Source organism: Oncorhynchus nerka, linkage group LG23 (genome assembly GCF_034236695.1).
Source record: "Oncorhynchus nerka isolate Pitt River linkage group LG23, Oner_Uvic_2.0, whole genome shotgun sequence".
In the NCBI taxonomy this organism is placed as follows: domain Eukaryota; kingdom Metazoa; phylum Chordata; class Actinopteri; order Salmoniformes; family Salmonidae; genus Oncorhynchus; species Oncorhynchus nerka.
The window spans coordinates 28,895,506-29,039,684 of NC_088418.1; the positions used below are offsets into that span (position 1 = coordinate 28,895,506).

The following is a 144,179-nucleotide window of genomic DNA, read 5'->3' on the forward strand; positions in this document are numbered from 1 at the left end:
TGAATGGAATTCTACATTATTACAATTAAAGATGTACTATGCAGTTATCGCTCCGCCATTTTCTGGTTGCTAAATTTCTAATTGTTCGCCTAATTTCAGTTGTGACAAAACAATCAAGTATGGTGTAGAGAATTGCTGTGAAATATATTTTCCATCACCAAAAATATTGTATTTTCAACTGTTTGAAGTTGGTGTACAAAACCGAAAGGTACAAGAACTAAACTTAAAAATGGGAAGCATAGAAATAGCTCACATAGAACAGATCTACTTTGATTTTCTTTCGATGTGAATTACAGATATATGACACACATTTCTATGTGAATTTGGTCGGGTCGCCCAAAAGGTTACATATTGCATCTTTTATTTATTTTATTTTATTTATTTAACCTTTATTTAACCAGGAAGTGCTCATTGAGATTAAAATCTATTTTTCAAGAGCGCCCTGGCCAAGATAGGCAACAAAGCTGCACCTAGTGCTTCAGCGTACACACACACACACAAAATCAAATCAAATCAAATGTATTTATATAGCCCTTCGTACATCAGCTGATATCTCAAAGTGCTGTACAGAAACCTAGCCTAAAACCCCAAACAGCAAGCAATGCAGGTGTAGAAGCACGGTGGCTAGGAAAAACTCCCTAGAAAGGCCAAAACCTAGGAAGAAACCTAGAGAGGAACCAGGCTATGTGGGGTGGCCAGTCCTCTTCTGGCTGTGCCGGGTGGAGATTATAACAGAACATGGCCAAGATGTTCAAATGTTCATAAATGACCAGCATGGTCGAATAATAATAAGGCAGAACAGTTGAAACTGGAGCAGCAGCACAGTCAGGTGGACTGGGGACAGCAAGGAGTCATCATGTCAAGTAGTCCTGGGGCACGGTCCTAGGGCTCAGGTCCTCCGAGAGAGAGAAAGAAAGAGAGAATTAGAGAGAGCATATGTGGGGTGGCCAGTCCTCTTCTGGCTGTGCCGGGTGGAGATTATAACAGAACATGGCCAAGATGTTCAAATTTTCATAAATGACCAGCATGGTTGAATAATAGTAAGGCAGAACAGTTGAAACTGGAGCAGCAGCATGGCCAGGTGGACTGGCGACAGCAAGGAGTCATCATGTCAGGTAGTCCTGGGGCATGGTGCTAGGGCTCAGGTCAGTTGAAACTGGAACAGCAGCATGGCCAGGTGGACTGGGGACAGCAAGGAGTCATCATGTCAGGTAGTCCTGGGGCATGGTCCTAGGGCTCAGGTCCTCCGAGAGAGAGAAAGAAAGAGAGAAGGAGAGAATTAGAGAACGCACACTTAGATTCACACAGGACACCGAATAGGACAGGAGAAGTACTCCAGATATAACAAACTGACCCCAGCCCCCCGACACATAAACTACTGCAGCATAAATACTGGAGGCTGAGACAGGAGGGGTCAGGAGACACTGTGGCCCCATCCGAGGACACCCCCGGACAGGGCCAAACAGGAAGGATAACACACACACACACACACACACACGGTTCAGTTACATTTATTCCATTCCAGCAATTACAATGAGCCCGTCGTCCTATAGCTCATCCCACCAGCCTCATGTGATATACATTTATTTTTATTTTTCAGCTTTTGTCAAACATATCATGTCAGGTGATCAGCAAGGTAAGTTGAACAAGGACCATTGTCATTTAATTCTATTAAATAAACAAAATATACATTTTTTTATTCGGGTTGTAAGAGATATCTACTGTGGATCACCACACAAACAGGAGGTCTACCAGAAGAACAGCCATGAGGGGAACATGTCTATCCTGACCATTCCCTCTCATTCTATGTCATGTCAAAGACACTATTCCCTCAAAAGTGTTTTAAATATCAATGTAAGCATTTACTGTAAACGTTCCTTTACAGTGTCATTACACGTTTCAAATCTTACTCTCAACTCAGTGCTACTGCTGTTCATCACTTCAAATTATGAAAATATCCATCATCAGAGAAAATGTGATCTACTGAAAGTGTTCCCTTAAGCCGCGGAACAGTAAAAGTATTATTTTCTCAAGGGGAATGCCAAGACAGCTGCTGAAGGAGAGCTCCAAGCACTGATTCTGCATCCACTGGGAATGTGAAGAACTCTCACAGGACATCCATGCTGAATCCCTTTCCACTGCTTTTATGCTGGAATGCGTTGCAAAGTACTACAACAGAGAAAGTGTATAGTCAATCTACTTTACACTATAGCTTCATATATATTTTTTGTTAATTTCTATGTTTTTGGTGAAAAGGCCTAATATAACTGAATATGTCAGTAACAATTTTCGGTCTACGTATAACCCTTTAGTTTGTTAACCATTGGTTACATCATCATACAGTTTGTGTTGAACAATAACAAAGCGGCCACCGCGCTCCACTGTTTTCGAGGGACGGGGTTGAAGAAATGTAACTACTGGGTCGTTCCATTTGAATTCGATCTCATTTTAGAATGCAACACTTTTGATTTGAACACAACATTCCATACATGTTTGCACATGGTAGAAATGATCAGAAAGTGACTTTTTGGATCTGAATGCCAGAACATTCAGGAGAGAGGTCCTCAAAGTTGACCCATTTTGCATACCTCACCCTACCACGAGACATCCATGTCTTCACCACTGAAAAAGTTAAACGGTTGAGTTTGACATCGGTTGAAAGCTTACAAACAGGTATGTCAAACTATTTTATAACTTCTTGGAAAATAAAAATTCAGTAAAAATGATGTCATTTTCTTCCCTTTAATGTCAATGATCTAAAAACGCATAAAGAGATATATATATATATATTTAAATATTCACATACAGTATGTTGTAGCTTAAATCCTGATTTACATCATCGGTGGTGTTTGTGTTGTGCCCGAGACACATCTTACTCTTGAGCTTAAGCGTTTTTTAGATAATTGACATCAAATATTTAAAAATGGCCATTTTTATTTAAAAAGGTATATATATATATATATATATATTGCAGACATTATACAACTGCATGAAAATCTTGTTTGTAAAGCATTCAAATATATCCAAATCAACCTTTTATCTTAATGGATGACCAAGATATGGATGTTTCCTGGTTGCGTAAGGGGGTTAAAAAAAGGCTAAATGGGCCAACTTTGAGGACCTTATATCTCCTGAATGGATGGTCATTCAGGTCCAATGTGCACATTTCTACCATGGGCAAACATGCTTCAACCAGAGCTAGTTTTCCATATGTACACACTGTATTTATGATCGGTCCACTCAGTTATAGAATTATCATAGCTTCATGCATAGGCTGTTCAACATAAATTTGAGGTATGTGAAACAGACTGTAAAGCATGAATGCCATGCCACCTATTGGTAAACTACAATGTGTGAATCTGGATATTCTCCAAGACATGGACAATTAATTAAGTACACACACATAAACCACTTTATCACCAAACTTGTTGTGATGGTGTCTATAAACAAACACGGTTTAGTCTGAAATAAGGCAAAGGGTGTGAAAAATATTTTGGGGGGTACAAAAATAAGCTAAAGATTGAAAAGTAATCGGCATTAGTAAAACAATCTTTTGGTGAAAATAAGATTGACGAAACAACTTATTAACTAATAATGAATTGTCTATAAACTACCAAAATATATATATATAAAATCAAACACCTTCCAAGTACCCTATTGTGAAGTGTTAACAAGAATGGGCAATTGCAGGAAGATATAGTCTGTATTACAGCCATATATTGTTGTCATGTGTGTAGTTCCTTTGGATGTCTTATTGCAAGGGCCCACTCCACTGTTGTCATGACAGTGTTTCCTGGAGGCAGAGTGCTAGAGTGCTGACCCAGGATTTTTTTCTTTTCTTTTTTATCTTTATTTAACTAGGCAAGTCAGTTAAGAACAAATTCTTATTTTCAATGATGGTCTAGGAACAGTGGCATAATGACAGATTTGTACCTTGTCAGCTCGGGGATATGAACTTGCAACCTTTCGGGTTACTAGTCCAACGCTAGGCTACCCTGCCACCCCGATTAAGAGAATGGTCTGAGGTTCTTAGGGTTAGTCTGATGAGGACTTACAGAAGCACCTTGGCTGAGACAGTGAAGTCCCACCCAGGACAAATCCAAATCATCTTAAGCTAGAAAACTAGTGGCAGATGTTGTTCTGGGCAGAATTTCAGAGAGAGATAGAAGAGAGCGGTAGGGAGAGAGGGGAAGGGGTTGGGAGATAGGGGAATAGGAGGGGAGAGACAGAGAGAGTGTGAGAGGGGTTTGGGCAGAGGAAGAAAGGGAGAGCTGAGAAGGAGAAAAGAGGGAGGGGTGAAAGGGGGAGAGAGAGGCAGAGAGAGAGAAAGAAAGAGAGCGAGGCAGAGACAGAGAGAGGGAAAAAGGTTTGGCACATCTCCAGAGAGAGGAGAAAGGATAAGGAGAGCGGGAAAGTGGGAGGAGAGAGAGAAGGAAAGATGGGTGTGGGGAGAGGGAGAGGGGGACATTTTTTGTTGGCAAGCCAAGATATAGTTGGTTCAAGATTTATATAGAGTTTCTGACTGTCTGTGAATAAATCCCTGCTACTTTTTTAAAGTGCTGACTGGTTTGTCAAGTCAGTGTAAAAGTTGGCACTGGGTGTGTGGCAATAAATGCCACAGGGAGGGCAGAGAGGGCGATAGAACAGTACCACAAGTGTCTGAGTCCCACTACGTTTTTTTGTAAAGAGTCCCCTATTATGTACTTTCAGTAAATTGCCTGTCAAATCATTCAATGCCAAGTGTAATTGGGGTTATTGTATGATTGATAAATATGATTTTATGGTACGGAGTAATTTGGCTGGTATGCATACGACTGTTACTTCAATGATCTGACAAAGACAGAGCCAGGCAGACAGACACTTCGAGACACCATCACAAATCTGCTGCTCTCTGGCGACTGCCTCCCGTTATGGCATCTTGGTTAACTGCGTCTGACGACTGTGCGCTCTGTGAACAACTGTGCAGCTGTAGAAACAACCACACTGTCTGCACACAGGTAAGGAAACCTAGATAATTATATGATTTACTTGACCCAAATCCACTGTAATTACACCGTGTTTTTTCTTATTGCAATGCGGACTCGATTGCAATGCGTGTCAAATGAAACGTCAAATGAAGCGTCGTAATTCTCAATCGGAATTGGTCTTGTCATTTATATTTTTCCATGAGGTGGGAGAGGTTGGGCAGAGTAGCACAAATACAAATTGTGTTCATATTAAAATGTAATATTGTAACAGTGTGGCCTAATATTGTGCCAAAAATCCAGTTTGCATAGACTTGTAGCCTATGCAAATGTATTGAATACATATGCGCATTATTGTTATTGGTTTTAGAGTGTTCATCATGCAACAATACACAAACATGTTTTTTTTGTATCTGCCATAATTTATCGTTACACGCAATGTAAAACATGTCCTCGCGATAGGCTATTCTTAAATCACAATTTCTCAGTGTCATCGGTTGCACGGAAGAACAAGAATGTTTTGTCGCCATAAGATTAAAAAAAAACATTTTAACAAGGATAATCCATCAAATATTTACAATGTCATTATTATGAAGATAAAAGTGATTCGACATCATTTGATGCCATTTACACTCTTCAGGACAGCAAATGATTCCTGTCATTTTTCTGGTCTGCAATTTGTAGTGACTATGTCTATAACACGGAACAGTCGGCTACCTATTTGTAGGTAAACAGTGCGTTTTTTTCTGAATGTTTTGCATGTTCCTTACATCCTAGGCCCTACCAAAACATGGCATCGTTGTGAGTCAACAACGACAAGCTTTCCCGGTTATTGTGCCTCAAATATCATTTTTTCTTTTCATCATTAGATATTTGCATAATTAGGGTTTATCAAATTGTAAAAAAAAAAAATCATGAGCGACTGAACAAAAGTGGTGCGAATTTTCCCTAGCCTGCACTCAACAGAAAAGCCATACCCATTTCTAGTTGATTCATATTGTACCAATGGTATGCAATTCCGCCCTTTCCTCCGTGTGCAGAGCAGTCAAACCTTGAAGACATGCAGCCATTGCAGCAGTGTGGCTGGTCATCTGATTGTACACATGGGTGATGGGTTTGTTTAGCGCAATAATCCGCTTGTGTTGGTCGAGGGGTCTAATCTATTGAAATGGGGCGTGCACAAAATCCATGAGCGCATTATATTCGCCTTGAGTAGAATCTAGACAATGACAAGCCTATTGTATGCCAGCCTCCCTCTTGGAAGGAAAATACTTGAGGCAATCGATGACACGTGTCATCAATTGCTGTGGGTTTAATCAGTGGCTTGGTATGAAATGGTTAGAATGGATGTCAGTAGTAGCCAAGTCTCCATTTCATTCCACGGACACGCCTTTCCTCTCTTCTCCTGTCTCGAGGAGCGGCGGCGATGCAATGATGGAACAATCTGATCGGGCAAAACCAACCGTTTGCACCGGTGCACATTGCCTATATGCAATATAACAATGAGAATGTCAATTTATAAAATCGAAAAGCATTAGGAAGACTTTTATCAAATGGATTGCATTCTGTAAAATGGATTGCATGGTCTGTAAATTGAATGAAAGCCATTGCAACATCGACATGTAAACTCATAGGCTACAGTAGCCTATAGGCACTCTTGCAAAAATATGGAAAATAGTGGACGAATTTACATGTTTTTGGTCATGTGTGGAGGTGTTGATACACCCAGCTGCAAGTTTCTACAGCAGTATTGATGCACTGGCACTAATGGAATGTAGCCTACTGGTAGTTCTGGTATTTGCGTTTATATTTGCAGTGGAACCTGTGTTCCAATACTCCACAAAGCTGACAGACAAATCCTTGATAAATGTAATTGATTTGAACTTGAATGCTTTAAGTTAATTACAGCAACCAATTAGAATGATTTATCAAAACAACTCTCACACCCAAATTGGGAGAGAGGGCAACCCAACAAATTCCTTCCTGTTGAAGCAACCATCCAAAAGTTCTCCAAAGGTTTATAGGCTAAAGCAGAAAATCAGCTAATTCAGGATATGAATTCAAATTCAATTCATGAATAAAATCAATTGTCACAGTTTCCGCCAGTCACCTTATGAATTTGAAATAAAACAATTTTCAGTATGGATTTCTTTCCAGCTTTGAATTCAAATGGAATTGACTTGGTCTCAGAGCATTTCGTATTATTCTGGACATAAACCAAGACACTCCATTTAGTACGATATGTTACGTTTTGTATTGTATGTATTCATTAGTGGATGTCCATCACCCATTTTGTATGATATGTTATGAATTACAATTCGTATTATATGTTAAGAATTAGCAAAAAAAAGGTAAGTAGTTTAACATTAGCTAATTAGATAAAATCCTAAAGTTGTCCGTGATGCGATTCAAACACGCAACCTTTGGGTATCTAGACGTTTGCGTTATATGTCAACCCATCCACCCCGACCAACCACCCTACTTTCCTTGTAGCCTTGTGTGCCATCTGTCTTATGTAACCATACCAAATGTAACATAGCATACACATTTTATCATCAAGGATTTACATATATTATGTTACGTCTATTCTATGAGACCAGGTTGGAACCCAAATGTTGTAGGGGTGATCAGGATCAATTCAAGAGTTTCAGGTGGCGACAGACTGTCTAGAATAGCCTTTAGTAGGCCTACTAATTAATAATATTCCTTTCAACTCAGAGAGCATGGGCTCCTGAGTTCTGCAAAAATATAGAATTAGTTGGATAAATGTAGAAAAGACGGACAGAGACTTGCTAGCTACGTTAGCTAGCTAGCAGGGATTCTCTACAAGGAATCTGCCTCCCGAAAAAAGCTTCTCCCAAGTGGGTGTGACACCTTCTCCCGTTGCCTGCTGCACTGCTGCTTGGATTCCACCTGGCGATCTGTTCACTGTCTGCCCTGGCCTGTCTTTCCCTGTCTGGTATAGGTACCCCCACTACACTCCTCCCTCTCTCCCCAGCTTTCGCTCGTCCCTAAGCACACATGCACTGTTTAGGCAAGTGACTCTGAACTTGAATGGCTAGCCCCAAGTTGTTATGTTTTTCGCTTGTGCTTTATGCTATTTGCCTCATAACTCCTGCATGCTTTTTTGACTATGAACTTGCTTGTTGACCCAACAGTGGAACAATCTATGTTTGTTCCCATACTCTGGACTCTGACTCTCTATTGGTTACACAGACTCTTGGTCTCCTGTCCTATTCAAACCCCTTCTCGCCAGTTTTGTATTCATGCTACCTGATGAAATTGCTGTACAATATGATCTTGTTGCCAAATGTTATAAGTCAACACTGCAGAGCTCTCCCTGTCCTCTGCCGTGCCCTGATTGTATTACTGTTGATGATATCTGGAAATGTGCATGTACACCCTGGCCCATCTACTGTTGCTAGCCCCAATTCTGATTTGTGCTCTGATATCTGCTTCACTGATTTGTGCTCTCGTAAAAACCTAGTTTTTCTGCACATTAACACTAGAAGCTTATTACCTAAAATGATAAATTGAAAGTGTGGATTCACAGCCCCAATCCAGATGTGTTGGTTGTTACTGAGACATGGTTATGAAAGAGTGTTTTGAACACTGATGTTGACCTTTCTGGTTATAACCTTTTTCGGCAAGACAGATCTTCCAAAGGTGGTGGAGTGGCAATCTTTACCAAGGAACACCTTCAGTGCTCAGTTGTCTCCACCAAGTCTGTCCCCAAACAATTTGATTAGCTGGTTTTACACATTAAACTTTCAAATAACTGTTGACTGTTGCTGGGTGTTTCGGCCATCATCAGCACCGGCCTGTACCCTAAATGCCCTACACTATCTCATGGCCTCTTACACTAAGTCTGAATTTGTCCTCCTAGGTGACCTAAACTGGGACATGCTTAAACCACCTGACCAAGTCCTAAAGCAATGGGACTCCCTAAATCTTTGTCAGATTATTCCCAATCCCACAAGGACTCCAAACAGAAAAGGCTACTCTCCTTGATGTTATCCTCACAAATAATCCTGATAGCTATCAGTCTGGTGTTTTCTGTAATGACCTTAGTGATCACTGTTTCACAGCCTGTGTTCGTAATGGCTGCTAGCGACTTGAACATGCTGCAAAAAACACTCAAACTGGACCGTTTTATCTCCATCTCTTGGAGATAAAACTCAATCGTGGACACTCTTACTGTTTTGTTTTGCGTGATGTATTGTTGTCTCTATCTCTTGCCCTTTGTGCTGTTGTTGGTGCCCAATAATGTTTGTACCATTTTTTTTGTGCTGCTACCATGTTGTGCTGCAAACATGTTGTTGTCATGTTGTGTTGCTACCATGCTGTGTTTTCATGTGTTGCTGCCATGCTATGTTGTTGTCTTTAGGTCTTTCTTTATGTAGTGTTGTGGTGTCTCTCTTGTCGTGATGTGTGTTTTGTCCTTTAATTTTAAATCCCAGCCCCCCCGTCCCCGCAGGTCACCTTATGCCTTCTAGTAGGCAGTCATTGTAAGAATTTGTTCTTAACTGACTTGCCCAGTTAAATAAAGGTTCAATAAATTAAAAAAGCAATCAATGAAGCAGTTTGTTCCTCATCAAATGGATTTATTTCAGCAGATATTCCTGTTGAGGCACTATCTGACATTTGGGGGCGGCACTATTTAAAAGGCACTATTAAAAATGACTTTGTCCTAGACTACTATGTCCCTCAGACAATTATAGAATCTAGCATAAGAAGTCCAAATGAGGTCTTTCTTGAAAAGGATTGTATTGTATTGTTAAAAGGGAGGAGAAAAGTCATACTGGGCTTTTAACTGCATTCCTATACATGGTTAATTGGCACCATGCTGATGGAAGACGTTGGCTCATTGCACCACGAGTCTTCATTAAAGTGTCAGAAAGGGGTGTGTGTGGCAGATCGTACTGTAGCTACGGTGTACATATTGTAACTTGCAGCAGCTGCAGCGTCTGAGGCCATCACAGTTCATGTTCTATCAAGACAGTATCAGAATTCCAGATATCCTGAATTCAAGTGACGAAGGAAAATGGTAAGCTTCAATCAAATTCCAGACACTCCCTACAATTGAATACTAATTATTAGCATCTCTGCTCTGCATTTTAGGAATGCCTTATGCATTGTTCATAAGACCTTATATATGTGCTTATAATGTAATGTGTTTATAGGAAGCGTTAACAAATTGTTGGTAAAAAAAAAAGAAGACATTTACCAATCCTAAATTAAACGCACAGGGATCTTAGCCTTGAGTCATGAAGCCAAAGATATTTAAAAAATATCCCACCACTGTGAAAATAATGCAGTTTCTAAGCCAACGTGTGTTTGCGGACGATGACGTGCTGCCATCCCATGCTGAGTGAGCCATACTCATTACGCAGGCTGTGCCGCAAGCTGTTTCACTAGCTTCCAGCAGTATGATGTGAAAAATGAGGCTCACTTTAATGGTAATCCTTGGCCATTTGGTAGGCGTAGGCCTGTTTTAAAGGTAGAGTTCAGCGTTGTTTCTATGGTACTACTTCCTGCCTGAGGATGGAGACTAGGAGTATACAGAGGGAGTCATGGTGAAAGTAGGTCAGAGATACATAAGCAGTCAAGCGTGAGGGCAGCTAGCTAAACTCACGCAGCAATAGTGAGCATGCCATCAGATACACTCACTGCGTCGGCAAACCTTTTGTTTTTTTATTGCAATCCGTTGAATTGGCTATTGAATCTATTTCCCGTTTGTATTACAGACTGTATGTGGTTTAATTGTTTTTACAGTTTTATTATTGCTTCTCTGTCATCTTTGATGTTGAAGGAAACCTTTTTTCATAATGTTACTGAGTCACTAAAACTGCTGCTTTGATGAACCGAGTCATTTTGCTTGGCATAAACCCTTTAGGGGTTTTAATACAGATTTGTATATTTTCTTTGTAATAAATCCTTAGTTTGACAAATACTCCCATTTAATTTAATCTCAACCTTGGCCTTGGCATTTAGGGTCTTCCTCAGAAAATAAGTGGTTCTATAGGTCAAGAAGAGCTCTCTGTTGGTTCACAGTAATAATGTCAGTCATTTCTTTGGGTACGTCTTGGTTCTCCCAGAGCTATGTCAATATCTTTGTTGATCATGCTCTTTCTGTTGCCGTCTATGCTGAGTTTGCTTTAGAACCAGGGCCTATTTGCCAAGATCCCATTTTCACACGCTCCACGTGGGATCGGTTGCAAGTCACTGCCAACCTTTCTGTGCCTTCATGAAATTCCAACATGCAATAAAGTCCTCTTTTTATTTAGCAGTTGAAATTGAAGCCAGCGAAGATTGAATTCTGTTGCAATAGACTGGTCCTAAATAACATTTATTTTAGTGCCAACAGCAATTCGTTAGAACTCACTGGGCACACACTGGTTGAATCAACATTGTTTCCACGTCATTTCAATGAAATTACGTTGAACCAACGTGGAATAGACCTTGAATTGACGTCTGTGCCCAGTGGGAATGTCTCTGTTGAATTCAGCTCCTTCTACCGCAAAAGACGACCTGGTGAAGTGTCTTTGTTTGTTGTTTCTCAAAAAAAAAATGTTTTTTTTGAGAGGGGTGGATTCTCAAAGCAGGATAAGATTAAAAGTACACTGTGTTTTCTACATAGGCACTATCCCTGACAAAATAATAACATGGGGAAAATGAGCTGTTGCCAACCTGGTGACTGAAGTATAGAAACATAGCATAAAATAGATAAGCTGGTTATCAGATAAGGGATCTAGTTCTTTTCGACCTTGGGTTTGCCTCTGTTAGTTGTCTTAATCCTCAAAGCTCCCGGACATGGAGCGTCAACTTTCTCTGAGCAATTGTTTTCTTTGGCATGGACGCAGCAGCTCGCTTGTTGTTTGACTTCTGTTTTGTGGAAATCCACAATGGGAGTGTTGTGAAGGAGTTGTGTCAAATATTGAGAGTAACTGCATAAGTGAATGTTTATGCACTCGTGGTAGAATACACAGGTAACTGCCAAAATAATGGAAACAATTGAGTAAATGAGGGATACAAAGTATATTGAAAGCAGGTGCTTCCACACAAGTATGGTTCCTGAGTTAAATATGCCGGGATGCTAATTACTTCATTAAGGTCATGTATAAAAATGCTGGGCAGGCCATTATTTTGGCAACCACAGGGCACGAATGGTCACTGAATGGTTTAATGAGCATGAAAATGATGTAATCCACATGCAATGTCCATCTCAGTCACCAGATGTCAACCCAATTGAACACGTATGGTAGATTCTGGAGCGACGCCTGAGACAGCAACGGTGTTAGAATACTCATACTAACCTCACTAACCATACTAATTGTGACATATTTTGAGTATGTTGTATGCTTATTGGTCATAGTGTGGATATAGTTAGTATGCCAAAAGTTCCCGGATGTCGTAATAAATTCGCCAAAATACGAACTATACAAAAGCAGTGGACACTATTTCTGTGATTGTAGGGCCCATAATGCAATTCTTCTGAAAATGGGCTTCACCACATTTTCAGATTTGAAGAGGTACGACGAGAGCGAATACAAATTCATTGCTTTAGCTAATTATGACATATGTTAAGAACATATTTAGCAATGTAATAAGGTAATGACTTTTCAAATAAGTTACGTTACATGTTATGTGGGCTGACAATTTGTTAGCTACGCTAGTGTAACAGTATAACTTTAGGCGTGAACCACGAAGCATCTTTACCCATCGCTCCACAAAAGCCACGGCCCTTGCAGAGCAAGGGGAACTACTACTTCAAGGTCTCAGAGCAAGTGACGTCACCGATTGAAACATTATTTAGCGTGCACCACCGCTAACTAGCTAGCCGTTTCACATCCGTTACACACACCCCCCTTTTGACCTCCTCCTTTTCCGCAGCAACCAGTGATCCGGGTCAACAGCATCAATGTAACAGTATAACTTTAAACCAAACTACTACATCAAGGTCTCAGAGCAAGTGACGTCACCGATTGAAACACTATTTAGCGCGCACCACCGCTACCTAGCTAGCCGTTTCACATCCGTTACACTAACCTTACAAACCACATAGCATATCATTACAGCAGTTACTTGTATTGACCGTTTAGTTAGCTAGCTATCTAACGTTAGTTGGCTACTAATACATGGAACTTGCCAGTATATTAACTATATGCTATCTAAATAACTACATTTATTGACTTGATTATTCACGTCATTCTTAGCTTAGCTAAGTGGTATAGTCATTGTGCGTTGTCAATGGACATTGTTAATGAAGTCATAAGATGTCTACCTAGTAATTTGTTATGCTAACACGCTTGCAACAGCATCAACTTTTGGGAGACAGTCGAAACGCTAGTACACTCACCTGAAAGGATACTGTTCGATTACAGTATACTAAAAACTAATACTGAACTAATATTATATCGTGTGTAGTATATACTCATTTAGTATGCAGTATACAGTATGTTATGGGTATTAGAACATAGCTAGCATTTTCCACCACCATCAACAAAACTCCAAATGATGGAATTTCTTGTGGAAGATTGGTGTCGGATTCCTCCATTAGAGTTCCAGACACTTGTAGAATCGATGCCAATGTGCACTGAAGCTGTTCTGTCTTGTGGTGGTCCAACGCCCTATTAAGACATTCTATTTATTACTTTTAGTTATACTTTTTATTGCCTCACACCCATTACTTTACTTATACATGTACATATTTCAATACATATTTCATTTATAATTCAATTGTACATTGCCACACATACTAACGAGATCACTGTCCATCCAGCATGGACATTTGCACCCCAGTTAAGGGTTCCTAATCTAGGGTGCTCTGAGGGCTTGATTCCCTGGTCTGGTGGGTACTATGGCCTACTATGGTACAACTTCTCAATTGTGCTATATATGAGGACCAGGATTGTGTTTGTTTAAACAGTCAAGGACAGAAGATATGCTGGTGCACCCAGTGAAGGTCAGGTGTTCAGGCCAATCAGCCCACACCAACCCAGTATCACATATTATTGTGAAATAGACACAAATTGCTTATTGGAAATGAGTGACAGGCACACTAAAAAATATATTTTTTTAGTGTGCAGTATAGGATTTTTTAGACAGTGCATTTCAATCACAGATAAAGACAGTAGGTTACTTAAGACAGAAACAATAGGAGGGAGGTTGGGCAGGGGGAATGGGTTGGCGTTGTAACACGAATAACGCAAATGTCTAGCAACCCAAAGGTTGTGTGTTCGAATCTCATCACGGACAACTTTAAAATGTTTGCTAGTTAGCTACATTGCAACTACTTAGCATGTTAGCTAACCCTTTCCCTAACCTGAATCCTTTAACCTAACACCCAAACTTAACCCTTTATCTACTTAGGTAGCATTTTAGCTAACTATAACCCCTAACCTTAACCCCCAACCCTAACCTTAACCCGTAGCCTAGCTAACGTGAGCCATCGAGCTAGCCTAGCTAACATTAGACACAACAAATTGGAATTTGTGTAATGTACACAAATGCGTTATGATGAAAGACGTGATGATAAAAACCATCTAATACACATCACGAATTTCGAAGAAGTAATTTGTGTCTATTTCACAATAGGCTGCGATAGTGTGTTGGCCCACACACAGAAGGTTATATTGGGAAGAAGGGTAGTCCATCTAGGCCTGATAATGCCTGAGTGTAACGATTCTCCTCTTCGTCTGAGGAAGAGTATTCAAGATCGGACCAAAATGCAGCGTGGTACGTGTCCATGTTAAATGTATTACAACTGAACACTGAATACAAAATAACAAACGTGAAACAACGAAAATCGAAACAGTCCTGCAAGGTGACACAACACAAAACAGGAAATAACTACCCACAAACACAGGTGGGAACAGGCTACTGTTCAGAACAGGCTACGATTGACAGCTGCCTCTGATTGGGAACCATACCAGGCCAACACATAGAAGTACAAAACCTAGAACAAAACAGAATGCCCACCCCAACTCACGCCCTGACCAAACAAAATAGAGACATAAAAAAGGAACTTAGGTCAGGACGTGACACCGAGAAGCCGGTGTTTGGAGGATATATTGGCACGGTTTGCCGGCCCGAGACAACACCCATTCAATATATCCTCCAAACACCGGCTTCTCGGTGTCACGTCCTGACCTAAGTTCCTTTTTATGTCTGTTTGGTCAGGATATATTGGTTCTAATATGTGTTGGCCTGGTATGGTTCCCAATCAGAACCGTGCCAAAGCCGGTGTTTGGAGGATATATTGGCACGGTTTGCCGGCCCGAGACAACACCCATTCCAATATATCCTTCAAACACCGGCTTCGAGGACATTATCACTTTTATACAGTGGGTTACCAAAATATTCAAATAATGATGAAAATAGTTTCATTAAAACATTTATTTAGATGAATTTATTCATACTGTTTCATCCTTCCACGAGATAGTCCTGACACAAATCTAGGGTTGCTACCCAAGCCGGCTGGCCACAGACGCAACCCAGTCGTTAAGTATTTTTTGTTCTGTATGGATGCGACCCAATTGTTCTGGCTGGTAATGTTCTTATCTCTTGCTTGCTAGATAGCCAACTACAGCTAACTTACAGTCAGGTCAAACAGTGCAGCCAGAATAACAGCAATGTAGCTGCATTTGCATTAGTTTATTAAGCTGTTTCCTAGTAAAATGTATTTGGATACATTCATAAGAATGAGCTACTGATGCGCGATTTCACCTGGCATAGAAAATGTGCGCTCTTGTCAGGACACTGTTGTTCAGAGGAGCTAGCCAACAACACAGCTAACACAATCACTTCAAACTTTCACACCTGCACCCACTCCCCCTCTCTCGGCGCCAGGATGCCCATCATTACACACACCTGTCACCATCATTACGCACATCAGCCCTCAATGGACTTACCTGAATTCCCTCACGTTTTGATTGCCTTCCCTATATCTGTCTGTTCCTCTGTTTCATCCCCGTGTCAGCATTATTGTCATTTTGTTTTCCCTGTCCAGACGCTGTCTGTGTTCTGTTTCATGTCCGTTGTTCCATTAAATGTTCACTCCCTGTACTTGCTTCTCGTCTCCCAGAGTCGGTCCTTACACAAACTGAAGCTGTAAAGACTGCATACTAGCTGCATTTTATTTGTCATTTTGCCTGTTTTTTATTTCTTTGTATATGTCCATAGAAATGATGCTGATTCATGATTTTGAACTGTCTGAGAAGAGCTGCCTGCCTGTGTGTGTCGTCCCGACTCCCGAAACCTACACGTTCATTACAATAGGACCGCTGGGGATCGAATTTCAATATTGAAACAATGTTGCAAATGAGAGAGAGACCACAAGTTTTATTCAAATCTCCGCTATTGAATACCAATTCCTAGTATAAAATAAATGGGAGATAATGTCTAGATGCTTTTTACAGTGGAGATCCAGTTTATATATTGTCTGACTGGGCTGATGTGACAACCAGTGGATTGCGCAGTGAGACGGAACAGAGTAAATAGGCATTTCAAGTCATAGCTTTAGCCGGTGGTAAATTGTGGAATAGACACCAGCTGGAATGCGGTTTTAACCAATCAGTGTCCAGGATTAGACCCACCCGTTGTATAATTATCAATGATCCTCGTAATTTTACTCCCAGCTATTTTGTTTTCACATTCGCAATCGTGTTTAGTAATGACTTGATGCCGGAATTCAGACAATAAATACCCTTTTTATCATCACTTACGTTTTATATTTTGTGGTTCTTATGTGTGTGTGCGCACGTGCATGTGAGCTAGTGTGTGTGTTTGTGGTCAGGGTATCAAAAGGCAATGTGCGTGGTGTGTGAGAGAGAGAGAGAGGGAAAGATGAAAAAGCCGATAGAAATAGAAAAAACGCTGACGTAACCATAGGCTTTGATTTAATCTTGATACAGTATGTAATCCTCATTTTATGAGGTTTGAAGCCGTGGAGAGAGCATGTCCTCACACACTGGTCTCCAAGTCCTTGATAGTTGATACACATCTTAATTACATATTTCTAAAGATGTTACTGGAAAACAGTAATAAAGCAATAAATTGGCTAAAACCTCAAGATTGACAGTTGATTGGCTTTTCACTTCTGTTAGGTCACAAGTATAAGCGCAGTGTCCGTCTGATTGAGGTTGAGTGAATCTTAAGGAGGAAAACACAGAGGTAGTCTCTGGTTGTTTATGGAAGTGCGAGTTATCACAGTTAGGACACAACGCACATGGGCACAGGGGACTATTTTCGTCTCGTAACTCTACACCAGGTACCCATGTTAAGAATATAAATAGCCTGATTTTCTTAGGCGCAGTGTCTGTTTACGTTGAGCCGCTGCTGGCTGACTGGCTTATGTCAGGCGGAAGAGACTCTTCAACTTTCAAAGGTTGTTCATTGAATTACTTGGCAAATTCTCAGGACCAGGTACTGGCAAGTTCCTTTGCATCCTTGATTATCTCTATTGGATTCCGATAGTCACCTGTATCTCTCAGAAGAATAGGCTCTCCAATGCAACACAATTTGACTTGATCCACCTTGAGTGAAATTGACATTCTCTGGTGAGCTCAATAGTGGAGGTTCGTAAAAGTGGATAGCGCTAAAACGATGACTTCATTATCTGAATTCCGATATTTTTATGTGCCTTTGCCACTGGCGCGTTTACATTTTTTGGGTAACATATATTTGGCACTTTCTTCTGCTCTTTTGTATAGCCTGAACCTGACTTGCTATGGATCAACACCAGGACTATATGAACAACGCCCCTAACACCTACAGCTACAACTCCGGGGACACCATGAGCGCTTCCTTAGCTGGCATGACCATCAACGACCTGCATCACCAGGAGAACGGGGTCCAGCTGGGGCACAGGAGCCCAGGGGAAGGCCCCATGAAAGGTCAGCTATTATATCTATCTATCAGCCTGTAAAATAGGCTGCTAAACTAGCACAGACCGTCAAAGCACACGCTTGCTCAATTAACCTCCAGATAGAAACAGAGGGATGTTTTATTGAGGGTATAGCTACTGCGGGGCCCAAAATAGCTTTAGAGGATGGGTGTGTAAAGGAGCTTGAAGGGTAAAAGAATGTCTTCATTAAAACTGCACGAGCCAGAAAAGTGTGATCAGGGGTTACTTATTGTAGTCAGGAAGAACACAACAAATGACTTAATTTACACAGCTTATTTTTATAGCTTTATATAAGTAAATGGATTGGATCTGTGTGGGCGTAGTGGGCAGAGGGTAGCTTTGTAGTCAACAAGCATTATGCTAGCCACAAAAACGTGTCCAAGACTGCCAAATCTAGATGAATGTCTTGAATGATGGCCTTTTTTTCTTCTCTAAAGTCACATGCCATTTCTTAGTCAAAATTCTCTGCAATGAACGGGCCAAGAGGCTGAGGCTTTCTGATTGTTCTATTTTTTAAATCCCTTTACATAAAGCAAACAAGGCATGCTTGACTGGGCCTTCAGTCCTCAGATTGCAGCTGCACTCTCCCGCTCTCCTACTCTGCAATACAGGGATCTGGGTCAGGGACCTCAGAATGCTCCCTGCGCCTCCATCCACCACCACTGTTACCAATTCATCCCCGTAAACAATCAAGCTTTCAGGACAGTACATAGATCCTTAACCTTTTTTGTAAAGGCACATTATTAATCAAATGGGTAGTCAATGGAAGGCTAAGACTAGGAAAGGAATGAGGAGATACAGTACAGTAGGGAAAGCCTTGGCAACAGAGAGGTTTGCCCCATGGCGTTGATGGCATATTGCAGTGCCTTCAGAAAGTAATCTTACAAAGTGGGATTAATATGGATTTAATTGTAAAAAAAAATGTCAACGATTTACACAAAATACTCTACTGTCAAAGTCGAAGACAAATTGTAATATTGGTAAAAAAAAAGAAAAGAAAAACACTAATATACTGTACCTTGATTAGATACGTATTCAACCCCCTGAGTCAATACATGTTAGAATCACTTTTGGCGATTACAGCTCTGAGTCTTTCTGGGTAAGTCTCTAAGAGCTTTGCACACCAGTATAGTACAATATTTGCACATTATTCTTTTAAGAATTCTTCAAGCTCTGTTAGTTGTTGATCACTTGTAAGACAGCCATTTTCTAGTTTTGTTATAGCTTTTCAAGCCAATTTAAGTCAAAACTGCAACTAGGCTACTCAGGAACATTCAATGTTGTCTTGGTAAGCAACTCCAGGGTATATTTGGCCTTGAGTTTAGGTTAATGCCCTGCTTTTAAACCCATCTACCAATAGGTGTCCTTCTTTGTGAGGCATTGGAAAACCTACATGATCTTTGTGGTTGAATCTGTTTGAAATTCACTGCTCGACTGAGGGACCTTCCAGATAATTGTATGTGTGGGGTACAGAGAGTCCATCAAAAACCATGTTAAACACTATTATCGCACACAGAGGGAGTCCATGCAATTTATTATGTGACTTGTTAAGCTCATTTTGACTCCTACATTTATTTAGGCATGCCATAACAAAGGGGTTGAATACTTATTGACTCAAAACATTTCAGCTTTTCATTTTTATTTAATTTATAAAAATGTTGAAAAACATAATTCTACTTTGACATCATGGGGTAATTGTGTTTAGGCCAGTGACAAAAAAATCTAACACAACAAAATGTGGAAAAGGATCATTAGTGTGAATACTTTCTGAAGGCACTTTATCTAGAAAGGAGAGAAGAGCACAGTAGCTGTACTAGCAGACTACAGGCGGGGTCACCAACCTCTCACAATGGGGGTTGGCTGTTGTGTTGCAACGAGCGCAACAACAATGATGATAACCTTCTCTTTTTTATTCCTGCTGTGCCCCCCAAAATGGCTGCTCTGCCCAAGTAGTACGTAGTCTAGCTTTCCCCAGTTTACAGCCCTCACTAGTGCACTCGTTCTCCCCCTTCGTCCTTCCCCTAGCCACTCGGACGAGCAGGAAGCTACACCGCTCTGAGTCAGGTTCCTACACAGGGCTTAACAGTATTTGCACCGACTGTACGGCACATAGTGAGTACACTCTACTAACTAGTAGTTACGGGAGACCACTGTGATTTGTTCGTAGTCATCTAGCGTAGATACTAAATATTGACTTCCCAACAGAGTCAAGCGTGTTTTGTGTAGTTTAGTGGTAGATGAGACCATGTCATTGGCAATTAGTGATAATTCTTACTGGTTAAAGAGATGGTTTTCACACTTTCAGCAATTTCCATTTCATTGCCAGACTGACTACTGCTAACTTAAATAATTGTCACTTATTTTTTATGCTGAAATATGTTGGCAATTGATTGTTTGATGATGTAACAAGCTAAAGGAACAGGCGCCATTCTCTGAAAGGGGAATTAAAGAGCTGGTCAACGGGTGCAACATTAAGCCTGGATTTAGGGACTAAACATTACAATAATACCCAATGGCTGGGTTTAAATGTTGAAATAAAGGTATTTTGGATTTAATTTCACAGCGTTTGTTGACATTCACTACTTCCATAACCAGTGTTTGATGTGCGGAAAATGTGGATGAGGTTTTTCAGTACTACACACCATATGCACTTGGGGCCAGGGCCATAGATAGATGACTGCTTGGCTTGGGGCCATCTACTAATGACGTGTCTATGCAGTTGTGTTCATTAGGCACCAAACAGACTGAAACAGCACAGGCTACATGCACATGTCAAATATGAAACAGTCATTTAACATTTTCCCTTTCATAACCTTTTCCTACGGTGTGTCCTTCTGAACACGGCCCAGGTTTCTAACCTAAAGCTTGCCTTTCTCTCCCAGTGGAGCCCGAGGAAGCCACACTAGAGGACAGAGCGGCTGAACCACAGTCTGAGCTCTCTGAACTGGAGAGCAACACCTGTGATGAGGAGGTGCAACTTAGCGCCTCTGGTGAGGAGGAGGTGCAACCTGGTATGCACCCGCCACCACCACTGCACCTTGCATTCAGCTTTAATACCGATGTTCCTTCTAACCGTTTAAAAAAGAAATAATCCTTCACTATGTGCAGTACGTGTTTCTATGCAGGATACCATTTTAATATTGCTAAACTATTCATTTGTATCATTTTAATATTACTAAACTATTAATTTGTTTCAGAGCCATAACCCCCCCAAAAAAGCTTTTTCTTGGTTTGCAGACTTTATTTTCCTTTACAAATGTCGGACAAACTATATGACTAACCGTTGCTTTCTTCTCAGTTTGATTGATTGTGTCTGGCTCTTGTGTTTTAGATGTTCGCTTCTGATCAACTGTCATAATAAAGCAGAATGTTATTTATTAATAATCCATGACATGACCAACCAGGTCTTCTGACCTAAAGTGTGCATTTCTCTCCCAGTGGAGCCTGAGGAAGCCAGACCAAAGCACAGGTTGACTGAACCACAGTCTGAGATTTCTGAACTGGAGAGCATCTGTGACGAGGAGGTGCACCTTTGCACCTCTGGGGAGGAGGTGCAACTTGGTATGCACCCACCACCAGAACCACCACGGTCTTTTGCATTAAACTTTTCTAACGTTGTTATTTTATATTAATCGCTGGTTCTGCCCCTCTTTTGTACGTAACATGATTATGTTATGTACTGTATCAGCTTAATATTGTTTGAACTATTTGTTGGTTTCAGAGCCACAACCTGAAGAGAGTTTGTGTTTTGGTCGGCTTTTGTTAATGCTTACTCTAATGTCATTTCTGGGTTAACCTTTTTTTTCCCTTTTATGAATCACTCTTAATTATCTTAATACTTGCTTCTCTCGTTAATTTCCCCCAGTGCATTTGGTTTTGTGTGTGTGGTCAAGTTTGCAGCAGACAAATCACAAAGCATAACTTTTTCCCTGGTCCATATACAATACCATAGCAACAGTATCTCAACTAGAATTACTGTCAGCAGTGGGATCAAAAGACATTTCTGAAACCAGATAGAAACCGGATATGTTACACATAGCATTATGGGTATATTGTAGTACACTGCACACCATGTTACATGTTACATAGCCCAAGAGAAAAGGGAAACAGCAGGTTGAAAGGACCCTGTGATATTTTAGAACAGATCAGGAGCCTTCAGATATGGAGGATGCCACACTAATGGAGAACACAGTTGCTGTGCTGCCAGAAGGAAAACCAGGCTAGGTGTCATGTTGGACCATGATTTTTCAATGAAAACAGTGTGTCAGGCTCAGCATCTCCCAACGTCTAGCAATACCAATAACCACCCACACACACAGCTGGATTTAGATATGGATTGTTTAATCAAATGACTTTGTTTTGATGTATGTGAAAAAGGCAGAGGGAAAGATGAGTTGCTGTGGCTTTTGTGCATTAACCAAAAATGGTATGCATGGTTTCAAGTATTCTAGGCTGCTCTGCTTTCTTTGCAGTTGCGTGGTTCTTTTGGATGTTATGCACTGTAGCATGTAATGTGTTTGACAAGACCTAATAGTTGGATCCTCTTTTTGTTTCTCTGCACTGCCTCACCGTGTTTGAACAGCAACTGGAGGAACAGCCTCAACAGGTATTTTAGTCGATCACACTGTGGACAATGTTTGCTAACACTTTGGGTATATCTTAGATAAAGTCCAGATCACTATTTTATGATATTAGCCATAGCTGCTACAATACTATTGGTGCCATACTACTAAATATAATACGGTAATATAAACGGCTGTGATACATGTTTAAAAGAATATGATGGTTGTTTAAAAGTTCTCAGCATAATTAGACGTATTTTTTTAAAGGCATATTTTGGAATGAAATATGCACCATTCAGTGTGTATCACAGCATATCATCCCAGCACATCTCACAGTTATGTTTACATTGGTCTCATAGTCATCTGTTGTCAATCTTTTCCATTGATCCAGTTGTGAAGCATTTTGTCCATCTTTACGTCATGAATGTTAATGTAAGTTGTTATGTGCATTCTATAAAGCCATTCTATCCATTCCGCACTTTTCATAGCCGCTGGACAGACGCAGAGAGCGTCCTGTGACTTCTTTCACGACACCATTATAAACACAAAAACATTTATTTTTTGGTACTTTTCTGTGGTGTTCTCCAAATCATGACTATGTAGTTCACTGTCAAATTAATTTCTCTTTTCTTCTCAAATACAATTTTAACGGGGAGACGGAAACGAGTGGAGTAAATTCACAATTAAATCTGCCTTTCAAAAAAACTAGAGGAACCTGGTGTGGGAATCCTCAGTGGATTTGTGTTGGCGCCGCCTAATGGATCGGAAGCTGCTGAAGACACAGAAATTGGGGCAGGACATGGCTTCAAGACCTTGGGAGCTTTCTGTTCTCTGGACTCTGAAGCTGCAGACTCAGAGGGGGCACAGGGGGGAGGGGACTTTGGGAAGAAGTTGAGTAACTCTTTATGGACCCCTGGAGACCATACCCAGGGGTCAGAGGGGAGAGGGGACCTCCCGTCCGCCAGGGGGGTCAGTCCAGATTCTCAGAGAGCGGTCAGTCTTGATGCACCTGAGTGCTCCTCTGGGCAGAGCGATCCGCTGGGCACCTCTTTAGTCCGCAGCACAGCCTTTGAGGACCTCACCTCTGTTGAAGAGAATAGATTGTGGGTAGATGAAGACCAGGGTCTAAGGATTTCAAAAGAAGCCAAAAAACAAGGACTGGCTTTCGATTATACCGAGTCTCTCCAACAGGCTGCTGCTGCTTCTAATACTGGATCTAAGGAGTTTGTTCCAGGAAGCCCTGATTCCTTTCCGGTTCACAGTCTATCCTCTTCCCACTTTTTTCTGGAAAACTCTGTACCAGTGGACAGAAGCCCCAGACATTATTCAGAACATCTCCAGGAGGTACATGACGCTGTCTCATCAGCTTTAAAGGACACTACCCAGTTTGATGTGGACAACCGGCTGGAGCGACAAATAGAGCCACGGGTCAATGGAAACACTGTGTCTTCTGATAGTGACAAACATTTGACAACAGTACTATTAGACATAGGTGTAATTAACCCTGTTTTAGAATTAGAAGGAGCAAGTTATATGTCCATACCTGATTTCGTCGAGGATCCCAAGACGAGAGATGTTGTACAGTCCACCAAGACCACAAGCGAACTCCAGAAAACTCCCCAAAGTTCTCCCGCAAGAAAGTCATTGGTCCCGGTTGCTATATACAAAGGTCTGTTTGCAGTTCTATTCACCAAATCCCAAACTAAATCTTCTTCAGTTAATTTCATCCTCTTTATTTGACCAAACAGCTACCGTATGCTATGCAGCATTCGCTCCCCTGAAAATGCGCTATGGAACTTCACGTTTGGCTGAGGATAAGCTTGTCGTCCTCCCTTCCCTTTGTTTTTGTTTCCTCCTGTCTGTCTTGTTCTTTCTGCTGGCCTTGCAGACCCCAAAAATCCACTACGGGTTACAGATCTCACAAATGCTTTGAGTGTTTCCAGTCAACAAGTCCTGTGTGTTACAGTCACTATGCATGTTTTTGAGAGTTCCACATCTTTGTGATTGTCTTTCATTTGGTCTCCACTTCCCTATGCACACATACATACAAAGAAACATGTCAATGGCCTCTCGAAGTTTGTTCACTCGGTGAGCTAAAAAAAAAGGGCAATGGATATTTTTGTCCGAAGGGTCCAATATGCTAAATGTCCGTTTCCCCTTTTTCTTCCACAGCTCAAGCAAAGATTGAAAACGACAATGCTGATAAGAAGGTAGGCAACGTATCCCATAGCAGTACACGTGGACAATGCTACAAATTTCTTCTTAATTTGTCATTGAAAACATATTTGAAATCATATTTCCTTATCAGTATGAATCTTTAACTCATGTGAATCCATGCCTGTTTCATGACATTTCTTCATTTACTTTCAAGGTATTCAAACAATTTTTTTACACTCATTGCTTCCAATCATACAAAGACAACCAAAACTGCCACCAAAGCTAGACCCACATCTGGCCTTAAAAGACCCTCCCCAGTCAACAGAACCAGAAATGGGCCCACCTCATTACCCACTAGAGCCAGCAGTGTAGGGGCCAGGCAGTCCCGTGTAAGTATGGCACAAGCCTGCACACGGCTGAGAGTGGTACAACCCATGCACCCCTGCATACGGCTGATAGTGGTGCAGGCCAGACCTTACCGCCGCCTAACAAACAGCATTTTTTTCCCTGTTCATTAACTGATGCCAACACTCACTAACTCCCAGTCTTGCCTTTTTTCGATTGTAACCCCTTATGATTGTAAGGGTGTGTTTGAAGGTTTTCAAAATATACATTAGATTAAATGGGGCCCACACTCTGGATTGCTCAATTCTTAATAGGTGCAATTGTATTGGTATTTGCTAAACATAAATACATCATTCATAGTTAAAGGTCGAAGAAAAAACATGTTTTTCCATGATATCATTGATAGTACAGTTGAAGTCGGATGTTTACATACACCTTAGCCAAATACATTTAAACTCAGTTTTTCACAATTCCTGACATTTAATCCAAGTAAAAATTCCTTGTCTTAGGTCAGTTAGGATCATCACTTTATTTTAAGAATGTGAATTGTCAGAATAATAGTACAGATAATGATTTATTTCAGCTTTTAATTATTTCATCACATTCCCAGTGGGATAGCATCGCCTTTAAATTGTTTAACTTGGGTCAAACGTTTCGGGTAGCCTTCCGCAAGTTTCCCACAACAAGTTGGGTGAATTTTGGCCCATTCCTCCTGACAGAGCTGATGAAACTGAGTCAGGTGTGTAAGGCCTCCTTGCTTGTACACGCTTTTTCAGTTCTGCCCACAAATGTTCTATTGGATTGAGGTCAGGGCTTTGTGATGGCCACTCCAATACCTTGACTTTGTTGTCCTTAAGCCATTTTACCACAACTTTGGAAGTATGCTTGGAGTCATTGTCTATTTGGAAGACCCATTTGCGACCAAGCTTTAACTTCCTGACTGATGTCTTGAGATGCTGCTTCCATATATCCACATAATTTTCCTTTCCTCATGATGCCATCTATTTTGTGAAATGCACCAGTCCCTCCTGCAGCCACCCCCGGGATTCACGGTTGGGACGGTGTTCTTCGGCTTGCAAGTCTTCCCCTTTTTCCACCAAACATAACAATGGTCATTATGGACAAACAAGTTCTATTTTTGTTTAATCAAACCAGAGGACATTTCTTCAAAAAGTACGATCTTTGTCCCCATTTGCAGTTGCAAACTGTAGTCTGGCTTTTTTATGGCAGTTTGGGAGCAGTGGCTTCTTCCTTGCTGAGCGGCCTTTCAGGTTATGTCGATATAAGACTTGTTTTACTATGGATATAGATACTTTTGTACCTGTTTCCTCCAGCATCTTCCCAAGGTCCCTTGATGTTGTTCTGGGATTGATTTGCACTTTTTGCACCAAAGTACGTTCATCTCTAGGAGACAGAATGCGTCTCCTTCCTGAGCGGTATGACAGCTGCGTGGTCCCATGGTGTTTATACTTGCGTACTATTGTTTGTACAGATGAACGTGGTACCTTCAGGCGTTTGGAAATTGCTCCCAAGGATGAACCAGACTTGTGAAGGTCTACAATTGTTTTTCTGAGGTGTTGGCTGATTGTCAAGCAAAGAGGCACTGAGTATTAAGAGTATTAAGGTAGGCCTTGAAATACATCCTCCAATTGACTCAAATTATGTCAATTAGCCTATCAGAGGCTTCTAAAGCCATTACATCATTTTCCAAGCTGTTTAAATGCTCAGTTAACCTAGTGTATGTAAACTTCCGACTTCAACTGTACGTGTGTGTGTGTGTGTGTGGTGCATATGTGTTTGTCCATGTGTGTGCGTGCCTGTGTCAATGTGTCCACTTCCTGTCCTTGGTCTCAACCTGTCTCTCAGTGACCTGCAGCTCTCACTGTAGAGTAGATTGGAGAGGGAGGTTACTCCTTTTTATTTTTTAATATATTTTTTTACAATAGTTCAATCTGATGTATAGACAGGGGTGAAAGTAGATTAGTATTTTACATTTCTTTCATGTAATTTCTTACCGGTACAGGACACCCAAGTGCGCTCATGCCTTTTTTTTTCAATACTACAAAAATTACAGGGGAGCTTACTCTGCTGACACTGTCACGGATTCCCCCAGTACCGTTACTCATTCCGTGCACCAGTTCCAGTGCACCAGTTCCAGAGGTCTACTTTGCCGGCTGAACTGTCTCATTACGCACACCTGATTCCTATCCCCCTGATTAGTATGTGTATATATGTGCCCTCTGTTCACCATTGTCTTGTTGGTTATTGTTCCCATGTCCGTCGATCTGTGAGTACCTATGCTTTGTTATTTTGGTTTTCATGCTGCGTGTATTGTGCGCTTGTTATCACGGCTCTCACCCCATGTATTGTTGTGCATTTGTTATTACTGGTCTCGCCCCGTGTAGTGGATTGCGTGTCTCGTTCTGTGTAGTGGATTGCGGGTCTCGTTCCGTGTATTTATTCAAGGTTTTACTTCGCTCTTTTGTTTGGGTTACATCCCTGTGTTTTTGTATACGTGTTTGTTTTGGGCTTCGTACCCGTGCCTTTTCATGGCATGTTGTATATTTTGGGTGGAGTATTAAACCCCCCCCCCCTATTACAAATTCCTGCGCCTGTCTCCAATCATTTATACAACATGACAGAATAACCAACCCTAAATGGAGACAGTGGGAATGGCCCGTCTGACCACGCTGCAACTAGCCCGTCCCATGCGCCTGTCTCCAATCATTTATACAACATGACAGAATAACCAACCCTAAATGGAGACGGTGGGAATGGCCCGTCTGACCACGCTGCAACTAGCCCGTCCCATGCGCCTGTCTCCAATCATTTATACAACATGACAGAATAACCAACCCTAAATGGAGACGGTGGGAATGGCCCGTCTGACCCCGCTGCAACTAGCCCGTCCCATGCGCCTGTCTCCAATCATTTATACAACATGACAGAATAACCAACCCTAAATGGAGACGGTGGGAATGGCCCGTCTGACCACGCTGCAACTAGCCCGTCCCATGCGCCTGTCTCCAATCATTTATACAACATGACAGAATAACCAACCCTAAATGGAGACGGTGGGAATGGCCCGTCTGACCACGCTGCAACTAGCCCGTCCCATGCGCCTGTCTCCAATCATTTATACAATGTGACAGACTGACAAACAGATCAATAAAAATGATGTCTGATCCATATAATCGGCCTACGAGAAGGGGGAGACATAAATACAATATGAAGTCCATCTAACCTGGAGGAGGAAATTATTGTTCAAAAACAAACAAGTGGCACTGACCCAATGATAAACAGTGAATATGCATACTCACTGCTGTTCTCCTCTGGTGCAAATAGGCTACTGTTCGCTCAATTAAGTAAAGAATTTTAATTTTGAACTAAAAAACAGATTGAGTCATTTTCATTGTCATCCCTTTACAGCAATATACTTTTTACAGCAATAGACATCTGTTACAGAACACCTACGTGTAATGAAATTCTGGCATTGTCATTAGGCCTACACTTGTAGCCTGAATTGATGCATCCACAGTTGTCCACGTGCGCCTCGATCTCTGCCATTCATCTCCGCCTTGTCTGCATGCTAGTCTCGGCCACTCATCTCTGCCTTGACAAAATGTAAGTGTTCTCAAACCACAATGCAATTTGGAGAGTATACCACCCGGTTTCCAGTCAATTCGCTCATTTGTCATGTGGCTGACCTGCTGTAATGGTGTAATAGCCATGAGTTTTTTTTGGGCCACGTTGTATTAATTGTGGTAGGCTCACGTTTTACCACCGTATCCCCCGCTATTTATTTTACCGGGTCTCTGTACCAGACCCTGCTGCCTTACTTCCATGTTCAATCTCAATGTCCATCACGTTATTGGAGCTACTAGCCACAGCATCGTCAGACTGCATCGGGATGGGTGTATATGAAGGATCAGAACCCTGAATGGACCTTTGGTCCTGGTTAAAGTTCTGACTAGTGATCCGGTCCTGGTTGGATCCACGGACAAACATCCTTCAGTTTGAAGCCGTACAGAAGGACCAGTAGAATGAGGAGAATGATGATGACAACTCAGTCCGAACATCTCTTATGCACTCTGGACATACTTTAGTAGTACCAATTTGCTAACGGCCATCAGGTCCTAATGGCCTGGTACTCAGGGCTCTATTGTCCCTCTAACCATTTTGACAATGGAATGATGACAATGATCAATGGAAATGCTATCGAAAATAACATCAAACACATCATCAAAACATCATGCATTTAAAACTCACCTCAATGTGATAATCATTTTGAAGAAAGAAGTTCAACAGCAGGTTGATGCTGAGTAAAACGTGGTCGTTCTGGATGTTGTTTCAAAGCCTAATACCCTGACTACACCGCTCGCGTCACGTGCGTGAACGTTGCAAAATACATTTAGGAATCTGTTATTCAATTATTGCACCCAAACTGCTCGTGTCAACGAGTGTCTGCGTTGCCAAGGGCTAAAATAGAAGTCATTCCTATTTCTGACGCAGATCGCGCTGCAAGTCCTGCCTCTCCCATCTCCTCATTGGTTTATAGAAGCAGGTACCCACGTGCCATCTCCTCATTGGTTATACCCACATCAATGATTGAAAGATGAACTCTTGTGGTAATATTATGAAAGTTTAGATGCCAATCACCATATAAGTTCAATAATGAAAAAGCCTGGAAGGAGGAGAGATGACTAGAAACGATTCGGTTGACCGTTTTTATGTGTGGATTTATTGTCGGAGTAGAGGACCTTGTGCATTTCAGGTAAAATAACAACCTAATGTTTAGATCCTAGGACAAATTAGCTAGCAACAGCAAGCTAGCTAAATAGGACAAATTAGCTAGCAAGTGCAAGCTAACTAGCTAAATTGCCATAAATGTTTAATGCTTTTCGACCTGTCCCCAAATTAATGTAATTGGTTCAGAGTTTGTTTTGCTATTTTAACCTGCGTGTCGTGATCGCGTTTGGTGTAGGGGGACAAAATAAATGTATGCACGATGGCGCATGCCCGCAGCCGGTTTGGGTTCCGTGTAGTAACACAATGGACAGTGCTTTCTAAGGTGATGATTAATTCAAAACACTCATACGCATGTCAGAGCTTATGCATAGGGTTATGAGCCCAAGCCCGAACTACCCATGGCAGAGCATAAAACAAATCTGCTTTAAGATGTCTTTGGTACATAATTAGTCTCGCCCATACACCAAAATGAAACAAATTTGAGTAATTGACTTGGAGTGTGGACTGTATTATTATGCATACTGGATGGACTGGTTACCTTATACTACGCTCCAAAATGTCTATCCACTAGTCTCTGAGAAAGTATAGCCCTAGGTGATTCTGTTGGTTAATTGATTGTGCAGAGCGGCTATCAGTTAGCCTACGATTTTAGTGCATTTTTATTTGATTTTGAATAGCCTAGTATATTTTATATTTTCATAATTAATTGGTTACACATTACCTTCACCTATACAGAATATCTCACCACCATGTTTCCATCTCCTTTCTCCTTTATTCCTTTCTCGAGCACACAGAGGGTCTGTCAACAGTTTAGTGAAATATGTTTCATTGCGAAAACAGATTTCACTTGGTTTCCCAAATGAAGCACTGGGAAGCTGCAGGAACAGGCTTGGAGAGCCCATTGCCTGAAGTGAAATAAATGTTCTTATGTGTATATTTCTCAGCTGCTCATATTAAGCACAGCTCCCCTATAAAACTGAAGTAGCTTACCCCGCATCATTAAAAAACATGTTTTCATTTCTAAGACATTGTAAGGTTTGTATCATTCACAACTGAATATTCAATTGATTTATTATACTTTTTTAAATGAAGATGTTGCAATGGTGCATCAGCGGCTTGTGTGGAGGCCTGGTGATGCTAAATATGTTTATGTTAATTAACTGTCATTTACCATGAGACCGGCAGTCTTTTGCATGACAATAACCAGCTGAAAAATTGTTGAGACAGTTGTTGGTTACCTAGCTAGCTAATTTTAGCCATATTAGCGTTGCTATGAAATCCGTGAAAACACAAAACAAGACATGTTATCCAAGAACAAGATGAAACTGGCTGAAACTAGTCGCATACGATTCCCCACATTGCAGTTTCTTGCCATTGTTGGTAGCCATCTGGCCATCCAGAATCACAACAACTCACAGACTTTTGCCCTGTTGAAGTGTGCGCATAGATTTCGTGACGTTGTCAGCTAACCCACCTATACCTTTTACACTTCCAGTATGAGTCTCCTCCTCCCTGTATGTCACATTTTAGAGGGACAGTCTGTTGAATATCTGTAGCCAGTTATGATGCAGGGTGAGAACAGCCTTGAGTGTGTCCAGAGTAGAAGTGTATGCTCACTAAGAGTAGCAGAGTGAAGTGTGTTCCATCTTGCCATGCCAGTGAGTAACTCGTTAGCCCACGTTAACGACTTCCTGTATACTGAAACTCTGATCCGTGCCTCAATCGATCACAACACGGCCATTTCCGAGAAACAAGCCCTTGCACAGTTTCACTGTCACACCTTCAGTACTATGAATTATGTATACAAGGCTGCAGTGATGGTGTATAACCAACTCCTATGGGGGTTGTCATCTGTTACAGATACTGTACATTGTGGGTGGTAGTTAGCTGAAGCAAGCTTAGTGTCGCGCTATGAATGTCTGAGGCCGATGCTCTTTGTCCGTATTGAAAGCCACTTGAATGATACTGCACTTAATGCATTGAGGCTATATAATCTTGGCATGCATTTTTCCATGTTTAAAGGACTGCAATTGACCCCTAAAATAAAGCTTGTTTTATGGCTCTGAATGCACGTTCAGCATGCAGGGTAGGCAGTCATTGTAAATAAGAATTTGTTTTTAACTGATTTGCCTAGTTAAATAAAGGTGAAATAAAAAATAGCTACATTTTCAATAGGCAATGCAATCTAGGTCACTAGCGAGAAACAAAAGTATAATTTCATATTCGAAAAATACAATATCAAGAGTGCTGATGGATCAACCAGTCAATCAAGAGCATGTTGGTTGATAATTTGTCACTAATGTCCTTTTCAACCCTTTGTTTCTTTTTCTGGGGATGTAAAGACTTTGGGTGGTGCCAGGCCTCAGGCCCCCGGAACCAAGATTCCCGCCAAAACCCCAGCTCCAGGTATGTAGCTAGCTAGCCTGCAATGTGCAGCACAAAAATCATTATTGACAAACCTCTGATTATGCCTAATGTATGCTGTTTATTTTTGTGATACAGCAATCGGCAAGAACAAAGGTAAATCGAAAAATGTATTAATTTTATTGAACCCATTAGTTCAATCAGGACTAGCCTTCAGTTGTTTCTTTGTACAATCTTTCACTGGCCTTGCAATAACTGTACATTTACGGTCTTCAAAAAGGCTCACTGTACCCTTTCAATACTCTCTAAAGACAACACCAGTGGACAGAGCAGCCCTGGTACTCCCAAGTCCCCCTCCAGCAAGACTCTTCCCGGAAAGCCATTGGCTGTGGCCACAAACCAGGTGAAAAAGGTTGCGGTGGTGCGCACCCCACCCAAGTCTCCTGGCTCTCTCAAGAGCCGCGCCCCTGCACCCCTCACCGCAGCGGCCCCCTTGCCGGACCTGAAGAACGTCAGGTCCAAGATCGGCTCCACAGACAACATCAAGCACCAGCCTGGAGGAGGAAGGGTATGTTCGGGCTCTATTTGGTGTTACTACATGGCAATGTGCCTCACACAACCTTGATATTCCATTCCTCTCATCCACTGTCTCTTCATCTGCTTTAGTGTTTTACACAGGGATGGAAGCTCTCACTCCGATGATGAACTGTTGCGTGGCTAGTCGTTGTTGTTTTGAGAGATTTTTTTATCCGTCTCAGACAGCTCACTTGAATTAGTGTAGAGTCCTCTGCTTTGAATCGCTTGAAGGATAACAGTCTCTTCCCCTACCTCTGCACTTTTCCAGGTACAAATAATTGAAAAGAAGATCGACTTAAGCAATGTGCAGTCTAAGTGTGGCTCCAAAGACAATATCAAACATACACCCGGAGGTGGCAATGTGAGTAACTAAGGGATGAACTCAACACCTGAGTCTTGAGTCTCTCTACAGTTATGATCATCGAAGCAACCTTTTTAAAAATTGGAAATGTCCTACCCCATCTTTGCTGGCTCTCATGTCATTCCTCATCACAAGCTTAATTATCATAGGTGCACAAACTCTACAATGTACTCCTTTAAAGGATTAAGTGAGTCAAAATGTCTGCCCTATGCTTTCATCCCTACAAGCGGTCAGATTCTCCCTTTCTTTTGGTATGGTCCTCATCTGCAGCCTCGCTGCATTCGACTACTCAAGGCTAATACTCCTTTTCCTTTACTTCTACTTTCAGGTCCAAATCCTCGAGAAGAAGTTGGACGTAAGCAATGTCCAGGCTCGTTGTGGATCCAAAGCCAACCTGAATCACACTCCTGGAGGAGGCAGGGTGAGTAACGAAACCTTATTCACAAACCTGATCGTTTCTGTTCCATCACTGCCCCGTCTTTTTGACCCTGTGGGAATCGTGATAAAAGAGAGGAGAATAGTGCAACAATCAAATAAGCGAACATCTCCCAATAACAAGCAATACCCTGTAGTATCATTAGCAGGCAGCAGCTACTTAGGGGTCGATAAATATTTTATCGTCATGAAAGCTTCTGTGGATACTTTATATTGACTATTAAAAGTGTTAATGAAGGACAACATTTTTTAACAATTTTATTTGTTGACAGGTACCATTATCTAGCGTGCACACTTTTGCACATAATGTTTTGATTTAATTTTCTGGTTGAAAAGACATTATAATAACCAGATTGCATCCAACTGGTTTCTGTTATAACCAGGTACAGTAAAGGTGTCTTTTTCATGAGATCAATACCTCATGGAAAATACATCTTGTTTGGTTGTTATCTGGTCAGATTACAATCAGAAAAATACATATTTTTCTGGTTGCCGAACATTTGTTAAAACGTCCTTATACAACAAGTATACAAATTAAAGACATAATAAAATGTAAAATCAACCAGTTGTGCCCACTGGGTAGGTCATTCATGAGAACAGATTTCACTACCTCAGTCTTCCACTCCTGCAGCCTTGCTGCATTGGATTACTCCAACATAATGGTCTCTTTCCTATCCCTCTATACCTTTATCTTTCAATGCAAGCCTACTAGAAAGTGTGTGCCCCCCGAGCGTAGAGGGAAGCAAAAGTAATTCCGCTACCTAAGAATAGTAAAGCCCCCTTTACTGGCTCAAATAGCCGACCAACCAACCCTTAGTAAATTTTTGGGGAAAATTGTCTGGCCAGATACAATGCTATTTTACAGTAAACAAATTGACAACAAATGTTCAGCATGCTTATAGTGAAGGACATTCAACACACACAGCACTTTCACAAAACGTATGTGTTATGGCTTTTCACCGCCTGCTATATTGTGGATAAAGAGTTACCTGTCTAACAGAACAGTTCTTTTAAAGGAAGCCTCTCATAATCCAGGTAGAATCAGGAATTACCCAGGGCAACTGTCTAGGCCCATTACTTTTTAAAATCTTTACTAATGACATGCCACTGGCTTTGAGTAAGTGTCACTAGTGCCACTGGTGTCTATGTATGCAGATGACACAACACTACATGTCAGCTACTACAGCGACTGAATTGACTGCAACACTTAACAAAGAGTTGCAGTTAGTCCTCAATTTTTCTCAAACTAAAAGCATTGTTTTTGAGACAAATCATTCCCTAAACCTCAACTAAATTTTGTAATAAATGTGGAAATTGAGCAAGTTGAGGTGACTAAACTGCTTGGAGTAACCCTGGATTGTAAACTTTTATGGTCAAAACATATTGTTACAACAGTTGCTAAGATGGGGAGAAGTATGTCAATAATAAAGCACTCCTCTACCTTAACAGCCCTATCACCAAGGCAGGTCCTGCAGGCCCTAGTTTTGTCGCACCTGGACTACTGTTCAGTCGTGTGGTCAGGTGCCACAAGAAGGGACTTAAGAAAATTGCAATTAGTTCTGAACAGGGTAGCACGGCTGGCCCTTGGATGTACACAGAGAGCTAATATTAATGATATATTTTTTAACTAGGCAAGTCAGTTAAGAACAAATTCTTATTTTCAATGACTGCCTAGGAACAGTGGGTCAACTGCCTTGTTCAGGGGCAGAACGACAGATTTTTACCTTGGGGATTCGATCTTGAAACCTTTCGGTTACTAGTTCAACACTCTAACCACTCGGCTACCTGCTGCCCAATATGCATGTCAATCTCTCCTGGCTCAAAGTGGAGGAGAGATTGACTTCATCACTACTTGTATTTATGAGAGGTATTGACATGTTGAACTAATGGTGCACAGCTCGGACACCCATGCATACCCCATAAGACATGCCACAAGAGGTCTCTTCACAGTCCCCAAGTCCAGAACAGACTATGGGAGGCACACATTACTACATAGAGCCATGATTACATGGAACTCTATTCCACATCAGGTAACTGATGCAAGCAGTAAAATTAGATTTTTAAAAAACAGATACAAATACACCTTATGGAACAGTGGGGACTGTGAAGCAACACAAACATAGACACATGCATACACATACACACTATACACGTACAGATGGATTTTGTACTGTAGATATGTGGAAGTGGTGGAGTAGGGGCCTGAGGGCACACAGTGTGTTGACATCTGTGAATGTATTATAATGTTTTTAAAATTGTATAAACTGCCTTCATTTTGCTGGACCTCTCGAAGTGTAGCTGCTGCCTTTGACATAATAAATACAAATAAAAATACCTTTGTACTTTTCCAGGTAGAAATAATTGATCAGAAGATCGACTTTAGTAATGTCCAGTCTAAGTGCTGCTCCAAAGACAATATCAAACATATACCTGGAGGTGGCAATGTGAGTAACTAAGGGATAAACTCAACACCTCCTGCATCTTGAGTCACTCTAGAGTTATGATCATCGATGCAAACGTTGTTAAAAAAAAGTTCCTGAAAAGTTCCTTTCCTTCTCTACTGGTCCCTTGTCATTACCTACAACCAGTCTAATGTATTTTTTTTATACAGAGTTCTGGTTTCGCCTCCTTTACCATGGTCCTCATACGCAGCCGTGCTGCTTTCTGATTGCTCAAGGATAACAGTCTCTTCCTACATCTGCATTTTTCCAGGTACAAATACTAGAAAAGAAGGTGGACGTAAGCAATGTCCAGTCTCGCTGTGGCTCCAAAGATAATATCAAACATACACCCGGAGGAGGCAATGTGAGTAGGCCTTACTAAAGGGTCGAACCCACGGCTCCCTGCAGAAACCGCTTTTGCCAAAGCCCTTCCCTTTTCCAGTGGGATAATTTGCATCTGCACTAAGGAACTAGTCGAACACCTTTGCACGGAAATCCCTGCCTCGATTGTGTTAATCTGTCCCAATCTGTGTGACTACAACTCTCCCACTACTACAACTGTGAGATATTAATATGTTGCGTTAACAAGTGGTCATAAAGCCTCTATCAACTGTCATGAGCGTGTCATATGCTGTACATAATTATAACAATAGATGTTGGTGAAATGGTCCAACACTTTTATGTTGCATGCAGTGGTACGCAACAGGGTTAGGTGTCTATTCCATTTCAATTCAGCCAATTCTGGAGGCAAACGCAAATGTCAATATTCATCATAAAAATTTGAATTTCAATTCACTCCCTGAATGTACCCCAACCCTAGCTAGCTGACCTAAATTGCTGTTTGTGTCAGGACCCTGTTATATCATATGGCATCAGCTGCAACTACCAAGGAAATCTTATGCAATGCTCATGACAACCTAAAGTAGGCTTAATGATGTTTCTCCCCACCCCCCTCTAGAGAATATGTGTACCTGTGTTTTTCTGTGGTTGCCGATTTTAAATCATGTCTAAACTTTACCTTTAAACAAAATGCATGGAGTACCTGGACAGGTACTTAATAAGTGGGACCGAACTGATCAGCTGAGTGTTGTAGTATACTTTTTTCCTAAAATGTAAAATACTTGCAAATGTCAAGCACACAAGCATCAAATGGGACAGAAGCCACCCTTAATGCCCATTAACAAAAGTGTGTCTGTCCTATGCTTCTGCTTGGAGTTGCCAGCCTATTGTAGTGAACAGCAAATAAGTGACCTCATTCAAGCGAGACAAAGAGCTTTGTGTCGAGAGACACCAGCCGGGCCCTTCACTCCGGGAGCCTGGCTGCATGTGATGAGGTCATCAGATCCAGAGCTTGGATTGTGAAACTTGGCTTTTGAATCTAAAAGCAACTTTAACCCTTTTGGATATAAACTTGACCAAGTCAAATGGCAATGTACTGTATAATATATACATGTATGTAGCAATTCGAAATAACAGCAATGTCTAAATTTGAGATATCGCTACAAAGTTTGCATTCTAAATGAATGCCGGCATAGAATGTGAGAATACTTAATGAACTGAAAACACTATTTAAAGTATTCATTGAGTTTCAAATGATACAGTTAAATCAGCACGGGGATCTTGACTTTGAGTCAATCGGTATTGTCCAGTAATAGTGTGTATCTTGTTAACAGTGTTTTACTCTCCCCAACGACCATCTGACTTACACTAACAGGCCAATGCAGAGGGCAAGGTCCTATGTGGTTGCATGCATCACATGATCAACATCACCAATACACATTTCTCCTTCACTTGGAGGAAACATTTCATGAAATGATATGTATCGATTTTTTTCTGTTTTTTTTGTTTTCTATCCCTGCACAGGTTCAAATAGTCCACAAAAAGATTGACCTGAGCAATGTTAAATCAAAATGTGGTTCTACAGCCAACATCCACCACAAGCCAGGTAGGTCTTAAACGTAAAGGGACATTACACTACAAAATGAAAGTTTGCCATTTTTTTTCAAAACTTCAAAAGTAGTCTTTCCCTCCCCAGTGACGTGTCCAGAACATTTAGAATGGGATGGCCAAGGTGGGGGACAGACCCAGTTTAGGGGGTCCATAAAATGTTAAACCTTAATTGATGCAAGGTGGATTTTTTTCACACCCCAATACAGTGATGGTGGTTCAACACGTTAACGCTTAGGTTTGGTGTCTTCAACTTCCATTGGTAGTTTTAGTTAAACGTTTTGCTTGTTCAATGAAAAATCTCTTTTTGAACATCTCTTTTTTTTTATCCTGAAAGGTGAGTCATTTTAAAGCGGCGCTTGATTTCTGATTTCCCCAAGTGCAACGCTTTGGGATGGACACCCAATAAAAGAAGACAAAAGATCATCTAAGATGGCGGTATATACAGTACCAGTCAAAAGTTTGGATACACGTTCAAGAGATTCTTTATTTGGACTATTTTCCACATTGTATAATAATAGTGAAGGCATCAACACTATGAAATAGCACTTATGGAATCATGTAGTAACCAAAAAAAGTGTTAAACAAATACAATATATTTTAGATTCTTAAAAGTAGCCACCCTTTGCCTTAATGACAGCTTTGCACACTCTTGGCATTCTCTCATCCAGCTTCACCTGGAATGCTTTTCCAACAGTCTTGAAGGAGTTCCCACAAATGCTGAGCACTCGTTGGCTGCTTTTCCTTCACTCTGCGGTCCAACTCATCCCAAACCATCTCAATTGGGTTGAGTTCAGATGATTGGGGAGGCCAAGTCATCTGATGCAGCACTCCATCACTCTCCTTCTTGGTCAAATAGCCCTTACACAGCCTGGAGGTGTCTGGGGTCATTGTCCTGTTGAAAACAAATGATAGTCCCACTAAGCGCAAATGACATGGGATGTCGTATCGCTGCAGAATGCTGTGGTAGACCTGCTGGTTAAGTGTGCCTTGAAATTCTAAATAAATCACAGTGTCACCAGCAAAGCACCATCACACCTCCTCCTCCATGCTTCACGGTGGGAACCACACATGCAGAGATTATCCGTTCACCTACTGTTTCACAAAGACAGAGCTTAGAACCAAAAAATCTAAACTTTGGACTCAGACCAAAGGACAGATTTCCACAGGTCTAATGTCCATTGCTTGTGTTTCTTGGCCCAAGCAAGTCTTTCTTCTTATTGGTGTCCTTTAGTAGTGGTTTCTTTGCAGCAATTCGACCATGAAGGCCTGATTCACGCAGTCTCCGTTGAACAGTTGATGCTGAGATGTGTCTATTACTTGAACTCTGTGAAGCATTTATTTGGGCTGCAATCTGAGGTGCAGTTAACTTTAACTTATCCTCTGCAGCAGAGCTAACTCTGGGTCTTTCTTTCCGTGGCAGTCCTCATGAGACAGTTTCATCATAGCATTGTAGTTTTGCGACTACACTTGAAGAAACTTCCAAAGTTCTTGAAGTTCCAGATTGACTGGCCTTCATGTCTTAAAGTAATGATGGACTGTCGTTTCTCTTTGCTTATTTGAGCTGTTCTTGCCATAATATGGACTTGGTATTTTACCAAATATCTTCTGTATACCACCCCTACCTTGTCACAACACAACTGATGGGCTCAAACGCATTAAGAAGGACATTCCACAAATTAACGTTCAACAAGGCACATCTGTTAATTGAAATGCATTCCAGGTGACTACCTCATGAAGCTGGTTGAGAGAATGCCAAGAGTGTGCAAACTGTCATCAAGGCAAAGGGTGGCTCCTTTGAACAATCTCAAATATAAAAATATTTTAATTTGTTTAACAAATTTGTTTTTTGGTTACTACATGACTCCACGTGATTTCATTGTTTTGATGTCTTCATCATTATACAATGTAGAAAATAGTACAAATAAAGTAAAACCCTGGAATGGTGTGTGGTGTGTCAACTTTTGACTGGTACTGTACATTGTTGGATTACTTCATTGAGTAAAAATGTATTTAATAACGGAGCATTTTCTAAAATCCAAAGTTCCATATGCAACTACCAATGGGAGTTGAAAGTTGAAAGTTCTGGAAGTACCGCCATACAAAGGGTCGCTGAAAAGTTTCTGAGGGTGCTTTTCATATTGCATATTACGTTACAATTCTGTAGCTCTAGCTAGCTCACATTCAGTGGGCTGGGCACCGGCGAGCTGACTGGAGGACGCAGGAACAACAATTGGTTTACAGATAGGTCAATCATGGTAGCTGTAAATGTCTTTTTTTTTAAACAATTGTATAATTTTGTCATTTCTGTAATAAGGTGGTGGGAATGTTGAGATCAAATCTGAGAAATTGGATTTCAAGGTCCAATCAAAGATCGGCTCCATGGACAACATTGGGCACGTGGCCGGAGGTGGACAGAGGAGGGTAAGATGACAAAAACCATCATTCTGGAACATCCTTATACACTGGCCCTTAGGGGAAAAGCAGCTATGTCCCTGGATTACACATCTAATATCAGTGATATGTTCATCTTTTCCCTCTGTCCTGAAGAACTTCTCTACTGCTTGCTCTGAGCTGTTTTATGGCATAGCCCCCGATTTGGAATACCTTGCTTGGCAAATGATCTGTGAAAATCAATATTGATCAAGGCAACCGTAACATGGGCAAGGAATGGAAATGCATCCTTGTTACAAAGTACCGATGCAAAATATTTTCTTTATGAATCACGCATACTAACATAGCGCTGTGGGGTCCCATGGCTGAACTGACAGAGATTGCTGCTCCAGACATAGACCAACAGAGTTGTTGTTAGCTTGTTCTTGCACTAGGCTAAATACATGCGCAGTAGGTACTTTTAATACTTCAAAGTACCAATGATTGTATGTTGTTTGCCTGTCCGTGTTTGACCTTTAAGAGCATTAGGAATAGTGAGTGGTCTCATTGAAAATAGGCTACGGCTGCATTGGACCCCTGGGTGACTGTGGCTGCCTAACCGCCTGCTCTCCTTCTCTCATCCGCTCTCCTCCCATGAGTACTTCATCGCACCGCTACGTGTTAACACCCACAATCTTTAATCCTGGCTTCCTGGGCCCAATCCCAAATCCCTAGACCCAACACCCTATGCACTTCTGTAAATCTCAGAGGGTTTAATTGGTACAAGTAATATGGTGGCCTATTAGAGGGCAAGATGCAGCTATGACTATATTAGTTGCACCTGTCAAATCCTTTCAGATCTCCACTAGGGTGCAGGAGTCCATTTGGGATTGAGTGCTGCTTTTCTTGTCTAAGATAACTAGGTTCCCCCCTCTGCCACATTAGTAACATCACAGCTATAGAAAGCATCTTGCCCTGTTCCCATTCCATGATTTATTTTCATCCAACTATATATTTTGTCACTTACATCACCTGGCACTTGGTTTGTTTGTGAGCATTATTATAATTGATATTTTTTTCCCCCATCACATGTTTTTGTTGCTTTTTTTTGTCATCTCCCCCCCCCCCCCCCCCCCATTGCTGGGTGTCCTCTGTAGAAAGAGAAGGGGAAGGAAGCTGGAGACAGCCATAAAGACAGCCCATCAAACAAGGGCACATACGGCCCTTCCCCTGCTGTCACCCCCCCACAGTCACCCCAGCCCCTCCCCTCAGCACCCATCACACCCATCCTGATGAACCCGCTCATAAAGATTGAGGACTCCAGTAAGTACACCACATCCACCGGTGCCAAGCAGGGAGAGTGCGTGGAATGTTGTGTGTACACTGCAGTATATCTTAGATATTGAACATTTATAACGCATCCCTGTCAGGGTAAATGGACACCATTTTCAAAATGTAGACACCAAATTTCAGAAGCAGGCAGCTCACATCTAATGCTTCAATTAACCTATTTACCAGCATACGGTGACGTAATATTATCAGAATATGTCACGAAACCCCCGGTACTGATGCTCATTCTGTTCACCAGTTCCGGAGGTCAAAGTCACCGGCTTTCTAGGCTTCACCGAACGGGATTCATTATCAACCCCGGACTGTCTTGTTTGATTACACACACCTGGTTCCCATTTCCCCTGATTAGTATGTTATATATGTGCCCTGATATATATACAGTATTGTGTATTACGGGTATCGTCCCGTGTCGGTCAACAAGGTTTACCCTCCCTCTTTTGTTTGGGTACAGCCCAGTGTTTTTGTATATGTGTTTGTTTTGGGTGTATTAAAAAACCCTTTGTATTCCTGCGCCTGTCTCCAAAATCCTTTATACCAGCGTGACAGAATAGTCTGAAACATACATTTATTACATGCATATTTAGTGCAATAAAGGGCAATTTGGCCAGAAAATACATTATTTTGCCCTTGAAAGTTACAGTACGTGGATGAGATCAGCATCATCAAATAAAGGAGTCCAGATGTCCACCCAGAATGCATAGCGTTTCCACTGGTATTTACCTAGTATTAATAGGAAACTTTGTCGTAACAATGTGTAAGTTCTGTTACTTCAAAGATTTTAACGCAATTGGTAATTTATTAGAATACATACCTAATATTTTATCTACCATAAAGTGCAACCAATACCTCAGTGTGTAGAGTTATGTCGATTGCGGCTGGCGTCCAGTAAGGCAGTCACATTGTTTTTGTCGCTGCTCGTGTTTACTGTTTGTTGACTTGTGATCTGCAACAAAATACAGCAACTGTACATTTGCTAATACTGTCCTATCATTCTGTTTATTGTATTTATATTGTATATAGTACATGAAGATTATGTGTAAAGTCCTTTTTCTATATTCTGCCTGTTTTGTCTATTACTAGCAGTACCACTTCAGTAAGTCAAATTCCGGGTGTGTGAAAATGTACTTGTAAAAGTGATTCTGATACCTTATGATGTACCCTCTCTTCGATCGGCAGATTGAGAGCCACAAGCTGACGTTCCGTGAGACGGCCAAGGCACGCACTGACCACGGGGCCGAGATTATCTCCCTGGAAGACGACCCCCTGTCCCACCAGCTCAGTACCTTGTCCTCCTCTGGCTCCATCAACATGGCCGACTCACCGCAGCTCTCCACACTCGCCGACCAGGTATCTGCCTCTCTGGCCAGCCAAGGCTTGTGATTGGCTTGGTGGCACACGATGGCCGACCGGAAGTCTCCTGACCGACCACACTACTTTGACCGCCCACGTCAGAGGAGTCATGACGCCTGTCGCCTTCCTCCTCCTTTTCACGGGACTTTTTTAGCTATACCCATCACTGTTTCTCTTCCATCACCGACTGTTCTTCTTCATGATGCATTTATTGTTAGAAAAGAGGTCTTATAAAAAAAAAAAAAGAGAGATTCAAGTCGGTCAAGTTAGATGATTTAATTTCTATCTTGATCTATTTTTGTTGTCATTATTTGTACCGGTTGTATAAATGGCCCTTTTTAAGAGTTTAAAGAGAACAAACATCCAAACCAACCCAAAAATCCTACAAGTGTTTCTGGACATTTTATTTGAACTTTCACCCATATTTAATTCACTTTAACTCGATAAATAATTTTACTGTCACAATGACTGCGATTCGAAGCCCTTATTTTACAAATGTCCATTTTTGATGTGCAAATGCTCTGTGATGGCCGTCTCCTGAATGGCTTTTTGATACATGGAAAACAAGAGGTTTGAGAGAAGTGGGCCCCCTTTTACAATGTAGTGAACATAAGAAAACACATCATCCATTTACAGGGTAGTATGAGGCAAGGAAGTGAGGAAAGGTGGGCTCATGTAGCAAAAGCTCTCATTCAGACAGTAAAATGCTTTTAAACCTCCCCAACTTGCTGTCTGCTTTGGGTGCCTCTATACACTGCATACCAAGGTAGTATAGTTCAGAGGTAAACATTTTCCTTCATGGACAAAGGGATACAGAATGTTTAGCGTAGAAACCTTGGTTTGTGTTGGACACACACTTTTCTATTTGTATTCTGTGGATATGACATGTATTTGATATGGAAACATTTGTATCGGGCCTGCTACTGTCAGTGTTAATTTATTTTCAATATTATTCTGTTATGGCTCTATTGTAAATGCGCTTCAGCTTTTGTCTTATGCGGTGTGGCAGTTTACATTTAACATGTGTAGGCTACTAGTGACAACATATTTGTTCATGTTTAAAGATGACATGAATTAGAGGGGAATACTGAATTACTAAATTAACAGGCTTAGCGATGCCAGGCAAATTGTCTAACCAATTATGGGTTGTGTCGTTTAATGTAAGACACGTAATTTCAGTCAGGGACTGAACTTTTCACTAATTTGGCTTCAGATCACAGTAATGCAGAAGTTGGTAAACTCACCCATTTTTTAACATTTTTATGACCGACACTTTCTGAACTTTTAATTTCATGGACATGGCTTTGTAAAAATGTATAAGATAACTGCCTCATCAGTTGAGCAGCTAAGTACTAGAACCAAAAGTCAATGCAAAATACTGAAAAAACAGGCAGTCAAAGGAAAGTCAAAACACAGAGAAATTGCTGAAGTGACATGAAGAAATCGGTTACATTTATCATAATAAACTCTGCAACACATGTAGTCAAATTAACATAAAAACAAGCAGAAAAACATAGCTTGTCCCAAGATATTAAAGGTAGACTCAGCAATATGACATCATTCACAGTGGGGCAACTTCCTGCTTACACACAATTCTGCCCGACTACATTGCAGACGCCTGCCAAATCTCACAATGCTTGGATTGGTGTTAACTATCAGCTAAACACATCATATGATTTAGCAATCTGGTACCCGACTGCACAGTTGATGATGTGGCACGCAAACATTGGTTGATGCAATCCAACGCCTGAGCAGGCGAGCACAACCAATATAGTGCGTTCAAGAAAATCAGAAAAGAACAGACTGGGAAGAATCTTGACGTCAGTGATCTTCAGGTCAGACAAGTCGGAGCTCTAGGATGATGCCCGAGATTCTGAATTGTAATTCCGAGTTGGATGACCGTCCGTTCAAAGCAATTTTTCCCAGTGAGAGCTGTTTTTCCCCCCAGAGTTCTCAGTTGTCTTGAGTGCACTAAAGTCGGAGATTTCCTTGTTCAGAGTTGGCTGGAACGCACCAAAAGCAACAACTCCAGTCGCCAAGACTGCCCCTATTGGTTCTTTCAGGTTTGCACCCTCCCTTGAGGTATGTCCATATTGGGAGGAGACAATTTGCTGTTTTGGCAGATTAGAATTATGTTAATTGATTTTTGCCCCGCTGTATGTGATGATGCCATGTTGCTCACTCTACCTTTTTAAGTAAAAAAATGTACCCTAAAATGTTTAACCATCTGTCACATGGAGAAACGTACCTTTCGGATATATTTAGATTTAGGCCTACTAATTGCCTGCGCACGAGCATGCTCGTCACACTTTCCTCAATTTGTCTCACGGGTTATAAAGCTATGGTCCTTTCCCTGGAATGTATACGACGGAAATTTACGAAACTCTCTCACATGCTCAAATGGATAAGTGTTTTATCCTCATGTAAACCCACCGTGGTTCACCAATCACCACTATATTATTCTCGTCATTGATTGCCTTCATAACTCCGAGCCAACATACCATCTTAAAAGTCCTTGCATGCATTTCATGTAAGAGTAAGCGGTCTGCCTCTCCTTTTACACTGTGCTTTCATTGTACATCCTGGTATATCTGCTTTGTCTATATAAGGATACATGTAGGTATTAGTGCGAGGGAATAGAACCCAAAAGGCAACCCTTTCCTTTATGTGGAGATTAAGGCGCATTGATAACATTATACGATTTCCCAGTGTGTGTGTTTGACTTGTATTGCCAATATATATTTCATTGAGGACTCGGGAACTGGCCAGGGCATTTGAGAAAAGGTGTGCTTGCAACACTACAATCTGCATGCTAAACTGTTGGTTACTTTTCATCATAATGGACAACATTTGTTTGAATGTGTTAAATGGGTATGTGCACTGTGTTCTGTGTGGATTACGGAGACTAGTATGTTGGAGGGCAGGTGCTGATAAATTCCAGTACTAACATTATCAGTACTCAAGGGGAAAAGTTGGGGAAAGGTTATTTTTTTTTTTTGGTGGTCCTCTCCGCTGGCCTCTGTTCTGAGGTCAATGGAAAGAGTTTGCAGTAACACATTTCATCGTCATCCTTTTGTTATTTTTGCCGCTGTACAGTTGTGTGGAAAATGTGATTGTTGATATTGTTATTGTGCATTTTATCAATAACTGGTGTATGATGATTCTTGTCGCTGTGAATTTAAAAATAAACTGTTAAACCATGTTTTGTCCTTCGCTCTGAAATCTCCGGTTCACATTATTGACAGTGAAAACATGACACACGTTTGTGGTCAACTATCCCTTTAAATTCGCACGGTTGCTTCCAATACTGACGCATCAGTCAAACTTCCATTTTGTGGTTAAGTAGCCCTAAACCCTCTGCAGTCTAAACCCTGTCTAAGCTAACCTATGGAATTGTTTTATGAAGGTAATACCAAGGATATTTGAGCTGTTTGATTTTGAATGAAGTACCAAACTGTTCGGACGTGACAGCCGATTTAGGCTCATGGTCTGACAAGCACTTCTCTAGCTCTGCAACCTTTCACCACAGATGCAGAATTACGACATCGGCGGATGCGGTGGATTGAGACGCATCTAATGCAAAAATACATACCTCTAGTTTAAATTGACTGATTTTTGATCAGGATTTTTTTTTAACGCTAATTAGATTTCCGCAGGGCCGTGGAAATCAACTCTAGGTTAAGTCTCAATATGTTCTCCAATACTGAAACGTCAGTCAAACTGACACGACTGCCAGGCAACCCGTTGTGTAGGACACACTTGAAGGGTTTACTATTGATTGGTGTATACGAGGAAGTGTTCTAAAATAGGTATGTTAAGGAAATATTGCATGTGTACTGAGTCCTAAATTAGGCATTGCAGTCTGGGTGCTGCATGGGGACATGCTTCAGTAAACTCAGATATCGTGCATGGACAGATGTGTCATTAAAATGTAAGAAATCTTATAGGAATAAGAATTCTTACATTTTTTTCCTGTGAGATGGAAGGTGTTTTATTATGGAAAATGATGCATTTTGTCCACTATCAAAGTCTCAGGACAGTCAGGTTCAGATATGGTGGAATCCCTCCAAGTGGAAGGCAGACTAGAGGAAACGTTTGGCGCAGGCAAAGGGAAAACTGTTCTTGCATGGGAGATTGTTCCACCTACCCGCTTTGGTACCGGCACATCCACCCCCAGTTTGTGACAAGTGTTCCATTCCTCTCTCATTATTAGGCTTTTTTCGGATTAGAGTTGACCAAGTCCACCTTGGACCTGTCCGATCAAATCCATGTACCTTCCTTGTGGAGGCCGCTCAGCCCATTTCAGTCGGTCCTTTTTGCAGAGTTGCTGATGAACTCGTACTCTTCGGAACTGTGCACTGAGGCCAGGTTCGTTCCGTTTTTTCAGGTATTGCAACTCTGCGTCTGCCCAGGTCAATTGTGTGGAGAAGGGCTTAAAGTAGCGTCTGTTGAATAATTCCCAATCACTTTGGCAGGGGTTCTGGGGTTAATATGCATCCTGGTCAGGTAAGGGTAAATAAAGGTGAAATAATAAATGGCATCTAGTCAGGCTAAGGGTACAGACTAAATGAATAAGCATTGACATGATGTTTCTCTCTGTCACAAGGTTGGTAAGAGGAGGAAGTATGGTCTTTAGGGTCTGCACTGCAGCTCTGGGTCTGTGAGAAGAGCTGGGAGGCAGGTAGTAGGTCCTACCCTTTTATCACCCTTAATGAGGGTGGCGGTGGTAGGCATGACATCATTGGCAGATGGTTTGTGGACGTGGCACATTCACTAAGCTAAGACAAATTCTGCATCAGTCTTCTTCCCAGGTACATGGTGTACAAAGAAAGTCCAATTGAGTTTTACAAAGACACATCTGCCTCCTTTATTGCCACAAATCATGTTCAGAAAATCTTAATGACTACAATACTGAACAGCGGAGTTTGAAGCACAGCAGAAATTGCTTTATTATATCTGCTCAGAAAACCTTTTTTTTCATCTTCCAAAGAAAAGCATTTCTCATTTAAGGTCAACGTGCATTCATGAGCGTTAATGGCTATGGTACTTTAGAGGCAAATCCCTTGCAGCTTCTCGATCAGGGATGTACAGTTGAAGTCAGAAGTTTACATACACCATAGCCAAATACATGTAAACTCAGTTTTTCACAATTCCTGACATTTAATCCTAGTAAAAATTCCCTGTTTAGGTCAGTTAAGATCACCACTTTATTTTAAGAATGTGAAATGTCAGAATAATTGTAGAGAGAATTATATATTTCAGCTTTTATTTATTTCATCACATTCACAGCGGGTCAGAAGTTTACATACGGTCAACCGTTTTGCGTAGCCTTCCACAAGCTTCCCAAAATCATTGGGGTGAATTTTGGCCCATTCCTCCTGACAGAGCTGGTGTAACTGAGTCAGGTTTGTAGGCCTCCTTGCTCGCACAAGCTTTTTCAGTTCTGCACACAAATTTTCTATAGGATGGAGGTCAGGGCTTTGCGATGGCCACTCCAATACCTTGACTTTGTTGTCCTTAAGCCATTTTTCCACATTTTGGAAGTATGCTTAGGGTCATTGTCCATTTGGAAGATCCATTTTTGACCAAGCTTTAACTTCCTGATATCCACATAATTTTCCTTCCTCATGACGCCATCTATTTTGTGAAATGCACTAGTCCTTCTTGCAGCAAAGCACCCCCACAACATGATGCTGTCACCCCTGTCCTTCACGGTTGGGATGGTGTTCTTCGGCTTGCAAGCCTCCCCATTATCCCTCCAAACATAACGATGGTCATTATGGCCAAACAATTCTATTTTTGTTTCATCAGACCAGAGGACATTTCTCCAAAAAGTACAATCTTTGTCCCCGTGTGCAGTTGCAAACCATAGCCTAGATTTTTTAAATGGTGGTTTTGGAGCAATGCTTCTTCCTTACTGAGCGGCCTTTGAGGTTATGTCGATGTAGGATTCGTTTTTACTGTGGATATAGATTATTTTGTGCCTTTTTCCTCCAGCATCTTCACAAGGTCCTTTGCTGCTGTTCTGGGATAGAAATACACTTTTCGCACCAAAGCATGTTCATCTCTAGGAGACAGAACACGTCTCCTGAGCGGTATGACAGATGCGTAGTCCCATGGTGTTGATACTTGCATGCAATATTTTTTCTGATGTCTTGGGAAAATCTAAAGAAATTAGCCATGCCAAGCAAAGAGGCACTGAGTTTCAAGGTAGGCTTTGAAATACATCCACAAATAGACCTCCAATTGACTCAAATGATGTCAATTAGTCTATTAGAAACTTCTAAAACCATGACATAATTTTCTGTAATTTTCCAAGCTGTTTAAAGGCACAGTCAACTTAGTGTATATAAACTTCTGACCCACTGGAATTGTGATATAGTGAATTATAAGTGAAATAATCTGTCTAAACAATTGTTGGAAAATTACTTGTGTCATGCACAAAGTAATGTCCTAACCGACTTGCCAAAACTATAGTTTAACAAGAAATTTGTGGAGTGGTTGAAAAACGAGTTTTAATGACTAACCTAAGTGTATGTAAACTTCCGACTTCAACTGTACGTCATCATTTGATCAGAGTTGACGTCAAGTATTACACACAGTTGTAGTAAACCCGTGCAATGTTTTCCTATGTGTGAGAAAGTGAAAGAACACTTGACAATTATCCCAAGTTAAACAAATGTTTTAATGGTACTATTTACAAAAACAATTCTGCTTTTGATTAGGTTAACTGCTGCAACAATTGGACCAGTACATTTACATCTTGCTTAAACTACAAAATAAAGTACAGGGATTGAAGGACTGTGGCGTAAAAACAGGTGTAAAATTATACAACCATAGATTTTGCATAGCAATTAGTTACGAGGGGAAATGGTGGTGTGGTTATGACATTGTGGGGTGGCAACACAAAAAAAGCATTCTGCAACAGAGTAGTCTCTTTAGATCGGATCGATGGAAGGGGGGGACAAATATTTTCTCAGCATTAGAAATATTCCCTTAACTGTAAAACCTGAGGTCTGGGTTGCTTCTAGCAAAGAGCTGCTACATATGAAACTAGAGAACACACTTTTTCTTGTCAAGTTGAACCAGAAACAACTTAATTATCAACATTAACAAACATTGTCCAATAATTCACCAGCATGTAGCCTAATACCAATGTCCGGAAAACAAAATGAAAAAGCTATTAGCTGTGTGATTTTACCATTTGAAATACATTTTACTATGTTGACATAATACTACACCAATGATAATTTGAGAAAAGGGGAAAGTAAACTAAATCGATATTAGGGTCATCCCTGATCATCATCCACTTCCTTTCCCTGGGTGGCAAGTTCCTGTTCAATTATGTGCTCTGGTGATTTGATTAGCATTAGCATGGTTTAGCATGCAGTAGTGCTCCCTGTAGGTTGGACAAGTGCTTAGGATACCCAGGTTCCTCTCTACCGCAGTCACTCCCGCAAACAAGACAGCGAGAGCTCAGTGGGATCAGAGGCGCCGGGTGCTCTGCAAAGAGATTTTCTAAAGGAATGAGTACTGTCCAAAACACAAAAAGAAATAGACTTAATTGAACAGACGATACAAAAAAAGACAAAAAAAGTGTCAGGAAAGGAATGACAAACAAAAAAAGACATGCAACCCAACAAAACTACTTGGCAATGAAAGAAGATGTGCTCCACAATTTCTAATACCCCCCCACCCCTAGAGGGAAAAAAAGGACACAAAACATCCCAAATGTACCTGTTAATTTGGGAGTATGAGGATTTTTTTTCTTGTTTTGTTATTTGTCACACCACTAGAAAATGTACATGGGAAATACAAGCAAACTAATCAATAGAAAAACACCCTTTGGCCATACTTTGAGGAGTCAGCTACATAGTGCGCTACAAGTGTACACGCCACATATGGAACACCACTAAGCCCCATGTACATCGTTTTAGCCTACAACAGAAATAATTTTTGTAACATCAAGAGTGTAGGGAAAGGCTTCCATCTTCCGTATAATATTCACTAAAAACTGTGAAATAGTATTAGACTGGTGTTTGAATATCAAACAGGAACCCTTTTAAATAGCCTTTTTTCTCAGTTTGAGGTTCTGCTTGTTAATGCCAGAGAGGGGTAGGGGTTGAGGAAGACCTCGGCCTGTCAGTCATTCATTGGTGGGCATGGCCCTTCTGTTTGGGGGCGTCGTCATCACAAGGCAAGGGGCTGTCTGTGTCATAGCCTGTCGACGGGCAACACGAGACGCTGCGCATTCGCGACCGCCTCATCTCATCCTCCCCCTCTACCTCGGGTTCCGGAGCGGGGTCCTCCGGCAGGGGGAAGTTTCGATGCTCCCACGGGGCCACCGTCTGTCCGGGGAAATCATTGGGTTAATTTAAGTACAACTGAATACCATCAAATCAACAATTTGTTAATCAAGTTAAACTAATGATGCAAATTGACAAAGAAATGGTTACTTCTCATTCTTCATGTTCCAACATTTACCAAATGAGAGCTCAGAATGTACAGAAACGTCCTATTCTTCTAGGGACAATATAACCGCTATAACTTTGTGACTGCTTTCCCATGTCCGAATATGTAATCATCACAAACTACTGGGCACAGCGACTCGAAGACCAGTCGCTGTTATTCTTCATGTGTGCATGTGTCTGTTACATTCATCCTCACCCTCTCCTCGAAGGTGAAGTCAGGTGTGGAGCAGCGCGTGTCCTCACTGGACAGCAGGCGGTGGGAGTCGCGTGAGCACGGCGTGTAGGGGTTGGAGGTGGCGTCTGGACTTATGGGCGACGCCACGTGGCTGTAGTCGTGCAGCAGGGGGCAGTGTCCAGGGTCAGGGGACGCCGGCTGGGGAGTGGGCGGGTTGGTGCTGCACAGCAGCGGTGTGGTCCTGCCATCCATGGACTTGTACGACCTGAGGGACGGTTGTGGTGTGAGTGGACCGTAGAACACATGAAATGTGCCACAAATGGAGACCAAACCCTGTTACTACCTACCACTTCTTTAGAGAGCCCTGTCCTTATCATTTATCAAGTGATCATCACTTTTAGTGGAAAACAACCTTGTAAGGACATTGTTTAAGCCTTTGGATGTATAAGTATATGGATGTGTACAAAACATTAGGAACACTTTCCTAATATTGAGTTGCACCCCATTTTGGGGAACAGCCGCAATTTGTCGGGGCATGGACAATACAAGGTGTGAAAATAATTCCACAGGGATGCTGGCCCATGTTGACGCCAATGCTTCCCGCAGTTGTGTCAAGTTGGCTGGATGTCCTTTGGGTGGTGGACCATTCTTGATACACACGGGAAACTGTTGAGCTTGAAAAACCCAGCAGCGTTGCATTTCTACACACTCAAACCGGGTCGCAATTGTATCAAGGCTTTAAAATCCTTTATCCTGTCCCCGCCCCTTCATCTACACTGACAGAAGTGGATTTAACAGGCGACGTCAACAAGGGATCATAGCTTTCATCTGGACTTACCTGAATGAGCAGGTGTTCCTAATGTTTGTACACTCAGGGCATATTGACAATGTGCAAAGACCCCACTAAAATATTTCCTACCAAATTATGTGTTGACATTAATCAAATAGGTCACAGATGTAGTAAGTAGAGCACATTTATCTAAACTGAGACATATGGCAGTGATGAGGTACTATGCTGTGTATGAGTGTACTATAGGCGACCCCTACTAACCTGCTGCCCCTCCTCTTGGCGGGGGCCAGGGCCATCCAGGTCCAGCGGGAACGCTCCTGATCCTGGCATGGCTGGTGGAGCTGGGAGAAGGCCGCGTCGGAGAGGTCCTCCATCTACACACACAGAAATGGGTTATTAAGATAGGACTCCTTGATCCATATAATCAATCAAATGTATTTATAAAGCCCTTCTGACATCAGCTGATGTCACAAAGTGCTGTACAGAAACCCAGCCTTAAACCCCAAACAGCAAGCAATGCAGGTGTAGAAGCACGGTGGCTAGGAAAAACTCCCTAGAAAGGCCAGAACTTAGGAAGAAAACTAGAGAGGAACAAGGCTATGAGTGGTGGCCAGTCTTCTTCTGGTTGTGCCGGGTGGAGATTATAACAGAACATGGCCAAGATGTTCATAGATGACCAGCAGGGTCAAATAATAATAATCACAGAGGTTGTCAAGGGTGCAAGAGGTCAGCACCTATTCAAAGTATCTCTACAGAGTTAAAAGAACGGAGCAAGGTCAAACCTTGGTCATTCAAAATACATGGCAGTTCCCAAAGCAGGGCTTAGGAATGAAGCAACATCTTACCTCTGTGTCGTTCTCCTCTTCTGCCATGGGCTGGGAGAAAATGTCAACTTCCCGCCAGTTGGGGGTGACAATCTCTTTGTATTGTAGTTTCTCTACGCGCGTGGTGGCCGCCACCGACATGGGGATCACAATGTTGTTGATGTCAAAGGAGCTCTCGCCTCGCCTCCTCCGGATGGGCTGCTGAGGGGGTGCAGAGTTTAAAAATAAAATAAAACCTTTATTCATACAGCTATTTATCCAGTTAATTATGAACAGGTATGGGGCGTATTTAATGAGGGGAAACGTTCAGAACAGCGCAGATAGAAATGGAACAGAGCTGATATGAAGCCCAATTATACATGACCAAAAATCCCATTATACAAAATGCATATTTTATCTGAACGTTTTGTAACATTGCACCTTTCTGAACAGAACCCGTGCTGTCACATTCATGATTCACCTAGACCACACACACAGTCAATAAAAGCTGTGATGAGCTTACGGGGGTGTTGGAGAAGCTGAGACTGTTGGGGCCAATGGGGGTGGAGCTCTCCGAGGAGGTGGACAGCTGGCGGGTCAGCGAGGGGCTGTGGAGAGACGAGTGCAGGCTGGCCAAGGACGAGCAGGGGCTGCCCGAGTCCAGGAAGAGCTTTGGGGTGGCTGGAAGAGAAAGGGGAAATAGAGATAAACAACCAGTCATGACTCACATCATTTGCATTATAAATGGATAGCAGATTGTGTGTTCCGAGCAGACGTGGATCAAATACATAACCTATGTCAAATGACGTACATGAGGAGCTCGATTTAGCTTGGGATTTGCACTTTTGGGATTAGTCAATTGATTCCATTGCACCGGTTAGGTTGATCAAACACAGCTCAACTATTGGTAAGTATTTGTCCCATGCCTGGTTCATTTGAGTGGTGCGGTTAACTCACAGCTGTGGGTCCTGTCCAGCAAGTGCTCACGGGGCCTCTTGCGACTGTAGCTCCGGTCATAGGGCCCTGTGGAGGGTGAGGGGAGGCCATGCAGAAGCCGCTCGGCCTTACAGAGGGCCTGGCCCTCCAGCCTGGCGGCGCTCAGCACCCCACCGTTGCCATCCAAGTGGTGGTGTTGTCGCCGCTGCAGCTTATCAGACCGGCTCTTATAGTGAGACAGTCCTGTGGGGGAAAGGGGAGACACTGGTCAGGGGATTTTTCATTCTACACAGCTAGGATGGTATGTGTGTGTGTCAAGTGACTTCCTGGTAAAAAAAAAAAAAAAAAAAAAAATACGGAATGTGACAACGTGCTACACTCGCCATTGGCTGACAAGTTCATTTCCAAAGGCTGTGTTTATCTCCTTTGGGTGCGAGTTGGTGTGTATCTTTGTGTCCACAAGGGGTCATGTGTACTCCCTGACTGTGGAAAACACCCTGCTTTCCAAAGGTTGTGTATATAAGTAGGTGTGTATGACTACACTAGGTGTGTATTGGATTGCATCATATGCGTGTGTGTGGTCCTGCCCACATATACTCACTGTGTGCCATGAGCGAGTTGGCCAGCTTGATGTGCTTGTCTTTGGAGGAGAGCTTGTGTTTGAGCGAGAGCTTCTTGAGGGGCTTGGTCCTCTCGGGGGCCTTGCCCTGCCAGTGGCTCTTCATCACCTGCTGCAGCCGTAGGCTCATACACACATCTAAGAAGAGAAACACGCACTACGTGTTATCCACAAGAAGATATGGTTGGTGCAGATGAGAGAAGGAAAGGGAACAAGTTAGGTGGGGGAATGGAGGGAAGAGGGGTTTAAATAAAAACCCTCTCCATGGTGATAAAGTGTACAGTAGGGAAGTGAAAAGGTGCTTCTGGAACGGCAGTCAACTAGTTTAAACTACTATAGTTTAGAGGTGGTTACGTCACAAACGGCAATTTGTTTACATTACTGGGGTCCCCTTGTTAGGAGGCATTAAGCAACATTACGAGAGCATTTTTGAGAGAAAGTTACAGTAGTTAACAAATAAGTAAGTTAATTGCTTAGCCCCACAGAAATTCACATTTATTTACAGTTTTTAGCTGAAGCTCCCTCACCTTTTCTCCTTTTTCTGTGGGTGGCAGGTAAACTAGACTAGCTCAGAAGAACATTGTCAGGGTTGAAGCAAATGAGCCTAAATGCCATGTTAAAAAGTCACGAGTTGAAATAACCCGTCATTATTTCAAATGTAGCTTATAAGAGTTGGCATGTTGGCTGTTTAGAAGCTGTTAGCTAGCATGCTAGCTATCACAGCTAACTTCGTTAGCCAACAAGAAAGCAAGTCAAAGCATATCCTCCACACAACAACTATCTCGCCATTCCATTTTATTTCAAATCCTGTGGTTTGTAGCAAAAAGCTGGATGTCAAGATGAAATCTAGTAAGTCGTATTGACTGATATAGGTAGCAGCAGGTAGCTAGCTTGCTTTGCTGATAACAATCGAGGCTAGCTAACAACAAAAATGACTCACGTTTATTATATAATTAGTCTTTTGACCAGTATACGCCCACACCACTGTTTCGTAACAGGCAAAGCAGGGGCGCAGAGATATATGGAGTGTAACATACATGGAGTGTATGGTATCTGTCCGTACTGGGTTGGCTCCTGGCTCATAGAAAAATAATAAAAACAGATTCTGGTTCTATCCTCCTGGCTCCTTACCGTCAGGGAGGGAGAGGATTGGGTGGACGCCCGGGTCCAGGTGGGACAAGCGCTCCAGGGAGGGAAGCTCGTACTGGGGGTCTTCTCTGGGTGCGCTGGGGCGACCCCCGCATGTCACACATGAGGGGTTGACCCTGCAGCTACACAGGATAGCGCTGGCTCTCGGGACCTGGGAAGGGACAAACCAAAAGTCACTTGTTTATTAATTTAATCCCATGGGTCACAATAGTTGTACTTAAAACAAATGTGTAACATTATGCCATATTATGATGCCTAGTATCATTTAGAGCAGTGTTTTTCAACTCCAGCCCCCGAGTACTGCCAACAGCACAATTTGTTGTTGCCCCAGACAAACTCACCAGATTCAACTCATTGAGGGCTTGACTGTAACTAGCGGGAAAATACAGTTGAGGTGACTTAAGGATTTATGCACATTTTGACAGATGGAATTCCATGACTTTTCACCAAATTTCCATGACCAATGTATATTTAAAAAGTAAGCGATAAGTGATACACAGGGAGGCTGCTCTCTAGTCCCATGCACCATCTCCTGTCATTGTGCAAGGATCTAACACACTCCCTGCACAAAGTAGAATACCTGTTAAGCAACTGTATAAAACACATGGTCAACCCTAGGTCTGGAGATCTACTGGGTGTGCAGGCTTTTGATTCAGCCAGTTCATCAAGTTCCGGTTGAGCAGCTAATTTAAAACATTTGGTTTGTTAGAGGGGGACTAGAATAAAAGCCTGCACACCCATTGGCTCTTCTGGGGGATGGTTGATCCCACTTGATGTATAACATTGCCAGCTTGATCTGCTTGTCTTATGTGCTCTAGAGGAGATCTGCATGGAGGAATGGGCCAAAATACCAGCAACAGTGTGTGAAAACCTTGTGAGGACTTACAGAAAATGTTTGACCTCTGCCATTGCCAACAAAGGGTATATAAAGTATTGAGATAAGTATTTGATCAATAACAAAAGTTTATTTTCCACCATAATTTGCAAATAAATTCATTAAAAATCCTACAATGTGATTTTCTGCTATTTTTTTTCTTCATTTTGTCTGTCATAGTTGAAGTGTACCTATGATGAAAATTACAGGCCTCTCTCATCTTTTTAAGTGGGAGAACTTGCACAATTGGTGGCTGACAATACTTTTTTGCCCCACTGTATATAGCAGCATTCCTTATATGGGGGAGGGTAGGGGCTGGCAGCCCTAGCTCACTATTTGAGAGACAGAGATACTAACGAATACCTACCAACAAACTTTATTCTAGAGCTGGCTGAATATGTTTTGACGTGTAACTTCAGGTTGATGATGAATACTACCTCCAAACTAATGGAACATCGATGGGCTCCACATTCGCACCGAGCTTTGCTAACGTTTATGTGGGTCTTTTTGAAGAAGGTTGTGTTAATAATGAAAACAAATTCATTTGCGGAGGAATGGGAAAAGAGCTGTCAGACTTTATGGCATTACTCAATGACATTGACCCCCATCACAAATTCACTATTGAATTGAACTCAACGTGTTCATTACCTCGATGTATGGATTGAGAAATCAAATTAAACCCTGTTTACAACACTATATAGAAAAGACAGAAATACTATATTACAGGGGGAAAGCTTCCACCCTGAGCCATTAAAAAGAGGACTTCCAAAAGGCCAGTTTATCAGACTGCGCCTTACATGCCACTCCACAGAGGACTTATCTAGAAAAAGCAGTGGAGATGCACAAAAGGTTTCTAAGAAGCTATTCTCCACAATGTGTGAATGAAGCTCTTAATTTGGCATTAGGGAAAACACGAGATGAACTGCTACAAAAAAAAGACCCACTCGGGACTAAAGAACACTAATGTTCACAACTTCATATACTTTGAACTTTTGAAAAGTGGGAGATGCTGTCAAGAAACTGGCATGTTTTATCATTTGACCCAGATTTGCATGCTGAATGTAAGAATCCACCACTTATTGTATAAAGGAGGTCGCAATTTACACAATAAATTGGTCCATGCCAACTGCCAGCCACAAAATAAAAATCAGCCAGTCTCTTTTACGCCCTCTTCCAAATGGTAGCTATAAATGCAGAGGTGTGTGAATAGTGTGAATATTTCTGCCACCCACATACAGGAAAACGGTTCCAAATAAATTACATTATTACGTGCTCCACCACCCATGTTATCTATATTATTAAATGCCCATGTGGGCTGTGCTATGTAGAAATCCACATTTATTTACAGTTTTTAGCTGAAGCTCCCTCACCTTTTCTCCTTTTTCTGTGGGTGGCAGGTAAACTAGACTAGCTCAGAAGCACATTGTCAGGGTTGAAGCAAATGAGCCTAAATGTCATGTTAAAAAGTCACGAGTTGAAATAACCTGTCATTATTTCAAATGTAGCTTATAAGAGTTGGCATGTTGGCTGTTTAGAAGCTGTTAGCTAGCATGCTAGCTATCACAGCTAACTTCGTTAGCCAACAAGAAAGCAAGTCAAAGCATATCCTCCACACAACAACTATTTCGCCATTCCATTTTATTTCAAATCCTGTGGTTTGTAGCAAAAAGCTGGATGTCAAGATGAAATCTAGTAAGTCGTATTGACTGATATAGGTAGCAGCAGATAGCTAGCTTGCTTTGCTGATAACAATCGAGGCTAGCTATCAACAAAAATATCAGGAATAGTGACAATGCAGCGGACAAAAATGACTTGTCTTGTCTTTTGACCAGTATACGCCCACACCACTGTTTCGTAACAGGCAAAGCAGGGGCACCGAGATATATGGAGTGTATGGTATCAGTCAGTACTGGGTTGGCTCCTGGCTCAACTGTATTTTCCCGCTAGTCACAGTCAAGTCCTCAATGAGTTGAATCTGGTGAGTTTATCCAGCCAGGTCTTTTTACTCCTTCTTCCAAATGGTAGCTATAAATGCAGAGGTTGCTCACAGTGCAACAACACGACGAAGTGTGGATATTTCTGCCACCCACATACAGGAAAACGGTTCCAAATAAATTACATTATTACGTGCTCCACCACCCATGTTATCTATATTATTAAATGCCCATGTGGGCTGTGCTATGTAAGTAAAACCTCTCGTTCTCTCAAACATAGAATCAGTGAACATAAAAGTTCAATTAGGAGAAACAACAGGGATTATTCAGTGGCAGTACATGTTAATGACCTAAAACATGACATTTCTACCTTTAGATTTTGTGGCATAGAGGAAGTCAAGATATCAGACGGGGGCAATGATATAAATAATACTCTGAGCAAAATAAAAAGTTATGGGATTTTCACCCTCCTAAAGGTCTTCATGATGAAATGCCTATGTATGTTATGTTGTAAATGTGAACATGAATTATGTCCCTATTTCAGATTACACTGATGGTTTTTTTGCGCTGTACCCAATGATGTATTGTTATATTTGGTAGCACTTTGTTTTTCCTTAAGACTCCATTCGATGCATTGAACGGATGTGGGTGGGGCTAGGTCTACATAAGGGTGCTAATAAAAAAAAACTCAAAAGCTCTGACGAAGGCCCCTGAGGCCGACACGTAAATCTTATTAAAGATCATTGATACTATCAAGAGCAGTGGGCGGGTTCCTTATTTTTTTTCTTATCTTATCCAACTGTTACCATGCACCTGCAAAAGAGAGAGCTCAGATGTGCAAGTGCCTTTTGAATTTTGAAGCCACATAATCCAAAAGGCTACAAATAAATTCTCTTAAAATTACTGTTCGCGAATCACATCATGTTTTTGATTCGATTCACTGTGATTGAACCGAATACCAAAATAATACAATGGCGAAGTGAATCGTTCGTTAGTCAAAAATAATTATTTAATTATTATTAATTTTTTTAATCGCTTAAGTAAGTACATCAAACTTGTATGGCCTTATTCGCGAGAGTCGGTGGAAAATCTTTTGGGACATGACATAAAAACATTAATACGTGGTAATAATAGTTCAACAGTGAACTAGAGGGTACAAGATGTGTTTTGACTTGGGTACATAATTATTTTTCTCTATTATATTTTATAGGCTAGGCCTACCCGCTGCTGCAATGTCTGTAGTCTCTCTTTCCAAGAGTTACGACCCACTAGTCTCGCACACATGCAGGTGATGAGCGCAAATACAGACGCCCTGAAGTGTAATTCTGAGCCTGGCTGAAATGCAGATTTTTATTTGATTGATCAAATATAAAAAACTGCCTCAAATTACATTAACAGAAATGAAGTTACTTTCCATGACTTGTCCAAAACTTAAGATTCTATCATTTTCCAAAGCCTTTTCCAGGCCTGGAAAACACAATTTCAAGTGTTAATGTAATGTACATTGCCTCCCGAGTGGCGCAGTGGTCTAAGGACTGCATCGCAGTTGCTAGCTGTGCCACTAGAGATCCAGGTTCGAGTCCAGGCTCTGTCGCAGCCGACCGCGACCCATGGGGTGGGCGCACAATTGGCCCAGCGTCATCCGGGTTAGAGAGGGTTTGGCCGGCAGGGATGTCCTTGTACCATCGCGCTCTAGTGACTCCTGTGGCGGCCCGGGCGCATGCACGCTGACACGGTCACCAGGTGTACAGTGTTTCCTCCGTCATCTGTGTGGCTGGATTTCGGGTTAAGCGGGCATCGTGTCAAGAAGCAGTGCGGCTTGGCTGTGTTGTGTTGTGTTTCGGAGGACGCATGGCTCTCGACCTTCGCATCTCTAGAGACTGTACGGGATTTGCAGCGACGAGACAAGACTAACTACCAATCGGATACCACGAAATCGGGAAGAGAAAAAAAGCGGCTAAAAAAAAGTGCATGTACAATGAAAGTACTTTCTTGTGCTAAACCCAACAAACACACCACTGAATGTTCTTGAATTGTGCTCGGAGTCTTTCAAGTGCCTTCTTGCAAACTCTAAGCATGCTATCACGTGCCTTTTTCTCAGGAGTCTGGCCACTCTCCCATAAAGTACAGATTGGTAAAGTGCAGTAGAGATTGGTGGTGCTTCCACAACTTATTGACTCAGGTGTGAATACTTATGTAAATGAGATTAATTTTCAATACATTTGCAAACATTTCTAAAAACACGCTTTCACTTTGTCATTATGGGGTATTGTATGTAGAAGGGGGAGATTAAAAATATTTGAAAAATAAAACATTGAATTCAGGCTGTAACAAAATGTGGAATAAGTCAAGGCGTATGAATACTTTCTGAAGGCACTATAAGTACAGTGCATTCGGAAAGTATTCAGACCCCTTCACTTTCCCCACATTTTGTTACCTTACAGGCGTATTCTAAAGTGGATTAAATAAAACATGTCCCTCAATCTACACACAATACCCTATTTATAAAGCATTTAAATCAGAAATGTACATAAGTATTCAGACCCTTTGCTATGAGACTTGAAATTGAGGTGCATCCCGTTTCCATTGAGATGCTTCTACAACTTCAGAGTACACCTGTGGTAAATTCAATTGATTGGACATTACGGAAAGGCAAACACCTCTCCATTCGGAAAGTATTCGGAACCCAATATTTTATTAGGTCACAGCATTATTCTAAAATTGATTCAATTTACCCTCTCATTCTACACACAATACCCCTTAATGCATTTCAGAGCAAAAACCAAGTCATGAGGTCGAAGAAATTGTCCATATAGCATTGAGACAGGATTGTGTCGAGGCACAGATCTGGGGAAGGGTACCAAAACATTTCTGCAGCATTGAAGGTCCCCAAGAATACAGTGGCCTCCATTCTTAAATGGAAGATGTTTGGAACCACCAAAACTCTTCCTGAAGCTGGCCGAGAGGCCAAACTGAGCAATTGGGGGAGAAGGGCAGGGAGGTGACCAAGAATCCAATGGTCATTTACAAAGCTCCAGAATTCCTCTATGGAGATGGGAAAACCTTCCAGAAGGACAACCATCTCTACCGCACTCCACCAATTTGGCTTTTATTGAGGCCAGACGGAAGCCACTCAGTAAAAGGCACATGACAGCCCGTTTGGAATATGCCAAAAGGCACCTAAAGAACTCTCAAGACCTTGAGAAACAAGGTTATCTGGTCTGATGAAACCAAGATCGAACTATTTGGCCTGAATGCCAAGTGTCACGTCTGGAGAAAACCAGGCAGTGCTCATCACCTGGCCAATACCATCCCCACGGCGAAGCATGGTGGCGGCGGCATCATGCTGTGGGGATGTTTTTCAGCGGCAAGGACTGGGAGACTAGTCAGGAATGAGGGAAAGATGAACGGAGAAAAGTACAGAGAGATCATTGATGAAGTCCTGAACACTATGGAGCAGGTTCTCAGACGAGGGTTCACCTTCCAACAGGACAATGGCCCGAAGCAAGACAGCGCAGGAATGGCTTTGGGACAAGTCTCTGAATGTCCTTGCGTGGCCCAGTCAGAGCCCGGACTTGAACCCGATCGAACATCTCTGGAGAGACCTGAAAATAGCTGTGCAGCAACGCTCCCAATTCAACCTCAGAGGATTGACAGAGAAGAATGGGACTAACTCCCAAATACAAGTGTGCCATGCCTGTAGTGCCATACCCAAGAAGACTCGACACTGTAATCACTGCAAAATGTGCTTCAACAAAGTACCAAGTAAAGGGTCTGAATGCTTATGTAAATGTGATTTTTTATTTGCAGTACATCTGCACAAATTTCTATACAATTGTTTTTGCTTTGTCATTATGGGGTAGTGTGTGTAGATTTACGAGGGGAAAAAAACAATTTAATCCGTTTTAGAATACGGCAGTTACAAAATGTGTGTGGGGGGGGGATCAAGGTGTCTGAATACTTTCCGAATGCACTGTAGGTAGATCACGGCTTGTTCCCCTGGTCACATTTTTTTTAAACAATATGGACTACGGGGAGTGATACTATTGACATGACATTTGCATAGCTTCATGTCAGGGAAAAATATGGGAACAAATTGGTTTTGATATAACAATTAGTCCTTCAGAACTTATTATCCTATGTTTATAGCCCACTCAAACACACAATATAATCGATAACAATACAGTCCTATGAAATCCACGAGCAGAAGAGGATAAATAACAAAACACTCAACACTGGAAAAAGTTATTGTTTTAGTGCTGGGCAGGAGGAAAGCATACTATGGATCTACATGCATCTACAAGTGCACAAGCAGAAACATACCTTGCCATTGAGGTTAGGTACTGTGTTAGGCTGTACAAGTCTCCGTCGTCTGCAGTTGAGTAAGGGGCGCGTGCGGGCGGCCACACAGGTGCTCTCATTGGGGCTGGGTTGGTGTTTGGTGTTACTCTCTGACACCCTGGAGAGGAGAGACAATCAATCATTGTTATTACACACAAGAAAAGAGCAAGTTAGTGCCTTATTTTCATAGGTTCTTCCTCCAAATAGATGCACTTGAAGAATCTAAGTTAGGTATTAGGTAAGTATTCTGTGTGTGTGTGTACCTGTTGAGGACCCCATTGACCGGCCTGCCATTCTGGCCTCTCCAGGGTCCAGACTCTGTGATGGTGACCTGACAGTCCTGGGGAGTAGGCTCAGTCTTAACACCTGCCCCGCCCACCACCAATGCACTGGGCGCCACACCTCCCAACTCCACTGAGCCCTGAGGGGTGGAGTGAAATACCGTACATCAGCCACAGACATGAAATAATACTGTATAGGCTACCAACTACAGTGAGAGACAAACCCACATCCTACACAAGGTGCGTGTGAGATGGTGTAATTTACCTGCTATATTTGTATCATGTGACTTGCAATGGGATATATTTTGTGTGATAAGAGCTACACTTGATTGTCCCAGACAATTAAGACCGCATCTTAAAAAAAAGACGGCCTAACGTATACAGGACGTTTATATAGGTCATGTGTGTACTAGTACTACCACAATAGTGAATAGTGGCACTACTGTGGTATTGCTCATCTCTTTACAGGCCACTTTCACATGTACGTGCTGCAGGTCTGGACAGCAATGGTCATTCAAATTAGAGGTCGACCGATTATGATTTTTCAATGCTGATACCGATTATTGGAGGACCAAAAAGACCACTACCGATTAATCAGACACCTTTTTATTTATTTATTTGTAATAATGACAATTACAACAATACTGAATTAACACTTATTTTAACGTAATATAATACATCAATAAAATCAATTTATACTCAAGTAAATAATGAAACGTTCAATTTGGTTTAAATAATGCAAAAACAAAGTGTTGGAGAAGAAAGTAAAAGTGCAATATGTGCTATGTAAGAAAGATAACATTTCAATTCCTTGCTCAGAACATATGAAAGCTGGTGGTTCCTTTTAACATGAGTCTTCAATATTCCCAGGTAAGAGGTTTTAGGTTGTAGTTATTATAGGAATTATAGGACTATTCTCCTATATACTATTTGTATTTCATTAACTTCTTCGATATAGGGGGCGCTCTTTTAATTTTTGGATTAAAAAACGTTCCCGTTTTAACCTGTTGCTTCTACCCTCTACTTTTTTGAACATTCTGTTAAAAGTCGCGCAACATTTCAGCGCCCTGCTACTCATGCCAGGAATATAGTATATGCATTTGCTTAGTCTGTGTGGATAGAAAACACTCAGACGTTTATAAAACTGGTTAAATCACTGCTGTGGCTTTACCAGAACGGCATTTACATCGAAAAGCACAGGAAAAACTGATCACTGAAAATGGGAAAATATATCCATGCGCTACTTGAACCCATTGATAAAGGTGAACCACAATTAATTGACTGAGGTTGCAGTACCTACAGCTTCCACACGGTGTCTAGAGTCTTGTCATTTCCCTTCGAGTTTTTTCTTGGTCAAACACATGCAAGGCACCGTATTTCTTCAGGTCTAGGACCGGATATTTTCGTTGAGTTTCTAGCCGGACATTTTTCCAGACGGACAGCTAATGATCTTTACATCGCCTCCTGATGAATTTTATCGCTTATTAACCTCTTGCTTCTACCTGAGACGCTTGCGTCCCAACTAGAGCTCTGGAAATGCAAATGCGCTACGCTAAATGCTAATAGTATTAGTTAAAACTCAAACGTTCATTAAAATACACATGCAGGGAATCGAATTAAAGCTACACTCGTTGTGAATCCAGGCAACAAGTCAGATTTTTAAAATGCTTTTCGGCGAAAGCATGAGAAGCTATTATCTGATAGCATGCACCAATACACTACAACACAAAAGCCACGCAGGGGACGTAAACAAAATAATTAGCATTTCGGCGTTACACAAACCGCACAATAAAATAGAAAACAGTCATTACCTTTCACCATCTTCTTTGTTGGCACTCCTAGATGTCCCATAAACACTATTGGGTCTTTATTTCGATTAAATCGGTCCATATAAAGCCAAGATATCGTTATATGTAGACTGTGTGATAAACGAAAAAAAACAGCGTTTTCAAAACGTAACGTCATTTTTTAAAATTCAAAAAGTCGACGATAAACTTTCACAAAACACTTCGAAATACGTTTGTAATGCAACTTTAGGTATTAGTAAACGTTAACCTGTTGATCCTACCCCCTACTTTTTCGAACATTCTGTTAAAAATCGCGCAACATTTCATCGCCCTGCTACTCATGCCAGGAATATAGTATATGCATATGATTAGTATGTGTGGATAGAAAACACTCAGACGTTTCTAAAACTGGTTAAATCACGGCTGTGACTATAACAGAACGTGCGTTTCATCGAAAAGCGCAGGAAAATCTGATCACTGAAAAATCTATCAATGCGCCACTTGAATGTATTGTTGAATAGAAACCACATTACCTGGAGCCGAGGTTGCAATACCTACAGCTTCCACACGATGTCAACAGTCTTGTCATTTGCCTAGGATTTGTTTCTTGGTCAAACGGACAAGAGACAGCCCATTTCTTCCGGTCGGAGACCGGATATTTTGGTTGAGATTTACCCGGACATTATTTCAAGACGTACAGCTATAGAATATACATCGCCTCGTGATCAATTTGATCGATTATTAACGTTTACTAATACCTAAAGTTGCATTACAAAAGTATTTCGAAGTGTTTTGTGAAAGTTTATCGTCGACTTTTTTAATTTTAAAAAAGGACGTTGCGTTATAAAACGCTGTTTTTTTCCTTGATCACACAGTCTTCATAGATCGATATCTAGGCTATATATGGACCGATTTAATCGAAAAAAAGACCCAATAGTGATGTTTATGGGACATCTAGGAGTGCCAACAAAGAAGATGGTGAAAGGTAATGAATGTTTTATATTTTATTTGTGCGTTTTGTGTAGCGCCGACTATGCTAATTATTTTGTTTACGTCCCCTGCGGGTCTTTTGGGGTGTTGCATGCTATCAGATAATAGCTTCTCATGCTTTCGCCGAAAAGCATTTTTTAAATCTGACTTGTTGGCTGGATTCACAACGAGTGTAGCTTTAATTCAGTACCCTGCATGTGTGTTTTAATGAACATTTGAGTTTTAACGAGTGCTATTAGCATTTAGCGTAGCGCATTTGCATTTCCAGATGTCTAGATGGGACGCCTGCGTGTCGGGGGGACGCAAGAGGTTAACAAAAGACTAAGCTTGTGAGTGAATATATTTATTTCATTTCATTTGCGATTTTCATGAATAGTTAACGTTGTGTTATGCTAATGAGCTTGCGGATAGATTTAAACAATCCTGGATACAGGTTTTTTTTCGTAGCTAAACGTGACGCAGAAAACGGAGCGATTTGTCCTAAACAAATAATTTTTCAGGAAAAACTGAACATTTGCTATCTGAGAGTCTCCTCATTGAAAACATCTGAAGTTCTTCAAAGGTAAATGATTTTATTTGAATGCTTTTCTGGTTTTTGTGGAAAATGTTGCATGCTGAATGCTAACGCTAAATGCTACGTTAGCCATCAATACTGTTACACAAATGCTTGTTTTGCAATGGTTGAGAAGCATATTTTGAAAATCTGAGATGACAGTGTTGTTAAAAGGCTAAGCTTGAGAGCAAATAGATTAATTTCATTTCATTTGTGATTTTCATGAATAGTTAACGTTGCGTTATGGTAATGAGCTTGAGGCTGTATACACGGGATGGCTCGACGCAAGAAGTTAACCCACCGTTCCTAGGCCGTCATTGAAAATAAGAATGTGTTAACGGACTTGCCTAGTTAAATAAAAACGTATAAAAATAACAATAAAATAAAAATCGGCGCCCAAAAATACCGATTTCCGATTGTTATGAAAACTTGAAATCGGCCCTAATCAATCGGTCAACCTCTAATTCAAATGGCTAAATGGGTTAGAGTATGGTTGAAGCAACACCAGGGTTGTGGGTTTGACTACTGCATGGGCCACATATACTTGAATATATGTCAGTGACAAGGCTGTCACCTCTGCAAGTCGCTTTGGATGAAATGTCCATATTACTCTTATATTATTAAACCGTGCACAATTAGCCCAATATTGAGGCAGTGCTGTACCTTGTTGGCACGGATCTGTCGGTAGACGTCTGTCTGCTGGCGGATACGGTACTCCAGGTCTGAGATGTGGGCCTGGAGCCAGTTCCAGTGGCTGATGATGGAGGCCCGCTCGATGGTGTAGCGACTCTCCGCCCGCTTCCATCTAAATCGGAAAGTCACACAGACACACAGGGGTGAACAAGTGTTCATCTAACCAACTTGTCTGTGGTCTGAACTTTTACATGGATAAAATAATTTCATTGCTGTGTAATTGGAATCATTTCTTCTTGAATGCCTACACAAATGAATGCAAAAGCCACATACTATTGCCCAAACATTATGCCAATATCGAATTTTTCAACATTGGATAATTCACAAAATCACACAATATTAACGACCATTTACGTCAAATAGCAAACATTCAACTTCTGTGGCAAAGTATCAATACTGAGGGACGTGTTGTCACGGTTGCTTCTTGTTGAAGAGGCATCAGCAAAAGTTAGTTTGTATAGCTAGCTATCCTCTTATCCCGTTTCTGAATTAATTTGTGGTCGTTTCCTTCTCACTAACAAAATAAGTGAGAGATTTTAGTTGTGTACTACCATATCTCGATAACATAACCAAGTCTGTCACTGGTATGGGTCGGTAAATATCCTACAGCTAGCCAATTGTGGCCGCAAGCTAAAACCAGAAAGAGAGCGAGAATTCACTGTTTCATCTGCTGCTGGTTTGATGTTTACTCAAATAAGTATTTCCACATGTAATTGATTAAATCAGATTTTTATTCTATAAAGACTAATTGTATCAATATGTTGTGATTGTAGAACAATCCTCAGCCGTTTTCCATACTAAAACGTAAAGTACAACTTGGTGCGTACCAGCTTACACCATGTTTGAACTACAGTAGGCACACCGTGCGAGTCAAAACTACAATCATATGTTTGGGCCATTTCAATCAATCTTCGGCAGGTAGCCTAGTGGTTAAGAGTGTTGGGTCAGTAACCGCAAGGACACTGGTTCGATTCCCCGAGGTGAAAAATCTGTTGATGTGCCCTTGAGCAAGGGAGCCTAATTGCTCATATTTGAAAATGTTTTTATAAATATTTTCAATTAGGCATGTCAGTTAAGAACAAATTCTTATTTACAATGACGGCCTACCAGGGAACAGCAGGTTAACTGCATTGTTCAGGGGCAGATCGACAGACTTTTACCTCGTCAGCTAGGGGATTCGATCCAGCAACCTTTCGGTTACTGGCCCAGCACTCTAACCACTAGTAGGTAACCTGCCGCCCCCATAAGACGCTCTAGATAAGAGCGCCTGCTAAATGACTCAAATGTAAATGTTTGTGGCTTTTATAGGCAGGGAGCATAAATTGTACAGAGCATTCAGAAAGCATTCAAACCCCTTCACTGTTTCCACATTGTTACGGCCTTATTCAATTTGCACACAATAACCCAAAATAACAAAACAAAGACAGTTGATCATAAAACAACTGAAATATCACAGTTACGTCAGTATTCAAACTATTTACTCAGTACTTTGTTAAAGCAGCTTTGGCAGCGATTACAGCCGAGTCTTCTTGGATATGACGCTACAAGCTTGACACACCTGTATTTGGGGTGTTTCTCTCATTCTTCTCTATAGATCCTCTCGAGCTCTGTCAGATTGGATGGGGAGTGTTAGTGCACAGCTATTTTCAGGTATCGCCAGAGATGTTCGACCGGGTTCAAGTCCGGGCTCTGGCTAGGCCACTGAAGGACATTGAGACTTGTCCCAAAGCTACTACTTTGTGTTCTTGGCTGTGTGCTTAGGGTCGTTGTCCTGTTGGAAGATGTACCGTCGTCCCAGTCGGAGGTCCTGAGCGCTCTGGAGCAGGTTTTCATCAAGGATCTCAGTACTCATCTTTCCCTCGATCCTGACCAGTCTCCCAGTCCCTGAAAAACATCCCCACAGCATGCTGCTGCCGCCGCCACACTTTACCGTACAGATGGTGCTAGGTTTCCTCCAGACATGACGCTTCGCATTCAGGCCAAAGAGTTCAATCTTGGTTTCATCAGACCAGAGAAACTTGTTTCTCATGGTCTGAATCCTTTAGGTGCCTTTTGGCAAACTCCAAGCGGGATGTCATGAGCCTTTTACTGAGGAGTGGCTTCCGTCTGGCTACTCTACCATAAAGGCCTGATTGGTAGAGTGCTGGCTGTCCTTCTGGAAGATTCTCCCATCTCCACAGAGGAACTCCGGAGCTCTGTCAGTGTGACCATCAGGTTCTTGGTCACCTCCCTGAACGAGGCCCTTCTCCCCCGATTGCTCAGTTTAGCAGGGCGGCCAGCTCTGGGAAGAGTCTTGGTGGTTCCAAACAACTTCCATTTAAGAATGATGGAGGCCACTGTGTTCTTGGGGACCTTTGATGTTGCAGAAATGATTTGGTACCCTTCCCCAGATCTGTGCCTCAACACAATTCTGTCTCGGAGCTCTACGGACAATTCCTTTGGCCTCGTGACTTGGTTTTTGCTTTGACATGCACAGTCAACTGTGGGACCTTATATAGACAGGTGTGTGCCTTTCCAAATCATCTACAATCAATTTAACTAACCACAGGTGGACTTATCAAGTTGTAGAAACATCTCAATGATGATCAACGGAAACATGATGCACCTGAGCTCAATTTCGAGTCGCATGGCATAAAGTCTGAGTACTTATGTAAATAAGATGTTTTTAATTTGTAATTAATTTGCAATAATTTCTAAAACCCTGTTTTCGCTTTGTAGTAATGGGGTATTTGGGTGTAGATTGATAAACTAATACATTTTAGAATAAGGCTAAAGTAACAAAATCACAAAAAAAATTAAGGGGTCTGAATACTTCCCGAATGCACTATACATCCACTATCTTCTACCTGGCCTTTAAAAAGGTAGACTGTGATGTGATGAAGATGCTGAAAGTACATATTGGGTCAAATTCCACAACTACTTAGGGCGTTGAAGCACAAGACTCAATATCGCACTGTTTTGGACCACGTAAAAGTGTGAAGCAAACCCAGAGCTCATGTGACTGAAACTGTGACTGAAACATTTCACCCACCGCAATATCTTTTCGCTGCTCGTGGTAATGTAATTTCGTAATATTTTTTTCCTCGCACATAACAAGCTGGTAAACTATTATACTATTGGAATAGTACATTTTTTTTACGATGGTGCCGGAGGGGAGGGCTGCCGTCTTAACGGCTCTTAACCAACCATGCTATTTTGTGTTTTTTTCGATTTGTTCCTAACTTTTTTTGGACATAATGCTGCTGCTGCTACAGAGCTTCACGTTCCACATCACCAACAAACTAACATGGTCCAAGCGCACCAAGACAGTCGTGAAGAGGGCACGACAAAATCAATTTCCCCTCAGGAGACTGAAAAGATTTGGCATGGGTCCTCAGATCCTCAAAAGGTTCTATAGCTGCACCCTTGAGCATCCTGACGGGTGGCATCACTGCCCGGCATGGCAACTGCTCGACCAAGGCACGACAGCGGGTAGTACGAACGGCCCAGTACATCACAGGTGCCAAGCTTCCTGCCATCCAGGACCTCTATGCCAGACGGTGTCAGAGGAAGGCCATAAAAATTGTCAAAGACTCCAGCCACCCTAGTCATAGACTGTTCTCTCTGCTACCGCATGGCAAGCGGACCGGAGCGCCAAGTCTAGGTCCAAGAGGCTCCTAAATAGCTTCTACCACCAAGCCATAAGACCCCTGAACAGCTAATCAAATGGCTACCCAGACTATTTGCATTGCCCCCCCCCCCCCCTCTGGAACGCTGCTGCTACTCTCTTATCTATGCATAGTCACTTTAATAACGCTACCTATATGTACATATTACCGCGATTCCGGTACCCCCGCATATGGACTCTGCACCGGTACCCCCTGTATATAGCCCTGCTATTATTCACTTTCGCTCTTTAAATAGTTATTACGCATGTAAATACACATTTCAATGTAAGGTCTACTACACCTGTATTCGGCGCAAGGGACAAATCAAATTTGACAGTGGTTTTGCTGCTTGTTACTCATCTTTTTGTGTGAGGAAAAGTAAATGTGGACAGTTCTTACAACTTCAAAGTGCGCCTCTGCAAAAATATTTCTTCATGTTCTATAATTTTTGGTGGTGGCAGCGACATTATAGCAGCAGCCGATGCAATGGGGAAGAGCAGTGGCCGCTGGTACTTTCTTTCCTAAGATCCAATAAGAAGGACTAAGCCGTTGCATCCCTGATTGCGTCGGTCTTCACCTCAACTTTGAGCCTAGGGCTGTGAGAAGGACCCGATCACGGGCATTAGCGAATAAGAACTGGGATGTGTGCCAGTGAGAGGTGCTCCGGAGCGCAGAGAAAGGAAAGAGTAGTGCGAATTTGACAGGCAGAAGTGAATTATAATTATTGTAGGCCCGAGGGCACAACGGCCACTTTGGCCGCAAGGCATGGATTTTGGGGGGCTAGTGGTGAAGTGTGAACGCAGTTTACGCGGGTTACCCACCTTCTGCATAAAAATGCATTACAAGTATAGGGAGCGTTACTGTATTCACCACAAACTCAATTTAAGTATCTAGATTTACCACCACATCACTGATTATCACCATCAAAGGCGGAATTATCTTTTGGATAAAGGACAAAGTGACATACTGTGGTATAGGATAATAGATCAGGAATGTGATAAATTAAATTCAGTCAATACAGGAAGTAAACTTAAATTCCAACTCCAATTGTCCTAATTGAAAAGCAGTGAGGAAAACAGGAATTTAATTTTCACTAATTTCTCTTCAGGATACCTGGTGGCTTATTAAATGCAATGCAAGTTCAAATCAAATCAAATTGTATTAGTTCTCTAGGTATTGCAGATAGAAATGTAAGGCATAGAGCCAAGGAGATTCCCATCTCAGGCGAAAGAGACAGAGCTAGACGCATATTATTTCCGTAACACCACGCCCTCCTGAACAAGCTCTTATCTAATCAATGAACCCGGTATCTCATTTAAATCTCTGGGGCTGCGTCCCAAATTGGCACCCTAACAGCAGCAGCATGAAGCACCATATTGCACATTCGATTGCACCAATCAGTCAGTAGGTGCCTCGCAGATAGGCAAGTGTTGAATTGATCTGCCGTGGGGGACCAGGCTGGTCTATACACGTGTTGTAGGATACGTCAGCTCAGGTGGTGATCCATTTCTTCCCTGTCAAATAATAAACATTTGTGGGTGAATCTCAATTGTATTTGCTTGATTCCTCCGAGGTTCCTCCAGTCTGATTTTCTCCTCCAATCCATTTTGAGTAGGGAGGCAAGGAGGGGCACAAGAAATCAAGAAATTACAATAGAGTTCCCCCACTGTATTCTGTATTAGCCACTCCCACAAAGCTGTAGTGGGCCAATCTAGCTGGCAAACAAAGCAAGCCATGTGGTAGAAAGGTCACATAGAAGGAGAAGCAGGATGCAGAATACTACAGGGACAATTAATTAAATAAGCCTAATTTATTAAGACTGGTGGCCAGGCCTGGGTCACATGTAGTAGGCAAGCATTGTGGAAGGTTGCAGATTAACATGTGATGACTAGAGCTGATGTGATACATGTTTCTAAAATGTCAGAGGCATGTGTCCCATAATATATTACAACAATCAACAATGTTGTGGCCTGCTGAACGCAGCCCTGGGGCATGTCCATTAGGCAGCAAACGGAAGAAAACAGACGGAAACGGGGGGACTAAAAGAAACAGGGAGGGACTACATTTCAGTTGCAAAGCATTTTATAACGTTTCTGCTGTATGCCCTATTGAACACGACGCCAATCGTCTCTTTCAACCAAATATCCCCACCCTGCATAGAAAGATGCTGACTTGAGGATCAGTGACCTCATATATCAGAGTGAGGGTCTAAAGGAGGAAGGACATAACTGAGCAGGGAAAATCCTCCATCCCAATAAACAAGGAGCTCCATCTTGCCATCTCCCAACCAGCTTCACACGCCATCCTCCCCCACTTCACACCCCACCAGCAGCACTCACTACCATGCCTGTTTTTGTCTGTCAGCACATTCCCCAATGTGGCACTTTCCTAAACACAGCACATATGTTATACACAGTAACCAGCACCACAGCATAATACTAACCTTGGCTTACAACACCAAACACCCTGCAATAGTTGTGCTAAAGGCTTCCAAAAACCAGCAGGCTAGCCAACAGCATAAGGCTTGATGTTCAGGGCCAGGCAATGTCCAGCATCACAAGCACACCTTCCTGGGGAAGAATGCAGACTTGAAATATAGATGTCAGTGCTACTAGAGGTGCAACGGTCATTCAAGGCCTTCAGTTGGGCCATCTCAATCACTGATTGGTTGTCACCTACGTGACCAACTTGACAGGCTAGAACACAGAGCAAAATCAGTTTTAATCTCAAATTGACAAAAATATGCCATATATGATTATTTGGGCATGTGCATTACAGAAGGGCTCCAGAATATGACCAATTTAGCTACATTTAGTTGACTGATGTAGCTGGCAAGGTAACGGTTGTTTAACTTAACATAAACTGGTGTTTTTTCCCAGTGCTGAGCTAATAGTCTAACGTTAGCTAATGTTTCAACCACTCGGCTAAAGTGAATTAGTTAGCTAGTAGCTAACACAGCCAGTTCAGCTCTAGCCTGTAGCTATCAGTCAGATATTAATAATAGCCACCTCATATTGCCATCTAACAGTCATTGTTTGAATGTAAATGTTTTGTAGCCTTTTTGTCCTGTTTCAACCGATTCATTTAGCTAGCTTTCACCAGTTGATGTACCGTTAAGAGAGCTGGCCAAAACTAAGCATAATTTTTGCCAAATTCACACTAGACCCAAATCAAACAATGAAACTAGCAGCCAAACGATTTTAGATCAACAATTTACCTGTTTTGTGCAATGTGAGTTATTATTAATGTCAGTATAGCACTTTAATGTAATTGATTTATCAGTTTCACTAGCTAATTCCCTGCTTTTCACACCGACAAGGTATAAACAGCTCTACAGGCTTCACAGTCATGGTGCAGCATCAGTACACAACACTATGATTATTATGTCTTAGCAGGATGAGATGGTGACAGGTGTCCCAGCAGGGTCAGACTTCCAGGGAAGACCAGTCTACGGAGCTCAAGTGAAATGCAGTGAATTCACAATATCAGTGAATGATACAAAGCTCCATCTTGAGTTGATGGGTAGACCTACAGTAGCTACAGGACAGCAGCTTAAGCCTAAAGTTAATTTGGGATCTGAGCTTAATGGTAATTTCAATTATTGATCGATTCTATTCTTGGATAATATAACGTATAAATATACATCAAGTTAATTCTTTGTCATGCCTCATCTTTGGAGGATCAGAGGGTTACAGGTCTCAGTAGGGTCAGGCAGCAGGGAAGACCAGGCTGTGATGGAGCTGAGGTGAATTTTCACAGACGCAACACTTTATTTTCTCTGTGAAGCAAACACTGGAGAAGCCAGACGCATCAAAGATTGACACTATTTTACGGCAGTCTGACAAACCTCCAAACTGTAAACAAGGGTTGATAGAGGCTTTTGCCAATGACACAATGCATGTAAAACAAAAATGAGGAAGACCTGGTAGAAGCTATTGATGAATGGATAGTGATATGTTCACATGCCAAGTTCATATAATCTCAGACATAAATTACTGCAGTTTAAGAACATCCATAGAACACACTATATGCCAGTGTAACTGAATAACATGCAGAGGAATTACATTTCAGAGTGCTGGAGGGGTAAAACACAAAAAGGATACATATATGGTCTTGAATTCAGGCAGAGTATTTTCTTATATCGGAGCATGTCTACAGATTCTCACTTCTCCCTGTTTTTGTTTGCTTGTTGATACTGGAGACTTATCAAACAAAACAGTGTAACCAAGCATCCAAGAAATGCATTGCCATTAATTGGAAGGTTGGTTATCCTCCCACAATGGATGGCAGAAATGTCAGGTTATGCATCAATAGATTTGATTTAATACAATATTAAGGTTATACTGGGAAACGTTCACGAGGTCTGGATGCCTTTTATGGAATACATTAAGACAAAAGGAGTCTATTGAAATATTCCCACGTCAGGGGAGATACCCATTTAGGAAATCCCTAGCTGCTGGGCTGCTCAGTCCTAGCTTTGGGGGTCTACCGTCCTGTGGTTTGTCACTCTGGCCTTGGGAGTACACACCCAAAACAATTATGAATGTTTCACTAAGATCCTAAAGCCGAGTGGAGTGTGTTGACTTGGGGCACTTCAGGGTGGTGGATCCCTAGGCACAGGACGAGGCGACGCAACTATATTGTGTGCACGTAAAATATCTCTACAGGCCTATGAGATTAATAGGGTGTGCGGTTTCTGTGTGTTATGCAGCTGTATGTGTCTCTATTTTTTTTATTTAAAAAAACTTTTTAAACCTTTCCCTTGGGAATAAAAAAAAAAAAGTGGGGGAAAAAATGTTTTGGGAGCAGGGGGGGGGGGGGGGGGGGTCGGGCATGCAGGTGGCTCGGGCTGGCTGACAGAAATTTCATAGAGGATGTCTTAATAAAGACAATAAAAAGTCTAAACTTTTTAAAGAGTTGTTAAGCTATTGGTTAACCTGTCGATCCTACCCCCTACTTTTTCGAACATTCTGTTAAAAATCGCGCAACATTTCAGCGCCCTGCTACTCATGCCAGGAATATAGTATATGCATATGATTAGTATGTGTGGATAGAAAACACTCAGACGTTTCTAAAACTGGTTAAATCACGGCTGTGACTAACAGAACGTGCGTTTCATCGAAAAGCGCAGGAAAATCTGATCACCGAAAATGGGAAAATATATCAATGCGCCACTTGAATGTATTGTTGAATAGAAACCACATTACATGGGGCCGAGGTTGCAATACCTACAGCTTCCACACGATGTCAACAGTCTTGTCATTTGCCTAGGATTTGTTTCTTGGTCAAACGGACAAGAGACAGCCCAATTCTTCCGGTCGGAGACCGGATATTTTGGTTGAGATTTACCCGGACATTATTTCAAGACGTACAGCTATAGAATATACATCGCCTCGTGATCAATTTGATCGCTTATTAACGTTTACTAATAGCTAAAGTTTCATTACAAAAGTATTTCGAAGTGTTTTGTGAAAGTTTATCGTCAACTTTTTTTATTTAAAAAAATGACGTTGCGTTATAAAACCCTGTTTTCTTCCTTGATCACACAGTCTTCATAGATCGATATCTAGGCTATATATGGACCGATTTAAATCGAAAAAAAAAGACCCAATAGTGATGTTTATGGGACATCTAGGAGTGCCAACAAAGAAGATGGTGAAAGGTAATGAATGTTTTATATTTTATTTGTGCGTTTTGTGTAGCGCCGACTATGCTAATTATTTTGTTTACGTCCCCTGCGGGTCTTTTGGTGTGTTGCATGCTATCAGATAATAGCTTCTCATGCTTTCGCCGAAAAGCATTTTAAAAATCTGACTTGTTGGCTGGATTCACAACGAGTGTAGCTTTAATTCAGTACCCTGCATGTGTGTTTTAATGAACGTTTGAGTTTTAACGAGTGCTATTAGCATTTAGCGTAGCGCATTTGCATTTCCAGATGTCTAGATGGGACGCCTGCGTGTCGGGGGGACGCAAGAGGTTAAAGGTGCAACATTTTCTTTAACCCCCTTTTTCTCCCCAATTTCGTGGTATCCAATTGTTAGTAGTTATCGTCTTGTCTCATCGCTACAACTCCCGTACGGGCTCGGGAGAGACGAAGGTCGAGAGCCATGCGTCCTCCGAAACACAACCCAACCACAGCTTCTTAACATATTTGGGACTGGGGGGCAGTATTGAGTAGCTTGGATAATAAGATGCCCAGAGTAAACTGCCTGCTACTCAGGCCCAAAAGCTAGAATATGCATATAGTTAGTAGTATTGGCTAGCGAAACATTGATAGTGTTAACTTCCTGGTGACAGGGGGCAGTATTGAGTAGCTTGGGTGAATAAGGTTCCCAGAGTAAACTGCCTGCTACTCTGTCCCAGATGCTAATATATGCATATTATTAGTAGTATTGGATAGAAAACACAGAAGTTTCTAAAAGTGTTTGAATGATGTCTGTGAGTAATAACAGAACTCATATGGTAGGCAAAAACCTGAGAAAAATCCAACCAGGAAGTGGGAAATCTGAGGCTTGTAGTTCTTTTAATAATTTAATTTTTTTTTTTTAACTCAGGCCCTAATTGTAGATAGTGGGATATTGGTTGTTGCACTTCTAAGGCTTCCACTAGATGTCAACAGTCTTTAGAACTTTGTTTGAGGATTCTACTGTGAGGTGGGTGCTCATAAGGGCTGTTTGAGCCAGGTGTCTGGCAGATTGCCTAAGGCTCTGAGGCGCGGTCATGAGAGAGTTAGCTCTCGTTCCATTGCTTTTCTACAGACAATGGAATTCTCCGGTTGGAACCTTATTGATGATTTATGTTAAAAACATCCTAAAGATTGATCCTATACTTAGTTTGACAAGTTTCTACGGGCTGTAACGGAACTTTGATAGACGGGACCTGAACGCGCTTTTGGATTTGTTTACCAAACGCCCCAACAAAATCATTTATTTGGACATAATCGAGCAAACCAAACATTTATTGAGGAAATGCGATTCCTGGGAGAGAATTCTGATGAAGATCAAAGGTAAGTGAATATTTATAATGCTATTTATGACTAATGTTGACTACCCAATATGGCGGATATCTTTTTGGCTGCTTTGTTGTCTGAAAGATGCACTCAGATTATTGCATGGTTTGCTTTTTCCATAAAGTTTTTTGAAATATGACACAGCGGTTGCATTAAGGAGAAGTCTCTCTCTAATTCCATGTATAACAGTTGTATTTTCATCAAAATGTATAATGAGTATTTCTGTAAATAGATGTGGCTCTCTGCACAATCACCGCATGTTTTAGAACTACTGAACGTAACGCGTCAATGTAAAATTAGATTTTGGGATATAAATATGCACTTTAGCAAACAAAACATACATGTATTGTGTAAGATGAAGTCCTATGAGTGTCATCTGATGAAGATCAAAAGATTATTTGTGCTTTTTGTGACTTCTCTTTGGCTGGAAAAATTGCTGTTTTTCTGTGAGTTGGTGGTGACCTACCAATCGTTTGTGGTGCTTTCGCTGTAAAGCATTTTTTTAAATATTTTTTTTTAATCAGACTGTGGCTGGATTAACAGGAATTTTATCTGTAAAAAGGTGTAAAATACTTGTATGCTTGAGGAATTTTAATTATGAGATTTTTGTTGTTTTGAATTTGGCGCCCTGCACTTTCACTGGCTATTGGCGAGGTGGGACGCTGCCGTCCCACATATCCTAGAGAGGTTAAGTCATTCACAGAGCTATAAGAAATAAGTTGCTTCGTCTATCCAATTTAAACCACTGATTGTGATTAATTTTGGGTTGACAATTAAGCTATAGCTGCTACGTGTACATTACTCTCAAAATAGGGCTCCAAAATTTAACATGTATTTTGTTCAATGGCTAATGTTTTTTTTTTGTAGAAATGTTACACATTCATTTGGGGCAAATTCATAATCTAAGGAGATGAGAAATCAAAACGCTAAATATAATCGGCTGCTAGTTAGCCGTGGGGATGGGTACGGTTATTCGAATATCCGAACTGACGTTTGTATTCTATTACTTGGAAGCAATGTTCCTTCTAAGCTGCGCGAGTACATCTCCCCTCGGACTGCTGCGCAGAAGAAATGAGACTGCGCAGAGAAGCACAAGATTGAACTTCACTCAACTTTATACAGTTTTCCCTTAACCCTTAAAACACTATTGTTTTCCTACTGTGTGACGCAGCAACAATTTTGGTGTGATCAAAAAAAAAAAAACTTCTGGAGCAGAGTAGGGTTTGGGCAATATTTCGATAATCATCGTCAATAGACCATACTGACAGCCATCGCTGATGGTGGCAAAATCGTGATGCTGACGATGGTTTAGTGTATTTGAACTTGACTGGCACCGCACATGAATGAACAGACTTGGGCAGTACTCAGCAGGGCAGCACATGAGTGACATTGAGTAATTCACCTATTCCTATAGCCCATTTCAATATGATAAAGAAAGCAACAGTCAAAGAAGCTCCATGTGTACCAAGTGAAGTAACAGCTCACTAATGCAATTTTATTCACCTTTATTTAACCAGGTAGGCCAGTTGAGAACAAGTTCTCATTTACAACTGCGACCTGGCCGAGATAAAGCAAAGCAGTGCGACAAAAACAACAGCGTTACACATGGGATAAACAAAGGTACAGTCAATAACACAAAACTGTATACCGTGTGTGCAAATGAAGTAAGGAGGTAAGGCAATACATAGGCCATAGTGGCGAAGTAACTACAATTTAGCAAAATAACACGAGTGATAGATGTGTAGATGAGGATGTGTACGTAGAAATACTGGTGTGCAAAAGAGCAGAAAAACAAGAACAAATATGGAGATGAGGTAGGTAGTTGGTTGGTTGGTGGGATGGGCTGTGTAAGCTGCTCTGACAGCTGATGCTTAAAGTTAGTGAGGGAGAAATATATAAGTCTCCAGCTTCAGTGATTTTTGCAATTCGTTCCAGTCATTGGCAGCAGAGAACCGGAAGGTAAGGCGGCCAAAGAAGGTGTTGGCTTTGGGGATGACCTGTGAAATATACTTGCTGGAGCGTGTGCTAGGGGTGGGTGTTGCTATGGTAACCAGTGAGGTGAGATAAGGCAGAGCTTACCTAGCAGAGACCTATAGATGACCTGGAGCCAGTGGGATTGGCGACAAATATGTCGTGAGGGCCAGCCAACGAGAGCATACAGGTCACAGTGGTGGGTAAGTATATGGGTCTTTGGTGACAAAACGGCTGGGTACTGTGATAGCAAATTAGATGTAGTCTAAGTAGTCTAACTATTTTGTAAATGACATCGCTGAAGTCGAGGATTAGTAGCATAGTCAGTTTTACGAGGGTATGTTTGGCAGCATGAGAGAAGGAGGCTTTGTTGCGAAATAGGAAGCCGATTCTAGATTTAATTTTGGATTGGAAATGCTTAATATGAGTCTGGAAGGAGAGTTCACAGTCTAGCCAGACACCTAGGTATTTATAGTTGTCCACATAAGTCAGAACCGTCCAGAGTAGTGATGCTAGTCGGGCGGGTGCGGGCAGCATCGGCTGAAGAGTATGCATTTTGTTTTACTAGCATTTAAGAGCAGTTGGAGGCCACGGAAGTAGTGTTGTATGGCATTGAAGCTCGTTTGGAGGTTTGTTAACTTCTTGGTGACAGGGGGGCAGTATTGAGTAGCTTGGATGAATAAGGTGCCCAGAGTAAACTGCCTGCCACTCTGTCCAAGATGCTAATATATGCATATTATTAGTAGAGTTGGATAGAAAACACTTTAGTTTCTAAAACTGTTTGAATGATGTCTGTGAGTATAACGTAACTCATATGGCAGGCGAAAACCTGAGACAAATCCAACCAGGAAGTGGGAAATCTGAGGTTTGTAGTTTCATTTAAGTGATTGCCTATCCAATATGCTGTGTCTTGGGGCCAGATTGCACTTCCCAAGGCTTCCAGTAGATGTCAACAGTCTTTAGAAAGTTGTTTGAAGCTTCTATTGTGGAACGGGGTCGAATAAGAGGTGTTTCAACAAGTGGACTAAGCTGTGGCCAATCAATTTTACTGCACGGTCACGCGGGCGTGCCGTTCCTTCTTTTTCCCCTGTAATGAATACGCTATTGTCCGGTTGGAATATTATTGAAGATTTATTATAAAAAGACCCTAAGGATTGATTGTAAAAATGGTTTGATATGTTTCTACAAACTGTAATGGAAATCTTGACTATGTCTGGATTTTGCGCTCGCGCATTGTGCCTTTGGGATAGTGAACTAAACGCGAACAAAACAGAGGTATTTGGACATAATTATGGACGTAATCGAACAACACTAACATTTCTAGTGGAAGTGGGAGTCAATTCCGACGAAGATCAGCAAAGATAAGTGAAGATTTATAATGCTATTTATGACTTTTGTTGACTCCACAACGTGGCGGGTAACTGTATGGCTTGCTTTTGTGGCTGATAGCTGCTCTCAGATTACTGAATATTGTGCTTTTTGCCGTAAAGCTTTTTTGAAATCTGACACAGCGGTTGCATTAAGAACAAGTTTAGCTTTAATTCTATGTAAAACATGTATCTTTCATCAAAGTTTATGATGAGTATTTCTATTATTTGATGTGGCTCTCTGCAATTTCTCCAGATGTTTGGAAGGCATTTCTGAACATGGCGCCAATGTAAACAAGGTTTTTGGATATAAATATGAACTTGATCGAACAAAACATACATGTAACATTGAGTCCTGGGAGAGTCATCTGATGAAGATCGTCAAAGGTTAGTGATTCATTTTATCTATATTTCTGCTTTTTGTGACACCTCTTTGGTAGGAAATGGCTGAATGCTTTCTGTGACTAGTTGCTGACCTAACATAATGATATGTTCCACTTTTGGCGAAAAGCCTTTTTGAAATCGGACACTGTGGTTGGATTAAAGAGAAGTGTATCTTTAAAATGGTGTAAAATACTTGTATGGTTGAGGAATTTGAATGAGATTTCTGTTGTTTTGAATTTGGCGCCCTGCACTTTCACTGGCTGTTGGAGAGGTGGGATGCTAGCGTCCGAACGATCCCAGAGAGGTTAAAGAAGGTCCAGACGATCCCAGAGAGTGTCTAAAGAAGGTCCAGACGTACACAGAACGGTGTCGTCTGCGTAGAGCGTAGAGGTGGATCAAATAATCACCCGCAGCAAGAGCGACATCATTGATATATGCAATACAAGATGGGATTAAAGTTACGGAATTAATAGTAAGCAAAGCATGTAGCCTCAATTGACTAGGTAGCTAGCGGACTACTTTAGCTTAGCCTCTTTGGTCTGCCATCCCGTTAACGGGATGATGTGACAACAGCTAGTGGAAGTGCAGGGCGCCAAATTCAAAGCAGAAACAGAAATTAAAATTCCTCAAACATACATGTATCGTATACCGTTTTGAAGGTAGTCTTGTTGTTAATCCCACCAGTGTCCAATTTCAAATATGCTTTTCAGCGAAAGCACCACAAACAATTATGTTAGGTCACCACCAAACCACAATAAAAACAGAGGAGTCACAAAAAGCACAAATTGATTTTACTCCATCACTAACCTTTGATGATCTTCATTAGATGACACTCATAGGACTTCAAGTTACACAATACATGTGTTTTGTTTGATAAGTTCATATTTATATCAAAAAATCTGTTTACATTGGCGCGTTACATTCACTAGTTCCAAAAACATAATTTTTTTGCATAGCCACATCGATTCAACAGAAATACTCATCATAAATGTAGATGATAATACAAGTTACACATGGAATTATAGATATACCTCTCCTTAATGCAACCGCTGTGTCAGATTTCAAAACAACTTTTACGGAAAAAGCAAACCATGCAATAATCAGACGGCGCTCAGAACAATAGTCAAATTAGCCGCCATGTTGGAGTCAACATAAACCACAAATTACATGCTATATATTCCCTTACCTTTGATGATCATCAGAATGCACTCCCAGGAATCCAAGGTCAACAATAAATGCTTGATTTGTTCGATAATGTCCGTTATTTATGTCCAATTTGCTACTTTCGTTAGTGCGTTTGGTACACCTATCCAAACGCTGTTGCTGGTCGACCATTTTTTCGGCCAAAATCTTCAAAAAGTTATATTACAGGTCGAAGAAACATTTCAAACTAAGTACAGAATCAATCATTAGGATGTTTTTATCATACATTTTCAATATTCCAACCGGAGAAGTCCTTTGTGTCTTGAGGAGGAAGATATCATGCGGTATGTGTGTGACCTGGAACTGGCTCTCTGCCAGTAGGCTGATTCATTCCCCTCTTATTCAGTCCCACAACACAGTAGAAGCCTCGTTCAAATTTCTATAGACGGTTGACATCTTGTGGAAGCCCTAGGAAGTGAATCTACATTCATATCGCAATGGGATTTCAATAGGGAATGGTTTGAAAATATACCAATCTCAGATTTCTCACTTCCTGTTTGGATTTCTTCTCAGGTTCTTGCCTGCCATATGAGTTCTGTTATACTCACAGACATCATTCAAACCACTTCAGAAACTTCAGTGTTTTCTATCCAATACTAATAATGATATACATATATTAGCAACTGAGACTGAGGAGCAGGCCGTTTACCCTGCGCACCTTTCATCCAAGCTACTCAATAACTGCCCCTGCAGCCATAAGAAGTCAGTTAACTTCTCTGATTTGAGATGGGATGATAAATAACATTAAATTGTCTTGGCTTCGTCGGCTACTGTGTCTCTCCCTCCCTATCCTGTCCGCTCCAGCACAACTGGCACGTCTCTCTCTTACTTTGCTCCATGTGCATGCCACACAGACACCTGTTCCGTACTGAATCTACCTCCACCAGAAATTAATATCAGGAAATATTAGCCCCCACATAGCCTCTGACCATGCTTTCAACAACATTCAGCTTTTGTTATGATTGATTAACACACTGTGCTAACTGAACCAAAAACCAATTTTTAAAATTCTCACATTGTTATGATAGGATTATTACACATTAACATACATTTTAACATCAAAATAATGTGCAATAGGTGCAGCACTAATTCATTAATTAATAACACGAGTACCTATTCCCATTTTACCATGACCAAAGTTAATTATTAATTCAGCCATAGGCTGCAGATGGAATATGATTGTGTAATTATTTAAGGGAATTCGTTAAGTTTTCCAACCACTGTACTTTTCCCATATTTTGTTACGTTCCAGACTTGTTCTAAAATGGATCAAATTGTAGATTGAGGGGGACACACACACAATACCCCACAATAACAGAGCAAATACATTCGTATTAACAGAGTTAATACGTTTGCAAATTTATCAATAAAAACTTAAATATGTCGCATTATAAACAATGTGTGAGCTCCGGTCCAAATTCTCCCTTCATTTTGTTATAGTGTTGGGATGGCGACTTGGGAGAAATTGGTGCGAGATGGAATTTATTCTCTGTCCAGCTTGCTTATCATCTTCTTGAAACCGTCTTTGCTGACTGTGTAAAAAGGAATCATGTCTAAAGCTATAAAGTAGAGGATGGTTCTTCTTCAAACGATTGAATAAATGTGGGGGAAGCAGCAGAAAAGGACCCTCCAATTCTGGTTTATTGATCCCACCACTCGCCATCTACAGAGTTTCTGGCTGCTTCTCACAAAAGCATAGTTTGAAATCTGGCAGTTAACCTCTTAAGTCGACCCTCTACTTTTTCGAACATTCTGTTAAAAAACATTTCAGCGCCCTGCTACTCATGCCAGGAATATAGTATATGCATATGATTAGTATGTGTGGATAGAAAACACTCAGACGTTTATAAAACTGGTTAAATCACGGCTGTGACTATAACAGAACGTGCGTTTCATCGAAAAGTGCAGGAAAATCTGATCACTGAAAATGGACAAATATATCAATGCGCCACTTCAACCCATTGATAAAGGTGAACCACATTAAATGGGGCCGAGGTTGCAATACCTACAGCTTCCACACGATGTCAACAGTCTTGTCATTTGCCTACGATTTGTTTCTTGGTCAAACGGACGCAAGGCAGCGCCTTTCTTCCGGTCTCCGACCGGATATTTTGGTTGAGATTTACCCGGACATTATTTCCAGACGTACAGCTATAGAATATACATCGCCTCGTGATCAATTTGATCGCTTATTAACGTTTACTAATACCTAAAGTTGCATTACAAAAGTATTTCGAAGTGTTTTGTGAAAGTTTATCGTCGACTTTTTTAATTTAAAAAAAATGACGTTACGTTATAAAATGCTATTTTTTTCCTTGATCACACGGTCTTCATAGATCGATATCTAGGCTATATATGGACCGATTTAATCGAAAAAAAGACCCAATAGTGATGTTTATGGGACATCTAGGAGTGCCAACAAAGAAGATGGTCAAAGGTAATGAATGTTTTATATTTTATTTGTGCGTTTTGTGTAGCGCCGACTATGCTAATTATTTTGTTTACGTCCCCTGCGGGTCTTTTGGGGTGTTACATGCTATCAGATAATAGCTTCTCATGCTTTCGCCGAAAAGCATTTTAAAAATCTGACTTGTTGCCTGGATTCACAACGAGTGTAGCTTTAATTCAGTACCCTGCATGTGTATTTTAATGAACGTTTGAGTTTTAACGAGTACTATTAGCATTTAGCGTAGCGCATTTGCATTTCCAGATGTCTAGATGGGACGCCTGCGTGTCAGGTAGGAGCAAGAGGTTAAGATTAGAATTTTGATTACAACGTGCATAAAGGCTGGAGTTGTTTTGACAAAATAGCCTACCTACAATTTTTTTCAGCTCAGATTTACTCACGAGGCAATGAGTCGATCATTTATGCTCGATCTGAAAATGTGGTCGGAGGCTCCGTATGAAGCAATTGCGGAGCCGAGCTCCGTACCGCATTGCCATGCACATCCCAAATGTTTTAACAATACGGAAGACTCTGAATAGATCCACATTGACATGATTGGTTGATGGTAGGTGGGAGCAGTACATCCTGTTGAAAACAAACTCTCTACCTTGACAACAGTTCTGCACTCCACCATAAAGCACAAGAAGTATGAATTCCGACTTCTGCTCAGGCCATATCACCGTAAATGCTGCCTGGCCAATGCAGACATCGTATTGACCACGCACCCAGACGGACAATGGACCTCTCTCTCCAGAATCTAGTCAGTGTCTTTTGTTTGGAACGCTCCTGTTGATGTTAAGTAAGGACGTGCACACATAGAAGTAGGCCTATAGGCTACCCGGCCTGCGAGCAAATGTAGGCATATTAAAAGGTGCCCATTAGGGGGTTTCTGATAGTATTTCTGATTGGCTTAACGCACCACCACTAATGACCTGTGGAGCTTCTCAAAGTAATGTTTTCAACTCAAAATTAACTCTTTATATCCATTGAGAATTATAATAGTTCCTCAATGTATTTGAAAAATCGTTCTAGTTCTCTTTCGATAACCACTCAGCATTAAAGGGAAAAATGTCATGCTCTGATACAATGAAAATGTCATAAAAAGTACATCAAAGCTGAGACCGAGACTGAAAAACAGCTTCCATCTCAAGGCCATCAGACTGTTAAAGCCATCACTTGCACCTTAGAGGCTGCTGCCCTATATAGATAAGACTTGAAAATCACTGACCACTTTAATAATTGGAACATTAGTCACTATAATAATTAGGGATGAACAATATATTGGTGAATATATCAGAAATCGGACGATATTAGCTTTGACCGATGTCTAGTTTAACGCCAATGTTAACAATCGATGTATAGGTATTCAAGGTAGTTTTGACAACGTAGGTACATGACGTAATGACACCCCGTAAAATGTTGCACTACACATGCAGCACAGCGTTCCTAACTTAGCCCACACAATGTCTGCTGTGTGGATTTAGCAGTCAACAAGTCAAGCATCATTTGAAAAAGTAAGATAGTTTCAGCGAGACAACTCAAAGGCGAAATCCATTAAAGCCAAGATAATGGTATTCATTGCCATTGACAATCAAACGTTCTGTCGCGGGTGATGTTGGCTTTCGCCGACTGGTCGAGCACCGGTACACACTAAGTGCGCTATTTTTCATATGTTGCCCTACTGGCGTTACACAGTAATAGCATCACTGCTATTAGCTTCACGACATGCATACTACGGAACGTGTCAAAAAAGATATAGTAGCACTGTCAAAGCTGAACAAAAAAGTCAGCAAACAAGCAAACCTCGGTCACGAACAATGTGTTTACAAAAATGATTTAGGAATCCTTGTAAGTATTAGCAAGGTTGCCACTTGTTCACCTATTGAAATTGAACTTCAGTTCATGAAAATAAATCGCTAGCCAGCTACTTAACCTTGTTGCCCAAAGCTAATGTTATAAGCAGCCAGCTAGCTTCATCTGGCTAGTGAGGCTCGACCGGACTGGGATATGTATTGTGAAGCTAGCCACGATAAGGATTAGGCACAATTGTGGGATTTGCGGTTTGCCTTCAAACTAAATGTATGTTATTGAAAGTGATGCAAATGAATACAAATGGTAGAATTATGCTATGCTTTTCATTTGAAGGCTAACCACTAAGTCCACTATTGTGACTAATCCTTACTGTGGCTAGCTTCACATAGATGGGTCCGACCACCATTAATCAAATAATAACAGTCCTATAAATTAGGGTTATTTTAGACGGCACCTAGCTATATAGTTATCTAGCTAACTAAAGCTACTGAAACAGATGTCATTTTGCTATATTTTTTGGGGGGAAGAACATTGTTTACATCCATGAGCTAGCTAGCTTTGTGATCAGCACTGTAAGTGCACGAGACAACTTTACCAGCATCATAGCATATGTATCGATGAATCGTTGTGACATGAAATACAAGTGAGTGTAATCAATGTATAATAACTACGTAAAAAATGTATGAACACGTTCAATTATTATGTGACGTGCAGTCATATTCAGGTCCTGATTGGTCAACAAGCATATTTGACAAGTCAAATAGTGTTAATTTTTGGGGGACACGCAAAGACCCAAACGGCGTTCCTTATAAATCATGGTTGAGAATGAAACGACTTAACAAATGAACAACAAAACAGCTCAGTAAGTGAAAGAAACAGACTGATCATTTTTTGCTGGTAATGGGGACATAAATAAAATGGTCAGTGTGGTGTGTGTAACCTTTATTTAACTAGGTAAGTCAGTTAAAAATAAATCCTTATTTACAATGAGAGCTCGGACAACGCTGGGCCAATTGTGGGCCGCTAATATTTTAAAAATTGTTTTTCTTTGGCAAGGAAACTATCAGATACCGTATCAGCCAAAAATGTAATATCAGTGCATCACTATTAATGTTTACATATTTTGCACTACTCCTCATCTCATGTATACACTGTATTCTTCTGTATTTTAGTCTATGCCGCTCCGCAATTGTTCGTCCAAATATTTAGATATTCTTAACTCCATTCCTTTACTTTAAATGTGTGTATATTGTTATGAAATTGTTAGATATTACTGCACTGTTGGAGCTAGAAACACAAGCATTTTGCTACACCAGCAATAACATCTGCCAAACGTGTATGTGACCAATAAAATTTGATTTGAAAATTGGCCAAGCCAATTACTTCTTATCAGTACTTAACTTGACAGAAATAGGTTCCGGTACTCAGTTTGGGTGATGGTACCGTTTATATTTAGGTCCAGGAGTTCCACAATACATTTTAGATAATATTCTATAAGAGGAACAAGAGCTCAAGCAGAAGAAAATTTGAGGTGCCAGTACTCAGCTCCAGCCCAAGTCAAGCACAGCTTCTTATTCCCTGCGCAAATAGCCTAAAGCTGTCTTTGTCCTGAGCTCACTGGCACAGGAAAGTCTGAGGGCCCAGAATATTTTACACATTGCAAGTTCGCCGGACCCAAGTTAATAGTTGATACCCTACGTTTCAAGCTCGTTGCACAGGCCATGAATAGCCAAGGTGATTTATAGGATATTTTTAAATCAGGATATTTTCTACCTACATGCTGCAATGTTATTTGTTGGCTTTATGTAAGGCTATTTTTTATGTAGGCTATTTTTAAAATAGTTGGCAATGGCAACAGAAGGTAGTTTATGTATTTTTCATTTAGATATACATTTTGATTAACCACATGACAATGATTTTGAGATGTGAAGACAAATGAAATGAAAACCATTACTGACATGCAGATCGGTAGAAATGGTAAGATAAATTGGCATTTCACACAAGAAAGGTTGCAGACTCCTCATGTAGCCTATTACCGGCAACTTCAGGAAAGGAACGAAAACCAGCAGGAGAATAGTTGGGTCAGGTTACGGTTTTCTACCTTTGGTGCCCTCGAGACATTTGCCTTATTTCAAACAAGTTCAATGCATATAGTTGATTTTATTAAGACATATAGGGTGTGTATTTGGAAAAATACATATTTAACCTCTTGGGTAGGGGGCAGTATTTTCATGTCCGGATGAAAAGCGCGGCCAAATTAACTGCCTTTATCAGGGGCAGAACGACAGAATTTTACCTTGTCAGCTTGGGGATTCAATCTTGCAACCTTAGAGTTAACTAGTCCAACGCGCTAAACACTTGCCTCTCATTGCACGAGGAGCCTGCCTGTTACGCTAATGCAGTAAGAAGCCAAGGTAAGTTGCTAGCTAGCATTAAACTTAATCAATCATAATCACTAATTATAACTACACATGGTTGATGATATTACTAGTTTGTCTAGCTTGTCCTACGTTACATGTAATCGATGCAGTGCGCATTCGCGAAAAAGGACTGTTGTTGCTCCAACGTGTACCTAACCATAAACATCAATGCCTTTCTTAAAATCAATACACAGAAGTATATATATTTTTTTACCTGCATATTTAGCTAAAATAAATCCAGATTAGCAGGCAATATTAACCAGGTGAAATTGTGTCACTTCTCTTGCGTTCATTGCACGCAGAGTCAGGGTATAGGCAACAGTTTGAGCAACCTGGCTCATTCCGAACTAATTTGCCAGAATGTTACGTAATTATGACATAACATTGAAGGTTGTGCAATGTAACAGGAATATTAAGACTGATGGATGCCACCCGTTAGATAAAATACAGAACGGTTCTGTATTTCACTGAAAGAATAAATGTTTTGTTTTCGAGATGATAGTTTCCAGATTCGACCATATTAATGACCTACGGCTTGTATTTCTGTGTGTTATTATGTTCTAATTAAGTCTATGATTTGATAGAGCAGTCCGAGTGATGGTGGGCACCAGCAGGCTCATAAGCATTCATTCAAACAGCACTTTTGAGCGTTTTGCCAGCAGCTCTGCTGTTTATGAATTCAAGCCTATCAACTCCCTAGATTAGGCTGGTGTAACGATGTGAAATGGCTAGCTAGTTAGCGGGGTGCGCGCTAATAGCGTTTCAAACGTCACTCGTTCTGAGACTTGGAGTGGTTGTTCCCCTTGCTCTGCATGGGTAACGCTGCTTCGAGGGTGGCTGTTGTTGATGTGTTCCTGGTTCGAGCCCAGGTAGGAACGAGGAGAGGGACGGAAGCTATACTGTTACACTGGCAATACTAAAGTGCCTATAAGAACATCCAATAGTCAAAGGTATATGAAATACAAATGGTATAGACAGAAATAGTCCTATAATAACTACACCTAAAACCTCTTGCCTGGGAATATTGAAGACTCATGTTAAAAGGAACCACCAGCTTTCATATGTTCTCATGTTCTGAGCAAGGAATTTAAACGTTAGCTTTCTTACATGGCACATATTGCACTTTTACTTTCTTCTCCAACACTGTTTTTGCATTATTTAAACATGTTTCATTATTTACTTGAGGCTAAATTGATTTTATTGATGTATTATATTATGTTAAAATAAGTGTTCATTCAGTATTCTTGTAATTGTCATTACTACAAATACATTTAAAAAATAAAAAATAAAAGAATTCGGCCGATTAACCGGTATCGGCTTTTTTTGGTCCTCCAATAATCGGTATCGGCGTTGAAAAATTATACTCGGTCGACCTCTACTTGAAATGGTAAAGAGCACTAACCAGTCCAGGACTGCTGATTTTGATGACAGTGGATCTTGTCACATTGAGCTATATTGTAGAGACAAGTTCCGATACCTCTTAGTTCAAGCCAATGTCTGTTTACCATGCTTATGATGCGTGGTTTTCTTTGAATACTAGCAGGCCTGTCTCCTGGTTGTGTATTTGTATTTTCTGTATATTTTAGCGCAATGACCTACATGGCTGAGGGCTGCCCATATTGAGAGATCAGTGTTTCTGAGGCAAGAATCTCATTACATCACATGCATTACATTGGCCTAATACTGAATATAAAGTAGGGCTGGGAATTGCCCGGGACCCCTCGATACGATATCACGATACTTATGTATTGTGATTCTAAATGTATTACGATTTGGTTCTGTGATTTAATTGCAATTTGGTGTTCCAAGTACATTGGTCACCATATATATATATATATGTCTGCTGTAGAGGAACAAGAGAGCCTTGAGAAAACAAAAGTGTTAAACAAATTGTCTCCCTATTTAAAAAAAAAAGAAGAAAAAAAAGAGGGCGAGCATGTTTCGAAGGAAAATACTGCTGTTTTGGTGCAGGTACAGCCAACTAGCACAGAAATATTGATATTGATCAAAACTATACGATATCCCCCCCATCACTAATAGAAAGTGTATAAATCGGTTTGAGGTTGCAGTTCTGCTCTCGAAGATTAAATTCTATCCATTCTAGGGAACTAGAAGACCTTAAGTCAGTTAGCCCTAATCCAGTTCATGTTTTAGCTTTATACACGGGCCTAGTGCATAAAATGTGTACAAAGTTTTCTAATAATCAAGCCAACTAAGTTGGCTGAGGCCATGGCTTGCAGCGCATGCTGTTGCTCAGCATTACTGTGCAGTTTTCTAGAATCTCCCCCCCCCTGTGTACCGTTTCCCATCCTGTTCGACACATCTGGATTTGTTTAGCTCCAGTGAGTTCCTCCCCAACATGAACCCACAGCCGGAGTTACATAACCCCTTCTCTTTATGATTGCAGCTCTCCAGCTGAATTTGATCCTCTTCGCACCCCACACCCTCTGCCTAGTGCTGCTGTGATCCATGCACAGGCTCTTATTCACGCTTCCTCTGAAGATAGGAGTTAACTTCTTAAGGTATAGGGGGCAGCATTTTCACTTTTGGATAAATAGCATGCCCAATTTCAACTTCCTGCTACTCATGCCAAGAATATGATATGCATATTATTAGTAGATTTGGATAGAACACACTGAAGTTTCTAAAACTGTTTGAATCATGTCTGTGAGTATAACAGAACTTATGTAGCAGGCAAAACCCAGAGGACTAACCATTCAGATTTTTTTTTTTAGGTCTCTGCCTGTTAACTGAGTTCTCATTGGGAAACGATATTTGGTAGCTAGGCCTAATGCTGTGCTAGGCTATCGATAAACTTACACAAATGCTTGTCTTGCTTTGGCTGTAAAGCATCATTTCAAAATCTGAGATGACAGGGTGATTAACAAAAGGCTAAGCTGTGTTTCAATATATGTCACTTGTGATTTCATTAATATTAATATTCTCTAATAATATCTTTTGTCCTTTGCGTTATGCTAATTAGTGTCAGTTGATGATTATGCTCCCGCGCCCGGGATGGGGAGTCACTAGAGGTTAATTTGGGCGCGCTTTTCATCCGGACAGTTGATGACAATTCTCCCAGATCCGGGAGCGGTAGTTCCAACCCACCGTTCCTAGGCCATCAGTGAAAATAAGAATGTGTTATTAACTGACTTGCCTAGTTAAATAAAGATTAAATAAAAAGGTGTAAAAAAATATTCAGATTAATTGGTTAACCTCTAATTTCAAGAGCAAAGATTATAGGCCAGGCAAATCCTAAATCTGGAATTTCAAAGCCAGTTACATTGCGGATTTCCACTCTTCCCCTCTAATCAAGGACTGATTAAGGACACCAGGTGGGACACCAGGTGGGTGCAATTAATTAGACTTAACCCCCGATATAGACCGAAACCCAATCAAAAACTATGGAGCAGATAGGGCTGGGCGGTATACCGTATTCATCCATGGACAGGTTTGGGTTATTACTTTACCTTCTATAACAGTATTTGAATGTTTGGTTTGTTAAAATGTGATACGCCGTTTTATATCCATTTTTATAGTTTACTCCGCTACTCGAGTCCTCTCCCCACACCGCTTTCCACAAAGACCTAGTCCCACCTCATCCCTCAAGGAGCGCATTTGTTGTTCCTCGACCTCGAGACACTTGCGTTCAGTCAGCATGGCCAATGCAACAATGTTGATGACAATGACGTGGTTTTCACTTTGCTTCTTAATATAAATCCACTAGCATTCTATAATTACACAATTAGTGTGTTTCTTAGATCTGCAAATGGATAGTTTATTTTCTTAGGAAGTTGGGCCTAAATGTACAGAGCAAATGTAGCGAGCTATATACAGCCTGATAATACCAGTAATGATATAGACCAAAATCAGTATGTTATTTGTTTAACATTATCTTCTAAATCAGAGGAATACGTGACGCATGAATGCCACACGAAGTAGCAAAAATAGCATTCAATTTCGCCAAAAGACTATAGAGTCCCCTAGGAAACGCATCAACACTTTGGTTCCTACCCTGTCACAATAACTCCTCCCTGGCATTTTCATTCGCTGTCATGTCAAACACTGTATTCAAAGTGCCAACTATTATATTCTAACTACAGAATTAGAATAATCATTCTATTTCCCTGATTCCGACAGTTCACACACGTGGTTTGCTCTAAATCGCAAGTCAAATTGCGATGGCAAAAAGATAAGGCCTAGATTGTTTGCCCATATAGTGCAGCCCTACATGGACGGCAGTGTGGAAATTCTCTCAAGTGAGTGTAGGAAACACAAGTGTATGAAAAAGCTGAAAATTATTTTTCATTGAACTGAACAGTATGAAAAAAAAAAATCAGAATGGAGAAAGACCCATTGAAATCACTAAGAATGTATGTGTTGCCACCCTAGGGTCACACGCACTACTCAAAGCAAATGTATAACTTTTATTCAAGAAACATAAAATACAGTATAAAAAAACGAACATTTGTTATATATTATGATATGTTTTGGCCATATCACTCAGCCCTAGGAGCACACAAAAATATGCAGAAAGAGCAACCGTCAAGCAGTGAACCAAATTCATTTGGGTGGGGGTTAGGCTATAGGTCTGTTACGCTGAAACAAAACCACCACTGAACCCTCACCATGTAGAAAAGGCTTAGGCTATAGGTTTGGGAGATGTCAACCTATCCTATCGCGATTATGTATCCATAAAGCATTGTGATATATGATCGTATTGCCTCCTATTGGTCAACCCACAATTTTTTAAATTTTTTTATTATCCAAAACTACTATAATGCGAAATCGAATCATGACGAAAAATCATGTTGAAAGCCTGGGCAGAGGCTAAATGCAAGCAAATATTTTCTAATATTCATTTCTGGCGAAGGAGCTTCAGGATGGAACAGGTTTGTGTGCGTGTGGCGCGCACATGATTGAGCAGTGATTGTCTGATGAGGAATGGGATGTCTTAACATAGTGAGTTAGGTTATACGTTATCTGCTAGACAGAAGCAGTCTAGTCTTCAGAACTGAATAATAATTGCTTTATAAAACAGTAAATAAATAATGTTCTCTCTCTCAAAGCTGTGATTGCCTATTCCTAGGCTTCCCTAGGCTAGGCCTAGTAGGAGGATGGGTAATTGGCTATTAGGTTTTCAACCTCGCATGGAGGGTTTCCCCAGCCCGCATAAATAGTTAATTTCTTAATAAGCAAACTTGATTAAACTTGTCATTAGATGTTTCTATAGGCTATTGTTTGTTCGCTCTCAATGAGAAGGAACCCTGTTACATTAATTATTTGATTGAGAGAAAGCAATGCTTAAAACGATGAAAGCTTAGCCTATAGTAGGCTAAGTCATATTCATAGCCTATCAGAGAGAGAAATAGGGAATATAGGCTAAACATTTTTATTTTTTTTACAGCAAGAAAGTTAAGGAGTGTCGGTTATAAAAAATGTAAAAAATGAACAGGTTCAGGATATAGCCTAAGGCCAATGTATCCGACAGAGAAAGACGCAAACAGAGACACAGGCAGCGAGAAAGAGATTCCGACTAGACATTTTGTGCTACTTTTTTGGATTGATTCCACTCTTGCATTCTGTATATAACATGTATTGAAATATGCTATAGCAAATAAGAATAGACAAATTACTCTGATTTTAACGTGCTGCCCTTCTGTGCGCTGCGAAAATGCTCTTCACTGTGCGGAGCCAGTATAGTTCAAATAGGCTAAACCAGGGGTATTCAACTCTTCCCTTACGAGGTCCGGAGCCTGCTGGTTTTCTGCCCTACCCAATAATTGCACCGACCTGGTCTAAATCAGTCCCTGATTAGAGGAGAAAAATCAACAAATGCAGTGGAACTGGCTTCGATGTTCAGAATTGAGTTTGAAGGGGCTAAAGCACTGTCTGGTCACATATTGATGACGTCAACATGCTATCGCACGAAGCTAGTCTACTTCCCATCCCAGGTACAACAAAGCTCTACCCAAACTGCAAACCCTTTAGGATAAAAATCCAATTCATTTGCTATAATAAATGGGGTTACCAAACAGTTCAAGTAGAACAATTTATCATGTAGTGAAGTCTGTACATCACTCTTTCCCCATCCAGACAAAGAATCAGCCATGTCAATCTCTATGCTTGTGCCAATAACTCAGGCTTCTCTCTGTATGGATACGAAAATATTTAGGCCAAAAGTCCAAAAGGAACAGGAAGGGGCTGTAAACTAAGTTCTCTGCTTTGTTAATCATCTACCAAACGCCAAACAAGTCACCAAGTCCATTAATGCCGCTGACCCAACTGGCAGTCTATTTTCACTCAAAAACATTAAGCAGAAATGAGGCACTCTGGCTTGCGCCTCACGTGGAATACATTTGAAAGCCCCCGCTGAGGAAAACACAAGAGAAAGTGGAAATGTGAAAATTATACCCTTTGCATGAAGTCACATTTCCGCCTTGGTTTTATCTAAATCAAAACATGTATTCTGTATGTGCTCTCTGTTCTCTCTCTGCATATAAACAGTACATTCAGCTCTAGCCTTGGTTGTGGCAGTACATCACTGTGGACGGGGACTTAATAGATTCACACAGTGTACTCAGTCTCTCCAGTAACTACAGCATCACACCCACACTACCAACACCAGCTCTTCCAAGCAACTGGCGTTTATCGCCCCCTTCCTGGAGTTTGATCCTTCCATTCAGGGAGATGGGGCATCTCTAATTGCCATTAGCACATTGTTAGGCCAAATAGAAGATTTTTAGTTCATCTGCACAGAGCAGCCTTCTAGGTGAAAGCTGGGGACCCTTTGTACCGTGTAGATTAAGATCCCATTATCCTGAGTAGAATAGTTGGGGGAACACCATCTCACCTTCCATCTATGTTAGTCCCACTGTGTCCCCTTCTGGCAGGCAACAAACATCAAGAAGATTACATGATTTGGTTGACGAAAAGCTCTTTCAGCCTGTGATGCTGCTTGAGCCAAAGAAAAGGGGCATGGTAAGTCCCTTCTGCTCAATACACTGATGGTCACAAGGTGCAAAAAGAGTTTGTTTTTCAAAATACCCATATGGCCTTTAGCTTGGCATATGAACACTCATCACTTCAGTCTCACCATTTTCTAAACCTTTATATGATGGAACGTCACTTGGGGTCCTCATGTCACAACGGTGCGTCCTGTGGTACTTACATTTTGATGTGCCGCTGCTCAATGTCCACTCTGGTCAGCACCTCCTCCTCCAGGTCGGTGTCCCCTCCCGAGCTGCTCTCCGTCACATCCGAGTCGAAGTTGCTCTCAGCTACGTGCAGGTTGGCCGTGCCGCTGAGGTAGAGGCGCTCCAACTCTGTGGGGATGGAGCCGCTCTTCAAGAACCTGCCCAGGCTGTCCCTGGCTCCCAAGGAGTGCCGGCCCGGGCGCCATGTGGCGGTGGTGTCCCCCTTGCGCGTTGTGGTGACGGGAGGCAGCATGCTGAGGGATGAGTCCAGAAATCCCCCCAGCTGCTGCTTAACGTGGCGCTCCACCTGCTTGGCCTGCACCACCTGCAGCCGCTTGCGTAGCCGCCGCATCCGGCCCTCGATCTCACCCTGGCGGCTGCGGTTGAGCAGAGTGCGCTCCTTCACCTGGGCGTCCAGGCTGCAGAGGGTGGAGGAGGGGGACTGGGGTGCCGGAGAGCAGACTGGGGACCCCTGCTGGCTTCTGCCTGCCCTCTCCCAGTCAGTCACAGGCAGCATCAGCTGATTTGAGGGTGTGTCCGGCTGATTTGAGGGTGTATCAGGCGCCACAAAGTGAGCTGGTTGCTGCTGGAGGCCATTTCCTCCTGCGCTGTGAGAAACCCCCAGGGAATGCTTTTGCTTGACGGGTCCCTTTAAGATGGCGCCCGTGAAGGCCTTGGAGTCCAGTGGAGGCGTTAGGGGCTGAGATTCAGAGCTGGCGGAGGGTTTGCTCCTGTTCACCGCCACCACGGAGCCCGCTGCGCCGGACATGGCCAGCTTCTTGGCTAGGCCATTGATGGCCGCCACGGCTTGGCCACCGCCGTTGCTGCTCATGAGGCTCTTCAGTTGTCCTCCGGACAGCTCCAGAGTCTGCCGCTTACTCAGCAGGAAGTCTCCCCCGCCGTTGAACAGCGAGCTGGGCAGGATGCCGTGACTCTTCAGCACAGACTGCTTGATGAGGACTCCTTGCAGTTTAATAGACTCCTTGGTGGAGGGGACGGGGGTCACATCGGAGCACAGGTAGGAAGCTACCAGCGGCTGGAGCTTGCCCAGGGTTGAGGCCGGGGACTGCTGATGCTGCTGGGTTGGCTGCTCCTGGTTCCCGCTGCAAAAGTTGTGGGAGTGTTCGTCGGCGGCGGAGACCTTGCATTTGCCGGTGCCGCTGCTGTTGTGGATGAGGATGTTGCTTGTGTTGCCGTTCTCTGTGCTGCCCGGGGAGAGACTGGAGGACTGGGCAGCCAGTTTGAAGCGGATGTGGTGAGCTTCGGCTGGGGCGTCGGTGAGAGCGGGCGCCATCGCAGCCATGCAGCGCAGAGAGACGGACTCCGCGGCCTGCTCCACACCACCCGCTTACTGCCCTGCCAGAGGACAGCCTGGGTGGTCAAGAAGAGACAAAGTCAGACACTAGTACCACACAGTAAAGGTGTGATAGACAGCAGACACACCCAATCCTGGTCGGTGACCAACAAACCTGCCTCAAGTAACCACAGGTGGACTAACACCTCCTTAAAATGCTACAATGATTAACATAATTTACTCTAAGGCAAATTAGAGATGTTGTGATTCACTTGATAAATCTAACAAATTATATAAGATAAAAGCATTTACTTAGAGAAGTTGAGAAAACAAGGAGTATGTAGTCTGCTTTAAATTGGCCTATTAATTTACAAAAAGCATGCAATTGGAACCTCTAATTGTATATTAAATAGCATCCTTCATGTTGATAAGCATAGCATACCGCCTAAGACCTAACAGACCATAGTCAGGGTGGTAAGTATGGTGTTGCCTGAAAACAGGATTAAACAAATAATATTAACATGTATCTGTTTTTTTATTTAAATTAGGCCTTTAGTTAGGGCAGAGTCAACATTAAGAATATCCAGCAGGCTAGACTACTTTGTGATCTAATAAAAAACATTCAGGCAAGTAGATTTATGAGCCCATTTCTTTGTGATTGAACTTGCTTGACTAGCCTACATGGTTAACATGTAGGAAATAATGAAAACAATGTGGTCAACAGCAAGAAACTAGCCTAGCGGAACCTCCGGCTAATAAATCCTACAGCTAACTGCACCTGTGCTTGTGTGAACAAGTTGGCCTTCGTCATTTAGGACTACTCCCCAGGCTCCTCCTCAAATAATTATCTGTGCCCTGTGACCATTGAATTCAAGGATAGTCGGATGATAAGGAGGGAAAGCAAAGCAGCCAATGCAAATTATTCAAACCCTACTAAGTCAGATGCAGCAGGGTTTGGAGGTGTAAGCAGGTGGGTTTAGCCCAATAGCCCAAAGCACATGACATTCTGACTTCCTGTGTGATATTCTCAGACACACAAGTATCCACATTTCCTAAATCATATGTAGGCTACTAGATAATGTTCACAAGGTACAGCCTTGGTCGTGGTGCAATCAGTGTGTATGGTTAATGCCGATTTTAAGGGGGACGTTTATTATTGGATTGGCATTTAATTCCGGCAAACATGCGAATCCGGTCCAAATTCGATCTATTGAAGAATCCAATGATAAAAGGCGTTCTGCTTCTTCCCTGTATCATCTGTCAGGCGATATGAATGGGGGGGGGCTCAGTATTCCACCGCAGTTTCTTGTCAGCGCGCACAAACGCCATGTTGTATTTCCGAGGGAGATTCAATGCAATTCATCCACCTTAAACCGCCTATTCAGCGCTGATAAATCCAATAAACTTGTCCCGATCAAAAGGCTTGACGTTGAAAATGTCAATCTAATTATTACGTTGACGTTATTCATGCATTGGCTACTGTTTTCGATATATCAAATTTCCCTTTATTTTCCATGACGCCTTGGTAAAGGATTTGTTCGCACAATGCCCCCTAGAAATGTTTACGTTTATTGTTTTTGTCTTCAAATTCACGTGTCCAGTTACTGATTCGAACGTAATGCATCTCAACAAATTATTTAGCTAGCTCGCTCCAAGTCGTGTGTATTAAATTATTATGCATCTTATTCTAAATGGCAGCGTAAACGTTAGCCAACATTTGGCTGCACGGTTAGCAAACGTTAAATCAATAAGCACACAACTGTAGCGGCCTAGCTAGCTAACGTTATATTGTAACGTAAACAAAACGTTTGAAAAGCAATAGCAAAAACATTTCAGTGTGTCTTAGTTCATAAGGTTATAGTTGAATTATTATGATTTTTTTTTAAATACAATGGCTATTCTAGACATGCACATGATTCTGGCAATGCAATTTGTTCTCTAAAATAAGTCACACGCAAACCACGCTTTGCTTGACAATGTGTGATTGCTAAATCATTTTAATAGTTTTTAATAGTCTACTTGAATTAGGTACATTTTTGTCGAATGCTAAACCGGACAAGTTAGTCGGAGTAAAGACTAATCAGTCTTGTTAGCTAGCTAACAAAGAAAAAGGAGGAACCTACCACGTGACGAGGCGCACTATCCGAGTGAATTTCGGCAACAATCCCCCGCAGTTTTTGAAGGAAATGTAAACGGATACCACAACAAAACACGATTTGAATCGATTAATCAGCCATTCCCCTTTCTAAAAATGCAATCCTTTTTTATTTAAGACCCCGTTTCAAGCGCTCCAGATTCGTTCCGGAACCAAGCAATGGGCGAATCAACTAACGTAGCAAGCTACACCTTGCTTGCTAACTAACGTTAACGCGCTAAAGTTAGCTAGCTAGCGCGCCTCGCTACTAGTAATAGCAAGTAAGTGTAAAAATTGTCCTTTCTGGTCAAAAATACTTCTGTTAATTATTTTACAACAATCCTTTGTCGCAAACTCCGTTCCCCACACCCTAAGGTGTTTGAGAAGGCCAGTTTTTCTGGTGTTTGAGAAGAGCCTATTTTCTCGTTTTAGGGAGAGACGCTCAGAAAATGGCGGCTTGCTCCTCTCCCTCTGATTTGAGTCTGACAAACAGAAGTGGTGGTGGTGTGTGAATTCTGGTAGGCGGGAGACATTTCTCATTCTCGCCGCTAGACTGAAGGGCAGACAAGAGACTACATGAAATGCCCAAACGTGCCATAAGAGGGGGCTTCTTAAAGCATTTCTCTGTATGTGCATGTAAAAAGTGTCCCACAAACAAAAACCTGAACAAAAGGGTAAAAGCCTCCCCTGACACTGTATCAAAATTGTACTCGCTACACTCGCAATAACATCTGCTAACCATGTTTATGTGACCAATACAATTTGATTTGAATTATTTCTATAATATCTGTAGTGCTCAATGAATGGCACACCACGAGAACAACATTTACCTAAATTATTTCTTATAATTTGTCATGAGACAAACAAGAGTTATACTAGGGCTGGGCTATTCATACATCTGATGTACCAATACACACAATGGACTGTGGAAGGATGTACAGCAATACACTGCTAGAACCAAGTGCACCACAGATGTATACATCCTCCTTACAGATAAGATAACTGTCTAAATTGGCATTGAAAATGTCTGCTACATTGGCAGAGTGTGATGCAATAGTGGGTGCTTGTTTTGCCCCCTGGTGGGTGAAGATTTAATTTTATGCCCAATGAAGGGGTTTACCACAGAAGTGTCAAACTCATTCCACGGAGGGCCGAGTGTCTGCGGGTTTGAGTTTTATTCCTTTCAATTAAAACCTAGACAACGAGGGGAGTTCCTTACTAATTAGTGACCTTGATTGATGAATTAATACAAGGGTGGAGCGAAAACCCACAGACACTCAGCCCTCTGTGGAATGAGTTTGACAGTTGTTTATAAGACGTACAATCTCCACCCACCCAGGCGATGCAAAATGAATTAGTGCAATTGCTTCTGCTTTGGTTACTCAAATGCTACGCTCCCAGTGGACCAGACATGTTACTCTCCTGGGGTGTGTTCACAGAACGGTGTATGACAAAACAGTGTGCAATGTTGAATTCAACAGAAACGGTACTGTACGACCAGTTTTAAAAAATTGATTATGGTGGCCCTGAGGGCAATTACTGTGTGGTGTGCTGCACGAGTTTTGCAAATCCAAAATGATCACAGCCATATTGATCAGGCCACACCCACCAAACAGGAGCAAATGTACCTCAAAGGCTGTTGAAAAACAGTGCACACTGTTTTGGGGAAACGTGCCGTTCAGTACAAACCATCACACAACATAGCTAACATTGACACAAACTAAAATGCACACCTGGGGTGTATACATTACCCCGAACAAAAACACGTTTCTATTGGAAAAATTCAGGTAGGTCCCTCCTCGTTCCGTTGCTTGTGTTTGGTTCTTTAAACGGTAAATGGTTCCTTTGCGAGACTTAATGAACACACCCCAGGTTTGTCAGTGGGTTGGTCCCTGTTCAACTAGACATTTGACACAATGTGCCACTTTACAGCAAAGTATTATTACACAGACTTTTCTAAAATATAGGTATCCAGGTTGTTTCTTAAATCATCTAAGTAACTTCATTGAGGTACAACATTTTAAAAACATTAGGATGATGTGCGAAAATGCTAATATAGGTACTATTGACTTGGACCGTATTTGTGGCACAAATGCATAAAAGTTAGCATTTGAAAGTGGCCAGATAAACAAAACCAAAGCATGGTTTGTGGTCATATCTTGTCCATAGACTGAGTAAGGAAACAAATATGTAATTTAATAATTTCAGTGAACTATCCCTTTAATTGCATGACAAAATAAAAGGGGACTTTTATTTTGCCAATTGGTGAAGTGATGATATAATTAACCTGCTCTGGCGACCCACATTTAGGAAGATGTTGTTGTAAAGTCACGTAAGACAAACATCTAAACGATGGATAGAATGCTTATTACCAGAATATTCGCTAACATTTTACATTCAGACTCAGGGTAAACAGCCACCACTGTGCAGCTGGTTTTTATAACATACTGTCGTAACAGCAAGCGATGTAACGTCTGCCTATTGCGCTAGGCCGACCGGTCTGGCATGTTCGGTCTTTACTAAAACTTTCCTGTGAATACTTTGTACGATACTTAGACTTAAACATTAACCAATTAATCACAGGGTATCTGCAGATTCCATGAAGTTCAATTTAAGACTTTGCATGAACTTTTTAATGCCACTTGGAATGCATTTTAATACCTATTTTGTGCATGCCACATACCTGCTAATTTTCCCCTCCAGAAATGAGCCCATGTCAAAAAGCTGTATTTTTAGGGCTGGCTCTTTCACTATTTTTACCATAATGGCTGGTGTGGCTACTGCTAGCTAACAATAAGAGAAAGGTCAGTTTTCCGGGAAAAATATGAGTATTGCAATCTCCGATGGAGCAGTGTGGATAAAAATGTAGTACAGTGGCATATCCCATCACTGCATTGAGGTATGTTTTCCAACCCACATCTCACGCCAGCTCCACTGTGTCTTAATGTAACCATTAATGCGTTCTGACCCCAGTGCAGCTCAGTGTAAACAAGCATAACGGTAGAGTCGGCATATTCTGGCAAATATAATGGGCTAATCATTCGTTAGATCACAAACTAGGTGTCCAGATTATTGGCTTTGAACCGATACCAATACCAGCTAATGATACTCAATACTACAACAATACCACTGTGAACAAATGGCTTAAAGTCAGACATACAGCACTGTTACTGTTTAAAACACGTGGTCAACTCTCCATCTGGATAGCTAGGCCACTGGATGTGCAGGCTTTTAATCCAGCACTGCTCAAACACACCAGTCATCTTAAAGTCCTGTTGTGCAGTTTATTGGTAGAGTCTGGTGTTAGTGGAGCTGGAACGAAAGTCTACACACTCAGTAGCTCTCTTGGAGGTATTATGGTATAACACACAACAACCAAAAAGTCGAAGAAAATAATTCCCTCATTCAGTGAATCGGGTATCAAATGACTATACTTTCAAGCAAGGTAGCTAAGTGGGAGGGCTGGAGACCAACTTTTTCCAGTGCCAAGTAAGTCATGAAATAAGTTAATGCCTTCAGAAAGAATTCTCACCCCTTGACTTATTCCACATTTTGTTGTTACAGCCTGAATTTAAAATGGATTAAATTGAGATTGTCACTGGGCTCACACAATATCCCATAATGTAAAAGTGAAATTATGTTTTTAGAAATGTTTACAAATTAATTAAATTAAAAGCTAAAATGTCTTGAGTCAATAAGTATTCAACCCCTTTGTTATGGCAAACCTAAATAAGTTCAGGAGTAACAATGTGCTTAACAAGTCACATAAGTTGCATGGACTCATTCTGTGTGCAATACGTTTTTAACATGATTTTTAAATGACTACCTCATCTCTGTACCCAACACATACTGATAATTGTAAGGTCCCTCAGTCGAGCAGTGAATTTCAAACACAGAATCAACCACAAAGACCAAGGAGGTTTTCCGATGCCTCACAAAGAAGGGCACCTATTGGTAGATGGATAAAAAAGAAAAAAAAAAGAAGACATTGAACATCCCTTTGAGCATGGTGAATTACACTTAGGTTATTAATTACACTTAGGATGGTGTATCAATACACTCAGTCACTAAAAAGATACAGGCGTCCTTTCTAACTTCTAACACTCAGGGATTTCACCATGAGGCAAATGGTGACTTTAAAACAGTTACTGAGTTTAATGGCTGTGATAGGATAAAACTGAGGGTGGATCAACAACATTGTAGTTACTCCACAATACTAACCTAAATGACAGATTGAAAAGAAGGAAGCTTGCACAGAATAAAACATGTTCCAAAACATGCATCCGGTTTGCAATAAGGCACTAAAGTAAAAAATGTAAATTAAAATAAAAACTTTGTCCTGAACACAAAGCATTATGTTTGGGTCAAATCCAACACATCACTGAGTAGCACTTCATATTTTCAAGCATGGTGGTGGCTGCATCATGTTATGGGTATACTTGTCATCGGAAAGGACTAGGGAGCTTTTTAGGTTAAAAATAAAACAGAATAGAGCTAGGCACAGGCAAAATCCTAGAGGAAATGCTGGTTCAGTCTGCTTTCCAACAGAGACTGGGAGACAAATTCAACTTTCAACAGGACGATTATCTAAAACACAAGGCCAAATATAAACTGGAGTTGCTTGTGAAGACAACATTGAATGTTCCAGTTGACTTAAATATGCTTCAAAATCTATGGCAAGATTTGAAAATGTCTGTAATCACTGCCAAAGGTGATTGATTCTAACATGTATTGACTCCAGGGTGTGAATACCTACGCTACTGTTCAAAAGTTTGGGGTCACTTAGAAATGTCCTTGTTTTTGAAAGGAAAGCACATTTTTTGGTCCCTTAAAATAACATCAAATTGATAAGAAATACAGTTGTTAATGTTGTAAATGACTATTGTAGCTGGAAACGGCAGATTCTTTTATTGAATATCTACATAGGCCCATTATCAGCAACCATTACTCCTGTGTTCCAATGGCACGTTGTGTTAGCTAATCCAAGTTTATTTTAAAAGGCTAATTGATCATTAGAAAACCCTTTTGCAATTATGTTAGCACAGCTAAAAACTGATGTACTGATTAAAGAAGCAATAAAAAAACTGGCCTTCTTTAGACTAGTTGAGTATCTGGAGCAGCATGCATTTGTGGGTTCGATTACAGGCTCAAAATGGCCAGAAACAAATAACTTTCTTCTGAAACTCGTCAGTCTATTCTTGTTCTGATAAATGAAGGCTGAATGCCAAGGAGGAAACCTGGCACCATCCCTACTGTGAAATATGGTGGCGGCAGCATCATGATGTGGGGGTGTTTTTCAGTGGCAGGGACTGGGAGACTAGTCAGGATCGAGGGAAAGCTGAACGGAGCAATCCTTGATGAGACTGGGGCGAACGTTCACCTTCCAACAGGACAACGACTAAGAACACAGCCAAGATAATGCAGGAGTGGCTTCGGGACAAGTCTCCATGTCCTGGAACATGATCTAATATCTCTGGAGAGACATGAAAATAGCTGTACAGCGACGCTCCCCTTCCAACCTGTCAGAGCTTGAGAGGATCTGCAGAGAAGAATGGGAGTACTTCAACAAAGTACAGAGTAAAGGGTCTGAATACTTATGTAAATGTGTGTAGATTGATGAGGAAAAAATACAATTGAATCAATTTTAGGATAAGGCTGTAACGTAACAAAATGTGGAAAAAGTCAAGAGGTCTGAATACTTTCCAAATGCACTGTAGGTGAGAAATCAATTTTGAGTTCAGGCCGTCACACAATGTAGCTATTTAATCTATTAGTTCAGGGAATGCATAATGGCTATATTTTGATGTGCAACATGTCAAAAAAGGATCCAGAATTATCACATATTTTTGTCTCTTTAGAGATTAATTTGCCTGCATGTTTTTGTGCATATTGACCTAGGCTATTTACCACATGAGGTGGGAACTCAAAATACATCAGCTAGGTTGATATATGATATTGTTGCTAGATAGCCATGCAATTGATCTAACAGTACATTTTATGTCCTACAAAAACTGTCCATTGGTAGGCCTAAATAGGCTACTTGATGTATATACCACAAGTGGCACACTCTGCTCCGTTCTGCTGGCGCATCATCTCAATTACGTCCTATATTTGTAAATTGGTTATTTCCTCTATTGACAGTTGAACTTTTTCCCTACAATTATATTTCAAAATGTTGATCAACTGTCAGTAGCCTCTGCTTGTGCTTAACAGAATGCATCTCTCAAAGGGGGGAAAAGGTGTTAGAGTTAGCAGCGAAACAGGGATAGGGCAGATACTTTAATTGCCGGAAGCAGGTTAATGCACATTAATGTTGACCAAATAATGGTTTTAGAACCAAAAGAAATCTGTAATTTTTGATCCCAGCTAGGGAGTGGTCTTCAAATTTTATAGGCCCCTCTGGCAACGGCTCAACCTGCACATGAACTGCGCACATGTGGATAGCGCTCTAACATCTTGAAAGTGCACCTCGTATCATTTCATGTAAAAAAAAAAAAATGTTTTGCAGTGGTGGAAACAATTAAGCAGCAGTCAAAAACATAACAGTCATCTCCCATCACATTTTTTAAGACCTTTGATAAATTAAAGACTTAAGGCCTTTAAATTAGATAAATTAACTTAAGGACCTACGGACACCCTCAATCACATTCACCAGACATGTTCTGCCCAATGCTCGGGAATCATCTCCCTCCAAACACCTCCCCCAGTCTGGTGAACTTCTGATTCTGAGCCACACCTTGCAGTCCTGTGATTTTCTAGGATCCAATCATTACTTTATATTTGTTTACTCACACACAGGCCAGATTTGAGTCATTATTTCAGGCTTATTTGCCCTATGCAGTTGCTGCTGGTCTTGTATTGCAGGGCTCCCTTGCAGAAAAGACCATGGTCTCAATGGGCCTTCCTGCTTGAATAAAAGGTTAAATAGCCTTAAAACGAGGTAAGGGACCCCCTGACAAACCAGCAAGTTGAAATGGAATTTTATTCAACATTCTGACTCACAGTAGTGCCATTAATTTGAATGCATGTTTTAAGGCGAATGCATGTTTTAAGGCGATATTCCAAAATGCCTGTATGGCAAGAATATAGCTTTTCATTTAAAAAAAATCTCATTTATGAGCATTTGTCTGCTTGTACTCATGTCTTTTTGGTCTAGTCTCCTTTGTTCCTTCTCTGCTGTGTGCACCTTCCCATTTACTCAAATCCCACCAAGCCCCTCCCCCTGCCACTCACAACAAAGATGAGAGATCCCTTCTTCCTCTCTGACGAGCAGTTTCAACTAGCTATTTGAATTTGAGGTTTGGTCCAACAGAATCAGTCCTATGGACACCGAACGACATTGAGACATTATTTTACTGTAACCTTTCTAACGATACCCTTTTTATGTCTCAACTCCTCAAATTGCACGCAGAGCAGACACTACTAAAACAGGAGTATCATTGAACATTGATTCTGGAAAAATGAATGCTCAGTTTGTCACACAATTTACCACATAGCCCCTAGCAACATTTTAGCCAAAGACTGTTATACGAGCTGTCTAGTCTGTTTAATAAATGTGCAATAAGCATAAAACAATTAAGGTATTAGCAACTCGTTCTCATTCTGAGAAATAAGGTAGGCAATTGACTTCAACATCTGAACAAAGTAAACTGGCTAGCATGCTGTTCAAACAGTTGAAGATGTACAGAAGGATGTGTTCATAACAATTCAACTTTTCTCTTGTTAGCTAGCAAATAGATCCAAGATGCTAAACATGAAATAACAATTAGCTGGCTACTCACTAGCACGTAGGCTTGTGCTTGAGAGATTGTTTATGAGATCTGTACACAACTTCTATAATGCCTGCTACAAGAAGTTAGTCATTATTAATGAATGTGCATTGTGCATGTTATGGAAAAAATTTAAACAAAAAAGGGCATTTCCATAAAGACTTGAAAGCCAGATCTGTGACTATTAGGTATAATTTCACAAGCCCTGAACACATTAGATTATTGCTGACTGTTTGAAATGCAGTGTATTTGACCTTTACATTGTACAACCAAGCTCATTTAGAGATTGTGAATCGTTGATCAATTTGAAAAAAAATCAAGACATAATTTAAGCCATATTGCCCAGCCCTACCACGCAGTGTTCTTTTCCGAGGCTGCTGTACATCACTGTGCATAGCATAGTATTTCTTGTTTGTATTATTGTGTTAGTACATTTTGACCTGTTGAATTAGTTATACATACCTCAAGAAAATTAATGAAGTTGTAGTACAATGTAGTTAGGGCTACACATTTTTTATTTTTCCATCTCTTACCTGTAATGTATGGTCCATTTGTGAAAAACAGTAGCCTGGATCCAAATCTCCAAAACTCATTGCAAGAAGATACTACCTAACAAAAAATGTGGGTTAATACAAATAAATAGAAAAATAAAATCACCATTGATTGTGTCCAGCTTTATTCTTCAACCCCAATTGAATGGCACATCAACAAAACATGACCTGGGATTTGCACTTATCTCAACAGAAAGACCTGATACACGTATTATTTTGGAGTGCAATGTCCCTTTAAGACAGGTAGCGCTAGCTAGCTGTGCTAGTGACGTTTGATAACGTTACCTAGCTAACGTTAGCTACTAAGTAGCAAAGCTACTGTACAAGTTAAACATTAACATCAGCTAACGCATGTAACAGTGCATTTCGGCGCAATAATGGGCATCATATCACAGAAATAAATACTTCCCCAGTTGTTTTGAAATCATATAATTTCTATCATTTAAATATTTTGATACTCTCTCCCTCAGACCGCTCGCAAAAGCTAACGTTAGCTAGCTGACGAAGTGCAGCTAACAAGTAGTGAGCAATATAATGCTGTTTTGTGGGCTGTTGGACTGCAAAAACAGAAAATACAGATATCACAAACAAGTCTGTGGTTAGATGTGCACTGAACGTTTTTCCTTTATCCATTAAATTAGTTTTCTGAACAAAAACAAGAATATGCACGCTCACCTGTTCGTGCAGTAACCAACCGATCCTTGAGGTGATAACACCCACCTACAAGCTTAACGATTGGCCAGTGCTGTGAATCTGCATTTTTTTATTGGATTACGTAGCTGTCGTTCTTTATTAAAAGCCTTACAGCGGAAATAGTGAAGGGTCAATTGTATACCATATCCAATGGTGGTCTATAATTCTTACTAAAATGCAACTTTGATATGGGTAAAATCCCTATTAAGCTTGCAAACTTTCATAAACAAGTACTTCTAACTTGGAACCTCATGTACAAACACAATTCTTCCCCACATAGGTATACAATATGGAATAATAAAGACATAAAATACAAAAACAATGCTTTTTTTTCCAGAACTGGTTTGACAACAACATTATTTGGGTTCAACAATTATTGAACAAACACAATTCTTCCCCACATAGGTATACAATATGGAATAATAAAGACATAAAATACAAAAACAATGCTTTTTTTCCAGAACTGGTTTGACAACAACATTATTTGGGTTCAACAATTATTGAATAATGATGGACAACTATATGATTATCCAGCATTTATGAGAACACACAATGTTACATTCACTCCTGAGGAGTATCAAACTGTTGTTAGAGCTGTCCCTTAAAGGTGCTATTCTTCTTTTAGGAGAATATAACACTACTCCAAGTGAAACTATAGAGGAATTTGTAGCCTCAATACAATTAGAAGGAATTTACATTTTAAACTATAAATGTAAAAACATGTATATAAGGAAACTATGTCAATGTTACTATTCACTCTGCTAAAATGTACTGGAATGCAGCCCCAGGACAAGTCAAATCAAATCAAATGTATTTATATAGCCCTTTGTACATCAGCTGATATCTCAAAGTGCTGTACAGAAACCCAGCCTAAAACCCCAAACAGCAAACAATGCAGGTGTAGAAGCACGGTGGCTAGGAAAAACTCCCTAGAAAGGCCAAAACCTAGGGAGAAACTTAGAGAGGAACCATGCTATTTGGGGTGGCCAGTCCTCTTCTGGCTGTGCCGGGTGGAGATTATAACAGAACATGGCCAAGATGTTCAAATGTTCATAAATGACCAGCATGGTCGAATAATAATAAGGCAGAACAGTTGAAACTGGAGCAGCAGCACGGCCAGGTGGACTGGGGACAGCAAGGAGTCATCATGTCAGGTAGTCCTGGGGCATGGTCCTAGGGCTCAGGTCCTCCGAGAGAGAGAAAGAAAGAGAGAAGGAAAGAATTAGAGAACGCACACTTAGATTCACACAGGACACCGAATAGGACAGGAGAAGTACTCCAGATATAACAAACTGACCCTAGCCCCCCGACACATAAACTACTGCAGCATAAATACTGGAGGCTGAGACAGGAGGGGTCAGGAGACACTGTGGCCCCATCCGAGGACACCCCCGGACAGGGCCAAACAGGAAGGACAAGTGAACTGGAACAAAGTTTCGTTGTTGTCTCGTAAATATTGTATATCTAATAAGGTGAAAGAAGTATCATACGAACTCATTCATAGAATCTACCCTGTAAAGGCCTTTATTATACACAGATTTCAAATAGTTATTGATAACAAATGTGTATTTTGTGGTTGTGACCCAGAAACTCTTGACCATTTATTTCAGGACTGCTCTTATGTCAGAAGATTTTGGAGTGAGTTAGAAGATTTTATTTAAAAGAAACGACTATGAATTTTAATTTGAGAGACTCCGATGTTATGTTTTATTTTGATCCAAATGATATGGACCCTGATTTAACTTTCATTGTTAATTTGTTTATCTTTCATGGAAGATTCTGTATCCATAAAATGAAGTGGGCAGAGAACAAACCCCACTTCACATTATTTAAGATGTCATTTCAAAATAATATTTAAATTCTCAGTAAATGTAAAAACAAAAAAGCAATATGCACCATAAAAGTATTTAACAAATTGAAAATGATTCTTGATATGTAATAACCCTGGCTGTTAGGTTTATGTACTCTTGTTTGTATATTTCTGTTTTTGTTTTGTTCATAATAAAAATAAAAATAAATAATAAATAAATAAATAAAAAATAAAAGTATCCCATATCCTTGGGACGTCTATACCCGTACCTTAACCATTTTAAATGTTAACGTCAACAGTTATTTTGAAATACAAACTAATGGATACATTGTCTACACATACTTTCCATAAATCAGTCAGGCCAATTTGAGGCAAAAGCCATTTTGAGGCGGCGTTTTCCCTTGGAGGAAAATTCTTGCTGCAAACCAAATCAGATCAAATGAAATTTTATTGGTCGCATAGACATTCATATTTACCAGATGTTATTGGGGGTGTAGCGAAATGCTTATGCTCCGAGCTCCAACAGTGCAGTAATATAAAAAAAAATACACAACAATACACACAAATATAAAACTAAAATAATGGAATTAATAATATTAATAAATATTAGGATAAGCAACGTCGGAGTATAGAGTATAAATATTTACAGTATATATGTGATGGGATATAAAGTAATTATAGACAGTAAAGTATGTGAATAGAATATGTAGTATATCTGTAGGATATAATAGTATATAGTATTGTAATGAAATAGGCAGGGAGCAGGTCTAAAAACCTCCAGCGCGCTATCGACTGTGCCCCAAAAGCATGCTCAAACGGCAGCGTCGACATGGGTCGTTTGTACATAACTCCCTCCCATTCATTTCTGTCCAAGGCGGTGAAAAATATACATTTTTCCGAACTTTATGCAAAAAAAACTTTATTTCTTCAGCGAAGATGGCTGACAAAAATACTAGGATGGAAGCAAATGTAACGTCATAACGAATCATGCAAAAAAGATATACAATTGACAGGAATATGTTAGTTAATGTAGAGACAAACGATTTTGCAATTTCTTTTGTCATTAAGTTAATTTAGCTGGCTAGCTGACATTAGCCAGTTAGCTGGCTAGCTGACATTAGCCAGTTAGCTGGCTCAGTTAGCTGGCTATCTTTATGGGTGTTGTGACATGAGTATGAAATTGTAATTCTGGTTGTTTAATATTTTAGGGACTCCTGAAACAACCAGCAAACCAGGCTGTCATCTTGTGAAACAGTGGATGTAAAGAATCTAGCTAGCTAAAGCATTTACTACACATTTTATGTACAATTGTGTAAGCTTCCCTTGCTGTTATTTGCCCTGCAATGCAGATGAAATAACGTAAATTAGCTAGTTTACTATGTTATTGCTTATTGTGCAGTGGAGGATAAAAAATACCTGCATGCCTATGGATGTGCAGCCTGTACATTTTAATATATTCACTGATCATGTGCTCTACATTGACAATAAAGGTGCAGTTCAGGTATGAATGTCTGAGATTATTTTTCAGTCATATCCAATACCAGGGGTATCAAATTAGTCTTTGATGCTGTTTCTGCATGTATGTATTACAATTATAGTGTTTACCAATCTTGTTCCTGGGACATTAATGGTTATCATAGCTATACCATAGACTAGAAACATGATTTAACTACACTACACTTCCTATGCATCATGTAAATACTCTAAAACCGGTTCATCTCAATATCTATTTTCCTAGGTGTAGTATTTCATCAAATGAGAGTCTTAATTTCAACCAGAAGAGAATGTGAAACACTTAATTGAAATAAGTTATTTAAGTGTTATAAATACATGCATTATAAATATTAATTGTAATATTATAAATACAAGTTCAATCTTTACTTCTGTTGTGCATTATAAAAACAGGAAGAAAGAGGTGGCGAGAGGTATAAAATACAGAAAGGGAAAGAGGTAAGGACATAGGAGCAGGGAAGGCAGCATATGATTAATTAATCATAGTGCTACCCTAATATTCTCTCAGTTCATCACAATTACACAAGTGTGTCTAGTGTCTCCTAACCAGCCTTGGGCTCCCAGTCGGTCCGAAGGTTATCTTAAGAGTGGGTGAGGTGGCGATGACGGGACTGGGGGTTGGCATCGTCTCTAACATCAAAACTACCTGCAGACGAGAACATGTTTAAGCTTTTTTTTAAATGTTATTCTAAAACTCAGTCATCAATCATCAGGAGGTAAAAATGCAAAACTGACCTTGGATCATTAACTCTGGGACTACTGCATCTCTATTTCAATGTAAAGCATCTCTTTAATAATACATCCTGTTGACCTGACCAAGTGACCTCTCACCTCTGTTCATGCTGTGCCCTCTATGTAGCCAGTTCAGATGCGGGAGGTGTTCACCGACACAGCTGATATAACCTAGAGAATTTAGGGAGAAGGGGGAAGAGGGATGAAGTGAGGGAGAGAGACTGTTATTGAGAAAATAAAGTAGTTAAAGACAGTGTCGAACAGGAATATGTGTGTGTGGCTTAAGTGGCTGCAGAGTACTCTATACTGAAAAACATGAACGGACACACGAGGACAAACAATATAGCGTAGTTATAGAAATAATGAAGTGTCTTACTATTCTCCATGGTTGGCTCTCTTGCCTATTCTTTGAAGGTGGAAGGAGCCAGTTATACACCTGAGCCTGCACAACGCAATCCATCAATCAGATTGATACATGAGTGTGTAGGTGTGGGTTATAGGGTGTCTAATTGTTCTACCTTTTTTCAATATGGGTGACTTAAAATAGCCTGTTTTGTTTTTGTACATACATCACACCCTTACCTTAACAGCACCCTCACCTGAGAAGTAGAAATCAAAGGGAGAGAAAATGGGAATTGAATAACTGCAGCTGACATAGCTAAGTAAATGGAAGAATACTCTTAGTGCAATGTGGATGGCTCTTAAAATAGCCTTTGGTTGTGCATAGTGTAGTCTATGGTGTTGCCAGGGAACAGCACCCTCTTTGAAGAAGTAGGAGGTGAAGATCTCCTGCACACGGATTGCCTCTCTTGCTGTGTTGTTGACCACATCCTTGGCACATCCTGCAGAGCAGCAGACCTCTCCTCTGGCACACAGCGGCGAGCTGCAGATCCCCTCCCGGTCCTCGTGTCCATCCTCATGAAATTAAGAAGGACGTAGGTAGCCTCCACACGCCTGAATTTCCCCAAGAGGCAGTCCCAGATGGCCTTGGTCACCCAACCTTGCAGTGCCCTACACAGTAACTGTAGGTAATCATTTTGAAATAATCTCCAGTTACAAGGTATCTGAAGGAATATGGAAGATAATGTCATTATTAGACTTTTACACCACCAGGTAATTGTGGATTACTAAAGTATAATATCCCTTCTGCACACACATGTGCATGTGTAGCATGTGACAATAACATGATCATATCAAGGATAGCATCACAAATGAATACATAAATACCACTTGAAGATTGATGATGAGTTGATCATTTGATCAGCTGTGCAGTGCTCAGGCAAAAACACCACTGCTCTTCATTGGGACCTCTTCATCTGTAGACAGGCTTTCATAGCTCTCTTTATCTGAGGACAGAAAACCTCACAGGAAACAGACTTCATTATACTCAAATTACACCGCACTAAAAACTGTGTTACCATTATCTCTGTCCTCACTTCTAGGGACTGGAACTACACAAGTACCTGCCCTATCCAGAATAGCCTACTCTCTCACTTTGACAGTTGGAACTGCTATCCTTTCAAGCTCCTCCATGGTTGTTAGCTAGCTACCTACAAATGCATTTTGAGTTTGTTTTTTTACAGTGATAAATACATCAAGATAGCTAATATGAAGTTATGTAACTGGTGATATTTCATTCACTTAGCTATCTATACAGTATGTAAAGTTATTTAGATAGCTCGCTAGACAACTAGCTAGCTCATTTAGCAGCTCATTTGAGTTAGCCTGCACTGTAGCTAGTTAGCTAATAATACATTTTTGTTTTTACACTTTCAAAATGAATTTACTTACTTGAATAGGTTCACCCAGCCATGTGGACAATTGGAAACAGGGCAGCAAAGTTTGTTTGCCACCAGAGCATTTAGAGCACATTACTATTGAACTATTTACCCATTTACATTTTTAGCCAAGTCAGTTAAGAACAAATTCTTATTTACAATGACGGCCTAGGAACAGTGGGTTAACTGCCTTGTTCACAGGCAGAACAACAGATTTTTATCGTTTCAGCTCGGGGATTCGATCTAGCAACCTTTTGATTACTGGGCCAACACTGGAACCACGAGGGTACATGCCATCCCCACTAATAACCAGACCTTCATACAAACTTGCTATGCTGAATTCTTGATGCACGATCGAACATGCTGCTATATGCTGCCAGCACGCCCACAATCGAGTCACAATGGGCAGCCTAAGCGGCACGCGGCAATTTATCTCTTGCTAGTGTACATGCCCGTTTAGGAATGCGCTCACTGGCCAAGCAGGAACGCGCTCACTGGCCAAGCACACGTACGTTCGTGGATGCAAGGTCCGATCCCACTTCTGACACCAATGTAATGAAACAGGCAGGGAGCAGGTCTCGAACCCTCAACCTTCTAGCCCGAAGTCCAGCGCGCTATCGACTGTGCCCCAAAAGCATGCTCAAGCAGCAGAGTCGATTATATGTTCCATTATTGAAGTGACCATGTTTATGCCTTCGGAAAGTATTCAGACCCCTTGACTTTTTCCACATTATGTTAGGTTAAATTGTTTTTCCCCCTCACCAATCTACACACAATATCCTATAATGACAAAGCAAAAACAGAAATATGACATTTACATAAGTATCAGACCCTTTACTCAGTACTTTGTTCAAGCACCTTTGGCAGCAATTACAGCCTTGAGTCTTGGGTATGATGCTACAAGCTTGGCACACCTGTATTTGGGGGTTTCTCCCATTATTCTCTGCAGATACTCTCAAGCTCTGTCAGGTTGGATGGGGAGCGTTGCTGCACAGCTATTTTCAATATTGGTTTCATCAGAGCAGAGAATCTTGTTTCTCATTGTCTGAGAGTCTTTAGGTGCATTTTGGCAAACTCCAAGTGGGCTGTCATGGGCCTTTTACTGAGAAGTGGCTTTTGTCTGGTCACTCTAACATAAAGTCCTGTTTGGTGGAGTGCTGCAGAGATGGTTGTACTTCTGGAAGGTTCTCCCATCTCCACAGAGAAACTCTAGAGCTTTGTCAGAGTGACCATCGGGTTCTTGGTTAACTCCCTGACCAAGGCCCTTCTCCCCAGATTTCTCAGTTTGGCCGGGAGGCCAGCTCTAGGAAGAGTCTTGGGGGTTCCAAACGTCTTCTATTTAAGAATGATGGATGCCACTGTGTTCTTGGGGAACTTCAATCCTGCATAATTCTTTTGTACCCTTCCCCAGATCTGTGCCTTGACACGATCCTGTCTCGGAGCTCTACAGACAATTCCTTCAACCTCATGGCTTGGTTTATGCTCTGACATGCACTTTCAACTGCGGGACCTTATATAGATAGACAGGTGTGTGCCTTTCCAAATCATGTCCAATCAATTGAATTTACCACAGGTGGACTCCATTCAAGTTGTAGAAAGGATAATCAATGGAAACAGGATGCACCTGAGCTCAATTTCGAGTCACATAGCAAAGGGTCTGAATACTTACATGTGTAAATAAGGTATTTATGTTTTGGGGTTTTAATAAATGTGCAAACATTTCTAAAACCTGGTTTTCGCTTTGTCATTATGGAGTATTGTGTGTAGATTGCTAAGGATTTTTATGTATGTAATCCATTTTAGAATAAGACTGTAATTTAACAAATTATGGAAAAAGTTGAGGGGTCTGAATACTTTCCAAAGGCACTGTACATAGGGCAGCAGCCTTTATGGTGCAGGGTTGAGTAACCGGATGGTAGCTGGCTAGAGACAGTGACTAAGTTCAGGGCAGGGTACTGGATGGAGGCTGGCTAGTGATGGCTATTTAAGAATAATGATAGCCTTGAGATAGAAGCTGTTTCTTCAGTCTCTCGGTCCCAGCTTTGATGCACCTTTACTGACCTCGCCTTCTGGATGATAACGGGGTGGACAGTCCGTGGCTCGGGTGGCTGAGGTCCTTGATGATCTTCTTGGCCTTCCTGTGACCCCAGATGCTGTGGATGTCCTGGAGGGCAGGCAGTGTGCCCCCTGTGATGCGTTGGGCAGACCGCACCACACTCTGGAGAGCACTACGGTTGTGGATGGTGCATGGCTATTTGCATATATTTACTCAATGAAATTGTACTAGAAAATATATCGATATGATCCTACAAAAGATTATTCTAACCCTATTGTTCTGTGATAACAAACACACAGTGAGACTGCAGTGCCATATTGAACAATGTTTTCAATATTGAGGCCTGATCAGAAAGCAGGGACTGACAGAGAGCAGGACAGACCACAGACAAACAATCATTCTGCATCACAGACAAGTCAGCCAAATGAGGGAACCTAGGCAAATTCAATCATACCACATTAATATTTTTTAAGGTACATAGTTGTCAAAAATATGTTTTTTATTCTTTGTCTCAAAGACATGTTGAACATGTTAACTTGCTAAATGCAGTTTTTTGGTTGAGATGCTATATAATATTTTATATAAAAATCTGTGCATCCATTTCCATGTTATAACAATGCCATGTCAGCTGGCATTACAGGTAATTACAGGTAATTGTGCATGCATTGCCATGTTATAATAATGCCATGTCAGCTGGCAACAACTGACTTCAAATAGTAATCCTTTGACACATTAAATATTACTGATTTCACAAGTCCACTAACTGTTATGTGCGATAGCAGCAGTCCCTTAATCAATCTTAAATTGACTGTACTCTAAAAATGCACTTTTCAAAAAACCTTTGAAACACAAATCCTAGATGGAGCTATATTACTATGCAACAATCTAATCAGTCCACAAATTCAGTATAGTCCATATAGGCATTCCCAGGGCTGCTATGTAGGCTATATGGAACACCCACAGGGCCAGTATCAACAGCAGGTGACCTGACTTGTCATCATGAGCGTCATCCTCGCTATCTTGCATGTCATGCATGTGAATCAAAACAGAACAGGGACATTTGATACACAAATATCACGTATGGGTACCTTCATGTCTGTATAAAATATGACAGTTCTTACATTTTTTAATTCATAGATTTTAGATGTGTATTAAAATGAGTTTTTTTGTAAACAGTATACTGTATATCCATTGTTTAGCTGGAATGGAATGTTTGTATATTGTTCCTTTTTTGTTTTACTGCAGTGGGCTAAATCGAGGTCACATAGTGTTTCTTGGTAGTCTTTCACAAATCTACATTGAAACAAAAGTATACACCTCACCCACCTCACACCTGTACCATGTCAGATATAGATTTGAAATGTATTCAATTTTGGGTGCATTCGTAAATTGCCTCCAATGTGTCAGGGTGCGCTCTGGGCCGTTCGTAAATTCAGAGCGCTGTCAAATTGTCTATTGGTAAATTCAGAGCGTTTCACTGAGCGTTCAGAGCGCACACTGACCGCTCTGGCGGTGGAGTGAGTTTGATCCGGACGCTCTGATGTCAAGCGCCCAAGCTAATTGACTAAAGTTGGCTAGCTTGCTAACTACTTCCAGACACAAATGAGAGAACACCTCACTCTGACCATTTTACTCGCCGTCGCAGAAGTGTTCATGTCTTCTAGAGCGTTAGTGATTGTAACTGTGTGCTTCTACCAACAATTTAATTCAGGTTTTTGCCAATCTTTACTGACTGACACCTGTCATATTCAACGTGTGATGTGCGTTCATAAATTAACCAGTTATTCTGCGCTCTGGCACACAAACGAGAGTGCTCTGAAATCGGAGTAGATAGCCAAAATGAACACAACCTTTGAGTTTGTGTCCCAATATTATACTTTATATAAATCACATGAGACTAATATAACAAAACCGTGTGACATATATACATCGGATTTTCAGAGTTTAAAAATATTGATTAATTATGGAAGTATGAAAACTACTAATAACACTGCACTCATAAGGCCAAAAGGCCATTTAACTGCAGGAAAGGGCTATGATCAATGCACTTACTGTAAGCAGCTCTGGATAAGAGCATCTGCTAAATTACTAAAATGTCAAATGTAGGCAAAATAATTCACATACAAAGCTCATATTACTGTATTGATTTAGATTTTTTAAAATATATGTATATTGATGTCACAAATGTAGGTTGTCATTTGTACAGTTCTTTATTAAATAATGTAGTTATTTGTTACATTGGACTGCATAAAACCTAGCATTACTACTTATTTCTCTGAGGGTGAATATAGAGTTTTTAGAAAAAAATTATTTGTCTCTGAAATTAAACCATGAAGTGATAGATTTCAAACAAATACGTGTCTGTCATTGAATTTACCAACATTTCTGAATATGGATATATAGTATTTTGGAATGAAACTCTTCAAATAGCCACTGAAATTCTAAGAATTCAACACTGAATAAATAGTCATTTTATTTTTTGCCATTTCGAAAATTAAGTTAAGTGCCTCCTGATTTATACTAAACACAAATATAAACGCAACATGCAACAATTTCAATGATTTTACAATGAGTTACAGTTCATATAAGGAAATCAGTCAATTATAGTACATTTATTAGGTCCTAATCTATGGATTTCACATGACTGAGCAGGAGCGCAGCCATGGGTGGGCCTGGGAAGGAATAGGCCCACCAACTGGGGAGCCAGGCCCAGCCAATCAGATTGAGTTTTTCTGCACAAAAGGGCTTTATTACAAAGAGAAATACTCCTCAGTTCCATTAGCTGTCCAGGGTGGCTGGTCTCAGGTGACCCCACAGGTGAAGAAACCAGATGCAGAGGTCCTGAGCTGGTGTGGTTACATGTGGTCTGCGGTTGTGAGGCTGGTTGGAGGTACTGCCAAATTCTCTACGACAACGTTGCTTATGGTAGAGAAATTAGCATTAGATTATCTGGCAACAGCTCTGGTGGACATTCCTGCAGTCATCATGCCAATTGCAAGCTCCCTCAAACTTGAGACATCTGTGACATTGTGTTGTGTGACAAAACAGTACATTTTAGAGTGGCCTTTTATTGTCCCCAGCACAAGGTGCCAATGTGTAATTATCATGCTGTTTAACCAGCTTCTTGATATACCACACCTGTCAGGTGGATGGATTATCTTGGCAAAGGAGAAATGCTCACTAACAGGAATGTAAACAAATTTGTGCACCAAATTTGAGAGAAATAAGCTTTGTGTGTATGGAACATTTCTGGGATCATTTATTTCAGCTCATGAAATGTAGGACCAATACTTTACATGTTGGATTTATATTTTTGTTCAGTATATTTTGTTTGGTTAGGCATTTAACTCCACTAACTTATTGTTTGTTGTTCAGTATGTACTGTATAACATAATGAAAAATGTCAGTTCCTTATATGCACGCATAATATTTTCTGTTGGTCACGTAATTTTACTATTTGGAACAAATGTATCCGTTTGTCAAATAACATTTTATTTGTCACATCCCACTGGGCATAGATGTCAATTCAACGTCTATTCCACGTTGGTTCAACGTAATTTCAGTATGTGCCCAGTGGTATGCTTCGTAATCAACAGGTGTAGACTAACAGTGAAATGCTTACTTATGGGTAATTTTCTAACAATGCAGAATTTAAGACAAAGATACAAAAATATAAATAAATAGTGACACGGGGAATAAATACACAGTGAATAGCGAATAACAATAATGAGTGAAAATAACGAGTGAAAATAACATGGCTATATACGGAGAGTCCAGTTCGTGTGCATAGAGTCAGCGCAGGAGACTTGTGTGTGGGGAAGTGTGTGTGGGGTGGGGTGTAAGTGTGTATGAGTGGGTGGGTGGAGTCCAGTGTGTAAACATAGAGTCCGTGCAAGTGAGTTCGTGCAAAGAAGGGTCAATGCAGGTAGTCCGGGGAGACATGTAATTAGCTATTTAGCCGTTTTGTTTAGCAGTCTTATGGCTTGGGGGGGTAGAAGCTGTTCAGGGTGCTGTTGGCTCCAGACTTAGTGCATTGGTACCACTTGCTGTGTGGTAGAAGAGAGAATAGTCTATGGCTTGGGTGGCTGGAGTCTTTCACAATTGTTTGGGACTTTCTTCTGACACCGCCTGGTATTGAGGTATTGAACCTGCCATCCTCCTTAAATGAGGGCCGGTTAGTTGGCAGCAAAATTGAACAGAACTTGCACGGGTCAGTATCACGCCCTGACCTGAGAGATCCCTGTTTATTCTCTATATTTTGGTTAGGTCAGGGTGTGACTAGGGTGGGTACTCTAGTTTTTGTATATCTATGTTTTCTTTTTCTTTGTTGGCCTAGTATGGTTCCCAATCAGAGGCAGCTGTCTATCGTTGCCTCTGATTGGGAATCATACTTAGGCAGCCCTTTTTCCCACCTTCAGTTGTGGGATCTTGTCTTTGTTTGGTTGCATGTATTTGTGCAAGACGAAGCTTTTCTTTCGTTGTATTGTTTCTTTTGCTGGTTTACATTTTAAATAAATATGATGAACTCAAATCACACTGCGCCTTGGTCTACCCTTAACGACAAACGTTACAGTCAGATAGTTGTAACGAAATGTACATCCCTAAAACACATAATTTTTTTGGCACCAATGCCCTAGTGTTTGGTCAGTAGTCTATACCCATTGTTTTACCAATATCACTGTGCCCAACAGTGGAGCCATACACTCTAAAAAGAAAAGGTTCCTGGAGTATCCTTAAGGGGTTCTTCAAATTGAAACTGTGGGGGAACCCCTATAAGTTCTTCGAAGAACCTTTTGAAGAACCTTATGTGGTTCATTTTTTAACTACACCCCTCCCCTGTTATTATTAATATTAATAATACACATAACAATAACACCATTTTTCATTCTCAGTGTTATTATGATTTTAGTGGCAAAGCAGAATAAAAAATCCAAATACGAGGTAAACTCTCAGCAGAATCCCATATCCAATGGGTATACTGTATCTTCTGGTGTGTTGATGTTAATGTGTTGATGTTCTCCGTAACCATATCCAGAATGAGTTTGCAGTGCATGGTGATCGAACAGGTTTCCTGTTATATTCAGCATAGGTGTAGGGAGGGTGAAGTCTGTGAATTCCCAAAATAGTCATTATACAGATGATTAACAAAACATGCACGTAACAGTATTCATACCTTGTTTTTTTCTGGTGAATGTGAATGTGAAAAAAACTGCTTTGATAATGGTTTCCATCCACATACCTTGTCCATAATGAAGAGGACTTATGGGATATTCGTTGATGAGATAAGGAAGGATGGTAAATCTGATCTGCATAACATAACAATACCAATTGATATACCTTTGCCTACACCTGCTGTCCTTCAAATTCAAATCCAAAAGTTTCAGTCGGGCAGTTAGGTTCCTGCAAGAACGCCCACCAACTAAGGTGGTTCCGTGTGCCCTTCATTTGCGGCTCGCAGTGATTTTCCTATTTTCCATTCATAATACATAACAATGATACAATTTCAATTCAGTGTGTTTAATGCAGGCCTGAATCACTTCACTGAATATATGTTGTTCCCTGGATGGCAGATAGATGGCAGTATAGCACAGCTGTTGAACAGAAAGGCCAAAATAGAACGTTTGCCGAAATAGAACGCAACAGCTCAGCTACAGCGATCTACACATATCAGCTAGCTAACGTAGCTAAAATGGCTCCGGTGGCTAAGAGAAGGATAATGTCGATTCAATAATTAACAAATGAGTGAGACCAGTGCATTGCCGGGTTGCTGCCAGTGGGTAAAGTGGTTCTAGCTGTACCCTGAATAATCAACCATTGAGACCAGACAGCGTGGAGCGGTGGCTACATGGCTGACGAATGGTTAGACTCTACCAGACCAGAATACGTGCAGCGCGAGCTGAATACGTTACAAATGGTAAGACCCTCAAACACTCAATGAGTGAAGGTAAAGACTAGACACTCAGTCTGCAGCTGTAATGTAAAGTAGTCTAGAACTTTGACCAAAGACCACCCCGTTTGTAACATCTGAAGGATCCAGTTTAGGAAACTCGACTGAAGAAGTGAAAAGAGGAACATTTCCCTCTCAACACAGTGCGGTACTGATGTCTGATGTACCCATTCTAACAGACACTTCCAGAACAAAGAAGACCTACAACTACAACTACTAAGGACATTGTGACCTCTGGTGGACCTCTGGTGTGACCTCTGGTGGACAACCAGAGACTTACACAACCAGAGACTTTCTGTTGAACAACTCCCAATAGATGGACCAGGCGATTTCAACAGAGAGAGACGACAAAGACATACAAGCAGAAATATATACATTGCAATTCTTTTAGAATGAGCTGTCGTTCATATGCAAAGTATTCACATTCCCATGAGCATAGTTTTCCAACTGTATGTACGATGGTTCCCCTCTCTGTCTTTCCCGCTCTTTCTTCCCCCCCTTTTCATTGTGTTTCAAGCCCTCATATTGGGTTAGTCCACTAGGGACTTTTTATTGCATTGTTAGTAATCAATGTATAATCTATCCTGTTTGGGTGTTTATATAATTCTGTGTGATTATTTAGTTACTTAGTAAATCAATAATTAAGCCAAATTGTGTATCGCTGACCCATCATTTAGACTAGGGTTCGTGCAGATATCCAAGAATTGTGCGACGTTCAGAATGAGACTGATCAGGTAAGGATTAGTAATTGACTGTGATTGATGTAAGAGATATTCATCTTTAGAGTTTAAGTTGGGAGATAGTAACTCGTTAAATAACTTTTCCTGTGGTGCCCCAAGATTGCTAATGAGTTCATTGCTACATGATTAATTTAAATCACATAATTAAGCATAGTTAATTGATTTGATAAAATAACAGTCATCACATTAATGATAGTCATGTCATGACAATGTGATATAGCCTTTTTGATGTGTGTATGTATATATTTGTGATGTGCTGAACATCAAATCAATTGCATGTTCTCTATTGCTCTGAATTTGCTCTCAATTGATAATATTGGAAGAAAAAGTACAACAAATTAAAGATCTGTGCGGCCCTCTGAATGATTTGTCCCTAATTGTCCCTAGAATTTCTAAGCAAACAGCTGGAGGCAGGGCTTTCTCCTATAGAGCTCAATTTTTATGGAATGGTCTGCCTACCCATGTGAGAGACGCAAACTCGGTCTCAACCTTTAAGTCTTAACTGAAGACTCATCTCTTCAGTTGGTCATATGATTGAGTGTAGTCTGGCCCAGGAGTGTGAAGGTGAACGGAAAGGCTCTGGAGCAACAAACCGCCCTTGCTGTCTCTGCCTGGCCGGTTCCCCTCTTTCCACTGGGATTCTCTGCCTCTAACCTTATTACAGGGGCTGAGTCACTGGCTTACTGGTGCTCTTTCATGCCGTCCCAAGGAGGGGTGCGTCACTTGAGTGGGTTGAGTCACTGCTAGGGTCAGTTTGTTATATCTGGAGTACTTCTCCTGTCTTATCCGGTATCCTGTGTGAATTTAAGTATGCTCTCTCTAATTCTCTCTTTCTTTCGCTCTCTCGGAGGACCTGAGCCCTAGGACCATGCCTCAGGACTATCTGGCATGATGACTCCTTGCTGTCCCCAGTCCACCTGGCCGTGCTGCTGCTCCAGTTTCAACTGTTCTGCCTGTGATTATTATTATTTGACCATGCTGGTCATTTATGAACATTTGAACATCTTGGCCATGTTCTGTTATAATCTCCACCCGGCACAGCCAGAAGAGGACTGGCCTGGTTCCTCTCTAGGTTTCTTCCTAGGTTTGGGCCTTTCTAGGGAGTTTTTCCTAGCCACCGTGCTTCTACACCTGCATTGCTTGCTGTTTGGGGTTTTAGGCTGGGTTTCTGTACAGCACTTTGAGATATCGGCTGATGTACAAAGGGCTATATAAATAAATTTGATTTGATTTGATTGTCTCAACCCAAAGTGTCCCCTTACGAAAAATTGTGAGTAACACTGTCCAATGGGGTTTTTGGGGCCATTTTCAGTGCAAAGAACCATAAGGTTCTTCAAAGAACTTTGAGGACCTTAGAAGAACCCTTGTTGAACCACACATTTTTAGAGTGTAGGACCCAGGTAATTTGTGTTTTCACACTGTAAACCCCAATGTGCTGTCATTACTCAAAACATTGGCAGAAACACGTTGCATTTAATATATCATTAGTCATTACTCAAACTGATGGAGTCCCTGCGCCCCCACTAAGCCACGCCTCCAATATAATTTCTCAGTACGCCTTGCATTTTCAAGTGAATTGTAGAATTGCCACCAGATGAGCCTCGCATTGAGGATGTCCAGTTGAAGGCTAACCACGATACAGCAGGTATTGTTTCCATTTTAGTGAATGGTGAAATAAGGATCTTTATGGTCAATATTTGTGGATGTAAAACATTTTTCTGAACAAAATCATGGCACCAATAATTACTTATATTTCACCAGATGTACATCATTGAACCGATTACATTAAAATCACACACAGACAAAGTTGTAAGGATAATTTAATTGCTAATGGCAGCCTGCAGTACCTTGGTCAGCCTTCAACTTGAGATACTCCATGAGAGGAGGCAGCACTAAGCTAGCCTGCAACATCACTTCCTCCATGGAGCAAGACTGCTGAAATAACACTTCCTGATCCTCAAATGTGCCACTGAGCATTCTCATAGTAAACAATGGGGTGATGTCATTTATTACAGTCTTTCAGTACCACCCATGGCTGTATTTGTTAGTGAAAGATACATGGTTGTTGAATTAGTTCATTTTCAGTCCTTCACCAAGTGAATTTCTAGGCATATATTATCATTATAATTAAACTCTTTATGACAATACATTACATGTCTCATGAGGCCTTATTTTGAGGCCTAGCTTTACCCGAATAAAGTGGTCTGAAAATAATAGTTTACAGGCCAGATCAGGCCTGCAAAAAGGGTTGCAAAATTCCAGTACCTTTCCCAAAATCCCCAGATAAAATCAAAAAACCTGGTTGGAGGATTTCCAGGAATCTTCCAAACAGGGATTTCTGGAAAACCTGGGAAATTTTACCAGAATTTTGCAACCCTACCTTTAAGTCACATTATGCTGGCTTGCAAAGTGATATGTAATTCTTATTTTAATCCAGCCAGAGTTAGGATATACAACAGTATATATTCATAATGACTGCAAGGGTTAGAAACAGTGTGAGGAAACTACCTAAGCCATTTAAACTGGAGTAACCATTTCAGTAACAGGTGCAAAAAATAACACAATTATTGAATTAGTTTAGAAAAATGTATGTTATTTATCTTTGTGTAACATAAGATTAATCAATCAATCACTCTGTCACGCCTGCCCCCGCTCCCCCTGGCGGCCCACCTTTACGCACACCTGTCACCATCGTTACGCGCATCAGCGCTTCATTGGACTCATCCGGACTCCATCACTTATTGATTGCCTCCCCTATATCGGTCTATTCCTCAATTTCATCCCCGTGTCAGCATTCATGTCGTTTTGTTTCTCCTGTCCAGACACTGTTTTTGTTTTATGTCGGTTATTTATTAAATATTCACTCCCTGTACTTGCTTCTCGTCTCCCAGTATCTGTCCTCACACACTTAATGTACATGCAGTCTTGGAGAGGCAGAGAGAGAGAGACACAGCCGCATGTGAGCTCTCACATTTTTCAACTTTTTTTTTTTTTAAATTTACAAATCGATAGATTTAGAGTTAGATAAACTTGGATTTTTTTTGGCAGGGACATATGCAGGATGCTACCCTCCACCGCATGGCCTTCGCTCCAGATCAAAACTCCAAACCTACAACCTAATTTGGGCCAAAATGAACCAGATATATTACTGCTACCAAGGTTTCCTGTTTCCAAGCTATACGGAGGGTGCTCTAGCAAACAAACAGAGACCTGAGGACACGATCCAACCTGGAACTGAGTGAGTAGTGTTTGGTCTGATGCTATTTTGAAAGCCAATAAGAAAAATGAAAATGAAAAAAATAAAAAATAAAGGACATTACAATGATATATTCTAGTTCCTGGGGACTGAATGCTGAGTTAAGGCTGTCAAGCTTGCTAGGACAGACCAGATACAACTTCAATTAGTACCGAGGTGTGAAGAGAAAGGTGTTGAGGCCTTTGGGCCCAACAAGTGGCAGGATTCTTTGAAGCATCCTCTGAAGCCCCCTCCTGCTGTTCAAAGACCACCCACTGGCATTTTCTACAAGAAATCTGCCTCCAGAAATAAAAGCTTCTCTCAAGTGGGTGTGACACCTACTCCCGTTGCCTGCTGCTTGGATTCCACCTGGCGATCTGTTCACCGCCTGTCCTGTCTTCCCCTGTCTGGTACATGTGCCCCCACCACACTCCCCCCTCTCTCCTGAGCTTTCGCTCGCCTCCAGCACACACACACTGTTGGGGAGCGTGACTCTGAATTTACAATGTCTGGCCCAAAGTTATGTTTTTTAATTTTGTCTTGTGCATTTTGCTATTTGCCTCATGGCTCCTGCATGTTTTGTTGACTACGAACTTTCTTTACCCAACCGTGGGACAGACTGTTTGTTCCCACCCTCGGGACTCTGACTCTATTGGTTACAAGGACTCTTGGCGTCTCGTTCTATTCCAACCACCCCTCGCCAGCTTTTTATTCATGTTACCTGATGTAATTGCTGTAGAATATGATCTTCTTGCCATATGATGCACATTCTGATGTCATAAATCAGCACTGCAAAGCTCTCCCGGTCCTATGCCGTGCCTTGACTGTATTACTGTTGATGATATCTGGAAATGTGCATGTACACCCTGGCCCATCTACTGTTGCTAGCCCCAATTCTGACTTCTGCTCTGATATCTGCTTAACTGATTTCTGCTCTAGTAAATGACTGGTTTTTCTGCACGTTAACACGAGAAGCTTATTACCTAAAATGGATCAATTGAAGGTGTGGGTTCACAGCTCCAATCCAGATGTGTTGGTCATTACTGAGATGTGGTTAAGGAAGAGTGTTTTGAACACTGATGTTAACCTTTCTGGTTATAACCATTTTCGGGAAGACAGATCTTCCAATGGTGAGGGAGTGGCAATCTTTACCAAGGATCACCTTCAGTGCTCGATTGTCTACACCAAGTCTCTCACCAAACAATTTGATTTGCCGGTTTTAAGCATTAAACTTTCAAATAAATCTTTGTTAACTGTTGCTGGGTTCTATCGTCCTCCATCAGCAGCGGCCTGTACCCTACCTTCCCAAAGCGCTCTCCTAGCCCCTTACATTAAGTCTGAATATGCCCTGCTAGGTGACCTAAACTGAGATATACTTAAACCACCTGACCAAGTCCTAAAGCAATGGGATTCCCTAAATCTTTCTCAGATTAATACCAATCCCACAGCGTATGACTCCAAACACCCAGAAAAGGCTACTCTCCTTGATGTTATCCTCACAAATAATCCTGATATGTACCAGTCTGGTGTTTTATGTAATGACCTTAGTGATTACTGTTTTACAGCCTGTGTTCATAATGGCTGGTCAGTGAAACGAACTGTCCTGATTTATCAGAGACGCTTGCTAAAAAAACTTTAATGAGCAAGCCTTCCTTCATGAACTGGCCTCTGTAAAATGATATAGAATGAGATTGAACCCCTCTGTCGAAGACGCTTGGACCTTCTTTTTTTATATTTTCAGTGGTATTGTTAATTTTAAAAATTAGAATTAAAAACAGGTTCAGCCCCTGGTTCGGCCGTGATCTTGGAGAGTTACTCCACCTCAAGAATTGCATTTGGCGACAGGCTCGGCACCTGCATACTCAGGCTGACTGGCTCTCGTTCAGGCAAATGAGAAATAAGTGCACTCAGGCTATCCAGAAGGCCAAAGTTAGTTACTTTAAGGAGCAGTTCTCTCTCTGTGGGTCTAACCCCAAGAAGTTACGGAAAATGGTTAAAGACCTGAAGAATAAATCCTCCTCCTCCCAGCTGCCCATGTCCCTTAACATTGATGATGTGTTTGTTACTGACAGGAAGCACATGGCTGAGCTCTTTAATCACCAATTCATTAAGTCAGGATTCATATTGGACTCAGCCATGCCTCCTTGTCCGTCCAACATTTCCTCATCTCCCACCCCTTCTAATGCAACTATCCCCGATGCTTCTCCTTTTTCTCCTGCCCCACTTTTTCCCTGCAGGCAGTCACTGAGTCCAAGGTGCTAAAGGAGCTCATGAAACTTGACCTCAAAAAACCATCTTGGTCAGATGGTTTAGACCCTTTCTTCAAGGTTGCTGCCCCTATCATCGCCAAGCCTGTCTCTCCTTTCTGGGGAGGTTCCCATTGCTTGGAAGGCAGCCACGGTTCATCCTTTATTTAAAGGAGGTGATCTAGATGATCCTAACTGTTATAGGCCTATTTCTATTTTGCCCTGTTTATCAAAAGTGTTGCAAAAACTTGTCAATAATCAAGTGACTGGCTTTCTTGATGTCTATAGAATTCTATCTGGTATACAATCTGGTTTCTGATCAGGTTATGGATGTGTCACTGCAACCTTAAAGGTCCTCAATGATGTCACTATTGCACTTGATTCTAAGAAATGTTGTGCTGCTATTTTTATTGACTTGGCCAAAGCTTTGATATGGTAGACCATTCTATTCTTGTGGCTCGGTTAAGGAGTATTGGTGTTTCTGATGGGTCTTTGGCCTGGTTTGCTAACTACCTCAGAGTGCATGCAGTGTATAAAGTCAGAACATCTGCTGTCTCAGTCACTGCCTGTCACCAAGGGAGGACCCCAAGGCTCAATGCTAGGCCCTAAGCTCTTCTCAATTTACATCAACAACATAGCTCAGGAAGCTCTCTCATCAATCAATCAAAATGTATTTATAAAGCCCTTTTTACATCAGCCGCTGTCACAAAGTGCTGTACAGAAACCCAGCCTAAAACCCAAAACAGCAAGCAATGCAGATGTAGAATCCATTTATATGCAGATGATAGTCTTATACTCAGCTGGCCCCTCAGACTTTGTGTTAAATGCTCTACAACAAAGCTTTCTTAGTGTCCAACAAGCTTTCTCTACCCTTAACCTTGTTCTGAACATCTTCAAAACAACGATCATGTGGTTTGGTAAGAAGAATGCCCCTCTCCCCACAGGTGTGATTACTACCTCTGAGGGTTTAGAGCTTGAGGTAGTCACAAGTACTTGGGAGTATGGCTAGACGGTACACTGTCCTTCTCTCAGGACATTTCAAAGCTGAAGGCTAAAGGTAAATCTAGACTCTTGTTTCCTCTATCGTAATCGCTCCTCTTTCAGCCCAGCTGCCAAACTAACCTTGATTCAGATGACCATCCTACCCATGTTAGATTAGAGACATCATTTATAAATCGGTATGTAAGGGTGCTCTCGAACGGCTAGATGTTCTTTACCATTCGGCCATCGGATTTGCCACCAATGCTCCTTATAGGACACATCACTGCAATCTATACTCCTCTGTAAACTGGTCATCTCCGTATACCCGTCGCAAGACCCACTGGTTGATGCTTATTTATAAAACCCTCTTAGGCCTCACTCCCCCTATCTGAGATATCTACTGTAGCCCTCATCCTCCACATACAACACCCGTTCCGCCAGTCACATTATGTTAAATGTCCCCAAAGCACACACATTCCTGGGTCGCTCCTCTTTTCAGTTCGCTGCGACTGGAACGAGCTGCAACAAACACTCAAACTGGACAGTTTTATTTCAATCTCTTCATTCATGGACACTTACTGACAATTGTGGCTGCTTTGTGTGATGTATTGTTGTCTCTACCTTCTTGCCCTTTGTGCTGTTGTCTGTGCCCAATACTGTTTGTACCCTGTTTTGTGCAGCTACCATGTTGTTGTTGTCATGTTGTGTTGCTACCATGGTGTGTTGTCATGTGTTGCGGCCTTGCTATGTTGTCTTAGGTCTCTCTTTATGTAGTGTTGTCTCTCTTGTCGTGATGTGTGTGTTGTCCTATATTTATTTTACATTTTTAATCCCAGCCCTCGTCCCTGCAGGAGGCCTTTTGGTAGGCCGTTATTGTAAATAAGAATTTGTTCTTAACTGACTTGTCTAGTTAGTTAAAGGTTAAATAAATAAACATGAAAAAACACTGCTATGAAAAACTATTCCAAAAAATCTACCTGCAGTACAGCAGAGTAAAAAGTTAATTTATCATAATAAAAAAACTATTAATTTAATTGAGTTAGTACCACACAAACATTTGTAAGGGATAAATGCCGACGTTCTGTTCATTTGCAGAGTTAAAGTGAAACTGACAGCGTTTTAGCAACATGAAATCTTATTCAAATCTGTTCATATACAGTACCAGTCAAAATTTTGGGCGCACCTACTCATTCAAGAGTTTTTCTTTTGCTTACTACATGATTCCATATGTGTATTTCATAGTTTTGATGTCTTCACTATTATTCTACAATGTAGAAAATAGTAAGAATTAAGAAACATGAATTAGTAGGTGTCCATACTTTTGACTGGTACTGTATATCCCCGGGAGGAATATCTCACCGTATTTAAAAAATAATAATAATTCTGACAATCATGCACTTAGATATGGTCATTTTCATGAATTCATAGAATGTTTGGGAATGAAGTATAGTAAGGCATGTGACAATTCTATAGCAATATAGAGTGAGAAAGCTAACGTGTATTTGGACAATTAATAGACACTGCAGTAAATAAAACCTAATAAAATCATCTATCTTGTCCAGGACCGGAGTTTACCATAGCCAATCAGTGCTACAGTAGACCTATATGCAAATACACAAATGAATTTCTGCAGGTATGTAAATACCACAGGAGTCCTTTTACATATGGTAACTTCACAGTCCTATTGATCAAACAACCATGAAAAGTTAGGCTCTCCCTCAGTCGCAATTGTAAATGAGAACTTGTTCTCAACTTGCTTACCTGGTTAAATAAAGGTGAAATAAAAATAAAATAAACATAAGCACATCAGAACAACAAGATCGACAACAACTTATGCTAGCCAGAGCGAGATACGCTAAAATCGAACGAGGGAACATTAGATAAACCCTCGCAAACGTTTTAAGCTAGTTGGCCGTCAGACGTGCACTGAAACAATAGCTTCCTCGTCCTTCTGCCGCTTGCCTGCCAATGCATGCTTGTCCCAACCCACGTTTTGACAACTGAATGAGAACTTCCCTGTCTGCCATTTTGATCGAAGCAAAATACATTTGATTGACGTCTAAGATATATAAGCGAACTGTGGATAACAGTCGTTCAAATTCAGCATTGGTAGCAAAGTTATTCACACTTCTTACTAGCTAACCAAATGACACCTGCATCTCTAGCTGTAGCCACCGAGAAACGATATGAAGGGGAAAAAGTTGGTCACTCACCCACTCCTCCAATGACATGACATCCTCCCAGCAGCTAACTACCTAGCTAGCTAACGTTAAACTCTGTGTTTTTAGCTTGCTAAATAAATATCTAGCTGCATAAATAGATACGCTAGCCCAGGGGTGTCAAAATCAATCAGCGCACGGGCCATATTGAAAAAACAGGAATTTACATGCCAGACATGGCACATTTTTGCTTTGACCCAAACTGGCCATTGTTTTATGGCCCTTTATAATGTTCACTATGTACATAGGATGCTGTATATAGAATTTGAACATATTAACACATAATAAGAGGGAAATAATATTTACCTTGCCTGTGCTGCTTATGTTTGCAGATGTGCATAATATGCTACGACCCCAATCCAAAAAGTATATAATAACTCTAAATAATGAAAAAGTAGCTCTAGGTTTGTAACATTTAAATTTAACATGGTTTTCCTTATTTTGCACTGCATGGATTACTGGTGCAGTTGAATGCAGCATTGCTGTATGGTGCACTCAAAATGTATTGTAGATGAGTAAGTAGCCAGCCTAGGCTACTGCTCAAATGTAGCTGTAATAGTCATGCATGTTTCTCCTATGCATGGTGTTTTGTTGCAGGTTTAGTGTGTTGGTTATTCATTGTCAAGATTTAACATCTGAAGCCAGACTGCAACATTTTAATAGCCTAGCTAGGACTGTGGCATGTGTCTGTACACGTCCCTCTTCTGTGCGCTATAAACGGGACACACGAAAGCAGTACAATTGAAGTTGAATTCACGGATGAAAGCATATCAAGCTGTAATTTCATGAAGTAGATGACTCAACTGTTGACTCTGTTTATAATCAGTTGTGTGTCTTATTCGGTCCCGTGGGCTTTGTGTTTGTCACGTGCGCTAGCCTATTAGCCAAGTTATGACTGACTAGTGATCATTATGTTACACCAGCTAGATTGATTGTATTGACATATTCACAACCTTTGTTACAGTTGTCCATTTTTGTAAAAAATATTGAGTAATTGAAACGGAAACAGTGCATCCCGAATGGGTGGAGGCAGCAAACAATGTTCCAAGCCAGATATGATTTATACTGACCAAAAATATTAACACAACATGTAAGGTGTTGGTCCCATATTTCAGGAGCTGAAATAAAAGATCCCAGAAATGTTCCATACACACAAAAAGCTTATTTCTCTCAAATTCAAATTTTGTGCACAAATTTGGCTACATCCCTGTTTGTGAGCATTTGCCAAGATAATCCAACCAACTGATAGGTGTGAAACATCAATAGGCTGATTAAACAGCATGATCATTACACAGGTGCACCTTGTGCTGGGACAATAAACGCCTACTCTACACATATGCCACATATGTCTCACGTTTTGAGTGCAATTGGCATGTTGATTGCAAGAATGTCCATAATTTTTCTACCCTACGTCGCCTCTAACTTCGTTGTAGAGAATTTGGCAGTTCGTCCAACCGGCCTCACAACCGCAGAACGCGTATAACCACGCCAGGGACCTCCCCATCTGGCTTCTTCACCTGCGGGATCGTCTCAGACCAGCCACTCTGACATCTGATGAAACTGTGGGTTTGCGCAACTGAAGAATATCTGCACAAACTGTCAGAAACCATCTCAGGGAAGCTCATCTGCATGCTTGCCGTCCTCACCAGGATCTTGACCTGACTGCAGTTTGGTGTCGTAACTGACTTCAGTGGGCAAATGCTCACCTTCGATGGCCACTGGCATGCTGGAGAAGTGTGCTCTTCACAGATGAATTCCGGTTTCAATTTTACTAGGCAGATGGCAGACAGTGTGTTTGGCGTCGTGTGGGTGAGCTATGGTTTGGGCAGACATAAGTTACGGACAATGAACACAAGAACATCAGCTATCTGGAATTGGGTGAAGGAGAAATGGGGGAGGCTTTGGCGAGTTGCTGTGGGGGGTGCAGGGCTGTTGACCGGGGTAGGGGTAGCCAGGTGGAAAGCATGGCCAGCCGTAGAAAAATGCTTTATGAAATTCTCAGTTACAGTGGATTTATCAGTGGTGACAGGGTTTCCTAGCCTCAGTGCAGTGGGCAGCTGGGAGGAGGTGCTCTTATTCTCCATTGACTTTACAGTGTCCCAGAACCTTTTTGAGTTTGTGCTACAGGATTCACATTTCTGCTTGAAAAAGATAGCCTTTGCTTTCCTAACTGCCTGTGTATATTGGTTCCTAACTTCCCTGAAAAGTTGCATATCACAGGGGCTATTTGATGCTAATGCAGAACTCCATAGGATTTGTTTGTGCTGGTCAAGGGCAGTCCGGTCTGGAGAGAACCAAGGGCTATATCTGTTCCTGGTTCTACATTTTTTGAATGGAGAATGCTTATTTAAGATGGTGAGGAAGGCACTTTAAGAATAACCTGGCATCCTCTACTGACGGGATGAGGTCAATATCCTTCCAGGTTCCCTGGGCCAGGTCAATTAGAAAGGCCTGCTCGCTGAAGTGTTTTAGGAAGCGTTTGACAGTGATGAGGGGTGGTCGTTTGACCGCAGACCCATTACGGATTCAGGCAATGGGGTAGCGATCGCTGAGATCTTGGTTGAAAACAGCAAAGGTGTATTTAGAGGGCAAGTTGGTTAGGATGATATCTATGAGGGTGCCCGTGTTTACAGCTTTGGTGTTGTACCTGGTAGGTTCATTGATAATTTGTGTGAGATTGAGGGCATCAAGCTTAGATTGTAGGATGGCCGGGGTGTTAAGCATGTCCCAGTTTAGGTCACCTAGCAGCATGAGCTCTGAAGATTGATTGGGGACAGTCAGTTCACATATAGTGTCCAGAGTACAGCTGGGGGCAGAGGGTGGTCTATAGCAAGCGGCAACAGTGAGAGACTTGTTTCTGGAAAGGTGGATTTTTAAGAGTCTTTGTGTCATCAGAGCAGATAATCTTGTTTCTCATGGTCTGAGAGTCCTTTATGTGCCTTTTGGCAAACTCCAAGCGGGCTGTCATGTGCCTTTTACTGAGAAGTGGCTTCCGTCTGGCCACTCTACTATAAAGGCCTGATTGATGTAGTGCTGCAGAGATGGTTGTCCCTCTAGAAGCTTCTGCCATCTCCAAAGAGGAACTCTGGAGCTCTGTCAGAGTGACCATCGGGTTCTTGGTAACCTCCCTGACCAAGGCCCTTCTCCCCCTCATTACGCAGTTTGGCTGGGCGTCCAGCTTCAGGAAGAGTCTTGGTGGTTCCAAACTTATTCCATTTAAGAATGATGGAGGCCACTGTGTTCTTGGGGACCTTCAACGCTGTAGACATTTTTTAGTACCCTTCCTCAGATCTGTGCTTCCACACAATCCTGTCACAGAGCGCTATGGACAATTCCTTTGACCTCGTGGGTTGGTTTTTGTGCTGACATGCACTGTCACTGTGGGACCTTATATAGACAGGTGTGTTCCTTTCCAAATCATGTCCAATCAATTGAATTTACCACTGGTGACTCCAAGTTTTAGAAACATCTCAACGATGATCAATGGATACAGGATTCACCTGAGCTAAATCATAGCAAAGGGTCTGAATACTTATGTAAATAAGGCATTTTTGTTTTATTTTTAATACATTTGCAAAAATGTGTCACCCTGTTTTTGCTTCATTTTGGGGTATTGCGTGTAGATTGAGGGGAAAAAATGATTTAATCTATTTTAGAATAAGGATGTAACGTAACACAATGTGGAAAAAGTTAAGGGGTTTGAATACTTTCCGAATGCACTGTATGTATATACAATACCAGTCAAAAGTTTGGACACATATACTCAATAAAGTGTTTTTCTTTAATTGTATTATTTTCTACATTGTAGAATAATAGTGAAGACATAAAAACTATGAACACATATGGAATCATGTAGTAACCAAAAAAGTATTTTTCAAATTCCAATATATTTTAGATTTGTCAAAGTAGGCACCCTTTGCCTTGACAGCTTTGAATACTTTTGTCATTTTTGCAACCAGCTTCATGAGGAATGCTTTTCCAAAGGTCTTGAAGGAGTTCCCACATATGCTGAGCACTTGTTGGCTGCTTTTCCTTCATTCTGCGGTCCAACTCATCACAAACCATCTCAATTGGGTTGAGGTCGGGTGATTGTGGAGGCCAGGTCATCTGATGTAGCACTCCATCACTCTCCTTCTTGGTCAAATAGCCCTTACACAGCCTGGAGGTGTATTTTGGGTCATTGTCCTGTTGAAAAACAAATGATAGTCCCACTAAGCGCACTAAGCGCAAACCATTTCGGAAGAATGCTGTCGTAGCCATGCTGGTTAAGTGTGCCTTGAATTGTAAATAAATCACTGACAGTGTCACCAGCAAAGCCCCCTCACACGGAACCCAAACCGGCTGCGCGCGTGCGCCATCGTGCGCTATTGTGCATAAATGTATTTTGCCCCCCCACACCAAACGCGATCAGGACACGCAGGTTAAAATATCAAAACAAACACTGAACCAATTACATTAATTTGGGGACAGGTCGAAAATCATTAAGCATGTATGGCAATTTAGCTAGGTAGCTTGCATTTGCTAGCTAACGTTAATTTGTCCTATTTAGCTAGCTTGCTGTTGCTAGCTAATTTGTCCTGGGATATAAACATTGAGTTGTTATTTTACCTGAAATGCACAAGGACCTCTACTCTGACAATTAATCCACACATAAAACGGTCAACCAAATCGTTTCTAGTCATCTCTCCTCCATCCAGGCCTTTTCATTGTTTAACTTATATGGTGATCGCATCTAAACTTTCATTGTATTACCACAACTACCGGCAAAACAGTTCGTCTTTCAGTCACCCACGTGGGTATAACCAATGAGGAGATGGCACGTGGGTACCTGCTTCTATAAACCAATGAGGAGATAGGCAGGACTTTCAGCGCGATCTGCGTCAGAAATAGGAATGAGTTCTATTTTAGCCCTTGGTGTCGCAGACGCTCACAGTGTGGGTGCAATAATTGAATAACATGGATTTCTAAATTGAATTTGCGACGCTCGTGCACGCGACGTGTCCGGTCTGGTCAGCATGTCACACATCACACCTCCTCCTCCATGCTTCTCGGTGGGAACCACATATGCGGAGATCATCCGTTTACATACTCACAAAGATACAGTGGTCGGAACCAAAAATCTCAAATTTGGAACCAAAGGACACATTTCCACCGGTCTAATGTCCATTGTTAGTGTTTATTGGCCTAAGCAAGTCTCTTCTTCTTTTTGGTGGCCTTTAATCAATGCCAGATTTCATTACTTTTATGAATCTCTGTATTCATCTAAAGCAGATCCTAACCCTTTAATAATCCTGGAAAACCTTTTGGAGTAGTGTAATCTTACCGCCCTGGAGCAGGAAGATTCTAACTTCCTGAATGCGAAAATATCTTGAAGCCGAAAAGGCCTTTGACCAAGTTGAGTGGTCCTATTTATTTGCGGTCCAACCGAAATGTGATATTGGAAACAGGTTCATAAATGGATCCAGCTTCTATATGGGAGCCCCCTGCGCGAGAATACTCACTAACCAATCATTGCCGCCCCAATTGAATCTTTATAGAGGGACGAGGTAGGGTTGTGCATTGTCGCCTCTGCTTTTTGCTCTTGTCATTGAACCTCTCGCTCAAGCAATCAGATCTCACGTAATAATACACAGCTATAATACTAAAGATACTCTAAATAAGATCTCTCTATACGCAGATGACATTCCCATCTATGTAACTGAAACCCAATAACCCCACTAATAATCGAATTATACATAGCACAGTCTGTATCTGGAAGGAAATTAAGGTCCATTTTGACCTTAGACCAATATAATTCCTGCTCCCTATAGCAAGGAATCCCTCCTTTGTCCCTTCTAACCTTGAAAACACATTTGAGCTATGGGGAAAGCTAGGGATCAAACCCATAGGGGATCTATATATAGAGGGACCTTTGCCTCTGTTGATTTGCTGAAGGGAACCTATAATCTTCCCAGAAGTAACTTTTCAGATACCTACAGATTAGAGACTGTTAGAAAACATCTTCCTACATTTGAAAATGCTAAACCTTCCACGTTTTACGGTGGCATCAAAATATGTCCCACCTCAGGCAAACTGATATCTATATGATGCTTTTCAATTGTTAAGCACACCCTCTACAGATGCCATTCAGGCAAAATGGGAGAAAGAACTAGGCACTGACATTTCTGTAGCAGACTGGGAGGATAGCTTGGAGTATATCCACCCCGGCTCAATTAACTCCAGACATTGTTTTATACAATTCAAGGTTTTACACAGATTACACTAAATTAGTGGAGAGAGATTGGGGAGGTGGGGGGTCTGTGTATAACTGGGTGGGCGGGAGGGCTGTGAGGGGGGACATCTGCCATCTTGTCTGTTTATTTGTCCTTGTTCTGTTTTTATTTTTATATTTTTTTGTGTCTGTATTTAGTCTATATAAGAAATGCACACTTTTCTACAAAGTACATATACACAATTCTTATGTGTGTTCAATAAAAAAATATTTGCTGGTTAAAAAGCTGGAGTGCATTATCCAGTGTGTGTGCGTGCGTACGCAATTGTTCGTGTCATTGTTAGCACTATAAATAGTAAAAATGTTATTCTAGGGCTGGCATAGCAAAATGGCTCCTTAACTTAGCAACATGGCTAGCCCTAGGCATTTTTTGGGAACTCAGTTCGAGGTCTCAATTTACTGTTGAGAGTTATAATAGTAGAATATGTGGTTGTGCATCAGCAGTTTTCCTTTTATGTCAGTCACTGAAAGTCACTCAATTAGCACATATCAGCTAACATTTTTAGATTGGTAAATTAGTCTAGCCAGCTATTTAATTTGTAGTAATCATGGCCGTGAAATTACCAACTGGGCCCGAAGGCCACATGCCCAGGGACCCTGACGTCCAGGGGGCCCCCATTTGATATTTAAAAATATTTATGGACTCAATCAGGGTCTCAACTTACTGTTGACAGTTAGAATACACAAGGTGCAATTTCAAAAGTTGGTTTTGCATCAGCAGTTTTTTTTCTCTTGTTATGTCAGTCACTGACAGTCTAACATCATGGCCGAATTACAGACTGGGCACGACTATCATATCAACATGGCATAAGTTTTTGAAAAAAGTGTAGAATTTCAGGAAATTTGCTTTAAAACTGTGAAAATGTCTCTCCACCTCATGGGAAAATGTGTAGAACTTAGGGCTGTTTCTAGGATTTTAAGACATTGGGGGCTCAGCCCAAAGCCAGTAGGAGGGTCTGAGGACATTTTACCCCGGCAAAAAATGAATTTCAACAGCTAAATGCATCCATTTGTTGCACTTTGAGATGAACATTGAGATCTTTTTCAGGAAACTTGCAACTTCCCACCTGCCACAGCAGACACTACCAGTGCTCAATTACAGTTGTTACTGTGGGTCTCTCCATTCTGGAACACTCCTTACTCTGGAACACATACATCTATTGCCAAGAACCACAGCATAGACTCTGAGCAAATGAGCCAAACTGATTAATGAATCCCACAGTACCCAAACACCATTTCTCTCTCGAACACACACGCACGCACACACACAATATGCAGTAATTAGAATGCATAGAGCAGCTTTAAGTGACAGTGATTTGTCTAATCTTAGCAATTTCTTCTTAGCTAGCTACATAGCCGTCTTTGTATCAAAGATAATTGCGTAATTATCGTATTTCGTCGTCCTAACGTATCTGCCCAGCAGCTAGCCAGCTAGCTAACGCCCACCGTCTACATAGCTAGCTACATAGCCGTCTCTGTATCAAAGATAATTGTGTAGATAATTGTGTAGTCTAGAGCGATTTTCTAGGTTACCTAGCCAGCTATTGTCGTTCTTTTAACGCAACGTAACGTAATCAACACTGCTAGCTAGCTAGCCAGCTAGCCCCTGAATCAACAACGCAGCCAGCTATTTGTCGTCCTTAACGTAGGAGACACTGCTAGCTAGCCAACAGCTAGCCAACGTCTACCGATTAGAACTCAACAACCCGGTCGCATTCCGCCTCGCTCCACAGGTAGTATCACATTTTCATTTCATTTCATTACAGTACAACGGTTTGATTTGTTTGATCGTAGCTAGCTACATAGCTAGCTACATAGCCGTCTCTGTATCAAAGATAATTGTGTAGTCTAGAGCGATTTTCTAGGTTACCTAGCCAGCTATTGTCGTTCTTTTAACGCAACGTAACGTAATCAACACTGCTAGCTAGCCAGCTAGCCCCCGAATCAACAACGCAGCCACTGCCAGCTAGCCTACAAAGTCAACAACGCAGCCACTGCCAGCTAGCCTACTTCAGCAGTACTGTATCATTTTTAATCATTTTAGTCAATAAGATTCTTGCTACGTAAGCTCAACTTTCTGAACATTCGAGACGTGTAGTCCACTTGTCATTCCAATCTCCTTTGCATTAGCGTAGCCTCTTCTGTAGCCTGTCAACTATGTGTCTGTCTATCCCTGTTCTCTCCTCTCTGCACAGACCATACAAACGCTCCACACCGCGTGGCCACGGCCACCCTAATCTGGTGGTCCCTGCGAGCACGACCCACGTGGAGTTCCAGGTCTCCGGTAGCCTCTGGAACTGCCGATCTGCGGCCAACAAGGCAGAGTTCATCTCAGCCTATGCCTCCCTCCAGTCCCTCGACTTCTTGGCACTGACGGAAACATGGATCACCACAGATAACACTGCTACTCCTACTGCTCTCTCTTCGTCCGCCCACGTGTTCTCGCACACCCCGAGAGCTTCTGGTCAGCGGGGTGGTGGCACCGGGATCCTCATCTCTCCCAAGTGGTCATTCTCTCTTTCTCCCCTTACCCATCTGTCTATCGCCTCCTTTGAATTCCATGCTGTCACAGTTACCAGCCCTTTCAAGCTTAACATCCTTATCATTTATCGCCCTCCAGGTTCCCTCGGAGAGTTCATCAATGAGCTTGATGCCTTGATAAGCTCCTTTCCTGAGGACGGCTCACCTCTCACAGTTCTGGGCGACTTTAACCTCCCCACGTCTACCTTTGACTCATTCCTCTCTGCCTCCTTCTTTCCACTCCTCTCCTCTTTTGACCTCTCCATCTCACCTTCCCCCCCTACTCACAAGGCAGGCAATACGCTCGACCTCATCTTTACTAGATGCTGTTCTTCCACTAACCTCATTGAAACTCCCCTCCAAGTCTCCGACCACTACCTTGTATCCTTTTCCTCTCGCTCTCATCCAACACTTCCCACACTGCCCCTACTTGGATGGTATCGCGCCGTCCCAACCTTCGCTCTCTCTCCCCCGCTACTCTCTCCTCTTCCATCCTATCATCTCTTCCCTCTGCTCAAACCTTCTCCAACCTATCTCCTGATTCTGCCTCCTCAACCCTCCTCTCCTCCCTTTCTGCATCCTTTGACTCTCTATGTCCCCTATCCTCCAGGCCGGCTCGGTCCTCCCCTCCCGCTCCGTGGCTTGACGACTCATTGCGAGCTCACAGAACAGGGCTCCGGGCAGCCGAGCGGAAATGGAGGAAAACTCGCCTCCCTGCGGACCTGGCATCCTTTCACTCCCTCCTCTCTACATTTTCCTCTTCTGTCGCTGCAGCTAAAGCCACTTTCTACCACTCTAAATTCCAAGCATCTGCCTCTAACCCTAGGAAGCTCTTTGCCACCTTCTCCTCCCTCCTGAATCCCCCTCCTCCCTCTCTGCAGATGACTTCGTCAACCATTTTGAAAAGAAGGTCGACGACATCCGATCCTCGTTTGCTAAGTCAAACGACACCGCTGGTTCTGCTCACACTGCCCTACCCTGTGCTCTGACCTCTTTCTCCCCTCTCTCTCCAGATGAAATCTCGCGTCTTGTGACGGCCGACCGCCCAACAACCTGCCCGCTTGACCCTATCCCCTCCTCTCTTCTCCAGACCATTTCCGGAGACCTTCTCCCTTACCTCACCTCGCTCATCAACTCATCCCTGACCGCTGGCTACGTCCCTTCCGTCTTCAAGAGAGCGAGAGTTGCACCCCTTCTGAAAAAACCTACACTCGATCCCTCCGATGTCAACAACTACAGACCAGTATCCCTTCTTTCTTTTCTCTCCAAAACCCTTGAACGTGCCGTCCTTGGCCAGCTCTCCCGCTATCTCTCTCAGAATGACCTTCTTGATCCAAATCAGTCAGGTTTCAAGACTAGTCATTCAACTGAGACTGCTCTTCTCTGTATCACGGAGGCGCTCCGCACTGCTAAAGCTAACTCTCTCTCCTCTGCTCTCATCCTTCTAGACCTATCGGCTGCCTTCGATACTGTGAACCATCAGATCCTCCTCTCCACCCTCTCCGAGTTGGGCATCTCCGGCGCGGCCCACGCTTGGATTGCGTCCTACCTGACAGGTCGCTCCTACCAGGTGGCGTGGCGAGAATCCGTCTCCTCACCACGTGCTCTCACCACTGGTGTCCCCCAGGGCTCTGTTCTAGGCCCTCTCCTATTCTCGCTATACACCAAGTCACTTGGCTCTGTCATAACCTCACATGGTCTCTCCTATCATTGCTATGCAGACGACACACAATTAATCTTCTCCTTTCCCCCTTCTGATGACCAGGTGGCGAATCGCATCTCTGCATGTCTGGCAGACATATCAGTGTGGATGACGGATCACCACCTCAAGCTGAACCTCGGCAAGACGGAGCTGCTCTTCCTCCCGGGGAAGGATTGCCCGTTCCATGATCTCGCCATCACGGTTGACAACTCCACTGTGTCCTCCTCCCAGAGCGCTAAGAACCGTGGCGTGATTCTGGACAACACCCTGTCGTTCTCAACTAACATCAAGGCGGTGGCCCGTTCCTGTAGGTTCATGCTCTACAACATCCGCAGAGTACGACCCTGCCTCACACAGGAAGCGGCGCAGGTCCTAATCCAGGCACTTGTCATCTCCCGTCTGGATTACTGCAACTCGCTGTTGGCTGGGCTCCCTGCCTGTGCCATTAAACCCCTACAACTCATCCAGAACGCCGCAGCCCGTCTGGTGTTCAACCTTCCCAAGTTCTCTCACGTCACCCCCCTCCTCCACTCTCTCCACTGGCTTCCAGTTGAAGCTCGCATCCGCTACAAGACCATGGTGCTTGCCTACGGAGCTGTGAGGGGAACGGCACCTCAGTACCTCCAGGCTCTGATCAGGCCCTACACCCAAACAAGGGCACTGCGTTCATCCACCTCTGGCCTGCTCGCCTCCCTACCACTGAGGAAGTACAGTTCCCGCTCAGCCCAGTCAAAACTGTTCGCTGCTCTGGCCCCCCAATGGTGGAACAAACTCCCTCACGACGCCAGGACAGCGGAGTCAATCACCACCTTCCGGAGACACCTGAAACCCCACCTCTTTAAGGAATACCTAGGATAGGATAAAGTAATCCTTCTCACCCCCCTTAAAAGATTTAGATGCACTATTGTAAAGTGGCTGCTCCACTGGATGTCATAAGGTGAATGCACCAATTTGTAAGTCGCTCTGGATAAGAGCGTCTGCTAAATGACTTAAATGTAAAATGTAAATGTAATGTAAATGCTCACCCCTCTGCCTCTGTCCATCGCTTTCTCTGTGTCGTCTGTTGCTGTCTCTTGTCTGCCCTCTTCTGTTGCTGTCTCTGAGTATTCTATGTTGCTGTCTCCTGTGTACCCTTTCTCATACTGTCCTTGTTGCAAAAAGCAAAAAGTAAACAATTGTTTTAATAGTAATTTCAGAGGCTTTTACACCTCACCTGCAAATTCTTTGTAAATTACGTTTGACTTTTACACTGTCTGT

The 144,179-nt window shown here is 41.5% G+C and overlaps 2 protein-coding genes across 20 annotated transcripts; one reads left to right on the plus strand and one right to left on the minus strand.

Moving 5' to 3' along the window:
• Positions 1-4,736: 4,736 nt before the first annotated feature.
• mapta (microtubule-associated protein tau a) lies at positions 4,737-46,083 on the plus strand. 13 transcript variants are annotated; one of them, XM_029629617.2, is made up of 17 exons: positions 4,737-4,997; positions 17,678-17,860; positions 20,754-20,882; positions 21,310-21,432; positions 22,454-22,477; positions 24,606-24,643; positions 24,851-24,979; positions 32,027-32,090; positions 32,187-32,204; positions 32,360-32,616; positions 32,893-32,985; positions 33,314-33,406; positions 36,133-36,225; positions 37,725-37,806; positions 40,126-40,232; positions 41,339-41,504; positions 42,708-42,797. In XM_029629617.2, the coding sequence occupies exons 2-17, from the start codon at positions 17,695-17,697 to the stop codon at positions 42,710-42,712; spliced, it is 1,587 nt and encodes a 528-aa protein (XP_029485477.1). In that variant the 5' UTR covers positions 4,737-4,997; positions 17,678-17,694; the 3' UTR covers positions 42,713-42,797. The 13 variants fall into 13 exon arrangements, with proteins under 13 accessions (XP_029485477.1, XP_029485472.1, XP_029485479.1 ...); XM_029629612.2 differs by lacking the exon at positions 41,339-41,504 and having other exon boundaries at positions 4,777-4,997; positions 42,708-46,083; XM_029629613.2 differs by lacking the exons at positions 4,737-4,997; positions 41,339-41,504 and adding an exon at positions 17,297-17,542 and having other exon boundaries at positions 42,708-46,083.
• Positions 46,084-49,542: 3,459 nt separating this feature from the next.
• On the minus strand, positions 49,543-109,232 carry kansl1a (KAT8 regulatory NSL complex subunit 1a). 7 transcript variants are annotated; one of them, XM_029629632.2, is made up of 15 exons: positions 109,156-109,232; positions 108,463-108,538; positions 106,953-107,064; positions 96,708-98,103; positions 67,248-67,389; positions 63,237-63,394; positions 62,956-63,091; positions 55,807-55,975; positions 54,658-54,813; positions 54,078-54,299; positions 53,644-53,801; positions 53,163-53,342; positions 52,579-52,691; positions 51,549-51,792; positions 49,543-51,229 (listed from the first exon to the last, which is right to left on the minus strand). In XM_029629632.2, exons 4-15 carry the CDS (start codon positions 98,033-98,035, stop codon positions 51,032-51,034), a joined length of 3,204 nt encoding a protein of 1,067 aa, XP_029485492.2. In that variant the 5' UTR covers positions 98,036-98,103; positions 106,953-107,064; positions 108,463-108,538; positions 109,156-109,232; the 3' UTR covers positions 49,543-51,031. The 7 variants fall into 7 exon arrangements, with proteins under 7 accessions (XP_029485492.2, XP_029485493.2, XP_029485495.2 ...); XM_029629633.2 differs by having other exon boundaries at positions 106,953-107,067; XM_029629635.2 differs by having other exon boundaries at positions 108,463-108,534; positions 109,156-109,176.
• Positions 109,233-144,179: the final 34,947 nt, after the last annotated feature.

Coding starts and splice junctions, on each gene's coding strand:
- kansl1a (XM_029629631.2), bottom strand. CDS start 98,035: ATGGCTGCGATGGCGCCCGCTCTCACCGACGCCCCAGCCGAAGCTCAC. Junction 67,390..96,707: donor GAGCAGCGGCACATCAAAAT/GTAAGTACCACA, acceptor TTTCCGATTTAG/ATGGAAGCGGGCGGAGAGTC. Junction 55,976..62,955: donor TACCTAACCTCAATGGCAAG/GTATGTTTCTGC, acceptor GTCCCTTCCCAG/GTCCCGAGAGCCAGCGCTAT.
- mapta (XM_029629612.2), top strand. CDS start 17,695: ATGGATCAACACCAGGACTATATGAACAACGCCCCTAACACCTACAGC. Junction 22,478..24,605: donor TGGAGGAACAGCCTCAACAG/GTATTTTAGTCG, acceptor TTTCTTCCACAG/CTCAAGCAAAGATTGAAAAC. Junction 32,617..32,892: donor ACCAGCCTGGAGGAGGAAGG/GTATGTTCGGGC, acceptor GCACTTTTCCAG/GTACAAATAATTGAAAAGAA.